Source organism: Eschscholzia californica, unplaced genomic scaffold, assembly GCF_041429995.1.
Source record: "Eschscholzia californica isolate CP2 unplaced genomic scaffold, dmEscCali1.0.p SCAF_4, whole genome shotgun sequence".
NCBI lineage: Eukaryota > Viridiplantae > Streptophyta > Magnoliopsida > Ranunculales > Papaveraceae > Eschscholzia > Eschscholzia californica.
The window spans coordinates 14,659,477-14,770,622 of NW_028238461.1; the positions used below are offsets into that span (position 1 = coordinate 14,659,477).

Sequence of the window (111,146 nt, forward strand, 5' to 3'; positions counted from 1 at the left end):
GGCCTAAAAAGGAATTAGGCAAAGATAGTACAAAAAGGCCAAAAACAGGGTTTTTGGGCCTAGACCGGTTCGGGTACTTCTAGGACTCGGATTGGGCTGAATTTTGGAGGGTTAGTTTCTGATATAATAAAAATTATATCTGCCAATTTTCGTGGTGTTTGGGGACCTCCTCCTTAGGGAATTGAGAAAATACCAATAGTTGTTATTTTCGACTATTTCCCTAAATCTTATTCTAAAGGGTGTTTTAGGAAACCTAAAAGGAGGTGGATTCTTATTAGGGTTCTATATAAACACTCTTAGGGCAGAGAATAAGGTGTGGAATTTCTCTCTAAGCTTTCTTACTCTACCACATCAAGTAGAGAGGAGAAAGTGAGCTAATTCCCATTACTATCAATCTAGTCAAAGAAGAAGGTGTTCTTCTTTTCCAACCACCATTGGTGTGCTAGCTATACAACAAGGTGGGAGATCAAATTGATTGCTCGTGTCCCAAGTAGAGGAGCTACACTTGAAGCTCTTGGTCTTCTTCAATCAATTCAACTAGTTCGAGGGAAAAGCGATTAAGGTAATCTACTATCTCCATTAGATTAATTACTAGTTTTGCATGTGATCCTGGGAATACTAGTGTAGACATTAGATGTCATATTTCCGCTATAAACACTAGTAGAAGGGTGTAAATCCCTACAAACCCATCCGACCTCGACGATCGATCAGAACCAATAGTAGATAGAGCAACAAAAACTGCATCTTTAGTCACTCGCATAATGAGAAGAGCTCCTTTGGTTTCCGTGAGAACTCCACATTAGATATATAATCTAATGCTCCATTATCTTCATCCTCTCAACCAAACAAGTTCCGATAGAAATCCACACACATGGTAGCTATTTCTGCATGATCCTCGGCCACCGAACCATCCTCCTTGGTGAGTCGAGTTATCGCATTCCTTGACCTCTGTTCTTTGATAGAATTGTGAAAATAAGTTGTGTTGATGTCATCGAGAGTAAGTCATTCAACTTTAGCACGTTGTCGAAACATTGTTGTTTCAGCCCAGACAACATTGCTATAGTTTTTTAGTAGCCACTCTATTGTTGTGCAACCAGACCTGCACTGAATGTAAAAAAATTCGGTTAATATTTACCTGGTTCGTCACCCCTCTAAACTGATCTTTCTTCCATTCATTCAACCGAGCTTTCAAGGCTTAGAGCTTTGCCACCATAGGAAACATCGGGTTACCTCGTATTGGCACCTTCCATACATCGGCAACTAGAGCTTTAAACGTGGGATCCTCCATCCAGGCATTAAAGAACCGAAACGAAGTACGCCGGTGTATGTTAGGGACAGAAAGCGGTATAATAATAGGGGAGTGATCTGAATCCCCAGCCGGTGGAAAATCTGCTTTAGCTAGAGGAAAACAGGTTAGCCAACCACTATTAATAAGAGTCTGGTCAATTTTGGAACTGACATTTGCATTTCCCATCTGCCTATTAGACCATGTATAGAAACAACTTGTATACGGGCAATCGAACAATCTCATATTGGTAACAGTCAAACATATCATTTGAACCTTGAGATGGTGAATGGTTACCACCTCTCTTGTCATTGGCCAACATAGTTGTATTAAAGTAACCTAGTACCAGCCACAGAGCCTCAGAATCCGTCATAATAAACTCAAGGTCCCTCCAAAGCTCCCGGCGATGAACAATATTATTACTTTCGTACACCACTGCCATATGAAAACCCGAGCCATCTATAAACCGCACACCACCTGCAATGACTTGCCCTCCAACGTGGGAAACAGTGAAATCAACCCTACTAGGGTCCCACCCAATCCAAATCCGGCTTCCCGAAACAACAACATAGTTATCAATAAAAGTCCAGTTAGAATTAAGACTCCGTTGAGTGCTAGTCTTTTTAATCTCCTGAACATGAGCTTCTAGAAATCCACACAACCCAATTTTGTTCAACGTCACAAAATCCCTCACACTCTTTATACGGAGAGCATCATTTAGACCTCTAACGTTGAAGCATGCGAGATTAATCATTAAACTATTTGGGCATTGTTCTCGGCTTCCTCGGGGGTCTCTCAGTTGCTATCTACTCTCATAATATTCAGGTCTTGGTCTATGTCAAATCAGGTGCATCGAATGGTCTTCTTTCTCATGAAAGTTATGATCCTTTCTCGATGCCTCCCCCTCTAAAGCTTGGGAAGGACTTTCCGAGTCAAGACTGATAAGAACCTTCAAGTTCTTCTCTAGGCCAGCCAAAGATAAACGTAATACTAATATAAAACTTTATTAATAACTTCAATATTCATATCCTAACTACTATGAACTCAACCATATATATAGGCTAGAATTAGACAAATTAGACTCTAACTAGGATTCAATATTTAGAAATATAGAAATATAAAAACTCCTAAATTACTTAGAAACTCTAAAATATAGAAACTCCTAAATTACTTAGAAACTCTAAAATATAGAAACTCCTAATACTAAATAACTATATAATATCTTTTCAAAATATAGAAACTCCTAATTTTAAATATAGAGAATATCTTTCTCTATCATTCCTCCCCCCTTGACAGCATCCTTGTCCTCAAGGATGTTCTCGATCATAGTTAACACTGGGTCTTCCTCATCTTCGACACTTGGTAATTCATCATCAACTGCAGTATTAGGGAGAAGTGCTTTCTTTAACACAGAAACATGAAAGACAGGATGAATTTTAGCTCCTTCTGGCAACTCCAAGCGGTACGCTACTGGACCGATTCTTTCCAATATTTTATATGGACCATAGTACCTTGGAGATAACTTCTGAGACACCCTTCTTACGGTAGAACTTTGTCGATATGGTTGTAATTTTAAATACACGTACTCTCCTATTTGAAATACTGCATCCCTTCGTCCCTTGTCAGCATATTGTTTCATCTTATTCTGAGCAGTATGAAGATGACTTTTGGGGTTGGAAAGAATGTGACCCCTTCGTATAAGCGCTTCATCTAATGTCGCAGTTTGTGCTTCACCCGAAATATATGACTAATACGGGAGGTGATATACCATATACTGCCTCAAAAGGGGTTAGTTTTGTCGATGTATGATACGAAGTATTGTACCAATACTCTGCCCACGGTAGCCATACAGCCCAACTTTTTGGTTTATCTCCTACAAAGCATCGCAAATATGTTTCTAAACAACGATTCACCACCTCCGATTGGCCATCGGTTTGAGGGTGGTATGCTGAACTCATCCTAAGTGTAGTGCCTTGTAAACGAAACAATTCTTGCCACAACTTGCTAGTAAATACTGCATCTCTGTCGGATACTATAGATTGGGGAAAACCATGCAGCTTGACCACTGTTTCTAGAAATTTTTGAGCAACTGTAGCTGCTGTGTATGGGTGTTTTAATGCCATGAAATGGCTGTACTTAGTGAGACAATCTACCACTACCAAAATTACTGATTTCCCTTTTGACTTCGGTAATCCTTCAATGAAATCCATAGATATATCAGTCCATATAGTTGTAGGAATGGGTAAGGGTTGTATAAGACCTGCAGGAGAGAGGGTACTATATTTTGACTACCAGGCTTGTACTGAATTGTATAATCGTAACCCAATAATTTCGCAGTCCATTTTTGTTGCATGGGAGTGGCTGCTTTAGCTTCCAAAAAATGCTTCAAACTTTGTTGATCAACCTTCACTATAAACCTTCTCCCAATGAGGTGAGGTCGCCATTTAGTGATGGCATGAACCATTGCTAATAGTTCCTTCTCATACGTAGATAATCCAAGGTGTCGTGGCCCAATCACCTTACTAGTATATGCTATGGGCCTACCTTCTTGCATCAGAACTGCCCCGATTCCTACTCCACTTGCATCACTTTCAATTATGAACTCCTTACAAAAATTTGGTAGTGCTAATACCGGGGTAGTCGTCATAGCGATTTTCAAGTTGTTGAAGGCTTCAGTTGCTTCCATGGTCCATTTGAAACTATCCTTCCTAAGAAGTTTGGTCAACGGAAAAGCCAATTTACCATAATCAACCACAAATTTTCGATAATAGCCAGTTAAACCTAAAAACCCTCGTAATGCTTTTAATGACTTCGGCAATGGCCAATCTATAATGCTTTGAATCTTGCCCGAATCCACTTCTACACCCTTAGATGTGATGACATGCCCTAAATATTCAACTCTCTCGGTACCAAACGAACATTTACTCAATTTGACCTTGAGTTGGTGTTTTTCTAGTATCTGAAATACTTCTCTAAGGTGTTCAAGGTGTAAATTCCAATCTGAGCTATAAACCAATATATCATCAAAGAAAACCAACACAAATTGACGTAGCTGACTTCTGAAGACATCATTCATGAGATGTTGAAAGGTAGATGGTGCATTGGTCAGCCCGAAAGGCATGACAAGAAACTCATAATGACCATCATGTGTCTGAAAGGCAGTTTTATGTACATCTTCCTGTTGCATCCTGATCTGATGGTACCCGGACCTTAAGTCTAATTTTGAGAAATACAAAGCCCCATGCAATTCATCTAATAGTTCATCTATGACCGGTATAGGAAATTTATCCTTTACCGTAATTTTGTTTAGTGCTCTGTAATCAATGCACATATGCCACGTATCATCTTTTTTCTTTACTAATAATACAGGCGATGAGAAAGGGCTTGTACTCGGGCGATATAACCCAGATTGCAGTAGTTCTTTTACTATTTTCTCAATCTCATTCTTTTGACCAAAAGCATACCTATAAGGTCGAACATTAATAGGTGAACTATTGGGATGTAAAGTAATACGATGATCGTGACTTCTCATGGGTGGCAAACCTGTTGGTGCTGAAAATACCACAGCAAATTGTCTAATCAAGGATTGAATTTCTGTATCTATATTGGAATTAGCTTCATCGTTGTTTTCACCTGAAAATTGACACAGAACTCCCAATGACCCTTGCTTGAGGAGTCGTTGCATAGCATGGCTGCTGGCGATCTTCAGTTTCCTTCCTCTAACACCTTCCAAACTAAATTGTTTACCTTGTATAGTGAATTTCATTGTTAAGTACTTGAAATCCCAAGTTATTGACCCAAGTGTTTGTAGCCAACTTACTCCCAATACCATATCACAACCCCCAAGTTTCAATATATAAAAATTTCCCGTGAAAGCATACTCATTAATCTTATATTCTAGGCTAACACATTGCCCTTCACAAGTAATTCTTGATCCGTCTGCTACCATAACTTCAAAGGAGTTGTCAAGTACAGTTTTAATACCTAGCTTCTTTGGGATGGAAGCGTCAATAAAATTATGTGTACTGCCTGAATCAATTAAAACAATAACTTGAGCCCGTTTAATTTCACCTTGGACCTTCATGGTTTGTGGTGCAGTGGAGCCATCCAATGCATGCATAGAAATCTCCACATGTTCTTCTTCTTGTGTGTATACCTCTTCATCAACTACCTCACTTCCAGTTTTGTTTGCGTTATCATTATCTTCTTCTTTCTCAATGAGGAATAAAGTTTGTGTCTTACATCGATGACCACGATACCACTTCTCATCGCAATTGTAACATAATTGTTGTTTCCTTCTTTCTTCAGCCTCAGCTGATGTGAGTCGGCGAATTACGGGTGCTTCATTATTAATCCTGTTTGGTATTATTGGTGGTCTTGAGTTCAGTGGTTTTGCATTGATAAGGGGGTTTGCTCTTGTAATACTTCTATAGCTTTGGCGTCTCAAAGAGACTTTTTCATCTTGTAATCTAGCTATAGACATTGCCTCATGTAAGTTTAGTGGATTAAAGGATTTAGTTTCCAGTCTAACCTCATCTTTCAATCCACTCATGAAACAACTCATTAAAAAACTATCTGGTAAACCATTAACCATGTTTGAAAGACGCTCAAATTCTTCTTGATATTCAAAGATTGACCCAGTTTGTCGTAATTTTGCTAGCGCATCCCCTGCATCTTCATACGTCGTTCTCCCGAAGCGACCTACAACTGCTTCAACAAAATCTTCCCATGAACGAAAATAATTTCCTCTTTTAGCCCATTGATACCATTGTAATGCTTTTCCATCCAAGTAACTGATTGCAAACTGAATCTTTTGGTCTTGTGCAGTGTCATAGAATTCAAAATACTGTTCAGCTTGAAAAATCCATCCTTCCACATCTGATCCGTTAAACCGTGCAAAATATAACCTTTCACCTTTAAAGCGATCACTTCTTTGAGACACAATCTCTCTATTTTCGACCAATTGACCAATCTTCTCAATCAATAATGATTGATTTACCGTCATCTCAGTCATCTTCTCCGCCAATTCACCTAATTGCTTCTCCATTCTTTCTTTTTTTTCTTTTCGAGTTTGTACCATAAACGAGATTCTCTAACGAAGATAAAAGTAATGCGAAAGCGAATGATAGGAAAACGTTTGCTCTGATACCAATTGATAAGAACCTTCAAGTTCTTCTCTAGGCCAGCCAAAGATAAACGTAATACTAATATAAAACTTTATTAATAACTTCAATATTCATATCCTAACTACTATGAACTCAGCCATATAATATAGGCTAGAATTAGACAAATTAGACTCTAACTAGGATTCAATATTTAGAAATATAGAAACTCCTAAATTACTTAGAAACTCTAAAATATAGAAACTCCTAAATTACTTAGAAACTCTAAAATATAGAAACTCCTAATACTAAATAACTATATAATATCTTGTCAAAATATAGAAACTCCTAATTTTAAATATAGAGAATATCTTTCTCTATCAAAGACCATCTGAATTAGACAAGACTGGGAAAGAATTACCTGAGAGTACACCAGCCGAACCAGGTTGTGCAAGAGAGGTTCTCGCCTTCTTTGCCATCTTTCTTCGTGGTTGGTCTGATTTGTCTGATTGGCTCGTACCAATTGTGAATTGTTTAGGTTTTGCTAGGACTACCGACCACCCCCCGTTTATGTCATTTCCCTCCTCCGAGCGTTGTTGGCTTAAGTCTCGGTTTGTTACAGTTGCAGGACGTTTCCGGCCCCCTCCAGATTGACCACCCCCCGTTTCTGTTGAGTTACTATACCCATGGAGAAATAATGAGAAAAGAAAAGAAGAAACACTTGAGTAACTGTAGATATACTAAGTTTGTGATTGTCTCGACAAGACATTATGCTTTTCTGCAGTTATGGGGCAAACAGGAGTTGTTTATGTATGGTTCTTAAAGTATTTGGGATGTGTGAGCGAAGGAGGATTCCGAGCCAAACAAAATGCATCGGAATTCGATATTCTTCTAATGTATATTTAGAATACCAAGTTAGCTGTGTGTGTGCTCATCTTGTTCATGTGACTTTTACTTTGTAGTTTGGTGGGTTTTCTAAACTCTTTATGATAGTAAACTGTGCTAGGTGAGCCAACAACAAATGATCTGAATGGTCACACAAGACAAATTTTCCATTTATGATAGTAAACTGTGCTTGAAGTTCTTTCACATTTTAGATTTGGAAGGGGTGCGCCTGGCCCGGGCAATAGTGCAACACACAGGCGACGCTTGAGGACCCCAATGGCAAGCCATTGTGATGGGACCTCCCCCAAAGAAAAATTAATTTAATATCGTGTGAACCAATGGTTCACATATCAGATATTAAACTGATAAGAACAGATACTACACTTGATCTTAGCCAAAAGGCCGAGAAAGGTATGCTTTCTCTACTATCTCTTTTGTGTTTTTGTAGTAGTTTTTCACTTCCTCGCTTGCTTAAACCCATCTATGTGGGACTCAATTAATTTCCAACAACGACTTTCATCTAGGGACTATTGTTCTTAAGCTAGAGGATACGGATACACCGCTAAAACTAAACAGAATACATCAATTCAGTTCGCTAGATTCATGAAGAACAACCAGTTCGTTAGATTCATGAAGAACAACCATACAAACAGATCGCAATTGTTGTTAAAACACGAAAGGAAGATGGTGTCGCAATTGTTGTAAGAGCACAAAAAGAAGATATGGAGTTTGTTCCATATGGAATTGTTATCAAAACACAAAAGAAGGGACGTATAAACTTCAAACACACAAACAACATTGAACATAAAATTGGCAGGGGCCGCGCGAACGCGTACCCCCTCTATCACAAATTATGACGTAGACTCCACCACTTGGGTAGATCTTAAGCGAGTGCCCCTCCTAAGTGCAATGGAGGTCACTAACCTAGGCCATGGTCCTTCTTGATCAACCATTGACCCCATCCAGGTAAGTATGTTCTAAAGTTACTCGTTCACCTTGTCTTGTACAACTACTCTAGATAGCTTTTTATTTCACTTCATGGATGTGGGACTATAAAGTTCTGAAAATAGCATAAAGAAACAAATATACATCCCAACGGAAACTAACTCATATGATGAGTATGGCTATGGGAGAGTTTGTTGAGGGACTCTAGGAGGTTAATATTGAAGGAAACTATGAAGATGTGAGGGTCTGGACTGCTGGGGATAAGGGTGACTTCACTTTGGCTGAAACAAAGGTTAAAACACAAGAAAAAGGTTGATGCAATGGGGTTTTATATCTAATGCTGTTTGTGTTCTGTGTGGGGTTGCTGAGGAAGATGAATATCATCTGTTTTTTGAATGTAAGTACTCTACGGGGATTCGGGAGGAGCTTATGAATTTTCCGGCCTTAATCAAGTGCTCCAAATTTCAATGGACCCGAGCAGGAGATGGCATGGTACTCCAGGATGTTTGTAGGTAAAGACAGGTTGGCCATTTTGGGGGAGACTTGTATTCAATGGTTTCTTCTATCATATTTGAGCTGAAAGAAACAAGCGGATTTTCACCAATGCTTTTTATAGCACTTCAGCTGGATTTAGACGTATTCAATGGAGACAGACAGTTGTGGTGAAATTCTGGGAGCTATTAGAGGAAGGGTTGCTCCCATTTCTGTGATACACCATGAACTACAAGGGGTGGAAGCTGGGCTGACTCTAGCTTTGAAGCTTAATAAGCTTTCTATTATAGTGTATACTGACTCCCTAATGGTTTGTGATTTGCTTACTTAACCAAATCCAGTTCCTCCATGGAATTGTGGGTTCCTGTGGAAAAGAATAAAGGAGTGAATTTCACCTTCTTATTCGATTACTTGATTAAGGTAATAGTAATACCTTCTGAAATCGTGTTTTTATTTGTCTGATTCATTCTCTGAAAATCTCGTCTCCATCTTCACGGACTAATTTCTTCGAACCTCCAACTCTCTTATCTCTGTAACTATGTAAGTATCATCTAATCTATTCCATTTAATTTTTTTCTTCCTTTTAATTGTATAATTTTTATTTGTCTGATTCAGTGTTCTTGATTGGTGGAGAGAAAACGAGAAGAGATACCTTGTTCTCTCCACTATTGCACGAGATGTGATTGTTGTTCCTGTGTCGACTGTGGCTTCAGAATCTGCATTTTCTATGGGTAAACGGATTCTTGGGGATTATCGTAGTAATTTGACTCCGGATACGTTAGAACGTTGCATAATTTGTTCAGGATTGGTGGAAGGGCAAGTACACAAATATATTTAACCCCATCGACCCTTTCGATGAGGCTACGTGTGAGGATGATAATGACGATGAGTCTACTCCGGCTGGACAGACTCCAATTCCCCCGTCTGCTCTGCCTCTAGCTCCACCCTCTGTCTGAAAAAAGGTGATGTACTCTGCAAATTATTCTATTTTTTAAGTTTTTGTAACTATTCACTTTAGTACTATGACTACTATCCCATAATCCATGTATCTGTTGACATTGTTGCATACTTTTGCTTTGCTTGTTAAGTCCAATTCTCATGAAATTGTTGTTCGCTATCTTCTTTGTTTTGTGTTTTGCTGTTGGTTTGCTCTTATGATGGCTTGCTTGTCGCAGGTTGCTCCTCCTTGTTGTTGGCTGCTCCTTGTTGTTGCAGTGGATGTGGCAGTGCCGGTGGGTTGTTGGTTGCCTTCCTTCGGGTGTCCCTTCTGTGCCGCGGTGGCTGTTGTTCTTGGTGTTCCATCCGTATATCCATCCTTCAAAGCGAATGAGTATACGAACAATAGAGAAGAGTCCGAGCGATCGAATGACCATGAAAGACGGGAATAAAGCATGAAAGCAACAATCTCAAGAAACTCTATCCCTCGCCCATGGCGCGGTGTTGCTAGCTGCTCCTTGGTTGTTGTTGGCTATTCCTTGTTGCTTCTTTAAGTTTTTTTTTTTTTGTAGATAGTAAGTTATGAACTTTTTGAATATGTTTTTTTCCCCGTGGACGGGAGATCCAATTTCAGTGTTGGATCTTCGTGACTCTATTCTGATGGTTGTGGTAATTGCAGTCTTCCATTTAACAATTGTATAAATAATTAGAGTTGTTTCTTGAAGCCTATGAAGGTCGATTCTTCAATTCGATTGGCAACACAATGGCGAATCAAGATTTCGACTCCAAGTATCGACACAATATCTCTAAGTCTTATCCGAATATCGGCCAAGTGATGATATTTATAATTTTACTTCCTAATTTATATTTTTTATTTTGTTCTTAATTGTATTTATTATGTTACAATTTTTTAGTAAAAGGATTATTTTGGTCTCGTTTTAGGCATTGTACACGGTGCCTGCCCCCACCGTTGTCCGGAGGTCATGGACGAGCTTTTTCTCTACTAAAATTTCATGTAGTCCGACAGTCCAAGCGGTCATTGATGGCATGTGTCCGTTCCACCCGGTCCCGGAGAGTGCTTGTCTACGGACTGCCCGTCCAGTCCGATTCCCACCCCTGGTGTCACTCAAGTCAAATTTGGGATTATGAATTGGAAGGGGTGCGGCTGGCCCGTGCATAGCACTAAGCTGCTCCCTTGTAGGAAAAGTTGCTTTAAGAAAGGATCACCCATTTATCTCAGAGGAGTGACAAGGTTCTCGTCCATTTCAGCTCTCTAGAATTGCTTACTTCCCTTTCAACAAATTCTTCATGGAAATGATTGGTCGTAAACTGTATATTTCCCTAATTATCAACACCAAGAATAAACAATTCATGCATTTCTTTTGTGGTTTTCTCTTAGAAATCCAAAGTACATTGTTTTAATCTCATGAACTCTACTTCTTAGTTATAAATAACCAATAAACTGCAAATTTGAACAAAAAACACACCTTGAAATTGTCTTGTGTTAAAACTTTGAACTATAACCAGGTACCGAGGAAGAAGCAGCAAGGACATATGATATCTTTTTTGGAATTTTTTTTTTTTTTTTTGGAATTAAGGACATATGATATGGCTTCTATTAAATATCGAGGTTTAAAGGCCTTCACAAACTTCGATGCCAGTAACTATTCTGAGCTGGACTCGGTAAGATTGGAGGGACAACCTGAACCTAAAAAGCTAAAGAACAATGCGAAACTTACATCCTCAACAATAATTATCGTCAAGTCAGATCCTTAGTCAGATGTTAGAACTCAGCCAGATACAATGGTTAATAATCAATAACCAGAAGCAAACTTCATGAACCTTGTTGAGTTACTATACCAGATCTTTGGAATGAGAAAAGAAAAGAAGAAACACTCGTGAAACTGTAGATAATTGAGTTCGAGATTGTCTCGACAAGACAGAATGCTTTTCTGCAGTTACGGGGCAAACAGCAGTTGTTTATGTACGGTTCTTAAAGTATTTCTAATGTGAGCGAGCGAAGGAGGATTCCAAGCCAAACAAAATGCATCGACAGAAAGCCTCTACATACCTAGTTCATGTCAGCTGATCTATAAGAAAACAATCAATGGTGAAATATGCTTATCATTGATTTCGATATTCTCCTAATGTTATATTTGGAATACCAAGTTAGCTGTGTGTGCGCTCTCATCTTGTTCATGTGACTTCTTTTACTTTCTATTCAGTGTAGTTCTCATCTTGTTCATGTGACTTCTTTTACTTTCTATTCAGTGTAGTTTGGAGGGTTTTCTGAACTCTTTACGATATTTAACTTTTCTACTTGACAACAAGTGGTCTATTTAAGATCAAGTGCACAAATAATTCCACAGAAGCTGAAACATAGGCTTGAAGTATTTGATAAAGAACAACAATTTGAATTTTAGATTTGGAAGGGGTGCGCCTGGCCCGTGCAGTAGTGCAACACACAGGCGACGCTTGAGGGCCCCAATGGCAAGCCATTGTGATGGGACCTCCCCCAAAGAAAAATTAATTTAATATCGTGTGAACCGATGGTTCACATATCAGATATTAAACTGATAAGAACAGATACTACACTTGATCTTAGCCAAAAGGCCGAGAAAGGTATGCTTTCTACACTATCTCTTTTGTGTTTTTGTAGTAGTTTTTCACTTCCTTGCTTGCTTAAACCCATCTATGTGGGACTATATTTCAACCCGCTCTTTATATTGATTGATTCAATTAATTTCCAAAAAAGACTTTCATCTAGGGACTATTGTTCTTAAGCTAGAGGATACGGATAGACCACTAAAACCAAACAGAATGCATCAATTCAGTTCGCTAGATTCATGAAGAACAACATACAAACAGACTGCAATTTGTTGTGAAAACACGGAATGAAGATTGTTGTTGTAAAAACACAAAAAGAAGATAGGGAGTTTGTTCCATATGGAATTGTTGTCAAAACACAAAAGTAGATAGATTATATGTATAAACTTCAAACACTAGCACAAACATTAAACATAAAATTGGCAGGGGCCGCGCGAACGCGTACCCCCTCTATCACAAATTATGACGTAGACTCCACCACTTGGGTAGATCTTAGGCGAGTGCCCCTCCTAAGTGCAATGGAGGTCACTAACCTAGGCCATGGTCCTTCTTGATCAACCATTGACCCCGTCCAGGTAAGTATGTTTTAAAGTTACTCGTTCACCTCATTTTGTACGACTACTCTATATAGCTTTTTATTTCACTTCATGGATGTGGGACTATCAAGTTTTGAAATGGCACAATAACTTACAATTTCCACTTACTAGAAACTCAAGGCTAGCCCTAGTAGCTTGAAGTGTAGCACCATAACAACCCAGAATAACTAATACATATATGCCCATGACTTCATCTGTTCCATCCCAAATGCAAAAACACATGAGGTTTAGCAAAATCCTTAAGCATACATTCTCATGATTTCAATGCCTGTCGACATCAATCAAAACTATTGTAAAGCTTGCACAATGCATATTTTGATCACAAAAATAAGTAGTTTGTAAGTTACATTGCTGTGTGTTTTTTTTGCAAAAGATGGTTACAGATATACAACTCATTCATGGTGAGTAGTGTCAAGTCTGTCCCCTATGTGAACCAATCATGGTCAATACGAAAGAAACACGAGAAAAAAGTACCTAAAAACCATTGGGATAGTGAAAGAATAAGAGAAATAAAAGTAAACCAAATAACGGATAAATAAACAAATATACTCCCAAATGGCAACTAACTCATACAGAGAGTTTGTTGACGGACTCCAGGAGGTTTATATTGAAGGAAACAACGAAAATGTGAGGGTCAGGACTGCTGGGGATAAGGGTGACTTCGCTTTGGCTGACTTATCAGGCCATTAGAGAAGTTGGTAGCCCTGTTACACTTTGAGCAGGAGGTAGCATGATATTCCAGGAAGTTTGGGAGATTTGTATTCAATGATTTCTTCTATCATATTTGAGTTGAAAGAGACAAGCGGATTTTCACCAATGTTTTTTATAGCACTTCAGCTGGATTTAGATGTATCATTAGAGACAGTTGTGGTGAAGTTCTGGGATCTATTAGAGGAGTGGCTGCTTCCATTTCTGTGATACACCATGAACTACAAGGGGTGGAAGCTGGGCTGACTCACACATCAAATACAATACTACTTCATGAATAACGGTGTCGAAGTCTGTTTCTGCATTCAATCGGCACCGTGGAATACAAACTACTTACTTAACTAGACTTGTTGGAGAAGTGAACCAAAAGAAAGAAAAACACAACAACAATGTAAAAACATAAGAAGGATATAATGTTGGTGAGCACCCTGTGGTAGTGATCCGTACTAAGTTAATATAGTATTGCTACTGTCATACTATGACTTTCTATGTTCGGTGCGAGCATTAAGAAGAAAAACATAACAAGTTTGCCTGCTCATTTAGTTTGAGTGGTCGAAGGGTTCTTCGAGAAATAACCAAGAACATTATTGTTTCCCATGGTTTTAGTGTGACAGTCAGGTACGGATCCAAGGAGGTGCCGTCGCACCCCCTGGATCCTCGCTAAAATTTTTAGTAGTAATCACTACAAAATAGAAGGCTTTTGTTATGGCCCACATTAGTAGCAAAAGAGCTTTAGTTATGACAAATAGCTCTTAACCAATTGTAACGTCACAAATGACTTTTAGCTACAACCTTTGGATTCGGGGGAGTTCGTAAGTGAAAAATAAGCTCTTTACTTGTGGCTTCGGTCATAGCAAAAAGGTCATATCTGTTATTGTATTAGTTAATGATTGTATATGGTTTGTATTTATTATAAGTATACATTGTAATCCCAATCAGTACCCTAGAATTTAGGGTATCTTGAGTTATAACATTCACATGGTATCAAGAGCAATCTTTTAGAAAAAATTTCTTGGTTTCTGTGCCTCTCCATTTCTATTATACCATGGTTGATTCCACTATCCATCGCTCTTCTCCCACCGCTGTCTCTTCTCCTCCTACCCCGACTTCTTCTACTTCTTCTTTTCCTGTTCTATCCAACATTACTAACTTAGTCTCTATCAGACTTGATAACTCAAACTATCTCTTATGGAGGAGCCAACTCCTTCCTATTCTTCACTCTCAAGACTTGTACAAATATGTTAATGGCTCCCACCCTCCTCTTGTTGAGTTTCTTCCATCTTCCTCCGAGGTATCTTTTTACCCACTTCCTAACCATGACTATGTTTATCGGTATCAAATCGACCAAATGCTCCATTCTTGGCTCAATGCCACTCTCACTGAATCAGTTCTTAGCCTCGTTATTGGCCTATCTTCTTCTCGAGTTGTTTGGGAGTTTCTGGAGAAATTTCTCTTCCATTAACTCTGCCAGACTCATGAATTTGAAGTTGCAGCTACAAACGTCTAAAAAGGGTTCTCAAACAATCTCTGAATACCTTCTTGTATTAAGTCTCTTTATGATTCTCTTGCTGCTATTGGACATCCAATAGTTTATTCTGAACTTCTTCTTATTGTTTTATTTGGATTAGACTCTGATTGTGAAAACTTTGTAACTTCCATAACCACTCGATTGATTCCTCCAACCTATTCTAAGCTTCACTCCTCATTACTCACTCATGAATTTCGTCTTGAGCTTCTTCGACCTCAAACCATTCAACCCATTGTTCTTCTTTCTAATCCAACTCCTCAAGCTCGTGCTCCCACATACTCTGGTCAAAGAGGAAACATGGTGCGTCATTACAGAGGAGAAGGTCGTGGGTTTCAAAGAGGTTATACTTCAAACAGAGGAAATTATCAGAAAAATACCTCTTCCTATGTTCTTGGGCCTCATCCTCAACCCCTTATCTGTCAGTACTGTGGAAAATTTGGTCACTCGTCTCGCCAGTGTCTAACACTAGTATTCCCAAATCTCATGCATAAGCTAATAATGTAACTAAGTTAGTTTAGAGATTACCTTAATCGCTAATTTTTTCGAACCTTTCCAATCGCTTAAGAAGACCAAGAGCTCCAATTGTAGCTCCTCTACTTGAGACACCGAGTAATCAACTTGATCTCCCACCGTGTTGTTAGCTAGAACTCCAACGGTGGTTAGACGAAGAACACCTTCTTCTTTAGATTAGATAGATAGTTTGAAACTTTTCTCTCTTTCTCTCTCTACTTGATGTTGTAGAGTTAGAAATCTTCTTGAGAATTTTCCACACCTCAGTCAACTCTAATGAGACATTATATAGAATCCTAAGTTAGAGACAACCCCTAACTAGGTTTCCTTAAAGCCGAAATAAAAGTAGAATAAGGATTTGATCAAAATAGGAGCATGTTTCTATTTTTTTCTTTTCCCTTACTCTGGCGGGCCAGACTAAGCTCTAATAGGGCAGATCACCCCGGCCCCTATAGGGTCGTCGCCCAACATGGCTGGCTCCTATAATGGGTTGTTACTCCTCTTTTAAGCCCCAACCCAAATACCTCTTTATTCGAGCCTTCGTACTATCTTTGCCTTAGTTTCCTTTAGGCCTTTTGGACATATTTATGGGTCTAACCAGTGTTTATATGTCTCAACCCTTTAGTCATATCTTCCGATGAAGTCGACACTCTTTGGTGTAACCTGATGTAGGATCCAGACGAAGTTAGCCGCGAATCGCTTCGTGATTCGGCGATCGTAGTTATTTTCTAGCTAAACATTACGATTCCTAAATCGTCCGGACTCGGTGATCTTCTTCATCAATTGTCCTATCTGACAAATTGCTCGAATTGCATCTTTGATCGAAGGACATCTCTTTTAGGAACTGGTCAAGTAACTCTTGTTGCTGGTAGTGGTAATTATCTCCTTCCATCTTCTCACTTAACACTTAAAATGTTTTATTAGTTCCTGACTTTCAAAAGAATTTAATCCCTTTTCTCTACTCCTTCGAGATTTTAATTGTTTCGTTTTCTTCCATCATCATGGGTTCTTTGTTCAGGAAATTCCCACAGGGAGGAAACTCCTCGTCGGAACGATTGATGAGGATCTCTTCCGCCTTTCAGATTCCAAAACTTCACCTTCAGTCTCTCTCTTTTTGCTTCATCTTTATCATCAACTTCTCAAGCCACATCAGATGTCTGGAATCGACGTTTAGCTCATCCTAGTCTGCAAATTTTAAATTTTGTTATTAGCAACAATGGTTTTAAAATAAAAAGTTTGTAATGTATTTAAGTAAATGTTTAAGTTGCATCTCTGGAAAACATCATCGTCTTCCATTTTCAGTCATTACTCATTCTTCTTCTTCTCCTTATGAATGAATGCAGTCTGATTTGTGGGGTCCATCGCCGGTGGTGTCCTCTTTCGGTCACCGTTATACTTTATTACTCATCGATGACTACACTCGTTTTACCTGGATCTATTTTTTTAAAGCAAAATTAAAGGTTAAAACAAATTTTCAAATCTTCAAAACTTTGGTGGAAAAGCAATTTGGTAAACAAATTAAAACTTTTCAGACCGATGGTGGTGGAGATTATGTCAGTTCTGATCTCTCTGACTTTCTTACTAAAAATGGCATAATACATACTCGTCGATCATGTCCCCATACTCCGCAACAAAACGGAGTGGGCCAACGAAAAATTCGGCATTTAGTAGAAACCGTTGTCTGTCTTCTTCATCGAGCTTATGTTCCTCATCAATTTTGGCCAGATGCTTTTCAGACTGCAATTTAGACCATCAATCGTTTACCCACATTTGTTCTAAATGGATTATCCCCCTCTGAAAAGTTGTCAAGTCGAAAACCTGATTACAATGATTTTCGAACTTTTGGATGTCGATGCTTCCCTTTTCTCACTCCTTACCGAAACTCCAAACTCGATATCAAAACCAAGCATTGCATCTTTCTGGGTTATAGCCCAAACTATAAGGCCGCGGCTTTGGGGAATAAAGAAAATTCTTCGGGGAATAAATTCTCGAGGGAATCAAGATTTTTTTGAAAATTCTCCGGGAATAAATTTTTATGGGGAATACAGAATACATTTTTTTGAAAGTTCTCCTCCATCTCATCTGTTCTCTATGCCACTTCATCTTCTCGACACCTCATCATCTTCTCCGGCGAAAGTCGCCGGCCGGCCAATTTTCCGGCCGGCAACCTTCAAACATCATTTTTTTTTTTTTTTTTAATTTTCTCTCTAATTTTTTTTCTCTCTCTCTCTCTAGAATAGATCTAGAGAGAGAGAAGGTCTGTTTTCAATGGTCTGTTCGTGAACCATCTGAATAAGGAGAGGGGGGTTCACCAAAGAAGAAGCAGGAAAGAAAGTGCACATTAACAATCATCTCCTCTAATTGTTCATTTTGAGATATCATTTGTTCCATTTCTTGTCAACACACTTCAATATACAAAGGGATTTACCATCAACAAGTTTAAAAACTTCAATCAATAAATCGTCAGAGAGTTTCATAATTCCTCCATTTTCATCCCCAGCTTCATCTTTGTGATCTTCTTTTTCTTTCTTCTCTATCTTCAATTTCTTGACATCAGTTGGACCACCAATATCCTCTGCTTCTTCCAGTACTCTATTCATCTTTATTAGAAATAGTCTTATTAGTCCCACCACACAGTAAAAGTCTTCTTCCAAGTCTTTTCTTACAATCAAAATTTGGATTTTTATCTCTCTAAGCTCTCTCTACCTACTGGTGTAGGAAATATGATACTAGTAGTAAAATAGTCTTTGTTTGTAATTTACGATGAGAATTAATTTCATAGGAAATTACGGAGCAGAGCTGCTTCATTGGTTCTTTAAGGAATGAATTTTGACCTGGTAATTTAATGACAGACAGAACCGAGGGATGATATAAAATCTCTCTCTCTCTTCTCGGGCCCTCTCTCTCTCTCTCTTGTCACTTCTCCTCCTCCCCAAAAAAAAAACTGAAAATCTTAAATGAAAAGGAATGTTTGTTGGTTTTACATATTGGAAGGATCCATCAATTATTGTTCGTGAGAACAGACCTTCTCTCTCTAGATCTGTTCTACAGAGAGAGAGAAAAGAAAAAAAAAAAATTTAGAGAGAGAGAGAGAGGAGAGAGAAAATAAAAAAAAATTATATTTGAAGGTTGCCGGCCGGGAAATTGGCCGGCCGGCGACTTTCGCCGGAGAAGATGCTGAGGTGTCGAGAAGATGAAGTGGTAGAGAGAGGTGATGAGATGGAGGAGCCTTTTTTATAGCATCTTCTAAAATTAGAAGCCCCTTAGCAATAAAAAGAAACATAAAAAGTCAATCTTATTTGACTAGTTTTAAGAAAAATCTTTATTCCCCAGAGAATTTTCTTTATTCCCCAAAGCCGAGGCCAACTATAAAGGCTATCTTGATGAAGCCTCCTCGAGATTACACATCTCTCGTCATGTCCTTTTCAATGAATCTCTCTTTCCCTTTGCAAAACATTCTTCCCACCATTAATGAAATTTAAAACCCTAATCTCACTGTGTTATTTCCTCCCTTTGCAAAACATTCTTCCACCATTAATGAAATTTGAAACCCATATCTCACTGTTATTTCCTCGGAATGAACGGTCCCTCGTCTCTTTACAATCCACCTTCTGTCTATCTCTCAGCCTTGTTGTGAAAACACAAAAGGTAATGTGTGGCAAATATTGTGAATTTAATACATGAACGGAAACATTAAACATAAAATTGGCAGGGGCCGCGCAAACGCGTACCCCTCTATCACAAATTATGACGTAGACTCCACCACTTGGGTAGATCTTAGGCGAGTGCCCCTCCTAAGTGCAATGGAGGTCACTAACCTAGGCCATGGTCCTTCTTGATCAACCATTGACCCCGTCCAGGTAAGTATGTTTTAAAGTTACTCGTTCACCTTATCTTGTACTACTACTCTATATAGCTTTTTCTTTCACTTCATGGATGTGGGACTATAAAGTTCTGAAATGGCACAATAACTTAATCTATTTCCACTTATTACAAACTCGAGACTAGCCCGATAACAACCCAGAATAACTATACATATATCCCATGACTTCATCTGTTCCATCCCAAATGCAAAAACACATGAGGTTTAGCAAAATCCTCAAGCATACATTCTCATGATTTCAATGCCTGTCCACATCGAGCACCAGATATGATCTTCTCCAATATCAATCAAAACTATTGTAAAAGCGTGCAAAATGCATATTTTGATCACAAAATTAAGTAGTTTGTAAGTTATATTGTTGTGTGGTGTTTTACAACACCAAGGCAAGATGGTTACAAGTATGAAATTTTGATCATGTTGAATCGTATCAAGTCTATTTCCTATGTGAACCAATATCAAATATTAAACTTGTTCTTAGCCAAAAGGTCGAGAAAGGTATGCTTTTAAACTTCATTTCGGCTCCATTTTATTGTCTCTTTGTTTCGTTTGTCAAAACACCAAATTATATATTTCGATTACTTTTTCTTTTCGAGATTTTTAATGTTGCAGTCTCTTTACTTCACCAGTATCATTGCATTAAGTTTCAGTTGATTTCTCAAAATATCCAATCATTAATTATCATCGTTCCCTAAGAAACGTAATTGGACGTAAATTAGTGGACTGTATTCTGTACTGGTTCCATGCTTGGTTATTTTCCTTAGAAAACAACTAATGCCCATTTTCCAAATACACTTTTTTTTTTTATCGAGCGCATTCACTCATTGATTAACTACTGATTAGAGGTACACCTGGAGAAAACGAAAGAAACATGAGAAACAAGAACCCAAAAATGTGTCCGAATCGAGAACTTATTAGCTGAAATCACAAACAAGAAGACCAATGTATCCACGTCAAAAACTGATGTTTGGCCTATATAGATTTGGGTGGGTGCTCGATGGCCATCAGCCCATGCATTGTCGACGGGGGAAGGCCCAAATGGAAGCCACCGTGGAGCTTCTTCCCCAAGAAAAATGAACACAATAACATGTTCGACGATGACCCGCACATCAAATATTAAACTAATAAATAAGAACAAATACTACACTTGATCTTGTTAGTCTGCCACAATTAAGTTCTTGCAAACCTTTCATTACAAGCATGAACAGATTCAGTAGCTCAATCTCTAGGGGTGGTTTGGTCTCTGCCTTCCGGTTACAATTGACAGAATTCCTCTTTAAGCATATTTTGATCCTCATCACCAAGAACACAATGACAAATCATTCACAAATGGGAAATTTATGCTTTCAAGTGCACACATCATTCCATTGAAGCTGAAACATAAGCTTGAAGTTTTTGAAAGACAACAATTGGTGTTTTAGATTTGGAAGGGATGCGCCTGGCCCGTGCAATAGTGCAACACACAGGCGACGCTTGAGGACCCCAATGGCAAGCCATTGTGATGGGACCTCCCCCAAAGAAAAATTAATTTAATATCGTGTGAACCAATGGTTCACATATCAGATATTAAACTGATAAGAACAGATACTACACTTGATCTTAGCCAAAAGGCCGAGAAAGGTATGCTTCAAAATTTCACTTCTTTTCCATTTTATTTTGGACTCAATGGGTTTTCTTTTTATGCTGTAAAATGTGGGACTAAAAGGCTTTCAATCCCTTTTATTCACTATTACAACAACTACTTCATGAATAATGGCGTGGAAGTCTGTTTCTTCTTCAACCTGAGTATACTCTAATGGGATCAGCAGATACGTTAAATAGTTATACCCCGCTGGATTATGCATTCAATCGGCTCTGTGGAATACAAACTACATAACTAGACTTGTTGGAGAAGTGAAGCAAAAGAAAGAAAAACACAACCACAATGTAAAAAACATAAGAACTATACATTGTTTTTTTTTTGTTGACAAGAACTATATACATTGTTTCTTTTTTGTTGAAAAGAACGATACATTGTTGGTGAGCGCGGAGCACCACGTGGTAGCGATCCATAGTAAGTTAATATAGTATCGCTACTGTCACACTATAACTTTCTATGATCGGTACAAGCATTGAGAAGAAAAACGAAACGAGCTTGGCTGCTCACGTAGGTTGAGTGCTTGGAGGGTTCTTTCGAGAAATAACCAAGAACTTTACCGTTTCCCATGGTTTTAGTGTGAGAGTCAGGGACAGATTCAAGGGGGTGGTCGCACCCCTTAGATCCTCTCTGAAAAAACTACAAAATTGAAGGGTTTTTTGTGTGGCCCATATTTGTAGCAAATAAGCTTTAGCTTTGACAAATGGCAAATGACCAATAACGACGTCGCAAATGAATTTTAGCTACAAATTCTCAGTTATGGGTAGTTCGTAAGTGAAAATTAAGTTCTATAGTTATGGCTTTGGTCGTACCAAAAGGTTATATATTCATGTAATATATACTACACCCATTTCACTAAATTTATCAAAATAACCTTGTTGCATAACTAACTTAGCCGGTTGCAACTGACGGAATTGAAAGAACTTTTTTCAGCTACGAAGTTAGTCAAGACACACTTAAGAAACAAGATGAATGATCAGTGGTTGAACGATACTTTAGTAATCTTTATTAAAAAATAAGTTTTTAGTGAAATTAACAATGAATCGATTTCAAAACATGAACTCTCTTAGAAGTCAATTGTGTTGTAATCCTTGATGTATTAATATAACTAGGTATAACCCTAACCCCTCCATCCATCTCTTACAAAACCAACCAGAAATTCCAATTTCAAAGTTTTTCTCTCTAAGCAAACCGACCTCTAAATCACACACCATATTATATTTCATATAACAGTTACCATGGGCTATATTATACATGAATCCTAATGATCACAACTCATCTATGAAGTAGTAAACCATTCAAGGACAGACAACATAACAAGAAAACCGACCTCTAAATCACAACTCATCCTATTGAGCTGGTTCAGAGCAGGTTGAAGAATGTTATAAAGAACCCAACGAACAACAGAAGCAAGTGTTAGGAAAAAATAACCTGATTGACTTGTTCAGGAATATGGAGATAAACGATGCGAAAGTAAAAGTAGAGACACCAAGATTATTTAACGTGGCAAAAACCCCTCCAAGATAGAAGGTAAAAAAATCACGGGACCTAGTCCTGAAATCTTCCACTATAATTAAATAATGGGTTACACAATTCTTCCCTAAAGCAATAGGGGATTAACCAATTCTTCAAGATGTGTAAAAACACTATTGGATAACAACTCTTCACCGAAACCATGGTGGATAAACTAAACAAAGAAACAATGAAATAGAAATCTCTTACTCCTGAGGATTTGAACAAATCTTAGATTACCAAAGGCTGAAGAAGATAACCACAAACTAAATTGCTTCACAAGATTAATAATCTTATTTTCTTCAAACTAATATTCTACTCTTTCAATCTCTCCTGAAAGAACCACTTCAGAAATCTCTCTTTCTCTGACTTATCTTTGTTCTAAAAGTTGTTGTGAATAATCTCTTCCTTTCCATTTCCTTTTATAATGATAAATAAGGAGGTTTACCAATAGAAATAGGAATTCCTTTTTAAGTTCCAAAAAAAATAGAAGTTTCTATTTTCCCCCCCAAATAAGGAATAGGGGAAATCCTATTTCAATTAGGAGTCCTTTTATTATAAGGAGAGACCTCAACAGCAAGAACAAACAAAAGAAGTGATCCCTTGTTATCAGTAGATGTCGAAGCTTCAGCAATGGAAGCGATTTCGATTGCTGGTGCAGAAGGTGTAGAGAGAAAGTTAGAAGCAACCAACCCACTAATCCCAAGTCCTATAGTAACTCCATTTGAACTCCTCATTCTGTTAAGTTGGTTAAGTGCTAGTTGAAGAATATTGTAAAGAACCCAAAGGGTAGCAGGAATTATGGGTAGTAAAAGTGCAGTTCCACGGCTATCGCCTTCGGCCATCTGAGCTATCTGTTGTGCTACAAAAGTTGCATCACAATTACCCAAGGTGGAAAAGACGGCATGGACAATGGCAGTTTCAGTTAGAGAAGACGATAAGTTTGACATATTGAGACCTTTTGGGAGATTTTGAAGAGAGAAGAGAGAGATGGGCTTTGTAGTTTGCTTTTGAGAGGTTGATTTTGTTTGGTGAGTCGATGTTCAAACATTTTGCATTTAGCATTGCCATTGTTGCAACTGTTGTTGCCATTGTTGCTACTGTTGTTGCCATTTGGTGAGTTGATGCCCTGTGAGATTGGCCTATGTCATGGATCAGGTAATCCGTGACCTAACAGCCACAAACGGACTGTTAATGAAAGAAGAAGATGGAAGAAGCAAATGAAGGTGAACGCCACCCACATTAAAAACCGGTGCTCATAGAGAACTCGGTTCAATGGCCCTTGACACGAGTCAATAAAAGTTCTGGATGCTAACAACCTTTTGCCCCGGTGCCTTTAGAAGCACCCAAGATTAACGACACATACAGTGCAGTGTATTACGTTGCTAACTTTGAACAAAGACTTAACTACATATAATGCATAATATATCTACCTCAGATGTGATGCAATTTTATTTCCAGGATCTGAAACATGCAAACCGTCATATTTGTTCTCAACATCTAATCCTAGCACACTCCTCCTTTGTCCCAAACTCCCAATACATTCGTCTTCACCAACTCGTGGAGCAAATTGAGTGGCTTCGCGTACTTCATCTACGAGTTCGTGAAGCAAGCCCATTCATTTTTGGTTTTATTTTCGGTTGCAAAAGAAAGGGTTAAATTGTACAACGTCAATAAGGAACAAAATAATATAATATCATTTTTTAATAAAAAATAACATAATAATTTGATATTGAAAACCAGACTCAAACTTTGATTTTGACAAAATATATTCCAGTGATGAAGTTGAAACATAATACAAAAATAAAAACACGGTGAATGATAGGGTTATAACGAATAGTAAAATTCATACTGAAACTCACTGATTTTGTGTAAGTAAATGCAATTCATTTTCTTTATTAGCAACCAGACAACAAACTTTGGTATCTAAAAGTCAAATTAACAGACGGAGCCTTTCCAAAAGAACTTTTTAGGGTTATTTTCCGATTGGCCCCCAAAAGTACGACCAGTTTTTCGCATGGTCTCTAAGGTATGAAAAATACCGAGATGGCTCGTTTTGCGTTTTTCTATACATTGACCAAAAAGTTATATTTTAACCTTCCAAGATTGTCATGTTGTCTTTTTCTTCACTTTTAATCTTCGCAATCTTTTTTCCTTCTCTCCTTCTAGGTGAGACCTCCATTAATGGAGATCTTTTAGAAAAAAAATTAAATTCTGAAAATGTGTGTTCTTCTCTTCCTATATGAATTAATTAGAAAAATATTAACAACTAAGAAAAACATTAATCACAGAATCACTATTCATTAATATTTTGCTAAGGGCACGAATTAATTAAATTGGATGAAGCTTTCCCGAAGAATCAATAATTTCATGTAAGCTTAAACGGGTTCAAAATTTGATTAACCAATTGAAAAAGTAGGGGTTTACAAACATGGAATGCCATGAGGAAATGGGATTAGGGATTTCAGTTGGAGAGTTTTTGCCCAAGTTCTTCAGCAAACCATCCTTTCACGGTAATACAAACCCCCAAAACCTACAAAATCTGATTCAAATCCTTGTCTTGTATCTTGGCTTTGGCATTGCCAATAGCATCAGAGGATTGAAATTTCTAAGATTATGGGTTTTCCTGTTAGGGTTTTAACGAAGATCTTCATCTTTGCGGATTAGGGAAGAACCAAAAAACGACAAGAGAAAGATGATCTTCATTCTTCACCCAAAAAAAAATCTTGAAAGGCGTTAAGGGGGCTAGGTCTCTAAGCATAGAAAGAAATAGCAACTTATAAAACTTTTTCCATTTTTAAAAATTCGAAACAGTAATTTGGTAGTAATTCTTCCTTTCATAAAAAAAAAATTGGTCGTAATTCTACCTCTTGGTTACATTTTTTGGAGTAATCTTAAAGAATGCGATCGATTATTTTTTTGTTTGTTTGGAAAGAAGAAAATCATAAAACTATTGCATAAGCATGGAAAGTTACTTTCATCTCAAACTTTTAGATAAAAATTGGAGGGCCAAGATTTATAAGGGTCTCTAAGCAACATACATAATTGAATAAGGATGTTTCTCCCAATCAGTTTTTTTTTTCTTATGTTTTATTATATAGATTAATGAAAATGAGTATTTTATTGATTTCTATTTTTGCAAAAAAAATGGATATGTAATTTATATTAGACTGTTTGTTATCTGAATTGACACTATTTGTGCTCTTTTTTTTTTTTTTTTTTTTGTTTCTTATATTGAGTTTCAATTATAGCAAGAGATGTTGTCATTACAAAGACATTGTTACATCAAAGATGTGATAAATACGAAACCACCGAACTGAAACTTGAAAGAAACATGTGTAAAGGCTAAAAGCTCAAGTGAACTAATAGGCTACGACCCAACTAAACTAATGTCCTAATACTCATCTAGTTACATTGTTTTTACCTTTAATAACCCAAATTCAATAAATCATGGATCTCACTTCTGCTGGGAGTCGAACCCTCCACAGTTTAGGAGTACATGTCTTACTAATTGAGGTAATAGTTGTTGACTAAGGCCAATCTTGATTGACCAAATCTTTTATATGCTGAAGATTTTTCTTTATGCCACACACATTTAAATGGGGCAATTACTCTGGACCAAGGCACAGACCTGCGCGGCCTGTCAGAGGGGAGGGTCGGCCTGGCTCAACCCGTGCATAGATGGTCTGACTATGCACCGGACCCATTCGACACCACTATCCCTATCATTCTAATTCTAGAGCTATCATAAAATTCCACATTCCATACCATCATCAGCCCTAGACCATCCTTGGATGAGTGATTTTGACTTGCACATCCCAAGAAAATACATTGATCTAGATCTTGGGAGTACAGACTTTACAGTTAGTTAGATACGGGATTTTGGCCTGCGCAAATCTCGAGAATACCCGTAACTTTCTCAATATAAACGATCAACCCCCTATAAAAACATCACAAAATATTCACCATTGGATTTCCCCGAGATTCGTGTATATATATCAAGACCGTATTATTTCATTGGCGTTATAAAAACGCATCTCGAGATAAAAAAAAAACTTTCTCGGTTTTCTCTTTCATGAAGATTAGTTTCTTTCTTCAGATCTCATCTTCATTTTTTTTGTCCCTCGGCCTCGAGATGCGGATTTAAGCAAGAACTCTCCTTTCTCTATCTTCTTCATCTAAATCATATTTTCTCTCTCTCTAAACTGCCAATTCTTCTGTTACTGAAACACAGATTCATACAGTTTTCAATTTCTGGTAGGATCTCTCTGCTTCAATTTCTTCAATTTTTTCAGTTTTATTGGTTATTTTTCCGTTAATTATGAGTAATAAATGCTTGATATTATCCTTGTAATTTCGTTTTTTTCTGTTTATATTGCTTCAATTTCATAAGTTTCATTGAACTAGGGCAAGAATTTAATCTGTTTAACGTACCAATTCTTCTAGTAACTTTGTAATTAAACCTAAATTTCTGTTACTTGGTGAATTTTTCGTTTGAATGAGTTAGAAGACTTTAAGCATTTCTAGAGGATTAATGGAATTTGTTGCTGAAATTTGGGTTTGTGATTGAACTTGAAGTATGGATGGGTAGTTTTCCTGACTTCAATCACATGGAAATAATGTTTGTTACTGATAATTTAGTTAAATTCTATTACTTTGATGAATTTGATCCTAATTCGAGCAAGTAAATTATATTAGTAGTCTAAAAGTAATTGAGGTAGAATTGAATGATTACTTTATTCCTAACAGGATTCTTTCGTCTCGTTTGTTTCTGTCGATTCCACACTCGTTTGAGGGCTCAATATAATGGGCACTAACGAAATAACTTCACAGAGTGAGTTATCTCTTACAAACCAAGCTTTTGTAGAGGGAAACTGTCAAAGATTACCTTCGGATAATTCTATTATAGTGCCTCCACCATCAACTGATGTTGTAGTTCCTGCAAGTAGTAGCTCTGGAAACGACCCAGTGAAGAAGGCGCTTTATAAGTTTGGTCAAAGAACTTCAAATTATCGTGGAGTGACTAGGTGAGCTTTTGTTCTTTTACTACATGTAAATGGTTAAAGTTCGAAAGCTAATGTTGAAGTTCATTTTGTAGACATAGATGGACTGGGAAATTTGAAGCACATCTTTGGGATAATACTACCGTCAGTGAAAACCGGAAACGGAAAGGAAAACAAGGTACGTGTCTCCTAAACACTTCATGAGATGTGGGTCTGCTTCTAGATATAAGGCATTATACTAGTTAGGAGGTTTCAGTAAGCCGGTAACCAGATTTAATGGCTGGATAATATTGTTATATGGATGAATGACACTCATCTGAGTTGTGGTGTTAGAAAATTTGGAATACTGCTATATAATGAGAGGGGAAAAGGAATAGGATAAGTTTTAGGGTTACAACAACATGACCCATTCAAGGGGTGATCATCAATCTGATATGGCTCATTAATTGGTGAGACATGTGTTGTCAAGGATGACTACACAACTCAAAGTTTGGTATAACTTATCTTAACAGTGGCTGGGCTTGGGTGTGCTTTGGGACTTTCTCCGTGTATTTTTATGTATGTGTATCTGATGAAAAGTTTACCTTTTTTATGCTGTCTTTTGTTGCAATGGCGGGTTGTGCTATGACTGGCTGGATATGCAAATGCAACCACTCTTTCAGTATATTTAGGTTAGTAATGGTGCAGGAAAACTAGTTTCTTTTCCGATTTATTTTGAATGTGGGTCTAATACTGCTCCGGACAGGTGGATATGAGACTGAAGAGAAAGCAGCGGTGTCATATGATCTTGCAGCTCTGAAATTTTGGGGTACAGGAGCGCATAATAAAATAAACTTCCCCGTAAGGATCTTTTGCCCTCACCAAAGTTTTATGTTTTTTTCTTCTTTTGTACTCGATATATGTTTTATCAAATCATTGTTTATTTTCTTCGAGGAATCCTGTTTCCTAACCAAGTATTGAGGTTACCATTTACCAATGCTATAGTTGAAGGATGAGGGTGGACGACAAGTATTCAATTATACCTTTTGTGTTCCATTAGATATGCACTCAACTTTTCAAGAAGAAACTAATGGTTTTTGCTCAGTAGATAATTGCCACTTCTTTCCCACGCAGAACACCCATGTTTGTTCCTCCATAATCGCCAAAAAGTAAAGAAACCAATAAGTTTAGGGTTTGCTTATTGAATATGTGAATAGTATCTTATTTCAACCTAATATTAGCAAATGAATGGGCACTCAGTAATAATTCCATCTTATTTGCAGATTTCCAAGTATGAAAAAGAAATTGAGGAAATGAAGGACATGTCACGGGAAGAATATGTTAATGCTCTTAGAAGGTAACGATCTTAGCAGGATTATTCCCAATCCCCTAGATATAATCTTTAGCTGATTCTGTGTTTGATTTCGGTTTCTGTTGCAGGAAAAGCATTTGCTTTGCCAGAGGGAATTCAATTTACAGAGGAGTGACAAGGTTCAATCTAATTTCATTGTGTAATGTTAGGCGACTTCCATATTTGTTAGAATTTCCAATGTACTTGGTAGGGTTCGTGTGTAAACCCGTGCTAGTGTTGCGTGTTCTTCCATATTTCAGAGGTTCCTTTGTACTCTAGAGTTGACCAGACCTCTCTAGTTACTAAATATTGCCTCATGGAGACATAAGCCTGTTTTCCAATTTGGTAACATATTTGAAAAAAATATCTGTTTGAAATGGTATACTAACTTAAAGTTGTTTATGCCTTTCAAGACCTAGTTGATTTGATAATGCACAAGTTCTAAATCTTTTTTGTGTAAATGAAACCAGACAACACGAAGGGCGTAGATGGCAAGCTCGAATTGGTAGGGTGGCTGGTGGTAGAGATATATATCTTGGAACATATGGTGAGTGATATTCTTTCAATAAATTTACATATCCAATCTCAAGGAGTATTGTTATGCTGATTTTTTGTTGATTTAATGATTAGATACTGAGGAAGAAGCTGCGGAAGCGTACGATATTGCTGCCGTTAAACTTCGAGGGATGAATGCGATTACTAATTTTCATATTAGTAACTACTATAAAGAAGGTTCAAAGGAATTGGATATTCTTCCCATCTCTACTGAGGAATTGAGGCCCACTGTCACAGTAAGGAGGTTTAAAATGTCAACAACTTGAGAAGAGTGAGAAAAATAAGGTTCAAATTTGAACCATATTTGTATTTTTCTTAGCTTGTATGTGAACAAGAATTATGTTTTGCTAAGCTTGTAAACTATTGTCTATACTCTATATCCTAATCCTCTTTTAGGAACTCATGGATGGCTGATTAGTTTGATTTTATAGTTTAATTGAGTTTCTTAAGGCCATTGATTCTCAATCTTTCCCTCTCTCTCTCTCTCTCTCTCTCTCTCTCTCTCTCTCTCTCTCTCTCTCTCAAGAAGAGTCGATGCGTTGGGGTTGGGGACATTAAAAATAGTTGCGCTGATGAAAACTCTAAGAGGACGCCGTGGAGACGGAAATATCTAAGGGTACTTCGTTTTGAAACTCTCATCTTATTTCTGTTTGGAAACACCCTATGCATCTCTATCTCCATCTTCAGTTCACTACTACCACCACCTCTCCCTTCGAAAACCTTTGGAGGGTTCGCAATAAACCCTAGAGAGAGAGAGAGAGGAGAGACAAAGGTGACCCATGGCCGTAGCCGTTGGCGATGATAGCGAAGAAGATGAACATGAGAGAGAAGCTAAATGGACTAAATAACAAATATATTTTATTTTTTTAAGTCCTTAAAATGACAACTTCTCTTGTGAAAACATGTAGTAATTGGGTAATAGAACCTCTCTGTCTCTCTTTCACTCCCTAATGTTCAAAATTGCTAATTTGACACTTGGGTCAAATTTAAACTCTTGGGCTATTTTTCAGTGGCAAAAACAATTCTCTATATCTTTGGCTGATCATCAAAATGTCATTACTTTACTGAAATCTTGTACTAAAACAACCCAAATTACTCAAATTCATTCTCTTATGATCAAAACTGGAATTGATTTAGTATCTTTTCCTCTAAGCAAGCTTCTTGCAACATCCATACTAGATATTCAATATGCTTCCTCAATCTTCAATCAAATACAAAACCCAAACCTCTTTATGTTTAATACAATGCTTAGAGCTCATTCAATTAGTAAGAATCCATACCAATCTCTAGCTCTTTTCAAAATGATGAGAGCTAATGGGATTATGTTAGACCAATTTTCTTTCATTTGCACACTCAAATCCAGTACTCATTGTTTAGCTATTAGATTTGCCCAATCCATTCATGGAATAATTATACAGTTTGGGTTTGAATTTTTCATCAATGTTAGAAATTCTCTCTTGCATTTTTATTGTTCTTGTAGAAATATTGAATATGCATATAAGTTGTTTGATGAATTTCCTGAAAGAGATATAGTTTCTTGGAACACTATCATGGGTGGTTATCTCCAAACCTCTCAATATACTGCAGTTATGAACTTGTTCAGAAAAATGCATCTAGACGGGCTCGAAGCAAATAGTACCACAGTATTGAGTGTTCTATCGGCTTGTGGGGAATTCGGAAATCTTCTTGCAGGGAAATCACTACATTGTTATTGCTTGAAGAAGGGTTTTTGTGGGGAGCTCAATGTGATCACTGCTGTTATTGATATGTATGCAAGAACAGGAAATATCGGTTATGGACGAAGAATTTTTGATGAAATTAGACATAAAGATGTTGTTTTATGGAATTGTATCATCAATGGGTATGTGAAAAATGACATTTTGGAAGAAGCATTTTTGTTACTTATACAAATGAAACTCGAACACGTAAAACCGAATTCGGCAACACTGGCAGGATTGCTTTCGGCTTGTGCCTCATCCGGGGCTCTAGCAACAGGTGAAGGTATACACAAATACGTCGAAGAGGAAGAGCTTCTTGAGCTAGATGTTGTTCTTGGTACAGCTCTTGTAAATATGTACTCAAAATGTGGGTCAATAAAGAAAGCTCAAAGTGTTTTCGACAAAATGCAGACTAAAGATGTGAAGTCTTGGACAGCTATGATAACAGGGTTTGGTGTTAACGGGCAGGCTGTGAATGCCGTTCGGCTTTTCTACAAAATGCAGGAAGAAGGCGAGACACCCAATGAAGTCACATTTCTAGCAGTGTTAAATGCTTGTAGTCATGGAGGACTAGTAATGGAAGGAAGAAAATGTTTTGAAACAATGGTTCAAGTTTATGGGTTTTCACCTAGTATAGAACATTACGGATGTATGATAGATCTTTTAGGTCGAGCTGGATTACTACAGGAAGCTTACGAACTTATTAAGAGCTTACCCATTGAGACAGATAGTATGGCATGGCGTGAATTACTTGCGGCGTGTAGAGTGTATGGGAATGTTGAATTAGGAGAAATTGCAAAGACAAAATTGGTGGAGTTGAATGATAGGCACCCTTCGGATTCGATTCTTTTATCGAATACTTATGCACTTTCCGGGAGATGGGTTGATATTGCAAGAATGAGGGAGTTAGGGGAAGACAAGATGGGAACAAAAAAGGAAGCTGGATATAGCTCAATTGAGGTAGATAGTTTTTTTGTTGGTTGAAAAAATTGAGGTAGATAGTTAGAAGAGCAAATAAATTTTTTGATTTGTTAGATTTTTTCAAGTTTCAGTAATACAACAAGGCTCTCGGTTGTGTTTACGCTTCTTATTCTTCTGAATCTAACTCGTCCATAATGTAACGCCTTTAAATCTTTTACGAATTATAACAAGCTAAAGTTGCTTGATGCTAGTGTGAGATTTTATCGCAATTTGACATGATCTTAGAATCTAACAAACACAAAACAGTCACATAGCTGTGCATGTGTAGAGAGACCTTGTCACATCGCATTGTTGAGAGTGAAAAAACAAAGACATCATAAAACTTCATAATGTATAAATTTGAATAAAACTGTATGTACATCGTTCTTTTTTTCCTCACTTTGTGGAACATTTGATACTGTGAGGGGCTGAACAAAAAGAACGAATGATGCTCGAGAAAAAAAAGCAAGAATAGGGTTCTAAAAGCTAACAAAATAGTTAAGAATATTACGAACTTGTTAAAGGAAGCAAAATATCCGCACACTGACCATATACTTTTCTTTATAATCATCTTTTTGATGTTCCACTCTCTGATCCACAGATCCTAGTTAGAAAAACCCTGCTGGATGAGCACACAAAAAAATTTACAATTTCCAGGAGGGAAAGGGTATGTATGTCAGTTTGCATCATCGCTACTGTTGTAATCTTTCCCAAGATCTGGTGGTGGTAGAGGTGGTGGTGGTGGAGGAGGTGGTGGCAGGAAAGAAGGATTTACAGATCTCGAAGTATTTTGTATATCATGTCGTTCATGCACCTTCGTTCTGTTCTCTGCCCACCACGCCTCTGCTTGTTTCTCACTGAATCGTCTCCGACTGAAATAATATACAGCAATTTAGATAATACCTCAATAGTTGTTGACAAGAAGGTATTTGCCACAGAAAAGAACAAAGAAAACCATTTAAAACAAAGGAATATAAAACAAATTCGAACCCATGCGACAGGCGAAAACAATTTTAATAATGATCTAGTGTGGTTGCGGAGTATTGAAATTGAATTGGCACCGAGAAAGCCTAAGACTAAGAACTTCATGCTCAAAGTATGTGAAAAGAGATGATGAAAGATGTGAAATGGAGGAATTTTTGTAACTAGAAGTGAAAGAAAACGCATCTTACCTGAAACGTACACGCCTGAGATCTTTGCCACCTCCTGGCAAAGAGAAAAGGGTCAAGTATACGCCTGGTTCATCTTGCACTACCCACTCTGTTGGCTCAATGTGCAGTTTGGGTCCACTTAGGGGTGAAGTTTGCAAGTGCCCATTGGACTTGGATTCCAGAAAGTTGCGGCTGCTCAAACGGTCTTCTGCAGGAACGAGATTCATACTATCCTCAACTCCAGTAGATCCTCGGGAAGCTCTTTCAGCCAAATCCTTTAACTGGCAACACATTGAAAAAATGACAGGTCATAGAAATTTCACTATTAGTCCTCACTTGATACACTATGATTCTTCACAAAATGGAGATATAACTCCATCAGACGCTTCCTGATACGAAAATATTTATGAGAGCATTCAAGATGTCATACAAGTTACAACTTCCCTTTGCAATTTGTTGCGCAAAGATATAATAGAAAATGTTAAAGATGCTATCACGTAGTTGTAAATCTTTGCAAATCTACGAAGTTTCGTCAGCCAAACTTAGACGACATAGCAAGCAGTAACTCAAACAGACAGATCATGCTTATTTACATGATATACGTAAACAACTACAAACAAAACATTAAATATTAACCTGGAAATCTATGAAGAAAAATCGCAATTAATCCCCGACTACTCCTGAGTCCCCATCTTGCCGACTCGACTTCGGACCAAAACCCTAGTCTCATGGAATTCCGAGTAAGTCCCCAACTCAGCCCGATTAGGACCGAGTCAACTAGTCGGGCCAGTTGGGATTATTTAGCTGACCCTTTTTTTTTTCAAATCGGCAAAGCTGGGTTTAGGGTTTGCTCATTCGGCTTCTTCACCCTCCCTCTCCCCTCCAAACATCATTCTAACTAGATTGAAGTAGATTGTGAAGTTCTCTTCCTCTCCAAACAAGATTCCAAGTTTCTCTCTCTATCTTCTCATTTTTTTACTACTCTTTCTCTCTCTAAACCCAGATTTTGCCGATTTTCTCTAAAAACACAAAGATGTTTGTTTTTAGTGTTTTATACTTCATTAATGTTGTAGAACTTGTTAATATTAGATGTGCGCTTCTTAGGGATAAACTTCTAGTGTTTATACTTCAATAAGCCCAAACGGTTATATTTATACCTATATATAATTATATATAAAATAAATTATATATTTATATTCTCCGACTAGTCCCGTGTAAATACGACTAGTAGCGACTACACCTAGCCCGGGCCCGCCAATTAGTCCCCCTTGCCGACTTTTCCATCATAGCTGGAAATTATCATATCACAACTTAAAGGTTAATGGCATAAACTTGGTTTCCACAGTTATAAGTTAATCAGTTTTGAAGACGAGTCGAATTTATTCTTAGACTTTTTTAAAGCATGTCAGTTCGATAAAAGAACGAAACTCACCTGTGTAGTAAGATCTTTAATGACTTCCTTAGCAGCCTTACATTTCGCAGTTTCACTCCCTGCTAGTGCAGTGGCTTCTTTCAGTTGCTTTGAAGTTCTTTTCAACTCAGCTTCCAGAATTTCAGACTTGCGGTTAAGTTCCACTACCTGCGCAAAAATTCCAGGCAAATGTACTCTTCAGTTGCCAAACTTTTTTTTCCTTTAAAAGTAACATGTGAATCGAACAGTTTCATGTTATGCTGACAAGATAATTAGAGAGTTAGAGGCCCAGACAGATGCATGATACTCTTGCCAGTTACTCGTGCACTCGGCTCTTGTCCTCTATTTGGACACTCTTGTTGATTACCAGCATTCACTTCAATCTGTAAATTTGCTCATTTTTTGTGGACTTGCATCCATCTTGTTAGGATCACAAAATATCACTCTAGGTTGTGTCTCGTATATATGTAGCAAGTAATACCAGAAAGCAAACATTGTTACTAAAAAAAGGACATAGTAACTAAGAAAATACTATATATGAGTTGTGTGTCTGTGTGCATGCAGCTTGTATTCCATTAAACACCTTTTCTACTCATTGTGACTGATACCTCGTACAACACCCTTGGATGCTTCTGTGTGTTGTTGTATATAGTATATATATATATATATATATATGTGTGTGTGTGTGTGTGTGTGTGTGTGTGTTTGTGTGTGTGTAATTATATATATATGTAATTATATTTATATATATATGTAATTATATTTATATATATATGTAATTATATATATGGGCACGCGGAAAGAACACCGAACGCTTGGGGCCACTACACAACCTCGTAGGTCCCTCTTATACCACTGTCAACCCCTGACGAACTCATAATTCAGTTATGATAGACAAACGAGAAGGAACGAACCAAAAGGTGATGGTGATACAGGAGAGTACTTGGTCCCCACAAGGGCCTCCGAGAATGCCATGGGGGCACCAAAGCAGCCAAGCACCCCTGTAGGGTAAGGGGGTATCTTATGTAGTGTATGTCATTATGAGTAGTTCCACTTTTATGGCTTAGGATAGATTCTTTATAGTCCTGTTAAGCAAGTTACTATTAACCCCAGTCACTATCCATTATTCAATCAATGAATCTAACTTCCTGTTATTTTTATCTTCTTTATATTATCCCTCTCACGCTTCTTTATCATGCTTTCTACCTTACAATAATTCTTACAAGCACAGTCTTCCACAACGGTAACACTAAGATACTACATTTCGAGTTTGGTTGAGACTGGAGGGAAGCAGTGCTTTTGGTTTGTCTACATGTGTACGGATATTGCTCATACACTGTCTCTAGAAGTTCAGCTTTCCAACTTTCGGAATATCAGACATAAAACTCTCTGATATGAATAAAGTTTCGACGGAAACCAACATAACACTGCGTAAGTTGGATAATCAAGATCAAAGGGAAAAAGTGGCTACGAAATGTAAATACTGAACTTATATTTTGGCAAAACGAATACCTGGGCTCGCAACAAAACGACCTCTTCATTGACATTATTATTGACATACTTTGAATCTCCATTATCTACTTCTGGAGACATACGAACAGTAACAGTTGGCTTTGGTGTCGCAGAACGAGGTGGACTGGTCCTTCTATAGACAGGAGACGAGGCACGAGAAGTCGATTTAGAACCAGGGACAGAAGCAGAAAATACTTTTTTTGAGGACTCAAATAAGGAAGTTGACAGTTTTGTTGAGTAGAAGCTTCCCCATTGAGAATTACCAATCTGAGCATGAGTCAGACGACTGGTGTTCAACTCTGGTCTCTTGTTGCGCTTGGGATATCCAGTTCCAACATTCTTAGATGATTCAACAGAGGAAAGCCTAGAGAGCTGTCCAAGTAATCTAGCATCTACACTCTCTTTTTCTGCCGTATCGCTTGAAACACGATGTGTACTTCCACTTTGATTCTTAGTGAATCTATAAGTCGATCCAGATTCAATAATCTTTTTGAGTTTATTAAAACAATCATCACAAACCCGATAAGGCTTGTTGATATTTGGAGCTAAAGAAGCTTTGAGAGATTTCCTACTGCTGCACAAGTTGCAAAAGACTAGCCCACAGTTATAGCAGTTATGACGTTTTCTTCTAAAGCCAAATGGATTACGACAACCAGAGCATATGGAGTTATCAGTAGTGGACACCCATTTGTGGAGACAGATAGCAGCAGTGAAATTTGAACCACACACGACACTCTTAACCTGTTTATCCTTCAGAGCTTCAACAAGCGTAGGTGCATTTCTATCTTCATTATCTCCATGGCCTAAGCGGCCATTTGCACCTTTTCCCCAAGTGTAGACCTCACTTTTTGACGTCAAAACTGCAACATGGTAAGAACCACATGCTATCTCTTCTACAAATGAATTGCTGATTTTACCCTGAACACAAGTTGGAAGATTTCCATCAGCTTTAGGATTCCCCAACTGGCCATAAGCAGTACTTCCCATCGAATATACTTGCCCAGAGGATGTAAGAGCAATTGTCATGTTACTTCCACAGGCCACACGAGAAAAACTTGCATCAACCAAAGAGGCTACACATGCTGGAACTAGTCTAGTGTCTTTGTCACCATGTCCAAGTCGACCTTTATCTCCGTCACCCCATGTGAAGAGCTTTCCCGATGAGGAACTCCCAGAACTAGAAGACCCAACAGTAACCTCTACAACTGCAGCAGTATGCCAAACACCACAAGCCACCCTTACTGTTCTTAGTCCTCTCAAAGATTCAACTTCCCTAGGCATGCTTGTGCTGTTGCGGTCACCATGACCTAGTGCACCAAAAGTTCCATCCCCAAATGTGAACAATTGGCCTGCTGATGTTACAGCTGCCGTATGCCAAGGACCACAAGAGACTGAGGAAACATGTAACCCTTCAAGTTGACCGCATACTTTTTTAGGGATCCAGTGACTAACTTCAGTCCCATGTCCAAGAAGACCAGTGTTATAAGTACCATTCCCCCATGTGTAAAGATCTCCAGACAATGTAACAGCACAAGTGTGATACTCCCCGCATGCTATTAGCTCAATATTCACGCCATTGAGATTGTCAATGAGCTTCGGATGGGAAACATCAGCTTCTATCCCATGCCCAAGTCTTCCTCCTGACTCCTCACCCCAGCTAAATATTTCACCTTGTTTCGTGACTAACACAGCATGTCTATTTCCACAAGCTAGATTATGGACATCAAGCATCACTGCTGACTCCAACGCCTTAGGAAGAAGTGCATCAATCTTGGCAGGAGCCCCACCTCCAACCCTATGCATACCCCCACCCAGCACTCCATCACCAATTCCTTCTCCCCAAAGGATAACATCGCCTAAAGCATCAAAATCTTCATGACCAGATCCCTGGCTTGACGAGCTTAATGCACTTGATGAACTAACTCGAACAGTATCAGTTGCAGAGCCCCGACCAGTTGAATTATCTGCAGTGGTAGATGAGAATGAACTGAGGGAGTTTGAACCTGACACTGACTGAGTGTAAACCTTGGCGGTTGCAGTATATGACACCACATCAGAGAATGCTTTCCCTAAACCGTTCTGTAAAAGATTATCATAAGTAGGTGGAGTCTGTTTGGTGTCTTCAGAATCCTGCGACAAGACAAAGAAAATGGAAGAAGTTTGTAACTACAAGAGCACCTAATGAAACGATGAATTTAGGTGTACACCATCACACTAAGAAACCTTCTGCAAGAAATCACCACATACAAAGGGTACAACTGACGGGGAGTGCTTTCGAGTATGGGTGCCTGGACTATCTGATGAAGCCCTATCACCTCTTGATTCAGCTCTCAGCTTGCGGTAGGTACCACGTGAAATTAATGCCTTAAGACCAACAAACCATACTTCAGCTTCATCCTTATCCTTGCATATCTGTCAAGGCCAATGTTGAACAACTATGACTATCATAAAGTTTAGGAGTGATGGTATTAAACGTAAGCATACAATAATAATGAATCGTATTAAAACAAGGCCGAAAACAAACTTCATCTCATCATCTGTCTGGGGGATTTCAGTACTGATTACGTTGCCGTAAGGAGCTTTATCTAAAAATGACTAGAGCTCCAATCATAAAAAAACCAGAAGAATGTCTTGTGCGAAGAAAAGAGAGAGAAGCACAAAAAACACTCACCAAATCCAAGGATCTATCGTTGTATAGAAGAGAAAACGACTGGTATTCTTTCTCAGGCCGCGGATACCGCTGAAATATTGCCTAAAGAAAAAAAGCAAGTATGAGACCCTATATCACGCAACTCAGATTGCCAAAAAACATACAAAAAAGTAACCTCTAAAGAACCACACATTGTACATTAGAACTACTTTGCTTGAATATCTGGAAAATAAAGAAGGGAATGATTATGAAATTTACAGTGCGTTGTCCAGGTATGATCTTTGATACATGACTTAGCTTGATGTGTTTCTCCTCCTTTCCAGAGTACCATATCAATATGGATTCATCCTACATAAAAGAAACAAACTAAATAAACAAAAAAATACATAAACAGTTTTTTTTAAGTAAACTAAAGATAAAATGTTGCTAACAGCATGGATAAAATATTTGAGACATGGTAAATAATAGCTAATAACATGTTGAAACTTGAAACTTTATTACTATCACAGAAATATAGAAGACTAACATGCAAGTAGTGATGCAAGGCAACTTACAGCGGCAAGCCTGAACGGGCAAAACTTTGGCTTTCCTCTGCGACCATATTTAAGAAGATAAGCTCCCTTCTTAAGCGCTACAATGGCCTGCATATCCAAATCATCGAAGGAGTACAAATTCAATACAACTAGCAGAAAATTCATAAACAATATCTGTCAATTCCTATAGAAAGCACTTAAAAGTTAAAGATGAGAATATGAATTAAGAGAACAGGTGCGAGTGTCCTAGCCTCTCATTCCTTAGATGTATGCTTGCTTGAGGCCTAATCAATAGTACTAAGCTTTCACACACACAAGGAGAGAAGGAAAAAATGGGCGTCACATCTTGTAAAAGCTCAAATTGGTTAGTTTCACAGAATCCTTTAAACCATAGTTAAATAATACAAATGCTACTATCAACGGGTTTTGGTGGAATTTCAACTCATGGGTTGTACAATTCCATGGAGTTTCGAAATACTTCACATAAATAATATAAATTACTATCAACGGGTTTTGGTGGAATTTCAACTCATGGGTTGTACAATTCCATGGATTTTAAAATACTACACAAAAACCTTTGGTTAAATAATCCAAAATCTATTGTAATGCATCACTGCCACTTATACTCACGTCATCCCATATTAAGCATTCACAAAAATCAGCGCAATGTGCATTACATTTACATACTTAAGAGTGGCTAATTTTGGCTAAAAATTTAAATCTTAAAAGGGCTATTATAACCAAGGAACAAATTATAATCAAAAGTCAATTCATCATCTAAAAATTCAATACAACCACAAGCGATCAATCTAAAACTAGTCATTAAATTTCTGCATCAAAGGGAAAAATATTTAGGACACTAAGTATATACGTCAAAATAAGTTATCATGAGTCCTGATAACCTTTTTACTTTCTGACATCATATCTTCTATGATTCCATCATTTGTCAACATTGTAAATACCCCAAACCCAATCTCATTAACTGCTAAATATTTTCAATAAGAACAAGAAGGAGCTGAAATAAACAACACACATTACCTGATCAACATCCCTTTCACCTGTAATGCCTCTTGGAAGATCCGCCATTCACGACTAAAATCACGAACTGTCCCCGTATTGAATACAGTTCATTTGATGAAAAACATGACAGTATCCAAGTGCACCCCATAAAAAACCTCCTACCCAGCTCTTTGCTAAAACATGGGACTCCAAGTTCTTCATTTAACCCATGACAATATAAAAACCCACAACCAAAACTTTCCAAAAAAAAAACCCTAGTATTGAAAGAAGAACAGTTTGAAATACTCCTCTCAAAAATCTCTTCCTGAAATTCCCATCCCTGATTCAAAACCCATAAATGATCTTAACCTAAAGAATTCTGCAACTATTCCAGACGTACAACTAATAAAATCATGAAGTTTTAAACATTACATTCTAAACTCGAAGTTCTTCAATTCAAGCCAATGAACCCTTAAAGAACCAGTTAAACCCTAGAAAATGTAAAATTAGGGCAATGTCATAGATAATATACCTTCAACTGGAAAACGCATTCAACGATCACCTCAAGTTGGCCATATTCAAAGAAATTTAGGTCGTTTTGCTCCAAACAAAGAGGAGACTCGATCAAAAGTAAAAAAATAAAAGGATTCGAAGTTTTATTTATAAAATCATTCGAAGAATTGAGTAGAGATTGAAGGGAAAGGAAGAGTTCGTGAAGGGAATATAACCATAGACACCTCTCTCTCTCTCTCTCTCCCTTTCTCTCTCTTCTGGTATTCTCCCCCTTTCTTCTTTTAACTGTTTTTTTTCTCTCTCTATAATTTTTCCATTTCTTCCGGTTAATTCCACGTCATCAATTGAAATGAAGTTCTAACTACGCCCCTTTTTATTGTTATAAGCGCCTTATTTGCACAGAAACACTCGTAAATTTTGGCTGTGTAAGGGCGCTTATGGTAGTAATGTAGGGTACCTATAGAACTCCCGAACTGAATCTTGTTTGCCTCAATTAACACCTGAGGAGAGGGAGGGGGGACACCTTGTCTGTGCTTTTTATCAAACAAAATGACAAACATGGGCTCTAATGGTGAAAAATGACAAAAAGTAATCTTTCATTATTCCAAACATTTGATATTTATATTAATATTTGTATAAAGCTTATTATAATATATCTCCTAGTCAATGAGACTAATGATTGATGATGTTATATATTACATCATTCTACTTGTGTAATTCTACTTCATTAAATCAGTCCAATTCACAAATTTCTATGATTTTAAACACATTGTATCAACATTAAAATATTACGATTAGACGAATCAAAATGTTCATTTGCATTTTTAAGTTGTTTAGTTCTTCGCTCGTTGTTTTAATTTCAGAATAACTTGTTGTCTTATCGTTATTTATTAACTCATGAGACAGTGTTTCATTATTCGTTTTAAACGTTCATCTTCTATTTTTGTGTTGATTTGAGCTTTTCTATGATTGAATTGCTGCTCTAGAGTCTCTGCAGAACTGCTTTAGAATTTTTCTTCAGAGAGCCTTTACTTCCTTAGATGATGCCCCCTACTAGCTTCGCGTCATCAGCGAAAAAACCTATGATTCATTGTTCAGACTTACTTCTATAGGGCAGGCCTATATGCATTCCTTGATTCCCCCCCCCCCCCCCCCCCCCCCCCCCCCCGCCCCCCCCCCCCCTTTCCCATTGCTTTGTGAACTTCTATAGGGCAGGCCTATATGCATTCCTTGATCCCCCCCCCCCCCCACCCACCCACCTTTCCCATTGCTTTGTGATTCATCCACCGATCATTATGTATAGGGAGGGCGCTCCTTCGCGACTTTTGAAAGCTTCCCGGTCTCCCATTTACCATTGCTGCAACCCAAGACTTCGAAATACAACCATAAATATTGGAATCACTTAGTTCTCTGAGTAATATAGTGTTCGTATTTATAAATAATTATGTGTTATCAAGATGATTTTAGAATCAAGACAATAATCATGACTTTCATCGATCCCTAAACTACCACGTAGTTGTCTAATATATAACATAGTTGTCTGTAAGAGCGTGACTTTAAGAGCATTTACTATCGTGTAATTGTGATAAAAAAAATGTTTTGAAAAAAGATAGAGATGTATGGCATCACCCGACCTATGAACTCGACATTAATATATAAACATATATTATATTAAGGGCTAAAAATTAAATTAAAAATTGAATTAATGAAGTTTAGTCATTTAAACAAATATATATTTCACATTTGTACTTCACAACTAGTCAAGTACCATTCAATATATCTCATCAAAAAAAAAGTACCATTGAATATATAAATAGTTTTGTTTCAGTTGCTTCAAGTCACATTGGTGCTACTTACTAATTAGAGATCAAACTCTAGTATTTCGAACAAACAATAGTATAAATTAAAATTTATAATATCAGATTGCGTAAATTTTAACTAGTCGTGCATAATACTTAAATACAAATAACCAGAAGTAAACTCCAGTAACGACGAGAATTCATGCCCTTTGCCTCTATAGAATTGTTCATTGTGAATGAACATATGGTCTTTTGACATTTTGTGTATTAAATTAACATAATTAAATAAAATCACCTCCAAATAACAACTAGATAATAATGGAAAAAATGACTTGTTAGTGGGGAGCATGTATTAGTCAAGATTATAAAAATACTAAAAATGGTAGATTTTTACCAACTTAGAAATTGGGATTATTATTTACATAGATGCATACAGTAAGATCTTTTAGGATTTAGGGTTAAGGTAGAAAGAATGATATAAAACAACTAAGGTGATGTTAAAGGCGCACCAGCTCATTGTCGAAAGCCCCCCTTTTGCACATGAGCACTCCACAAAAATTTGCCTGCCGGAGGGCGTTTTGACGAGATACGGAGGGAGCCAAAACAAAATTCCAACAACTAATGGTCTATTTTGATGAAGAAATCTAAGATAGGACTTTGGCATAATATAAGATTTTAATAGGAAAATGAATTTCTTAGTCTGTTGGGAAACTAGAAATCTTAGGAATTCTAAATCCTATGAAATTACTTTTCCTTCTTTTGCATCCGTTATAAATCCGAGTCTACCTCTAAGACTTGGTACAATTCATCAATTATAAGATTCATGAATCCATCATCCAAACAGAGAAAATGATGTTGGGAGATCCTTGCTATTCGCTCACTGCAATTACTACTTCTGTGTTCAAGATAAAGGCTCATATTCCAAAATGATTTTGGTGCAGAAATAAACCGGAAAAGAACATATGAGCTAGGTCATACAATGAAATGAGAATAGCCTGCAATACTAACCATTTCGATGACTTGCATTCCAGTTAATGGTATTGATTGAGGATATCTCTTATTCGAGATTTAAGAAAATGAAGAATTGCAACAAGAACTCTTCTTTTTGTCAGATCGATGGAGCTAATTGATATTAAGGTTGGATAACAGGTCACAACATATGTATATTATGAACATGACAAGAATCTTTCAACACCACAAGACAATAAGAAGTTACATAACCAAGCATTGAACACCAAAAAACAGCAGCACTAGGTAATGTTTCGGCTCACCTCAGGAACTTGCCCAGGAATACATATATATATAGATGAGAAAGGCATGCTAGTATCTATAATCATCACCATCAAAGATCATCGCACTGTTACTCTTCCTGGATTTTGCTTGTTTATCAGCCTGCAAATGAAAAATAGACCACACGTAAATGACAATAAATATGTTTTGTATTCTAACTGTTTGGAAGAGTTGATATTTCTAATGTAAGCTAATCAAATCTGTGAGAATAACCATGAAGATAGTATGTATGCCTCCTAGCCAATTGGAATTTGGTTTTGACTTGGACGCTCACAAACTTTTTACCGGAGTGCCTAGACGTATTGGCCCCAAGGTTGCACATGCTCCACGAATATAGTATGCTAGGGTTTAAAGAACGCCACAGAAAGAAAGTTAGTGTGTTGGTTGATTTTGGGCCTTTCTCACCCTGAAAGCTAGGTCTAGAGGTGAGGCTTTCCCCACACTTATGAACTGGCCACTTTCCCCTCCCACATCCAACTTGGGATTAAAATAGAAGTCTCTGGACCAAGTTAATAATATCTAGAGCCTCTCAACTCATAGTCGATTGGTTTTGAGTTGGACGTCAACATACGTAAGCAATCGACAAAATTTGATAACGTGACAATCATCTTAGGTACTACCTTCTATTTGTCTCTAAAGAGGCAGCTCCTCCGCTTAAGGAGGAATCCTTCTGGCTCGTATATACTCGCAAATAGAATAGATTAGAAAGGCGTGGGTCACTTCAAGTCGAATGAAGTTCTACAACGAGTAGTAAACATATAGATCAATTATAGATCCTAAATCTTGCACCTTAAAAGTCACTTAATGTTGATTCGTAAGGATCAAATACCTATCTACAATTACACACTCCCATTAATGATAAGCAACAAAACATTCAAGAGTAGCCTCAGGTTCAAATAAATGAAAAGGAAAAGAGAAGAACATTCATGGTTAATGGTTAAGGAGCATACCCTGCTAATAAGTTTCTCAAATGCTTCTGTTCCGTTCTCTTCAATGTATCTCTCTGCAGCCGTTAGAATGTCATCTGGCTTGCTAAAGACGTCCTTTATCCCTCGTGGAACATACCAAATATTAACTGTTTGTGGGTTCACAAACATCGGTCTAACAAATCGCTCGTAAACATATGCGGCCCCACTGAAGTACGGCAAGACCAACCAACAAGTCGCGATAAGCTTTACATATGACCAGAAAGGAAGGCTGCCCAAATTCGAAAAATAAAGAGAGATCAATAGCCTTGAATCTGAATCTCACACAGTTAAAAGAAATGGATAGAATGTGGCGGATTTGTTTTCCTTATATCTAATAAAAACTGAATCAAGTAAACAATCTTATACTTCTTTGGACCATTTTTTTCATGTAATGACATTGAGTATGTCGTAAATTACATCAAACGACTTGGATATGTCATAAGCATGGAATATAGTAATACACTCATAACTCCCATGGATACGACATGAAACGTTGATATACTGCCATTAAGGTCATTTTTCTACCTTAAGGGTCATTAATCTACTAGTTGCCTAGTACACAACTACATATATCTTATACTACATGCATCTTATTCAATGCCTATAAAAGACATGGAATAAATCCTCAGGATAAACTACCTTCCACAGGGAACGAACCCACGACCCCAGAGACTGGACATGGAGATGCAAACCACAGGACCAAAAGCTCATTTGCTTCTTTGGACCAATTAATGATGAAAATGAACAGAGATTATATGTGAGAACGGGTTTTCCATACTCTTTTCCAAAGAGAAAGTGGTTTGAAGCGAATCTTCTTGATAAGCTTTTCTTGGATGGCAATAAATGAAGTTCTTGAAACAGAAAATCTAAAAAATGCAAATGGAGAAAGGAATTTTTTTTTTATTTTGGAGTGAGGTAACTCACAGTTCAATGACTTTAGCAAAAGTAAGCTCAAAAAGAGTAATCATGGAGTAAAGAACCCAGTAAGTGAGCCATTGTTGATCATCAAGTCGAGATTTAGTCTCAATTGCCCTAATTGAAGCATACCTGTCAACAACAAAATAAAGCAATATACAACAAATTCCAGTCTTTTCAGACATCAAACACAAGTAATATCAAAATCTAAAACATACCCATTTTAAAAGATCACATTTTGAAAATGGGTTCAAAGAAAAATTGACTGAAAAGCTGAAAATTAGTAGGTAGCTAGAATAATATCTGAGGAGAGAGAGAGAGTGAAAGAGTACTTACAGGGGGTAAGCAAGAGTAACCACAGGCCTAGAAATACACAATCAAATTTCAGAACTGAAGGATCAAGAGAAGGCAATTAAGAGAGATAGAAAGATAAAGAGAGAGAGAGATTGGTTAAATTGAAAGAAAAACATACCCAGCAAGAACATCAAAGTTATAAAGCAACACCTTGAGAAAACTACCAGATCCCATGTAGTAGATTCCTTTTTCTTCTTCTTCTTAGAGTCTAGAGAGAGAGAAGAATCAGATGATGGTTATGAAGATCACCCAGTTTTTAGGTCTGAAAAACAACAAACAAAAGCAGACAACTGTGTTTCTTCTTCTCCCCACTTAAATCGCGGAATAAGCTCTCCTATTCCTTGTCGCAGATCTTAAAGTAACGGCTACCGAGTTACTTGATGTGTGAAGTAGGGGTGGGAATCGGGCGGGCATTGGCGCCCCCGGGTATTCTTCCTCCGGGCTCGGGCAGGTCGGGCAAATCTCTTCAATGGCTAATAAGGTAGCCGGGTAAATCGGACGGGTGGTTATGAGATTCCAGTTGCCCAAAGCCCGACTAACGGAGTCCCCAACGGTTGGAATATGCCCCTCAACCCGGGCTGCCAAATGAGAGTCAGAGAGGATGGAGCCCCACGAGGAGTCCGGCCCCAGGGCTCCAAGATTGGAGCCTCCAAAGGCTGGGCTGGGAATTTGGGAGTCCAACCCATGCACATTGGAGTTGCTCTTACATGCACATTAGTGTGAAACTTTAGTTCAAAGACCCATGAAAAATAACAACACCTCTAAAGTGTGAAGCACCAAAAAAGAATGTGATTATCAAAAATAACAATTCCCTAATGTGGTTTCTGATACCTTACCTACTATTTGATATGATTTTTAGTTCATACATTATTTGATTTTGATTCCTCTAGAAGAAGAGTAACAAACCCACTCTGAAGAAGAAACTTGTTGAGCTAGAAATATAATTCTTTGTGCATTTCAGTGTACCAAGCACAATTTGTAAATTTGTTTTCTCAAAATGGTGCAAAAGAGATTAGTCTCCATTAACAATTTCCTTCCATAAAGATAACATTTGTTTAATTTTAATCACAATATCACATCATCATATTTAATAAAGAAAATGTCATCATCAAGCTTTACCTTTTCTTATTTTCTAAAGTTTCCTTTTCTCAATAAACTTTTCATCAGAAGAAAATGGAGCACCCATTAAAAATGCAAAAAAAAAAGAATACGAAAAGATCCTGGGACTGAACAGTCCAATTTACATCTAATTTCATTTCACAATCTCCATACTTGATTTGAGTTCATCTCTCCTGACTAAGAACTCACCATTAACAACATAAACAATCCTCCCCTTTGGGCTTTCTTCCCTTGTCTCTATAATGTACATATGTTGCTTCTATTGAAAACCCTAACCAAAAGGGGAGGTAACTTCACCAAGTAATAGGAAATTATCACCAATTTTACCGAATCAATGTGAACTAGCTTTTACTCCTAGCTCCTAGCTCGAGGTTTGTGCATCCCTGTTACCGCCGCTGCTGTTTGTTTTCAGATGGCTTGACTCAACTGCTTTTGGGTTCTTGCCGAGAAGTTGGGACGGCCAAGAATCTGATGGAGTTGGATACCGAGGTAGTGGTTTGGTCACGTTTGATGATGTTTTATATGAAGTTTGTGAAGCTTCTGGGTCTGGACATGATCGAACGTCAGGATGAAGAGGGATGACAAGGACAGGACCCATGACGGATGAAGACTGTAATGTGGGTTCGGTCACAGGAAGTGATAAATGATGTCCCTCGGGAAATTGTGGCGGTGAATTGTTGATTTGGAACTGGGTTGGAGCTGAACCAAAACCTGGTTCCACCTGAGTCCTCTCTCCTAGCTGGGTTTGCAGCTTATCGATTTCAGATTCTAGGACAGCATTTTCGTCTTTCAGCTCATTCTTCTCTGCTGTTATCTGTATTTTCGAGCACCCAAACATAATTAGTTCAGCAACAAAAAAGAGTAAATTTTTTGGATCCTCTAACAATGTGGAACATGAAAGAACTCTTAGTGAAGCTCAATCTGTAATAAGTTAAGGATAAAAAAGGAGGCTTAATGGAACTAAGTTATCAAGTGATAATGTTTATGGACTTACATAGTGAGATTCGGATAGAAGAGCCGAGTTTTCTCTTTTGAGAGCTTTAACTTGAGTAAGGAGATCCCTTAAAAATCGAGCAGCTTCATCCAATGTAGATGCCTTTCCACAATTTGGTCTGGTTGTTTCTATAAATAAAACGGAATGGGATGACTGAGGTTTTACAAACTTACCGAACTTCAAGATTACCTCTAGTCTATTAAAGAAACAAAGTCGAAACCTATACAAGGTCAAAGTAAAATGACGAATCCATCCATGATGATTTTGTCGCCTTCTCGGGGACAAATATGTTAGTGGCCAAGGTTCCAAATTTGAGACCGAAAATATCAATAGAACTCGAAACTAAAAGAAAGTAGGAAAGATTACCAAGAGCATTGGCAAGCTCCAAAAAGAGTTCATTCATATGATCGCGTTTCATTTTCTCCCTTTCGGCTTTGTGAATTTTCTTAGGAACTTTCCCACTGTTCCTTTTTTTCGAGCATGACCTGCACGAATCTCAACTTTCAAACCAGAGCTAGCTGATAGAACAACACTAGTGTTTACATATCCAAAATAAGTTCAGGAATCATATAATATATGAATCTCTTTAGGATATAATTCAACTTCCATGGAGCATAATATTAGTATAGCACGACACAAGAGAATTAAATAGAGAGCCGGCATAGAATGATATCTTATATTGTTATGGTATACTTTTCATAATGTATTGGTATGCATGAAGATAGGGTTTCAGAATAATACACAGCGAAGTGGTAAATATTATCTGAGCAAATATTATCTGAACGAGATCGAAAGTAAACGATATACAATACTACAAGATTTCGAGAAAACAAGCAGAAGTTAATCGGACAATTTGGCGAGAGAAACCAAAACCTACCCACTACCAAAATGAGCAAATTAACCACTTAATATAAGCACCTAACAAATCAAACTTGATTAGGAGCTAAATACTTCGATGGATCTTAATCTTTTCTTGGGCATTTTACCGTTCTTCGTCAAATTTCACCTAATTAGTAATACTATGGTGATCAAATTCTCATGTCATTTGTTATAACTTAAAAGAAGATATAAATTTCACTATTATAAGTTGAATTTATTAAGAAAAAACTGACCTACTAACAAATCTCTCCTCCACTATATTGACATTGCTAGCCAAAGATCCAGATATCTCAGAAACCATTCTCAAAATCTTCCACCAGATGCCCACAAGGAAAAGGAATTCTACCCTTTATGTGAAAAACCTAGCAAAACCAATTCATCAAGAAAATAATTTAATCCCCCTAACAAGAAGCTAAAAAAATGTTAGATTTTAGACCAAAATAACAATACAAACTACTAAACAAAACCCTAATTTCCAAACTATAACTAATTTTTTTTTTTACAAAAATATTAGAAATTAGGGCTTTTCAATAGAAGAAATTAGGGCAACAAAATTAGATTGAAATGAATAGAAACACACATACACACCTGATAAGAAGATAGCAGAAATGGGGAATTTTGGTAGATGAATAAGAAGAAGTGAATAAAAAGGTTGATTTTTTTTTTGTCTTGGAGAGGATAGAGGGGAGAGAGAGATTTAGGGGGGGTTAGGTAATTGAATTGCAGAAGATATATGGTAAGAGTCATACCTCCACGAGGTGCGTGTGGTCACCACTCTCCTTTAATATCACAATCTCCACCTGTCCCCCACATTTCTCTCTCTCTTCTTTTTTTATTTTATTTTTTCTTTTCTTTTTTAAGATTTTTTTTTTTTTTTTTTGATGAAAGGCAGAAGCCTAATTTTATTCAAATGAAATATTGGCTAAATCCGTCGCCAATTCACTTACAATGCAAGATGGGATGTCCGAAGACTCCCAACTATGAGTTACATTATTTGAAAACGCAAATTTTGCAAGTAAATGTGCAATAGTGTTTTTGTCCGGCCACAATGCCCGAATTCATTAAAGAAACAAACCATTTTTTTAATGATGATATATTAGGGGAAATGCAATTTTTTTTTTCTAAAAAAAAAAAGTTGTCTTTCTATTAGGGGGGAACTCAGGATGAGCAAAGTTATATACTAAAAAAAAAAACAAATTAAATGCAAATTCTATTATTTGACTAACATTGAATCAGATTATTTGGTTTACACAGTTTCAAAATATTCAAGTCGAAATCAAACCAAATCAATATAATTTGATTTAGTTTACATGAAAAAGAACAGTATATTGCTCCTACTAGTTCAGTCACTTTTGTTCGTCCGTAAATACAGTGCAACGTTACATGATACAACCCAGAGTAACGATAAAAAAGGTTAAGATTTTAATAATGGACAGTCTTTTGTTTTTTTTTTTTTTTGTTAAACTTTAATAATGGACAGTTAGATGATTTTATGGGAAGATCAAAAATTTGAACATATTGTACATTTGTATGGTGACCGCAAGAGTGTGAAGTAAGTGTGTGGAGAGCGTTCCAAACACACGTCGGATGGCAATGTGGTTACTCTGATTGCTACTACAATGGACGTTGTGGTCCCACTTCCATGCGTTTCCATGAGTTTTTGGCCCCCGCTCGTGTTTCAGTTTCAGTTTTGGGGTTATTTCAATTTTAGATACTGAATTTAAAGCAAGTGTACAATAAGTACCATTCTTCTGGAGTCAATAATCTCTTTCTCAACCTTAATAATTTTTTTCCTTTAAAAACCTTAATAAATTTTTTAAGGGCGCGTCATTTTCCCACTTCAAAAAGACTAGGAAAAACTCTTTTGAGAGTAAGAGGGTCATTTTCCCACTTCAAAAAGAATGATGGTGTGCCGCATTAGGACTGAGAAAAAAAAATCCTAAAATTCGAAATCCATTGGAGCCCATAGACACCTCCAATTTGACGGTTGGTCCACGCCAACCGTTCAGATGTCATAAATTAGTCGTGCTCAGGTTTTGTAATGCTACCCTACATCTTGCCTGACCAATGAGACATGCTTATTTTATTTATGCCCATTCGATTATAAATAGGGTACAGAAGTGGTTCTATCTCCATCATAAAGAAAGAGTACAGGTTTAAATGACCTTCATTTTTAATGGTCCAGTTTCTCAAAATTTGATGAAATTCTAGTGGCCTACTGGACCTTGGTATTGCCGTGTTCATGTCGACAGCGTCCCAAGGTGCCCTTATCTTGAGTAACGGGTAGAGCTCTTCTTTTTTATAGTGTAAATCCAAATTCAGACCGCTCTATTCCCAATAAACTTTGAAAGATGTGACAAATTTTGGACCCTAAGATTTTAAAAATAACCTGCCAGAGTCTATCGATAACTCTAATGGACATAAAATTCTCGAGCCGATCGGGCCCGACCCATTGGGGAGTAAGCCTCTAGAGGTGAACGTTAGTATTTTAAAAGTAACAAGTCTGAGTCACCAGACCCGATTATATAGTCATTCAAATGAAATATCCTCAAGAAAAAGAAAACCAAGTTGGAATGATGATAAGAATTTTGATTATAAGGTCATTCAAATGAAGGGTTTTATAAGACAAACACAACCCACACTTACAGAGTTTCAACTGGCACAACTAAATAACGGAATTCTTTTAATAATGAGAAAACCAAGGAATGTTTCTGAAATATCAGTAACAGTGACGAACCAGAAGCTTCGAGAAACACTGAACTTAGAAACTTTATTACAGAACAAGTTACAACTTTGTTTGTTTATACAAGAGCAACTTAGGGTTGCAAACTAAAATACAGAGGGAAATACAGATGGAAATACAAACGACTACAGATAATTATTGTATGTCACATGAGTGCAGAAAAGACTACATAACTTACATATATAGGATGATGATGATGATGATCTTATAGCTTATCAGATGGTCTTCTGATTCCAAATTATAGAACTCTTTTCGATTGTTATGAAATCCAGATTAGAAGCTCATTTGGATGAAGAAATTTCAGTAGAAATTGTCGCACATCTGGTTCATTGTGATATACATACTCGTTTGCTGGAAAAGGAACTCGTAGGTATAGAAGAACTTTTTTTTTCAGCTTCCTCACTTTCGGGTTCTTAGAAAAAAGATCAAGCTTTTGAACACTCAAGGTTGAATTTTCGTGTTTTCATTCTTCCATCCAGTGCAAGGGCCAACATGTCAAATTCCTCTACGTACCAAAGCTCGGAAACTACAGCCTGAAAAGAACACATATGCTCATGGTTTTGAAGAAAAAATATAACATTTACAACACGAATATGAATTATTGACAAAAATCTAATATAATATGGACATTGGTATCAAACATCCCGATACAGGGTCAGCAAGATTCGACAAACATGCTGAGTATAATATCTGACTCGCCAATTTTGTATAAAAAGGAGTATTCATGTTATATATCAAATATTTGATGCTGATAAAAACTTAAAAGGTGCTCTCCATTTATGAAAATAAACTAAGAACATTATAGACTGAACCCAAACAGGAAATCTGTTTGAACTGGAAAAATACCTCAGATCCACGAATTTTGTCATTTAGACGAGCAACCAGCTCATAGAAAAACTGTAGTTGATTGGGCTGATTAAGCAGCTCCTGCAGACAACAAAATGGAGAAGTAATATGCAGAACCCAAAGCTAAGCACAAAAAAATTATACGACAGAAAGTACCATTGGGTAGTAAAAATGATCGAGTGATGACTTAAATTATATCTGAAAATGACGATAATTCAAGAGTTACTGATAGGTCAAAAGTTAGGTTTTCATAAACAACAGGCCTTTTATCACGTCTAAGGGCAACAGCGAAATGCTATGTTCTTACTAAAATTCTATCTTTTTTTGAAACTTACTAAAATTCTATCTGTTTTCCCATAAGCTAAAGAAGTTAATGAACTGCCGTTTCATGTGTGCTAAACCTGGAAGTAGAATGCCAAGAAAACTGTATTTAACCCCAACTATATTAATAGGGTTGAGAAAAATTAAACTAATTTATTTTAAATGTGTGCATGACTGATATTTTATCCAATTAAGTATATGGTGCTTTTCCTCAATGTGAAAAGTCCTCTACTAACTGTTTTTCTCGCCGAAAAGCTACCTTATCAATCCTATTACAATATCGTTGATCTTCCATAGGTTTCCAAATTTTACAAGTAAAAGCTATATGGGCCTGTGGCAGTTAAACCTGTGGAAGAGAGTCTTTACTCTTTTGAATCTAGTAATTTGGCTAGGAATAGATGATACAGATCAACAAAAATTACTAGAAATACATTTCATACCCCTAGCATGATCTCCATACATACAGCTCCGGGAAGCAATTAAAGACGACTGAGCTATAAGAAATTACCTCCGAAGAAATTTTAGGGTGCCCCAGAAGTCTTGCAAATGTAGTATGAAGTATAGCAGAATCATACTACAGAAGTAATCAAAATATTAGAGGAGTACATCGATAAGAAATTTTCCTCAATAGCTATAACAAGTAACTAAACAATCAGCGTGGTTCATGCTCAAATACGTAAAAAGAATTAAAATATACCGACTTGAAAATTTCCAGTCAGTAGCACTGCCTTCTGGAGATCTACTGATATTTGGTAAGTAATTAAGTATCATTCAAGGGAGAGACCAAAGTTTTGTGACTACTTAATACTCACAATCAATCAACCCTTGCACGTTCAACCGGGCCTAGCTTACTAGGCGAGTTGGACCGAAGGTGCCATGACTCGTGATCCTTCCACTGTCAAGAGAGGGAGGTAATCGCTGCTCTGTGAAGCCAGCCTGACGTAGTGTCCTCCTCTCTAAGATTCTTCATGAACCAGACCTTCGTCCGGTTCACAATAATCAACTCCCGACTTGGAACGGGCGAGCCAAATTTGCAGCATCAATCCTACCCAATAAAATTATATGGGAATGTACACTAGATTCACAATTATGATCATCCATTTGGTGCTATTGGTATCAAGGTAAAGGTGAGACCGTAAGAAGTGATAATTATGATAACAAACACTACAAGGGTAGCAATAGAACGAATATGCATTTCATTTTGAAGTTTATACAAGCAACTCTTGCTGGCTTATCCAAGTACTGTAGATACTCAAAACTTGGGATTCTTATTACAAGGATAGACATACAGACTTATGTTTTTACGAGTTGTTCATTGATTAAAAAGTTATGTTCTTACCACTTGTTTTTCAGGTGCACGAGGAAGAGCATTTCTTAGTTTCTCACGAATTGTTACGGGATCTGTCCCAGAGCTCACCTACAATTGAAAAAAAAAGGAGTATGGTCATTAATAACTGGAAATTAACCTGTCTATATTCATTGGAAAAAAACCTTTGGGGGGATTATAATAAGCATGGATTTTATTGGTAGAAGTAAGCTAGAAATATAGATAAAGCAATACATCAAAGGGGTGCAAAGCAATTATTTTCTCCCCTAAGCAACAAAACATGCACATATGACATTCGGATAATTTTGTCAAACACATGCAGTGATTTCAATAGGTATGCTGAACTGAGAGTGTTCAATTTAAATCATATTGTCTCTTGTGAATAATGTAATAGTGGTTAATCCAAAAGTAAAGACTGTACGTAAGAGACATAGCAAAGGACGCCATCAAGCACTGTCACTATCATAGAAGTATGGCAAGCAGAGTTCCTACTATAGATTGTAGAGAACATATCCTATTAAACTACACATATTACAAAGAGACCACATGAGAGGAACAACCAAAAGAGAAGGAACCTAAATAGGAGTTACCTGCCAACAACCCAAAAGCACTCCAGTTGAAGTTAAAACCACTCTATCCAAGACAATGTTCAAGGGGCAGACGTCCTTTACGGCAGTTTTAACTGCATTTGCTTCAGCCTCTATCTAATAGAGCACGATACAGGGTTTAACACAATTAGTAATTTACTAATTGTAACCAAACCAAATAAAGATACATGAAATGGCTAGAAAATGCAACAACCTCATCTTCTGTAGCAGGAACAGCTATTATATGATTTGAGGCATGAAACATGCTGAAGTGATATAAGCTGGAGTTCTGGAACCAGATTGCTGCAAAAGACAAAGGAAGCATGAAATTCAGTGACTATATAGGAATAACATAAATACTCTTGCAAAGGATATTCATTAAAAACTCGAGACCACACTATTCTGTTCTAGCTTTAAATGTACTATGCCATAAAAAATCTCTATTGATATCTTATCTGGGTCTTCTGTTAGGGGTATGCTATAAGCTTAAGAGTACTAGGATGGGTTCTTGCCCATATCCAGAACAAATCTTGAAGATTGAAGAAAAATAATGCCAATTCTAGGTAGGATGACACTGATTAACTAATCCTCTACACAAGATTGGGTTAAACACAGAAGTGAAAACCAGACAATGGTTGGTTCCCTTGAGGAGACCAAAGTGAGAGTTCAAGCAGGTCAAATAAAGTTCAACTCCTAGAGAAGATTAATGTATTCCATGGGAAAAATCTATCACGAATTACTGGACCTCATTCGTGGGGCAAAGTACGAAGGTTTTCCTACTTGTTCAGAGCATGACACCTACTAGAGTGTTGCCTTTGTATTTTACATACAAAAATTTGCTTTGCTCAACGAAAACACAACTTGCAAATTACAACTCTTCGTGTATTAGCTTTTCATTTAGAAACAATAGCTTACCTTTTTCAAAGTAGGGAAGAAAAATGTCCCTTACAGCTTGCCTGCAGCAACCATCACATGACCCAGTCACAAAATGTTTTGGAAGTATACAAAATGAAGGGAGAGAACACGACATATGAACTAGTTAGTATATCAACGATGAAATATCTTTCCGTAGTCTTTATCCGTACACTAAGTTGTTATTATACTATAGAGGGATGTATCTCATACAATTTTGTCTAGACCTAAAAGAAAATTTACTAATGTAATACTAGACAGGTGATCTACATATACTGACTGATACACATTTTAAAACTATGATCTGTTTGCCTCTTTTGATGGAGAAGATTTTTTGACTTAGTTTCGGTTCAAACTTCAGACTACATGGATGTTCATGTAAACATTGAATTCACATAACTATAATATATAAGGGTATATATATGACATTTCATAACATGATAGACTACTTTGCATTAGTCAAAATTTGAGGATATAAGGTATTTACGTTTAGAGATAGAATTTATATAAGGACCCCCCCAGTCATGAGCTCTGGTGGAACACCACTTGAGCGCCTACCCCATATTTCTCAAGAAGCATGGCTCTACTGGTAGAATACGATGCTACGCATAGAAGGAACATCTATTGAGGACGTTAGAGTTCAAATCTAAGTACTGTCATCAATCATATATCATAATGGTCAGTCAATAGCTGATTACATCAGCATAAAAAGGAAGATCGTTAATTCATGAAGTACAAAGTAACATAAATGGACACTTACGAGATAGGTTCCGAGACATTTGGACTCAAATACAGAACATTAGCTCGAACAGGAGGATTTGCAGCCTAAGGACAACAAGAGATTAAATATAGCATTCCAAAATGAAATGTTTTGTTCGTACGCTTCAAAAAGGATAAAGGTTTCATGTTAGTACCTTATGTACAGGAGTGACAATCCCATCCTTCAGAGTAAAAATATCTGAAAGAGACAAGGATTGAGAAGTTTCCCCACCTTGAAGGAACACAGCTCCATTCACTTGCAAATCTTGTTCCATTTTATCATACAATCTTGATCGTCTATCCGAATTCAAAGTTGAAGGAACTGCTAGGAATGAATGATTTGGTTACTGACTTCATATTATAGGTAGCAAACCTTTTGGATAAAAATCCAAAATATTCCAATAATTTCAAATGATGTTTTTACTTAATTCTGATAAAGACAACGATCTTACTTATATAGGTATTTGCAGTGGGGACTCAAATTGAACCAAATCTAACTTTAGTTTTTAAATTTTGAACGTACCATCTAGATCACCCTAATAGACAATCAGCCAAATCTAAAACTCGCCACCCGCTTCTTGAAAATTTATCGACTATGAACCATTCATTCTACCATTGATTGTCAAGGGGGAAATCGTTACAAATTCCGAAATCGGATGAATTTGCAAACAATTGCTTTCCAATTGTTTGCCACATTCTCCTTATAACTTGAAGGTCTTGGGGTTATCATAGACCTTAATGCCGGTTTATCTTGAGCTTACTACAACCTCCTGACGTTTTATCTAATGTTGTCATAACTCATGATTTAATCTTTCAAATAAAAATAAAATTTGACTGATTCTCAGTCAGGAATGCCAACTATTCAATCTAATTATCAATTAAAACTATTCATTTATGAATTACTAGTTAAAATGTCATACTAGTTCAAAAGAAAACCCTAAGCACAGTTATTTCCTGTTCTTAACCGACATAATGTACTCCTACTAACACTTCTAATTTGCATTAATGAAGATCAAAATCAAATCTTCAAAATATATAAAGAAATCGAATAAACAACAATTATCAGGTGAAAGTTGAGAAATTTATACCTGAAGCCATTAATCGATACTTTTGAGAAGAATTTCGAACTGCTAATCGGAATAATAAGAAAAAGAGAATGAAAGAAAGTAACCAAATCAATGACGCAGTACATCCATGATTCCACAAATTTCTAACCCTAGCCATTAAAGAGTATTTAAAACGGAGATTTGGGAGGAGAGGGTATCGGTTAGTGATTTTAGACTTATTTGTGTCCTTGAATGGAATTAGTAAGAAATGAGAATTTGCAAAAGAGGACACTCTCTAATTTCAACAGATTCAAATGCCAGTTGCCTTGAGTAGAATGATATCACAAGTAGGGAATGCCCACTTGTGGGTTGCCTGCCATTTGGGCACAGGCCCAAGCTAAACTAATAAATTGCAGTTTGACTAAACCGTCCGCTGAAAATGACGCGATCAAACTGAAAAATTGTCAACTTCGTTCGATTTGATTCAGTTTGACTCGACTGAAATTGGTTAGTCGGCCCGACTAAGCTCAGTTAACCAAATGAAATAAGCTTGTCAATGGATATCTGAATGTTCGACATCCGATCCGCATCCGAATAAAAAAAAAATCGAAATTTCAGATATCGGATTCGGATATCTGCTTATCTGATATCGGATACGGATACACTAATATTCGATCCGATAAATATCCGTATCCGATAAGTAATATAAAAAAATAATAAAAATTTAAATTTATTCATAATAATATATAAAATGTATGGTTGAAATTTATTATTTAGATCTAATGGTTAAAATTTTAAAGAAAAAATTTATAATCTTGTTAAAATTTCAGATATCGGATATTATCCGGTATCCGTTAATATTATCGGATTCGGATATTGATTTATAATACTAGTCGAATAATTATCGGATATCGGATACGGATATGTCTATATCTGATCCGATAAACTACCGTTTATATGCCTAAAATGAAAACATTAGAGAAAAGAAAATATGAAATTAAGCAAAAAGAACAAAAATTAAAATTTAATGTCAATGTCTGAACTATTATGATTTCGAGTCTCTACTAAAGTCGATTCTTATGTCGTACGAAAAATTATTAACAAATGTTTCTTGTTATTGATTAATCAGTTACAAAGGTTTATACAGAGGAGTTAGGTAAGCAACTAACTCTCTAACAAACTAACCGACTAACAACCACTACCAACCCTCTTCATCAAAAAAAAAAAAAAAAAGCAACCACTACCAACCACTATGGATCATAACCCCATACAACACATTTGTACATCCTTAGCTCTATTACCCCCTTCAAATAGAAGGGATGGGAGAACAAACCTTCAATTTGGATTGCAAAAACGGAAATCTAGGAGCAGGAAGAGCTTTAGTAAGAACGTCAACAGGTTGATTAATGGTTAAAATGTGTTGAAGACGAATCATCTTAAAAGCCAGCAACTCTCGAATAAAATGGAAATCAAGAGATAAATGCTTGATTTTCGAATGGAACACAAGATTGACTGCTAGAGCAATAGCTGAGATATTATCACAGTACAATAATGGTGGAGTAGACAGAGAGTAGTTCAAATCTTGAAGAAGATGACATATCCAAACCACCTCAGCAGCAGATTGAGCCAGAACACGATACTTAGCTTCTGTGGAGGAGCGAGAAACTGTTGGTTGCTTCTCAGCTGACCAACTAACTGGACTGTCATTGAGATAAATGATATAACCACCAACTGAGTGACTATCTAAAGGACTCCCAACCCAATTAGCATCAACATAAGCTGTGATTTCAAGAAGAGAGGATTTTGAATCCTAATACCATGTGAGACATGGCCTTTGAGATATCTGAGAATTCTCTTGGCAACTTCAAAATGCACAGTAGAGGGAGAATACATAAACTGACAAACTTGGCAAACAACAAAGCTAATGTCAGGTCTTGTCCAGGTGAGGTATTTAAGATCACCCACCATGCTTCTATAACAAGTAGGATTAGAAAGAGGAAGGCCATCAGAGGGAAGAAGCCTTGTTTTGGCAACAAGAGGAGTAGCACAAGGCTTTGCTCCAGTCATATTGTTCTTGTGCAAAAGGTCAAAAATATACTTAGATTGAGTAAGTATAATCCCTTGGCTATCTTGATGAGCTTCCAATCCTAGAAAATAACTGAGAGGACCAAGATCCTTCATGGAGAACTTGGTGCCTAAATCAGAGATTTGATGACATAAAGTAGAATTGGATCCTGTAATTAAGATGTCATCAACATAGACCAAAATGTATACCAAAGTAGAACCAAATTTATATGTAAACAAAGAGGAATCAACAATGGACTTCTGAAAACCCAAACCAAGAAGAAAATAACCAATTCTTCATACCAAGTTCTAGGAGCTTGTTTCAAACCATAGAGGGATCTGTGAAGCTGACACACATAATGAGGATGAAGACGGTCTTGAAAACCAGCAGTTTGTGACAAAAACACTGTTTCTTTCAAATTCCCATGAGGAAATGCATTGCTAACGTCTAACCGTCGAATTTCCCAATCATGTTGAACTGCAAGTGATAGGAGAACTTTAATGGTGGTAGGTTTAGCCACAAGACTAAAGGTATCAGTGTAATCAATAGCCTTCTGTTGATTAAAACCTTTGGCAACCAACCTAGCCTTGTACCTTTCAATTGAACCATCTGACTTTTGTTTTATCTTAAAGACCCATTTACATCCTACCAAGTTCTGATTTGGACTAGAAGGAACTAAGGACCAAATCCCAGCCTTTTGAAGAACGCGAAACTCCTCACTCATTGCTTCCCTCCACTAGGGGTCTTTATTAGCTTGGGTAAAACATGTTGGTGTGGATGGAAGAGACTGAGAAAGAAGAATTTGAGAGCTGGGGTGTTTTGTATCAAGAAGCATGGATTTGGGTTTGAAAATTCCAGACTTAGCTCGAGTTTGCATTGAGTGAGTGTTCTGAGGAATGAAATTACTGGACGAAGAAGAGGAAGCAGATGAAGAAGGTTGTGGAGAAGGAACATGAGAATGAGGAAGTGAAAGAAGAGGTGGAGCTGGAGCAATATGAATAATAGGAGCAGGAACAAAGGGAGGAACAGTAGTAGGAATGATAGGAGAAGGGTGTAAAGAAGGAAGAAAAATAGAAGACACAGGTGTGAGTGAAGAAAGAATTGAGTAAGGAAAATGAGATTCATTAAAAACATCATGTCTTGAAATGTAAACACGACCAGTTGACACATCAAGACATTCATAACCCTTGTGATCATGAGAATAACCAATGAAAACACACTCTTTGCTTCTAGGAGCCAACTTGTTAGAGGAATATGGCCTAAGCCATGGAAAACATGAAGAACCAAAAACTTTGAGGAAGTTATAATCAGGAATAGAGTGAAAGAGCTTCTCAAAGGGACTTAGAAAGTTAATTAATCGTGTGTGGGTAGTCTATTGATAAGAAAGTTGGCAGTGAATAGAGCTTCCAACCAAAAGGAATGAGGAAGATGAGATTGCATAAGAAGAGTCCTGCCAATTTCAAGAAGATGCTTATGTTTTGATTTAGCTACTCCATTTTGTTCAGGACTATGAGGACATGACATTTGATGAGAGATACCAGCTAATTGAAGCATTTCTCAAAAAGAAGAATGTAAGAATTCCCCTCCACCATCAGTTCTTAGAACTTTTATTTTAACATCAAGTTGATTCTCAACATTAGAATCCATCAGTACTTTTTTTTTTGTTGAGGAGAATCCATCAATATTAGAAAATTCATCAATGATATTAGCATAATATCGAAATCCACTTACAGAAGAAACAAGACAAGGTCCCGATAAATCCACATGAAGTAATTCTAGGGGTTGAGAAGCATTAGAGAGAGAAACGTGAAAAGAAAGTTTCTTACTACGACCCGATTGGCAATCATTACAGAAAATAGGCTTCATAGAACCATTATTAGGGATAATGACAGATTTCAGCCTTTGAAGAGATTGAAATGAAGCTAATTGAGAGATATCAGGAGTGATATGATGAGATGCACCTGAATCAGCATAACAGAGATTTTGGCCAAAGATATTGGCTGAAGCAAGCATAATAGCAATATTAGATGGTCGAGATTTCCCTTGATAAGAAAAATTGAGTCGATGATAACTCTCCGTGGATGTATGTCCAACTTTGTTACAAATTTGACAGATAGGTCAACTAGAAGGATTATAGGAAGAATTAGAGGAATTTGGATATGGAGATCGAAAGGATTGACCACCTCTTCCATAAGAATTTGAAGATAGCCACCTCTGCCTCTTGAATTCGAAACATTCCTATTGGAATTGTTATATGACTGATTTCGAAAGGAATGTTGAGAGGAATTGCCTTGATATTTAGGTTCGAAGTTAGAATCATTACTTGCCGGAGTTGCTACAAAAGCATTACTGTCTGAAGATGAAATCTTCTTGAGTTTATCATTAATGGTGATCTCCTCACTTAATAGGAGATTATGAAGTTCATCTAACAAATACAGGTGGATTTCGAACTCTAATTGAAGTAGCAAAAGAATCAAATTCAGAAGGTAATCCATCAAGAATACTCACAATTATCTCTTTGGAAGAAGCTGGACTTCCAGCAGTAGCTAGGCTATCACAGATCTTCTTGATCTTAGCAAGGAATTGAGGAATTGAAACATTATCCTTCTTGATATCTCGCAATTGTCTCGCAAGTTGAAGAACATGTGCAGTAGAAGAAGCAACAAATGACTCTTCAAGATTCTCCATCACTCAGCTAAAGAATTTGTAAGAACCACATAAGAAACCACTGAGTCAGAAAGAGTTGAACTAATCCAAATTAGAAGTGTTTGATCTTCATCTATCCATTCAATATACTCTGGATTGATAATATCTCTATCCTGATCAATAAATTTGTAGGACAAGGCCTTGATCCATCAATGAGACCTAAAACTTTATACTTCTTCAAGATTGGTAGGAATAGAGACTTCCAAGCTAGATAATTGTCGGATTGAAGCTTAATTAGAATTGCATTCCCATGGAATTGATCGAAAGAGATGTAATCATATCCATCGTTTTTAGAAGAAAAAGAGAAGAAACAAAGAGAGAGAAAGTTAAAGCTTGAAGATGATGAAGATATGGTGATTTAGAGAGAAAGTTGAAGGTTGAAGACGAGAGGAAGCTTGAGGATCAAGCTCTGATACCATATTAACAAATGATTCTTGTTATTGATTAATCAGTTATAAAGGTTTATATAGAGGAGTTAGGTAAGCAACTAACTCTCCAACAAACGAAAATAACAAACTAACTGACTAACAACCACTATGGGTCATAATCCCATACAACACAAACCTATACAACACATTTGTACATCCTTAGCTCTATTAAAAATCAGTATGTTCGATTCGGCCAAAATCGGTCCAGTCGGGTTGGGCAACTGTTGCTCACCCCTAATCATGAGTATATGTGGCTCCGTCGGATGTACTTATTGAAAAGAATCGGTAATGTATTAAAAAAATAGTTGTTATAACTGTTAAAAAAAACCGATATGTAGCTATCACTTTTTCTCATATTTTACGAGGTTTTCTACGACTATCATCTTCAGTGCTAAACGAATGTTGTTCGTAATTCTAATTAATGGGTCATCACAAAGTTCGATTTCTTTTACTATTTCTTATTGTTACAATTATTCCAAGTACGAGGAAAAGAAGTGCTTTATACGATTGAGGTACCTATAGATCCCATCAACTGGAAAATAGCTTAATTACAGGCAAGTGTGTTGTCAAGGGGTGCTCCTGAATAATGATGGCCCAAATAGGGTTCGGTTTGCCCATTGTGGCCCATATCTTAGGCCATCATAGTTGGGCTTCCATCAAATAATGACCCACATTAGCAAATCTGCATCGTTTCAAATGTGGAGTAGTGGTCTCCTCTCCTCTAAATTTCCTTCTTCCTTCTCTAAAACTTCTAATTTTTCTCCTGCGCATTCTCAAATCATCTCTATCCGTCTCAATTTTATTCAATCACCTTCTAAGTCTCTTGTCGTCTCTCTCAGTAGTCATATCTCTCTAAACTTGAGCATTATTTCCTATTTACAGATTTTAGGAGTAAGACAAGAGTAGGGCAAAACAATCTAGATAGAAAATTTGTTTACCACAAAATATGCAACCCCATAAATTGTTGTAGCAATTTTGACGTGTCGCGAGACACATACTATATCGTAACTAATAACTTTGATCCCTTAGTTGAAATCTTGGTATCATCTCACCCTCCATTCATCATCACTTTACATTGATCTTCTCATCCGCATATCAATTTTGAAAATATTTTGAATTTCGAAACCAAAATAGTAAAAAGATTATGGAGCCATGAAGGAAGTTGATGTAGCTTTATTAATAAAATAAAAAAGGACCCAACCAAATTGACTTCAAAGGTAATGTCCTTCACAAGAAGAGTAGCAAGTATTGTACCAAGGCCATTATGACTTTTATCATAGTACAGACTCTTTGAGTGCACATGATCTCTGATTTCTTGTTGCCTCTTCATGGACCCCATCCCTCTCTAAGATTCCATCTATCACTAGTTACTATTCCGTCCTTTGGAGATATCCTGGGTCTGTCTCCATCTCATCTTGATTTTCCCAAACCTTACATTAATTACCTCACCCCTTCATTTGCCAAACTATTGCTTTTTAGAATGAATAGTTTCACACTCACATAAGTAATGCTCGAGAACAATAAAATTTAAGCTGATTTTGAGCAGAAATACTATGTAGTTCAGTGTGATTCTCGATTTCTGTATGTTTTTCTTATCCCTTAGTATCTTTTTTTTGAATCGTTCAGCGTGCCTCGACCCTTGACCTCTAAAGTGGAAAACTATACCTCTTACCACTCCAATCAAAAATTGTTGGCTATCTTCTGGGATTTTTCTATTCCTATGTGAACAATTCAAAGATTTGTCCAGAATGGAGCGGAGTTATATATCAAACTGAAGAGAAAATAAAATAAAACAAGATAATAAACAAAATATTATAATTAGATGTATCACATAATAATAAACAAATCACTAATATTTTTTAAGTAGATATAATAACAAAACATTAGGCTTGTATAAAAAAACATTAGGCTACTCAATTGAGTACTAGAATGTTGATAAATTTCTCTTGACATGTATCTCTCATCTTAAAGAAAAAAAAAAGAATCACGCATATTTTATAGTAACTCTTTTGCAAAACCATATGGTTCATTAAGTTACGGAAAATTCAATAAAGAAACTGAAAGTGCCGACAATGGGATTCAACCCGTTGCAACCATCTTGGTTGACAAGTACCTTATCAAAGTTGGAAAAGATTAAGGGTTACACAATTTTTTTTTGGAAGTCGACTAAGATCAAGGATTACACAATTAACATACCTAGCCTAACCTCATAAGTCCGTCTCTTGCACAATTCAACATGAACAGAGTAGGCCTTATTTTTTGCATGTCAAATGCAACAAATGAATTTTCCTTTCTTAGCAAATTAATTGGTTAATGTGTGCTCTTTTTCCACAAAAAAAGTGGTAATAGAATTTAATTCTTACAAAGTTGGAACTACAAACAACCACAGTCTAATTTTCCATAATATCCAAGGGTTAAATTGGAGATGATTTATATGATACCACAAAATGGATATCTCTACTCAATATTTAAAAGTTTTATCTACTCCCTTTATCCTTTAAAAGAAAGAGAATCAAGGCTCAAAATGATAATACTTTTATAACACAATTCTAAAATCAAGTTTAAATTTCTTCTAAGAGTGAGAGAGAGAGATGATGAGGAAGGGGTTATATATATGGTGTCTATATCAAAGCAGAAATACTGTACACAGGGAAGATTTTCAGTAAGTTGGTTGGCCACTTGAGAGGATTCTGCACTACAAAGCCTGGCAAACCACATGATATTAAAGGATTGCTAGCCACTATTACTACTACTACCACTGGCACCTCATGAAAAGCATTGGCAAACAAGAAAACTAAGTGCTAGACCTAATTCTTAGGTGATAGTCAGAAATCATCTTATGATCGTTCATCGGAATAAAAGATATGATTTTTTTTTCTTTTGAATACAATATAATGTACATCAGTTTATAGAATTACAACTATATATGACAGAGACATCATTATAGATGTCAGTGTACTGACATCTGTATTATGTGTTAGATTTAATAAATGAAAAACGGTCAGTCAAGAAACATGATTCTAAGTATTTTTTTTTCTTCGATGTTATCCAGTTAGTGAAAGTAACAAAATGCACACTCACATAAAATGTAGATATAACAACGAAAGTGATAGCGCTATCTAGGTGTCCTATACAAGTATTCTAATATTAAACACTAGAAAATATTACTAAAACTAAGTATCCATATCACATAAGTTTTGCACAAATTGAGACAATGAGAGAGAGAGAGAGGAGTAGGAGGTGGTGGGGCTAAGGTCACTCACCACCTGAGAGCAGGATTACCAGTACCTGAAACTGATAAGGTCAGGGGTCCCACCACCTTATTAAATATTACAATTAATAGTTCAACTTCAACCCACACCATTTCTCTTTATTCTGACATTTTATGAATCATAATAATAATAATAGTTTCTAAACTTTGCAGTAAGGTTAGCTAGATGCATGGAGATGAGAGATATGGATTCATGAAGAAAGCTGTTCATATTACATTTTTACTATTTTTAGTTATATATATATATATATATAGAAAGAGAGAGAGAGAGAGAGAGAGAGAGAGAGAGAGTACTAATTGGAAGTTAATTGGTTTTGAGTTTCATTAGAATGTGTTAAGTACCCATTGTTTGTATATGAATATTATGTTATATAGAGTACTTAACAAGTACTAATTGTACCTTGTTAGTGAAACCCAATTATATTTTGTACATGACTTGAGTACTTTACTAACCCTAATTGTGCCTAATTAAGTTAATCATGTTTCACTTATAATCACAAAGAAACATGGACCTAATTAACTTATACTTTAAGGCAATTCAAATCTGTTCAGTAATAATCATGCTTAAACATAAATTCTAAGTATAATAACAGTATAAATCATTTACTAACATGTCATACTTATGTTTATAGTAGGTCTCTCACCAAACCCTAATCACATATATTATATATGTCCCACTGATCACACACCAAAAATTGAATCTAATTAGACCCAAAGAGATGGAAAACTCAACCTGCAAATGTTTTGCAATTACATATAAGTAAAAGTAGAAAAGAACACAAAGAAATTGAAAGGAAATCAAACTAGGGTTTATGAATGGTGACTACTACTTGTGTCTTGATTTTCATTGTTTCCATAAACATGATCACTTGTTTGAGGATGATGATCAGAACCACCACTAGCATGAAGCGGCCTATAGGCGTTTAGTGCTGCGTACATTCCCAAATTCGTATCGGTCGTGCCGATACTCATACCAAATGGTTGGCTAGGTAATAGAGTCAATGGAGTTGGGAAATTCATAAATTGTAATCCAGTAGTAGTATTAGGAGTATTACTAGTCATAGATTGATTATCTCTTTGCATTGTTGTATTAGTACCCCATATTGGGTGATCTTGATGATGACTACCCATTACTTGATTATTAGGGTTTGAAACCATCCAAAAAGTTGCCGGAATTTGACTCGACGATGACGACGTTAAACCGGAACTTGATAAGTAACTTCCCATTATTTGATGTTGTTGAGATGTTGTCATCATCTTTCTCATTCCCTCATCTGTATTTGATGACATTTCTTGGCAAGATTGTTGGTGATCATCCATTTCTTGTTTAGTTTGTAAAATAGGATTATTCATTACCATATGACTGTTTGAATGAAAATTCAATAAATTAGACGACGAACTTTCCGATGAGTATCCTCCTCCTCCACCACCACCACCACCACCACTCCCCGGCCCGAATAAAGCTTGTCGTTGGGATGAAGATTCATCGAAGATATTTCGTTCCCATTCGCTTCGAATTCTTAATTGGGGTGTAACAAAATTTGGAGTACTAAAATATGGGTTTAACCTTAATTGTGATGGGGCAGAAATACTAGAGCCAGAACTACGAAGTGAAATGTTTAAAGAAGTAAAATTAGCAGGAATTGTACCTGTTCCAGTAGCAGCAATAACAGAAGGTTCAGCTTGTTGAAGTAACCATTCAATAGTTTCACCATCAGATTTATGACCTAATTCTTTAGTCAATTGAAAAACCCTAGCAGCACAAGCAGCTGGCATACGAATACGACGACCACGACCGTCTACTTTCGTGTGTCGATCTTTAGTTGAAGTTCTTTTTGGAGCTGGTTTCTTACTTAATGATTGATTATCATCATGGGCTGGTGTTGTTGTTGTTGTAACTTGATGAAGATGATGAGTAGTAGAACTTGTTGATCCAGTTAGGGTTGAACTTGTTTCGGCAGCTACGGAAGGATACCCACCAGATCTATTAGATGAACTATATATCATATGATCATCTTCATTATCTTGATGATCATGATCTTGTTTCTTTTCTAGTAATTGTAATGGAAAATTAGGCCAACGAACATTACTACCATCTCCATCCATTTCTAATCGAAGTTGAACAACACAACAGAGATAGACAGACAGACAGACAAACAAACAGATAGACGGATACTACAGAACCGAGGAGGAGCTAGCCCTAGCTAGGCTAACTGAGCTACTACTATAACTCAAACACCTGAGATTCTTTCTTTAGATAACAGTATGTGACCATTGATTCAATGATCACTTGTGGGTCTCCTTCTTTTTCTCTCTCTCTCTATAGAATTTGGATATAAGAACTCTGGAAGTGGGGGTGATGGTATCTTCTCTAGCCAGCAAATTCTTACACAGATATTGATTGAGAAACTAGCTAGGTTGGGTTTGGTCTATCTAGAGAGAGAAAGAGAGAGAAGGAGAATCTAGAGAGAGAAAGTGAATGGATTGGCATATAAGCTTTAAGCAACAACAGCAATTGAGTAGGAATTATATGGGTGGGCGCTTTAAAAGCAATTTTTCTTACAATTATTTTTTTTTTTTTTTGAAATTTAATTGGAATAATTATGATAAATATTAAGTTTTGGGGTATTTATTTTGTACTGAAAAATAAGTTTTCCTTTTATTGTGGAGTGACAGTCCCTTGGTTCAGTCTCCACGTGCTGTGCTCTTTATCATTCAATCCATAAAGACAGTGATGGCATAAGTGGGACCTACAAAAAAAAAAAAGTCAAGAAAAAAATTGAGCCAGATCAGAATGAAAAAGAAGTAAAAGATAAAACAAGGGTCCCCTTCATTCATTCATACAATCATTGCTTATTCACCTTTCTTATTAACCATGGTTTAGTTAACTCTTCTCTAATACCTTACATTAGTTTAAGTAAATTCACAGTAAGATTTGAATTCTAGTCTTCAAATTGCACATACACAAACTTACATAGACATCCGTAATTTTAAAAATATGTTACGTATTTATTTGTGGTGTCAACAAGTCAGTTCTGATTCAAGTTTTTTCACTGTCTATAACTAATTAAATATTATAGATATGTGTCATGTATTAGGTACTTGTTGGTTCTTTCAACCAAATGTTCTTCTTTGCCTTTCTCTATCTCCTTCTTCTTCCTCCTCATTTATGTCTTCTTCTTCTCTCCCTTCGCTAGAGTGTTTAGAGAGGGAAAGAAGAAGAGAAATGAGGAAAAGGAGAGGGAAAGTACTAAAAAATGAGTTAAATGTCGCCGGTAAAAATATTTCGGTTGGTGACCTTCCGTCGGAGAAGAAAGTTTGAGGTGGATAGAGGGAGAGGTGAGATGGGGTGAAGTGGATGAGAAATAAGGTGATGATGTGGCTTTTATGTTTTAAATTATTTTTGGAAGTAATTCTATTTTGACCCCAAGGCTAGTGTCAGAAAAGATTGAATTTTTTTTATCCCTAAGAGCCCAAAATGAACGGTTAAACACTGCCTCAAAATGGAATTACCCCGAAATCTTTATCTGATGATATAAAATGAAGACTCAAAACTGAACCAAACAATTCTGATGTCAAAATCGATTGAAGGGGAAGATTCAAATTTTGATCTTCCCAATGTGAAGATACATACAGTATATGTGTTGGTTCCAGGGGCTGCTTGGGCCCAAAGCCACTAAAACGAATACGTTGGTCCAAATTTTGTTTCTCAGTTTTAAAATAATATTTATTTATATGACAAGAAACATGATTTAACTTGCAGCTCAGTGGTCAAGTACTGTTAATTTTTTATTTTTATTTTTCTAACATGAGTCATATACGACTCTGTTTTTAACTTTGTTTAGGCCTTCCAAATACTTGGGCCTGCCGCTGATTGGTATGCAATTAAAGTTGATTTTCGTTTAACAAACTACTATATAAAAGATAGTTATGGAAGATAATAGGTCGCCAAAAGAGTTTTTCTTTTCCAATAATACAAAACCACAGTTAGTTAGCCAACATTAGATCAAACTAAATAAGTTTAGGTTTGGGTTGTTTGGGAAGTCAGGATCAACTTTTGTCATGTCTAAATTGTTGGAAATTTTGACCTTGATGGATCGTTTCATTGTCAAATAACATAAGTGACCTCCTCTTGCTTTTCTTGGGAAGATATAAAGGTACATTTTAAGCAAATAAGCATCATACATAAGTTTTTTTTGTCATTGTCTTCCACATAATTTTTTCTAACCATATTTTCTTTATCGCCAAAATCAGCATGGATTACACTGATATGTCCTACAAAATTAACAGGCTTATGGCGCCGCTGGAAAAATGTATTTAATTAAGATATAATTAGCTGCTCAGGTAAATGATAGTCAGGAATAATAATGATTTAATTTTCAAGAATGACATGAAAAAGGTTACTTGACGTAAGCTAAAATGGCAGTCAATTACAACTTTCAATTTTGAGTAATGCTAGAGGAAGGAAGAAAGCCAAGACAGACTTTAAGCAGAAATTTGTATAGTTTGCAATTTAGTGAATCAATCGGAAACTTGAATCAAAACAAGTTGTATGAGATTTCTTCTCAGAATTTACCCGTAGTTTTGCTTGTTCCCTAGCTTTTTTCCTTGACCAATTGTTTCGAGCAATGATAGAAAATGCCTATTCTAGACCTAAATGAAATCAACACTCTATATTTTTAGGTCATTTTTCCTTCTTTTGATGAACTTTCTCACTCTATTAAAGAGGAGTGTGGTTTGAGAAAGAGGGAATACCAAGTATGTAACAAACACTCTCAACAGAAAAAAAAAAAAAAAAAAATAAGTATGTAACAAACAAGAAATGAATTCGCTCGACTACCGGGAGTGATTTCCACTTAGATTTGGATAGGTATATTCTTTTAGCCTTTCCTATCATTTTTGTTTTAAGTGCAATTTTTGCAACAATCTTTTCCTTTACAATTTGTCTTGTGATTGTTAAGTAAATGTTATATTTTTCCTATAAAGAAAACCATAGACTATTAAGACAAATTTTCTTCCATTTATTAGTTTCATCATTAAATTATTATCGGCTATAAAAATAATGATTGTGAATGATCGCACTATAATTTTACAGTTTCTCAAACATCTGTTAGTTTTATTATACAAAGTGCAATATATTAGGTTGGTGTTTTGGGAATTTGTAATGTTTGCTTGGGGCATACAAGTTTTGGTCCATTATATTTGATTCCAATTGACAACTATATTTTGAGTAAGATATCAACAAATTGTACTGTAACTCTTAATCTTTATTTTCAATGTCACTTTCGTTCTGGTCACAATCACTACCACCATTCAGACTCCCTTCGTCGAAAGAACAAGAGAGAGGGAGGGAGGAAAACGATGATGAGAGTGACTGAAAGTGGTGGTCTGTGAAGATAAATATTAAAGAGCAACGCAAATATGTTATTTTGGAGACTTATCAGTAGGTTGGGTCAATTTTGAATATTGACCCAAGTCTTTATTTCACAGTTTTGCCCCCAACTAAAGTTGTACGCCCCAAAGCCCCTCCATCTATTTATGGTTTTATATTTGGAAATAAAACTAAGGACGTGGGTGTGAGAATATATATGTAGTACAATTACAAAAGAAAAGAAAAGGAGCACATGAAAGACATCAATCACATCAGTACAGGCAGACAGCCAAGTAAATACCCTCAATGCAACTTCTTGATAGAAATCAAATTTCCAACTCCAAAATCTCCTACTACATAATCAGTTAGAAGTTGATAATTATGATCAAATCCATTGGAGAAGACAAAGATAGTGATATCCCTAGCTAGTACCCATATTTGTAGAGGCCTAAATTCGTATACTTGTAGAGGCCTAAATTCGTAGAGATTATTTATGTCTGTATCTACATAGATCTTTCTAATTTTTCTCTTTCGAGCGACCTACTGTTAACAATAATAGGTTTTGGTACACATAAAATAAAGTCCAAACATCATACCCTAGTTTCAACAAAAATGAAAAGGGAAAGAAAAACAATGTGGCCTAGTACAACTACCAAATCCATGAGATCAAACAAAAGGGCCCCCTATGTGCCCCCAAGTGTAAATAGTATGACCGCTAACTAGTCATCCGAAGACAATTTTAAAGTCATCGTCAATTTAACATCATACATCTAGTGGCACTCGTGAAGTTGTCGACTCCGTCATAGGAGACTCGCAAGAAGTTTCTTGAAGTGTCATAAATCATAACCTATATATACGATAAGATCATAGAACTAATACATCCATGCAATAACATCCCATTTTAGTAGGGTATCAAATCTAGATCCACACTTAATTAGTCCAATAGTTATACGTATTATACTTGGATCGATTAACAAAACCACAAGTTTCGGTAAATCAACTCAACGTAAAATGAGATGTCTCAGAATAGCCCCACATGAATGGAGAAGTCCTCTCACAAAGTATGAATACATTGACCCCTAAGATCTTATGTACTACTAATCTATTGTACTAAGTTATGATACTTATCTTAATACATGTGAGACTACCTCAGGGAGACAAGGAAAAGGATGAATGGTCCTTTTCAACTTCCCATTGTACAATGTTTGCTTAAGGTGAAACCCAAACTATCTTTTACTATTATTGATGACTAAGATATCCAACTATCCTTCTCCTTTTCACAAACCCCTTTTCCTAAACAAGAAGAAGAAAGTGTGAGAATGTTGGTTGTTGAGTTGCCATATTAACCAATGGCTTTTCGGTGGCCATTGTCAAACACACGCAAACAAGAAAGAGATCGTAATTTTAAATATTTGGACTTCGTTATAACGATCTTGTCAGAGTTCATAAATTAGATGAACTAGGACTGATAAAAAAATAGCTAGACGACCTTCGGTTGGGCTAACCAAGTCAAAAGACTCAAAACCACACCGAACCAAACAGGTGAAAAGTAAATAAAATTCTCTCTTCGTCTTTTAATCATGGGTTGCGTGGCTGATTTTTTTTTTTCAAATTTATCCTTTCCTTTTCAGGTTTTTTTTTAATTCATTATCGAATCTCATTGACCTAACTCGTCCAATAACCATGTTTCGACTCATGTCTCAAGTCAGATTTCAAATCTATGTTTGAAAATGAATAATGGAGACATTTTTTTTTATTCAAACATTGTGTCTTAAGATCATGGCACTTATAATTAAAATACAATTATTAATAGCTAGCTAGGTTTACAAGAAAGAAACAAAAGAAATAAAATAAAATTTTGTTACCCATGAATGAATGATTGGAGCGTCTAACTGCTAGCACAATTATTATTACCTGCATGTATAAAGATTGGAATAGCAATGATCACAATCATCAGATATAACACAGGATGGGTTGGAAATCAAAGATTGTATCAGATGGGCCTCATTATCCTTTTCATTTTTTATTTCTCCCCTTTTAGGTGATGTGTGTTGTTATCATCATACTTAATACTATATAAAATACATATACATATACATATATATATATTTTGAGTTTTTCTTTTCTTTATTCGAAAAGATATTTTGAGTTTTTCTCTTGATAGGTCGATAATAGTCTATAAATTTAACGAGTAATTCATGTTACGAGACATTGACTACATATCTAACAAATAGACATTGTTATTTGGGGATTGAAGATTTGGGGTCTGAAATAGTTAATAAAATCCATAATTGTTCGTGAAGATTTACGATTCTTTATAAAATCAATGTCATATTTAAGAAAAAAAAGATTATTATTCATTTATGTAAGCAAAAAAATAAAATACAACAAAAGCACTTGTTTGTAGTAGACATATTTTAATTCAAATACTACAAAAGCAAATATATACAAAAAAAAAAAAAAGAAAAAAAAAAGAGATTATTTTAAGAGCTCAATAATGTTGATATTGTCACGCTTTTGATATACAAAAATATATTAATTATTAGTCTTTTTCTTTCTTATTGATTTACAGAATTCTTATACTCTGTATACCCTACAACTTTTTAGGAATTAATTTGATGCATTCTCATGTTTATTTTTCTATCTATTAAACATTTGTTTTAATTTAATTTAACATCTATTTTTTTTTTAATGTGGTTGTTGACAAAAGAACTTTTATTTATCAAATAAAGATATGCATGGCTGGAAGTAGCCAATCAGGATGAGAGATTTTAGCCTGTAAATGAATAAGAATTTGGAATCCATTTTAAGTTTTATTTAAATATTTAATTATTATTATTATTATTATTTATTTTGTGAAAATGACTTTCTCATCTTCATTAAGAATACAACTTTATAGGTATGTAACAAGGAATATGTCTACTATATGTCAATTGACATTAATCTATACTCACATTTATGTCTCTTTCATTCAAGAGTAAAGTATCAAAATGAATTATTCTTTCTCTTTTAATGACACTTAAATTACACCTTTCCACCAAGTTGACCAAATAGTGAATTACCAACAGCTTTTCTTCTTCTTCTTCTTTTGTCTTTCATATTTGGTACTTGAATCTTCTTATCTTCACTCATGAATAAACATAAGGTGCACAAACATGAAAGCAGACATACATTGTAGTTGAGTGTTTTCGCCGAGACGATGCCAACTGACAAAATACTGAGCACTAAGAACTTGGTACATGAAATTTTTCGACTCGTCAAAGAACTCAACTTGTTAGAGAGAATTCAACTGAACTCTTTTTTTGTTGTTGAAAGTAGAATTCAATTGAACTCCCTCATTAGTTTTAAATTCCAAATCTAACGAGTAGATCGAATTTCGTTCAGAAAGAAACAATAACATACCTTGAATCATATGAATTAATTGGAGGTTACAACTCAACCATTGACAAAAGTCCAAGTCTTCTTAATTGAAACCCAGACTCAATTAAACAACTCGGGCAATGTTTGGTGCATGGAATATGTGATTATCAGGAAGATGCATGTGTCGTTGTGTACTCTCATAAGTAGAGAATCGTGTAATTGTCGATATTGAAGCCTTTTAGGAGATTCGTAGAGCCTTGCTCAGGAACATTAATATTCTGTACTCGTGGGGTTTAGGCATTGGTGTTGGACAAAATCGATATCTAAGGATTGGATTATTACAAATGATGAATAAAAGTTCCACAGTTATCCATTCTATTTGGATTTTAATAATGAATAAAAAATTAACTCTTGGTTGGAATGGTTATCCAGTTTGTTTCTACTCTTTATGTTTCGAATTCGAGGCAGAGATACTATCTTACATTTCTTAAAAAATTAGTGAAAAACTTACTGCTAGTAGTTATTTGGTTCCCGTTCATCTATGAAACTTGGCTCTCTCAATCACCCAGAAGAAATTATTTTCTTAGGAGGAAAATTAGGGAAATGTTATATACACTTATCGTTTTTACCTGATACACTCACGTTTAAACCTATTTTTACCCAAGCACACTCACTTTTCTTTTGTACATACATGTTGGTTGAATGTCTTGACCAGTTTCAGTTGGTAAAATGAAACAAATTCAATATTCAACTTATCGAAAAGATGAAACCATGAGTAACATAAAGCGCCAGCGCAGTTATACCGACAAATAGCAGAGAGAAACATATGAAGAATTTTGGTAAGTTTCCGTCGGTAAGATGAAATCATTGTTATACTCAAACTATCGGAAAGATAAAATCAATGTGTAGCATAAGATATTGATACAATCCTACCGACAGATAATAGAAAACAACTGCTGATGTCAAAAAATGACCTTCCGTTATATCAGCATGAAAAAGGGAGTTGATGCATGACAACGTCCGTTATGATGGTATATTATGTTATGTGAGGTAAGATTCCTGCGTCTGTTCCTGCTTCAAGCTCTGGCTCTCCGTTCCTTGCTCCTGCTCCTTGCTCCAAGCCCCTGATCTTCGAGCTCCTGATCTCCAAGCTCCTGTTCGCCTGATTCCTGAGGGGGGGAGAAACCTGCAAAGGGTTTGAAAACCGCTCCGATGCTCAAGACAGTTAGGGTGCTCTTTGCAGTAAAAGAATTAAATATTGATTGATCCTTTTGGGGGCGAGTTGTGAGAACTCTAAGTGTTTCTTCTAGGGTTTCTGGGGGTAAAAGACGATGCTCCAGATTGTCTTTTGGAAGATGATGTGGGGGGCCTTTTATAGGCTTACGAGGTGGCGGTCTTTGCCTTTGAGGGAAACTTCCCCTTTGTGTTTATCTCGGATTCGGGATAGATGAAAGTTCCTATGTTCAAGGATCTTCAATTGATATCCTACCGATGTGATAGATCTCCCAGGAGAAGTTTCCTCCTTTAGACGCGTGGAGTCCAAACTTGCTTAAACACTTCAAGATCTGTTAGCCGACTAGGATCTTTAAGGTATTTCGGGTTTAAGTCGGTAGGTTGCTAGTGCGCTTCTGCCTTCCCAGTTTTGGGTGTAAGGCGTCGACCGAACCAATGTGGACCCCCCTCATTCCTTTGGAGACCCCATGGCCGATCTGTTCATGCCGAGGGCGTAACAGGGCTGGTTTCCTCTAGCCGACTGCCGACCTACCAGTTAGGGGAGTGTGTAGCGGATCGTCAAGGGTTCAGCGGTCCTGCTGCCTTAAGCCGGGTTGACCCGTTGGACTTCAGGTCTTAGTCAACGTCTGGACATTTTATGCATCATCAGCAACATTTGAAGAGAATTTTGATAAATTTTCATCGGTAAGATAAAACCGATATGTTCCATTACATATGGGTAACTTTGCGCCGCCCTATAATAAAATTTGATGGACGGGTACCTCTAATTGATTACCTTTATGAAGTTTTTGGCTTTTCAAGAAAAACACCACTTTAACCGAAAGAAAAAGTTACAATAAAGATTCATGAGATGTTTCCATAGTACTTTTTAGTGGGTGATTCTTCGATGTATAATTTTTATTAGGATCAAAATAAGAATGTAAAGTTTATGCCTTTTTTCATGATTTTCACCGTTAAAACACCAATAACAACTTTAATAATTTGAATATGATCTTAGAGGACCAACAACCCTTGGTTGGAGTGGTAAGGGGTTTAGTATTCCACTTTAGAGGTCAAGGGTTCGAGGCTGACAATTAAAAAATATATGATCTTAAAGGAAGATAATTGTTTGATTTCAGGATGTTTCTACAGACGAAAAATTCGAAGTGGTGTGGTCTGAGTGAAGTTAATGGAAGAATTAGTGGAGGTATTTCTAGGTTTTGGGAGTGATGAAAGATTTTAAGTGTTTTTTTAATCATCTTGACCAATATTGGCTTAGTAGTAGGGGTGATTGGGCGATCAACGGTTGGATAATCGACTTTTTCACCCTATCCAGAGGCCGAACCGAAGATTTCGGTTATTAAAAATTTCAATCCGAGCCAAACCGTTCATGGTTTGGTTTAGTTCGGTTGGATAGCCAAACCACCCGTTACATATTACCATGAGTAAAATTTTGAATTTTCAGGCTTATATACCTGCTGCAATCTTGGCATCTTGCTAACGAACCGACCGCTTGCGTCCAATGCAACGCGATCGAATGGATGGTATTCATCCTTCGTGTGCGCTTCATGTATCTTTTAGAAGGGCTCGATAGCGTCCCCTTGGACGACCCTAAATCAACTCACGTCGAGCACAAGGTGGGGTGTCTCAATTCTCTCTAACTAATAACCAATCGCCTCATCTGTTGGGCCGATTTTGGAACAAATCCGAATAATCAAGTTCCCTTCGCGATTTTGAGGTAGATCCAACGCTCCACAAGGTTGAAGACTAAGATTGTCCCTAATGATTGTACCCATTTGTTTCCTATAAATTGAACCCAAAATAACTCTAAATTCCAGTCCATTTCTCCTACAACACCAAGAGTTTTACATTCTTGTGCGTCAAGAATATCAACTCTGAGAAAAATGACAAAAACATTTTAGTGTGTCTAGAATAGCACCTCAGTGGAAATGCCAGTTGGATTCCATTAACTTTCTTCCTCTCTTCTGAGTACGTTAAACTTTCCACGGGTGTTTGGAATATAAGTCTTAATTCGCAAGATGGAATTAAGAGCGTGAAATCAAAGGCATTCTAATATGTCTGAAATACGGAATCAAGAGCACTATAGTATATCTAAAATCTAAAAACAAGAGCTTTCTAGTCCATCTATAATGTAAAAAGAAGAGTATGCAACCGAATCTATAACTTGGAGTCTAGAGCATTCGATTGGCTTATAAAACAAAAGTGAAGTCATGACTTATCAAGAAATCAAGTCAAAAGTGTAGAAGGTCAAGTCAAGGAGTTCATATTGCTTACGTAGGTTCGTCCGCTTTCAGAATCATGAAGTACCGTCACTGATGAAAAATAGTTTAGACTAAAATCTCATACCAATGTTTTCATAATAACAATTAGGTAAGTGGTTGAGGGGGAATTCAAGTGACGTCAATAGATGAATATTTCTCTTTATGAACAAAATCTTTGACCTCGACATACAAATATTATTGCTACAATAATCAAACAAGTCCAAATTTTAAGAAAGAAAAATCATAACGCAAAAGCATTTTTTTTGTAGTATTAGATACAAATTTCGCTATTAATTATTTACAGTTGCGTTAATTTTGATTTTGATAAAACAAAATAATGATTAATTCTTACTTATTCTAGGTAGCTTTTTGTCATCATCTAAGCGAAGATAGTTATAAACTTTCTATTAATTATTTACACTATTATAAATAGTATGTTAACGAGTTGTTCACGAGTAATTTGGAATACACTAAAGAATGATCAAGCTCGACTCGTTTACATAAATGAGCATGATTTTAGACTCGTGTTAAGCCCGTACTCGTTAATCTTCGAATCGAGCAGGAACAATAGTCGAATCAAGGTCGAGCAACTCGTTAAAAGCTCAACTCGAGTACATCCCTGTTTTTGGATTTGCCAAATGCAAGAAAAAAAATGTATAGTTGGCTTATTCATTTGTAATATTTTTCTAACACATTTCTTTCAAAATCTCATATTTTTTGTGCATTATCTAAATCGTTCTCAACACTCTGTAATATTTTGGGTTATTTCTCTAATGACCCCCAACTTTGTGACCAGCTTCCTGCCTGGCCCCATACGTTACAAGAAATACCCATATGACCCCCTAGTCGTTGTTACCGTCAGAAAACTGTGAAATCACACATTTCACTTCCGGAAATGCCCTTCCGTGTTGTCAGGCGTGCCTGACAACCACCCCCCGTCAAATCGATGCATTAAATGCCACGCAGCCTGTCAAATCGAATTAAATACCATACGTCATTCAGATTTCTTTCCCCCATGCCCGCCGTTTCTTGGAAAGACAACGACTCTCCTTCGCCTTCACCTACCCACCCAGATATTTAACTTTCTTCTTCTTCTGGTTCATTCTCTCTCTGACTCTTATCTCTTCTCTCTCTAAAACTCTGCTTCATTCACCATACTTTATTCTTCTTATTCTCATCTGATTTTCCCCAAAATCCTTCCATGGACGACAAATACGAACCCCTTAATCCAATAGAAGATCTGATCGATGTTCAGGTTCACTACGGTGGTTATTTTCCAGATGACAGCGATTGGAACCATATTCACTACACACTGTACTTTGTTGTTCATCGCCACCACCCATGTCTTCTTTTTTTGATCTTCTCATGAACCAGTCTTTAATGGTGATGAAGATGGAGACAGAGAGTTAAGCTTGTTGTTGGGAAAGATGAAATAAATAGAGGAGAGAGATAAGATGAAGAAATAAATAGAGAGAGAGGGATTAAATCTTGTGTTGGAATTGACAAAAAGGTGAATCTAGGCATTTAATGCATCGATTTGACGGGGCGTGGTTGTCAGGCACGCTTGACAACACGGAAGGGCATTTCAGGAAGTGAAATGTGTGATTTCACGGTTTTCTGACGGTAACGGCGACTAGAGGGTCATATGGGTATTTCTTGTAAAGTAAGGGGCCAGGCGGGAAGCTGGTCACAAAGTTGGGGGCCATCAGGGAAATAACCCTAATATTTTTTATCATTAACTTGGGCTGGTTAATATTTTCTGTGCATTTTTATATCCAAGAAGACTAAACCCTTCAATTATAAATGTTTGGATTCGTTAACTTGGGCTCTGTTCAGTCATTCATATGAGAAAACACAAAAACTCTTAAAAATGGTGACAACCTTTGATGTTTATCTTCCAAAATCTCGTCTTTTGCACAACTCTCATCAATTAATAAGAAACCCAAATTCTTCTTTTCTAAGCGGATCCAATTTTGAGTGTTTTTTTCTCAATAATTAAACATTATAAACAAGAGAAGAACTCAGACCAGTTTGATTATTGCTTCAGCTAATAACAATAACAGTACTAGTAATATTAGTAATGGCAGGTTTTATCTGAATTTCACTGGGTTTCCTTTTCCTCAATAGAAGCACAATAAGAACTGAGGTTAGCTACTTTCCCCATTTTCAGATTCTTGTTTTTAAACTTTGGGTTGTTGTAATTTCTTGAAATTTTGTTGAATAATTCACAATAAGAGAAGTTAAGTTTAGGTTGTTTGGTTATGGTTGGTTTTGGTTTTGTTTATTGAACTTGGGTTGTTTAATTTGATAATTTGATAATCAAGAGTTGGACTTTTGTGTGGTGTGACTTAGGTTTATCTATGTAATATCATTTGATGGTTTGATTGGTTTCTGTTCGTTTGCTATTGAAGACATGAGTGGATTTGTGTTGGTAATTTGTCTATTTGAAGATCATTTCTTTATATAGACTCATTTTCCTTTTTTAGGCACTTAGATTAAGAATCTTTATTTAGACTGGTGAAGAGTTGGTGAAAATACTCTAAAGGATGTAAGAAACTAATGAAGATATTAAACACCCTATTTTAGGGTTAGTAGTTTGGAATAGCCCATTGGTACCACAAACTTAACAGGGTATCAGAGTTAGGCCCACACGTGATAGGTTTGAAAATCACACTACTCCACATCACTTGAGAAGAAAAAAAAACGTGTTAGGCTCAAAGAATGCCACACGTGAGGGGGCGTGTCGGAATTGTCTCACATGGGAAAAGGGTGATCTACTAAGAATGTAATGTTCGAGTCCTCTCCCATCATTGCCAATTGCCTTTGAGTTGGATGACCACAAACTTAATAGGTTGATTTTGCTATTCAGATTCTTGGTGGATCTGCTTCTATCTTAAGCTGCTAATAGGATATGGTAATTGAGTCTCCCGCAGAGCTGAGGTACTTGATTAATCGGATCAATACTCACTCGGAGTACTCAAACTAGCTCATCGACACTCCGTAAGGCTCATGTCGACTTGAGAAGGTCGTTTCAAATCTAGGTAACTAAACTCGTGCTATATGTTGGGTTCTTACCCATTTGGTTTTCAGCATTTCAACCCCTAATGTTGATTTCACGATAAATCGAAATTGAGTTACTAAAATTGTGTTCTTTGGGGTTTACTTTTTCAAATTTATAGATGTCTTTGAATTACTAGGAAGAGAAAGACTATTAACATTATCGCAGTCATCGCCAGCGGTACTATAACTTGCTAAGTCACTTTCTAATTATGTCCTCCAAAGGTTGTTAAAGATTGTATATGGCTTTCCGAACAAGAACAAGCTCTGGGATTCAGCAACGTATCTACGAATATCCGATTGACGGTCATCAAGTTAAAGTCTCGAGGCCTGTGGATTCACGCTCCTATTGCTCCAACCAAGGAGTGCATTCAGGTCTTCTATTCTTCTTACATTCTCTTCTTTTCATACACTAAACTTTTAATCATACCAAATCTCGAGTTCTTTATCCTTAAATTTTATCATTAGAAGTCCTTTCGGTCTGTCACCAGCTTGTGAAGGAGCTACGGGCACCCATGGAATTTATTGTGCTAACAACATTTACTTACGAGCACAAAATCTTTGTTGGCCCATTTTCTAGAAAATTCCCTAGAGCTCAAATATGGGTGGCGCCAAGACAATGCAGTCGGCCTCTAAATTTACCGCTTGAGTTTTGTGGGATATGTCGTTCCAAATCTTGATAGATGAAGATTTGTCAACTCCTTGGGGCACTGAGATCGAGCAAGAAGTTCTTAGCTCCCCAGAAGTTGGTAAGCTTAGCAGTTCATTTTGGTCGTAATTTTCAATTATCTTAGTTTATCGATCATATTAATCAATTTCGACATGCCATATTTCAGGAATTGGGCCTTATGTGGAGGTAGCATTTTATCAAAAAAAAAAAGCATTTTATCACAAGCGAACAAGAACTCTACTTGTAACCGATGCTGTAATATTTGTACCTACTCAATCACCAGCATGTATTAGCAAAGAGTCTTTGTTAGCATCTGGAAAGAATGGTTTAGCCGTAAGGATACTTAATAAAGGACCAGATGTTCCTGAAGGACCCGTTGTTTTCTTTGAAGGACCCGTTGTTAACAATATGATGAATCGTCAAAAAGGTTCAATCTTTATATTCCATTGATTTATTTTTTGAAGTTTGTTCAGTTGCTCTGTAACTGGTGCATCTTTAGTTTAGTATCTAAGTGAAGTTTGGTTTTTGAAGCTCACTTTGGTTGAGTAGTAACACGTATGTCTTTCCATCGGAAAGACCAGAATTGGAATCTTACCGTTTCAAAAAAGAAAGAAGACAAGAATCTGAAAGTTTAGATAATGGGGTGCCAGCTATATCTTTTATTGAAGTCTGAATCTAACTGCAACGATATATTATTTGTTACAAGATGGGAGATCGAGAATGGTTCAAGAAATCTCGTTTCTTGGCCCGTCAAATCTCTTGGAGCCCAATGCTAGCTTTGCTCGGATGTCACATAGATTGATAGTCTCACCTATCATTAAGACATTGGTTTTCAGCAAGGTTCCTGAGAAGGTATACACATGTCTTTATATACGATTGATAAATTGCAGGTGAAAGATTAGATTGACAGGATAACAAGAGATTGGGTCTTCAAGAGAATAATTCCTGCACAAGCAGATCAGACTTCTTAGCTGCATTTGCTTTCCTCGATGACCTTTTAGAAGAACGTTATATAACGCACCCTTCTATTTCTCTTCTCTTTACTTTGTAAGTATCTTTTCATACATCGTAGTTATGCTTCTTTCTCCTGTTAAGAATGTCTTTCTTTTCTATTCTTTTTTTTTTTTCGAGAAATTGTAAATCTTGTCTAGTGAAACTTCTATTTTAGAAAGTTTGTTGCAAAAAAATTGTATTTCTGAAATATTTCTATTTTGTTTTGCACCTATTTTCTCTCTATTGGCTATTTACCCCTATTTTCTCTCTGTTTCTATTTTTATAAATAGAAACTTGTAAGTTTCCTATTTGTACTTTGTTTTAAATAAACCCTAACAAATACCTATATATATATATATGTCCAATGCAATTCCACCTTGTCTCATCATCATCATACGTTTAGAGTTCATTAAGGTGTTTTAGAAAGTCAACAAGATCACTCTAATTCTAGTAGTGTTTCCAAATTCCACCTAGTCTCGTATTTGTTGTTTATAACTTCAATTCCAACTTTGACAGAGAGAGAAAAAGTTAAGAAATTTGGAGTTTATTCAAGAAGTTTATTCAAGAAGTTCATCAAGAAGTTTATTCAAGAAGTTCATCAAGAAGTTTATTCAAGAAGTTCATCAAGAAGTTTATTCAAGAAGTTCATCAAGAAGAAGTTCATCAAGAAGTTTATTCAAGAAGTTCATCAAGAAGAAGTTTATTCAAGAAGTTCATCAAGAAGTGCATTAAGAAGAAGTTAAACAAGAAAAGGTCTTCAACATAAATCAATGGCAGAGGGTAATCAAGTAAGTCTAGCAATCGGGTATCGCTTTGATCCTGAAGATGACCAACTTATCAGTTACTATCTGAGGAGTAAAGTGTTAGGAGAAGCACTGGCACCTTTTATTGATCTTCTCATCTTTGAAAAAGATATCTATCTTACCGAACCGTCGAATATATTTGATGATTTAACTCGTCGTGGTTTCCATAACTACAACTACGATAGTAGTCAATATGATACTGACGATGAGAACAGCGGTGAAATCCGATATTTTTTCACTAAGCTTAAGAAGAAGTCGGAGAAGACTGCCAGAGTATCAAGAACCGCTGGGACAGGTACGTGGAAGGGACAAAGTAAAGGCAAGCCGATTCTCGACAGTCAAGGTAGGGAAATTGGAATGAAGAAGACTTTTTCATTTGAGGAGTCGAGTAATAAGTTATCAACAGAGTCTGCATCCAAAAGGAGGAAAACATCGTGTGCGTGGATTATGCAGGAGTATTCCCTGCCCGATACATTCCCCAACAATGATAGATATGTATTGTGTAAAATACGAAAAAAAGTGAAGGAGGGTAGTACGGTAGAAGAATTACCATTAACAACATTGACGAAACTGCCATGGTCGACTTCCTCCAACCCACTATCACAACCATCAACAAATTTAGATGAATCATCATTGTTATCATCTTTCCCAGTGAACATATCATGGGAACTATCAACTGAAAATCAGCCAATTCAAGATAACCAACTCTTAACAGATGCACCAACAGTTCTATTGAAGGATGATCACATGATAAACACAACAAGAGTGCAACCAGAATATGTTGTTGAGCAAGAAGCTGCTGATATTGGAGGTCCGGGGCTTCACTATTCGAACAATGCACCAGCACAACCAAGTGATTATTATTCTTTCGGGGAAGAAACTGCTGAAGTATTTGGAGGTCCGGGGTTTCACTATTCAAACAATGCACCAGCACAACCAAGTGATTATTATTCTTTTGGGGGAGAAACTGCTGAAGTATTTGGAGGTCCGGGGCTTCACTATTCAAACAATGCACTCGCGCAACCAAGTGATTGTTATTCTTTCGGGGGAGAAACTGCTGAAGTATTTGGACGTCCGGAGCTTCACTATTCCAACAATGCACCATCACAACCAAGTGATTGTTATTCTTTCGGGGGAGAAACTGCTGAAGTATTTGGAGGTCCGGGGCTTCACTATTCAAACAATGCACCCGCGCAACCAAGTGATTATTATTCTTTCGGGGGTGAAACTGCTGAAGTATTTGGAGATCCGGGGCTTCACTATTCGAACAATGCACCAGCACAACCAAGTGATTGTTATTCTTTCGGGGGAGAAACTGCCGAAGTATTTGGAGGTCCGGGGTTTCACTATTCAAACAATGCACCCGCGCAACCAAGTGATTATTATTCTTTCGGGGGTGAAACTGCTGAAGTATTTGGAGGTCCGGGGCTTCACTATTCGAACAATGCACCAGCACAACCAAGTGATTGTTATTCTTTCGGGGGAGAAACTGCTGAAGTATTTGGAGGTCCGGGGCTTCACTATTTAAACAATGCACCCGCGCAACCAAGTGATTATTATTCTTTCGGGGGTGAAACTGCTGAAGTGATTGTTATCAACAACCGTATCCAGCACAAGGAATATCTCCTTCCAAATTCATCAACCCCTCTTTGTAAATAAATATACTTATTAGTTTCCTTTATTTGTGATTAGATTTCCTAATTGTTGTTTATTCCATTATGCTAATTTCCTCCTTTGTAAAGCTATAACTACATGAACAATCAATCAATAATTACCTTTGATTCAATTTGTTTGTGCTGGAGTTATTATTATTATTATTTTCACAAGAAATTCTTGAGAAACTGTGGAAATTTGTCAAATGGAAGAACTTATACTTACTGGTTATGGAACAATTACATATCCATGATTGCATGTTTTGACGCTTTGGAATGAAGAATCCATGAAGATGTGATGAATCTTCAAATTTTTTTGGAAAGTAGTAAAATTTCATCCCAATTTGATTAATAGCTACAGATAGAATCCAAGCTCCTTCAGTAATGACCTTAACCATGGTCTCACAAATACCATGACATATTTTCTATGAGAAATTGAGACAATATCTTTGGCTAGGCATGTCTTTCGTCTATCTATCTTTTCTAAATCATCACCAATATGTGAGGCATGCAAAAATTAGGAACAATAATTGTCCCATGAGGGGAATGTTGAGAAATAGTATGTAGTCTCACACGGGAGAAGGGCTATCTACCAACCAAGAAAATAGTGTATAGGTTCTATCCCCTCATAGCCAATTGGTTTTGAGTTGGATGACCACAAACTTAACATGGTATCTGAACTAGGGTCACACGTGGTAGGCTTAAAAGTCACACATGCTCCACGTCACCCAAAGAAAAAACATGTGTTAGGGTAACCAAGTCACACGTGATGGGGCGTGTGAGAATAGTCCCACATGGGAGAAGGGTTATCTGGTAACCAAAAATATAATGTATAGGTTCTCTCCACTTATAGTCAATTGTTTTGAGTTGGATGACCACAAACTTAACATGCATTACTTTGGTGGCAGTCATAGTTCTGCATTTATGTATTGGATCTGCCAAACCATGTTATTGGAGATTGTTTAAGTCCATACATGGACCTTTTAAGTTTGCAAACATTCCCTTCTTCCAAGTTGCACTCATGCCCAAATGTAGACTTCTTCTTTTAGCTCGCCATTTAGGAAAGTGTTCTTCACATCAAACTGGTGAAGTGGACATCCACAATTTGTAGACCACGCTAATAGAACTCTTATATATTCATCGTTGCCACTCAAATCCGATCTCGGAATGAATGAGACAATTATGTTTCAAATTTGAACAAAAAGCTTAGTTAAATGAGGGACTAAATAGACAAGTGTAGCATTTTGTTTGAGGGCCATAAGATAAAGCGCCGACTCTTGCTCACGAACCGATCGCACGCGTCCAATGCAACGTGATCGAGTGGATGGCATTCATCGTGCAGGCGCGCTTCGGGTATGTTTTAGAAGGGCTCAATCGCGTCCCCTCGGATGGCCTTAATGAAGCATATATCTGTTTGGTCTGAAGGAGTGTCCTTGACCAAGGTAACAATGCGATCAATTTATCAGCTAGGATAACGATGAACTCATCCTGAAGATCATCCAGTCCGGTCCAATTAGGGGTCGCAATGCTTTGCTAGAAGCCGCTTACGATCGTCGAATCACTTCGGTGATTCGCGGCTAACATAGACCGGATCCTACAACGGGTTACACATAAGAGTGGTAACTTGATCAAAGAGATTTGACTATACGGGGCTAGGCTAAAGATGGATGGGATCCAACTAGATAGGCCAAAAGGGTTCGAATGGCGATTCGGAACAAGATAGAAAGAACCGGGCTCGAAAGGGGTGCCCGGAGCAAGGCTCATTGGGCCGGCCATGTGATGGCCGACCAGGGTAAGTGGGCCCGCCAAGCCAAGCCCATAATGGGCTGCTTTGGCCGGCCACACCAATGGTTAAATCCCTTAATACCCAAAATACCAAAAGGGGTATTTTGGGTATTATCTTTTCTGTGGCCCGGAAAAATAAAAACCTAATTTGAATATGATTCTAATTAGAGTTTCTCTATTTAAGGGTCTTGTAGAGAACAGAAAAGGTGTGAAATTTTCTTATAGAGAAAATCATCTCTCTCGGACAACTTAGAGAGAGAGAGAAGTTGTAGAGAAAAGGCTCCCATTCTATCAACCTAGTCAAGAAGAAAGGTTCTTCTCAACCTTCCCTTAAGTTCTAACAGACATTAAGGAAGGGATATCAAGTTAACCTACTCGGTGTCTTAAGTAGAGGAGTTACACTTGAAGCTCTGGATCTTCAAACGCGAATTGGAAAGGTTTGAGGGAAAAACGCGATTAAGGTATTTATCCCTCTTCTAGTTCATTGATTAGTTCTTGTTTTATGATCCTGGATATCTAGTGTTAACATATGATGTTTGAGATTCCGCTTAGAACACTAGATTCTAGTCTTAGAGACGTGCAAAACCCAACAGTGACATCAAGAGTCGGTTGCATGAAACTAACTTTGACTAGACGAATTATAACCCAAAAGAAAAGAGCTTCAAGTCTTTCTAGAACACGCTTCTGGCATGATATACTTGAGGTGGTATATGAATATTCTTTATTATCCTCAGACCCAGTTTCGACGTGATACCCATTGCGGCGTATATCTTTGAAGCACAACAGATTCTTCAGGGATCTGGTCGAGTACAAAGCGCCGTCCATAATTAGTTTAGTACCACGAGGCAATATTATAGTAGCTCTTCCGGAGCCTTCTATAAGGCTTGATGAGCCGGCGATAGTAATCGCATTTGCCTCAAATAATTTTAAGGTCGAGAAATATTTTGTATTTCGAAGTATCGAATTTGTGGTGCCTCTGTCTGCTAGACAGGTATTTTCATCACTTTTAGATACGTTTCTTCCGGAATTCATACTTTTCACAAAATTACAGAATATAATATTGATAACTATTGTTAAAGAAAGTAAATAATTTACAATGCCAAAACTAAATAAACAAATAATAGTTAGATAAGTTAACATATTAGTTAATAAAATAAAATACATGATTAGATTGATTAACTCCTTCAGGGAGATAGTGGATCAAGCTCATGAGATTCATCTCTTTAGCTTCAGGCTTCAAAGATGCTTGATATAAATCCAGAAAGTGTTTTGCCGTACAAGAGGTACGGGACAAACAACTAAGCATTCTACAGCTGTGACAAGCTTCTTCCCGAACCTTCAGAGGGTTATTCACCTTATCATTCTTAGGTTCGGTACTACATAATGAGTTTCTCTCTGTTCCCACTTCAGGTGGTAAAGGTCTTGTATGTAATTTATTCCCCATTTATTCGTGTGGGATACATATTGGTGGTTTCTTCTAGAACCACGTTTCCTATTTGTAATTTTCTTTCCTTCTATGACCATTTCACAATATTGCAGGTGCTTCAAGCATAGCTGCAGACCCAGTAGGTCGAGATTCATGGTTGTATAACAACACCAGGTTGTTTTCTTCGTTTAAAACGAGACAACTAAGAAAATGAAAATACTTGAGAAAACGACGCTCTCGATATTGAGTCCGCAGGACTATATCCGAGGCGTGGAAATTGTTTAGTGTTGTCAATCACTTACTCATATGTAACAGTATTCCGAGGCGTGGAAAGTGTTTAGTGTTGTCAATCACTTACTCTTATGTAACAGTATATCCTCTTACACAAATCTAAATCTGTAACAGGAGATTAATATAGGTTAGTTATAAAAAAAACCAAGAATTTAAATGTATACCTTTCACCGGACAAAGTAACGGCTTAATTGTTCGATCTTTGGCGTCGACAAACGAGCAGAGTAACGGCTTAGTTGTTCGACTTGGAAGAACGAAGAAATAACGACTTCTCAGCTGACTAAAGACTCGTGCTGATAAAGTGATATAATGTAACGAACATAGAAGGAGATAAGTTTTAACACTATTATAATTACCTCAAAAAGGTTTCTCTACTAACACTTAAAGATATGTAAATAACTACGTGAAGGGAAAGGGAGAGAGAGGGACACAAAGTAGAAAGTGAAAATTGTAGTAACAACAGATGGGTATGAAGGAGTATATATATAGGGTATGAATGGGAGATGATATGGATGGCCTTAGTCGGTTTACTTCTAAACCAAAACCCCCACATTCCTTTTAACCAAAACCGCGTCTAATCCATAACCCAAAACAGTTACTAACTTCAGCCCAAGCAACAATTTAATTGGACCTTTTATCCCTAGAATCCAATTGGGTGATTTAGGAGGTAAGGTAGAAACCTATAGGCACCTCCAATACTCTGGGCAGCCACAACCTATATAATAGAAATAAATATTAGCGTGAAATATTTACGTTGTACGCCTTAACTGAAATAAGCAAAATAATAATTTGTAGACGAAAGTTAGTGTTATCAACTTCTTTTTTGATATCCTCTCGTTTTGAATTAGTAATATGAAAAAATTATGAAGATATATATATATTTATGTTTTTAAATAGGATGTTTGACTAAAAAGCGCATTAATTAAATTATTAATAAGCCCTAAAAAGCCTTATTTAAGTAGAAAAGTCAAAAAGGTAGGCAACACTAAAATAAGTTACTTTTTTGCTTATTTAAGTAGAAAAGTCAAAAAGTTAGTTTGGTGCGCAAAAATTACCGACTTCATTTAAGTTAAAATTTGACTTTCTTTTGAAGTTAAAATTTTTAGCTTTTGACTTCAAAATAAAGTAACGTTTTTTGGGTATATGGCCCAAAAAACTGACCCTAATAAGAGATTTAGTCCCCTCTAATCCCATAAAGGGTATAAAAACCAAAATAATTTTAGAAATAGATATCTAGTCCTTTTGGTTCAATCTAGAGAGCAAACACAAATCCCTAGAATAAATATACTTTATTAATACCCAGAATAACCTTTCTTAAATATCTAAACAGTTATAAGATCAAAATCAGTTAATATATTTTCCATTTTTATCTCAGTGTTTCTCTCTCCAATCACGTTTTATATTAAGCAATCGTGATCTTATCATAATAAGCAAGTTTTGTAACTGATATCGTATTGTTTATACTCATATTTCTCTCTCTCTCCCTTCATCTGATTCGAACGTAAATCCTCCATTAAAACAGAATCATTTGAGTTGCAGCAATCATAATCACCATTCTTAATCAGGTAAAATATTGATCTGATTATAACTTTCTTTGATTTTGTTTTAGTTTATGAAGATGTTGATTGTCTATCTACATCTTCCATTAAAGCAAAGAAATTGTTAAAACTTCATTAGAGCTAATCAAAATCAATTCCGTAAGTTTTAATCAGGTAAACAATCTTCTATTTAATGTTTCTGTTTCATATGGATATGAAATTAGGATTTTCTTTCTCTCTCTAAGGATCTATTGAATGATAGCTGGTTTGATGAATTAATTCTTCATTACTGAATTTTACAAATCCAGTTTAATACAGAAAGATTCAATCATCTAAAGATATGCAGATTAAGCTTAATGAGATTTGTACTTTTTGTTCAGATCCGGTTTTCAATCCGATTGGATAATTGAATCGTGTTTTTACCGTACGGTTCATCGTAACAGAATTATAAGTACATATAATTTATCATAAAGTATCAGATATTACTGTAAATCATGCAAACATCAGAACTTCAATGATTTTGAGTTTGTAAACACCATTTCATAATTCTCTAACAAATTATATATACTTTATCAGGCTTTTAATGAATGCTATATTATGGCTCATAAATTACCTGTTTGTAATACAACATTACGTATGCTTTAACATAAATCACTGTTCGTTTCTTTAACATAAAACATTCGCAATATTGTTGCACCTCATGATTGCTTTAGAAAAAATTATATATAATTTATTCTAATGTATACTTGATTTATCTTACATCAATATACTTTATGCAAAATTTATTTGTATTTATTATATTTTAACTTGTTATCACAGATGGATTTCCAGGCAAAATCAACAAATCAAATTAAGCAAATCAAATTGAAATCGGAGGGTTGGGATAAGATATTTACAAAAGTAGGACAGCTCTTTCCCGGTGGTGCCAAAGCATTTCGATATGCTCTTAGGCAATATAGTATTAACACAGGACATGATTTCAAATTCTTAAAAAATGATACAAAGCGTGTTACTGCTGTGTGTCCCGTGGAAGATTGCAAATGGAGAGTACATGGATCGGCACCATTAAAATGCAAATCGATGTTCATTTTGAAAGATTTGGAAATGAAACATGATTGTGCTGATTTCATTAAGAAGATCAAAAAACCCAAAATCAACAGTTCTTTTGTTGGTAAACTTATTCTTGATGATGTAACAAGAAGTTCAGATCATTCCACTAAAACTTTGAAGAACGATTTCTTGAAAAACTACGGCGTTCAACTTCCATATTACTACACTTATGAGGGGAAAAGAGTTGCAATGAACGAAACATTTGGCCAGGAAGGAGATTCATATGCAAAACTTAAATGGTATGCTGATGCCTTTTCACGTACAAATCCAAACAGCATAGTCCAATTAGAAATCGACGATGTTAGTCGTCGATTTCAAAGAATTTTTATAGCACCACATGCTTGTATGGCTGGATTCAAATATTGTAGACCTGTTATATACGTTGATGGAACCTTTTGCAAAACTCGTTTTAACGGTTGCATTCTAGCTGCTGTTGCTAAGGATGGAAACAATGGTTAGTTCCTAAACTCACATAAATACAATATATTATGTCTTCAGTTTGTATACTTTCTTATCATTATTCATAATTTTAATATTCCCTTTATAATTTAGCATAAAGTTTATAAACCCATTCTACATTACCTATGCTTTACGTCTAATTTAGACATATATGATTACATTATTGATGATTTATCTAACATAATTCGCAATTCCAGGTCTGTCTCCCTTTGCTTATGCTGTTGTTGACGCCGAGAATGACATTAATTGGGAATGGTTTTTAAGTCATTTACGCAATGCTGTGGATATAGAGAAGACATATACTTTTATTTCAGATCGTCACAACGGTATTATCAACGGTGTTAAGAAAATTTTCCCTACAGCAACCCATTCTTTTTGTGTTTGGCATCTAAGGAACAATCTCAATTTAAGACTCGCTAATGGAGCTCGAAAATCTAAGTTCTTTCAATCTTTGATTTTCAAGGCAGCCAGAGCTATTCCCGAGTCTGAGTATAATAATACTATTAACCAGATGATACAGATGGGTGGTTCCAAAGTTGCTGCATTTTTTCAATCCTTAGACCCTGCATCATGGGCAGATGCATTCTTCCCCGGTCCAAGGTTTGATCAATATAACTATACAAAATACATTGGTGCAAATCACATATGTTTGTTACTACATTTTTCATGATTTAGGATTTTGAAATCATACTATACCGACATTATGTATAATGTCAGATACATCATCGTAATTTGACTAATTGAATTATAATGTAAACACCTTTTATAATTCTTTAGATGATGATATAACTATATTATTTTGTTTTGTTCAAACAGGTACACAACAATAACTTCTCAACTATCGGAGTCCTTTAATAATCAAATCGGATATGCTCGTGTACTCCCAATTACAGCAATGTTGGATGCAATATGTACCCATATAATGAACAAGATGAATGTAGCACGTGAATTGTCAAAGAAGTGGACTACGTTCTTGTGTCCAACCATCACTGATCTTTTGAAATCTAAACATGATAGTGCAGCTACTTGGAATCATGCACAGGCTGCACCACTCATATTTGAGGTTTATTCTGATCCATCACATTGTGTTGATCTTCTAAATCTGACTTGTACATGTAGAAGGTGGCAGGTAGATGGGGTTCCTTGTGAGCACGCCATGTTGTGCATTAAAACTTTGGCTGACGATCAACAAGATTGTTTCTATGATCCTATATGGACAACTGAGTCTTATGTTAAGACTTACCAGGAACATATAATGCCAATCCCAAATTATGATGAGCCTCGTTCATTTGATGAAGAGTCAAAAACACTTCCACCGTTGATTCATCGTAGACCGGGTAGGCCAAGAACAGTACGGATCGAGAGCTCAGGGAACATTCCCAGGAAATTGAGGATATGTGGTAGGTGTAAACAACCTTCCTACCACAATCGCTCCATATGTAGGGTTAATATTTGATTTTATTTCTTCAGTTACAGTATAAACAATGTATCTCCGGTTCTTATTAATGACAAACAAATTGGAAAATTTCATTGTTTATGATAAATGTGTCATTATGTTTCAATATGTTTGCACAATTTACAATAAAGTATACATAATGTAGTAGAAAGTTTTCAGGATTTTACATACATACAACAATTTGTCCCATAAATTATAATAATTTATGGTACATGATGAAATCCTCTGTAGAAATCTTACTGAGTTTGTATCAGTACACTATATAAATTGCTTCATTTGGATTATCACTAACATAAATTATTATAATTTAAACCACAATCCAAACATTTATATAATATAATCATATAGAGAATCTGTCATTAAATTGATTTTCGGTTCAAATACTTCGAGATATTACATTTGACCAATAATTGTAGACCTTCCAAAAAATTAAAAACTAAACTATTATAAATTCTTTCTCCACTGATCTTTCGTTTCATTCAGAAGCTCGTACGTCACTTGCGCCCTCTTTCGTTGTGTTAAATCCGTCCAATCATCGCTAAGAAATTCTTTTTGTACTCCCCATTTGAAATGTTTCATGAACAACAACTACATTTGTAGCATTATAAATGGACCACAATCCGCACTGTACATCATTTTGCAATTATAGTAAATTGCAAACCATGAAATAAGTTACATTTAATCAAGCTGTACAATATTAATATGTAAAATAATATAACAAGGTTTTTACTTACTTCTCTCCTTGTTGATGATCATACGGCGTTTTTAACTCCTTACATTTCTTTTTAAATTCAGGACTAACATATTGTATTTCATGAAGAACATCAAGTATCTCCTGCGCATACTTCTTAGCATTTTCTTCGCAAACTTTACGTAATTTGATGTCGAAGAACAACGAGTTGTAGTGTGTCCAAGTTTGATCATAATAATAAAAAACAAGCAACGTCCAATGGATACCCCTACTTACATCTGTAATCATCGCATGACACATTGGTGCAACTACATACGACAGCAGCCCTCTATCAACCTCATTTAAAATCCGATCTTTGAATAGTGCGTTTATGTTTGCTTTGGTTGCCTTGCATTTTATCATTGTCTGTACAATAACCATTCAAGATTTGCACACCAAGTTTGCATTTTATCATATAAATATTAAATTAAACATTAAACAATATGATATATTTCATGTAAATCTTAAATAATTTACAGTCTATAATCTAAAAGTTATGGTCTGAACATAACTTTACACATAAATCTGCACCAAGATGTTTACTGTTTTAGTGCAGCAGTCATGTTGTTTAGTAAATCATGAATACTTTATCATACATTATGCATGTCATAATATAACCTCACTGACAATTTCATGTAAATTATGTATACTTTATAAATTTATATTCATAACATAATAGAAAGTATCAGAACACTTACCCATAATTCTGCTCCAAGAATGAATACTTGTCCAGCTCCAACCATTACTTCAGTAAATAAATGTTTTCTCCACCAATTTATAATCTGAGCATCTATCTCGCAATTCATCATTAGTAGGTTCAACTGTCTCCCTCTGATCTCACTCATGATTTGATTTGTCCAAACAAGTGTTCTGCATGTCGGATATTGTTAGTCAATATAGAAATATTTCTAAACCTCATAAATATAATATTTCATAAAGCTCACAAAATGTCAGTTACAAACACAATACTAATACTTCAACAACATAACATTGTTCACAAAATATAACATCTTTAATATCTATAAAATCAATTACATGTTTTTTCCTCCTTTGCTAAACTCTTCCAACAACCCCTTTTCATCATCTTTAACTTGTTTCCATACTTTGCTCTTCTTCCAGTTGCAGAGTTTCTCGTCCTCATTTGATGCTGGTTTCTTCCCCTTAGTATCTTCCACAGTTTCGACATTCACGACCTCCTTTTTCGACATAGTAGCATTCTTCTTAGTAACCTTACCTTCCATTAATTTTGGATCTGCCTTTTCAGTATGCTTTCTTGTCCTAGGGGCTTCCTTCACTCTCTTGATAAGAGAATTTTACTTAGGTGTTTTAACAGCATCATCTTGTTTTAATCCTACTCCTTTTGATGCTTTTGACTTTGTCCTTGGCTTCTTTACTGTCTTTGGTGAAGGCTCTACAAAATCATCATCTTCATCTATTTGTACATCTTTTCCTTTGTAAGATTTTGCAAGTTCTGCTATACCAGCAAAGTCATTTGGCTCATTATCATCAATACCCAGGTCAAATGTTGGTGTGCTACTATAAACTCTGTCTTCAACCATTTGATACTTGACTATGGCTGTGCATGGTACATTTTCATTGAAATAAATCATGTAAACAAACCATAATGTCTCATAAAGTACCTATAATTTATGATATAGATAAATAATAGATGTTGTAATTATGCATACTGTAAGTAATGTTATACCATCATTTTTAATAAATTTTAATAGAAAATGACTCACCAAAGTTGTTGCCACCATCATTGTTATTGTCACTCTCCAGTTGCTTATCACCATCATCACCCACATTTTCCTCAACATCTTTATCTTCTTCTTTTTCACTATTTTCATAACCACCTTCCATTCCATCTTCTTGACCTACATCTTTATCTCCAACATTACTTTTAATACCAAAATTCCTTTCATCATTTCCATCATTACCTTGATCTTCACATTCCTCCACATTAACTTTTTCCTTCAACTTAAGTTGTTCCTTCAACTCAGCTATTTCTTTGCTCAACATCTCTATTTCAACATCTTTAGACTTCATTCCGCTCTTTAGAGATTCTATCATCTCTAGCATATCAATTTTCTGATCATAGGTTAATTCAATATCAACCTTTTCAGTAAATTTGAGCAAACCATGCTCTTCTTCATCAACACTAACAATTACCTGCATTTGAACATTAATCATCATCCCAAAATTTCATGGCCAAACTTATTATTGAATGTAAAATATAGAAAATTTATTATAAAGAACATTTATTTCATGATTCAGTCTGAATCAGATAATATTAATTTAACAGTGTTTATCATAAATTATTTATAATTTATGATAAAATAGTGTTATATAAATTATACCTGCTCTTCTTCAAGTCCGGCAATATCGCTCTCCATTCCATTACTAAAAGCATCAACTGACCACCTCAAGAACCTTGGATATTTTGTTGCATTCAAAGGATTCTTAGGATAAAGTGATGTGTGCATGCATATCCAGAACTATAAAACAAAATGTAAAATTTCCAAATCACACAACTATTATAATCATAATTTTATGTAAAGTATATTATCTCTAAATAAAGTCTAACAGAGATCATGTAAAGTATGCATACTTACAGGTAAAAGCAACAGACAACCAGATGCTTTGGTTGGTTCTTCAGCATGTTTGTCAATAGTTTCCATCATGTAAGAGTGTATGGCTCTTGGCCATGACACCCTATTGATAACCCTTCTCGACATTATGTTCTTATAAATGCTTGGCAGAACAGTGAAACCAGCCAAAGTTGCAAACAGGAAATTGGCTGCTAACAACATGATTAAAAGACTTACAAATTCGATTGCTGGTTCATGGTTTCTAATACATCTCTGTAGTGTCATTGCAACATAAGCACTTGAAATCCCCTTGTTTTTGTTACTTGACTTTTTAATTGGTTCCTCAAAATATTTCATTAGAAATGAACACTTGAATGGATCTTGTTCATGAAACTTTGGAAAAGCTTTGTATTCTGCACCCTCCATTGGCATACCAAGCAATAGGGATACATCTTCTGGTTTAAACTCTAACTCAACCCCACCAATAACGAATTTTTTAGTCGATTTTTTGTATCGACATAGAATATCTAGTATTGCACTTATTGGACGAGTGTTATAGTTTTCCCTAAGGATGAATCCCTCTGCCATGGAATCAAAAAGCTTTGAGAAAGGTGTATTGCCAATCTCTTCCTTCATCTCTTCCGTCATGTACTGACGGTGGCTTGTTATCAACTCGATCGGTTTGCTCAAGCTGTATCTGAATGGATTGAAAGTCTTCCCCTCTGGTATTATCTTCTTCTCCCCCACTATGTCAACAGTACGACAATTGTTCTCTTTTTCCTTCCCTTTCTTTGTTGTTGAGCTAGCCCCCACCTGTTACATAAATTTGAACCATTTATATGTAAAAATAACACTCTTTCATGTAAATTATCTATACTTTACCATAAATTAAGAGAATTGATAGAAATTACTAAAACATTCTCATAAATCATACCTCTTTCACAGAAAGTGTCTTGTTTTTCGACTTTTTAACAGGTTCACCTTCTACATTGGCTGAAATTTCTTTGTTTTTTGATTTCTTGGCAGGAACTACTTCTTCCTCTGATGCTTTCCTTTTTAATGGACTTCTTCTTAGTGGTGTAGAATCCTTGGTAGCTTTTAGGTGTCATTTTTGTCTTTGGTGCCATTGAATTCTCCTGCAACTAAAAATTAAAATGTTATCATTCTTCTAGAACCCTAGAAACACTTTTTATAAGAAATTTCATGTAATTTATACATTATAAAATGAAGAATGATAACATCATGAAACCGAACAACTTAAAAATCATATCAGAACCCTTACAAACTCACAAAATCGGCCAAACCACAATACTAACCCTAGCCCAAAAAAAAAAAAGAATCATAAATTTATTGAATGATATCAAAATGATTCTTCATTATCACATAACATTATGGATAATTTATCAAACTGATCCCAAATTTTATGATGTATTACTAAGCTTTAAAACTTCAATAATAAGATTAGAACAGAAAAAACCCTAACAATCGCACCAAAATCTTACCATAACGATGCAACTATCTTCTTTATGATGAAAATATAACATGCAAAATCGGATTTATAAGGGTTTTCACCTGACAGTAACGATGGTTCAAAAAACAAACGACGGAACTAAACGATTAGGGATTTCATCAATACCTTTTCACCTGAACCGGAAATCTCAACCGAAATGTTTAAAGATTAAGAAGGTTGATGAAACAGCAAGTTTTCTGGCTTTCGATGATGGCGATTCAGTGTTTTCTTTAGGGATTTTCACCGTTTCGTTTTAGATAAAAACCCTTTTTTACCTAAAACGTTAAAAGAAGAGAGAGAAAGTTGGGTAGGTATAAATCAAAAGATCCTATTAATAACCCATAAATCACGGATTTTGTCCGTTACAAAATCTTCTCGCGCAGCCAAATTTTACAATTCCGGCTTTATTACTTTAGGGACACAGACGTAAATCTTATATGATTTATAAGGTTTTTTTGTCCAATGTGTAAAAGGACTAAATATCCATGTTTTAAAAAGATTGGACCCTAAACTTTTTTTGATAATTATTTTGGTCTATATCCCCACGGACCCTTTTTTTTTGTCTATCTCCGCTCCACTACCACAACTAAACTTCTACCCTCACCACCACCGCAACAAGCTTTGCACCTCCCCCACCATCCTACCTCAACTACCACCACCACACCTTAACCACCACCTTTGTACCACGACCACTACCATACACCACCACACCTCGACAACAACCACCTCGTAGCTCCACCACCACCATCCTCGTACCTTCACCACCACCACCACCACCACCACCGTACCTTCAACGCCATTGCCACCACCACCATACCTTCACCACCACGGTACCTTCACCATCACCACCACCACCATACCTCCATCATTACCACCTACATATCTTATCTACCACCTTTACTACCATCACCATACCACCACCACCATAACCCTGTCACTATCACTTACATACCTAATCCACCACCACCCTCGTATCCCAACCACCACCGCATTTCCACCATCACCACCACCATACTTCCACCACCACCATCGCCACCATCATACCTCCACCACCGGCGCTGCCACCATCATACCTCTCTACCACCACCACCACTACCACAATCAAACCTCAACCACCACCACACCCCATAACCATACCTTCATGGCACCACCACTACCACCAATATCACCACTACTTCCTATACAAGAGTAATCGTGGAAATCATAAATAAATTCAATTAAAATCAAGTATCTCTATGATAAAGAAAAATAAAATTATCAAAAATAAATTGAGTTACCAAACTAACTTTTTGACTTTTTACTTGTAAGTAACATTTTTGCCAAATATACTTTCGAAACTTTTTTACTTTTTTAAAGCAAAAAAACTTCTACTGCAAGCAAAAGTACTTCTACTTTTGGTTGCCAAACGACACCTTAGTATGTCATTTGAGGTTAACTTAAGTAAGAGAAAAAAAATTGAGGCTCATCGGTTTTGAACTGTGAACTGATGTAGCCACAGCCAATGCATTCTTGGGTTCTACCAACTCAGTTGTGGACAATGTATGACGGTAGAGAGTGTGTCAATGCTTATATCCCTTTCTATTGCGGTGCATTTGTGTTTGTAAAGAGCAGAATGCGAATGTCGAGCAATTCTATATGTGTTGCAATGGGCAAACGACTTACGTATCCACATATTGACAACGAGAGCGATAATCAAAACCTCATCAGACACCACCTCTACAACTCCAGCACGTACATTCAATTGCAATCCGGGAAACATATGGAGAGTATCCTCAATCTCAAGAAAAAGTTTGAAAGCATCATCTTCTCTCACACGGCCGGATAAAACAACAGTTAGGCAGACATCTTGGCTAGGTGGGGCAGGCAAAACCAGTTATTTTAGTTCTCTCAGGTCTCTAATTGTACAAAAAAAAAAAAAAAAAAAAAAAAAAACAACCTTCAATGTTTGGATTCGTTAACTTGGGCTCTGTTCAGTCCTTCATATGAGAAAACACAAAAACTCTTAAAAATGGTAGGAACCTTTGATGTTCATCTTCCAAAATCTAGTCTTTTGCACAACTCTCATCAGTTAATAAGAAACCCAAAAACGGTGCCAATTTGAGTGTTTTTTCTTAACAATTAAACACCATAAACAAGAAAAGAACTCAGACCAGTTTGATTATTGCTTCAGCTAATAACAATAACAGTACTAGTAATATTAGTAATGGCAGGTTTTATCTGAATTTCACTGGGTTTCCGTTTCCTCAATAGAAGCACAATAAGAACTGAGGTTAGCTACTACCCCATTTTCAGATTCTTGTTTTTAAACTTTGGGTTGTTGTAATTTCTTGAAATTTTGTTGAATAATTCACAATAAGAGAAGTTAAGTTTAGGGTTTTCTCTGCTTATTATGGTTGGTTTTGGTTTTGTTTATTGAACTTGGGTAATTAGGTTTGTTTTATTGATCTCCTTTGCTTAGATTTCTATGCTTGTTCACCTTAACCCTAAAGAGAAAAGTTGTTTAATTTGATAATCAAGAGTTGGACTTTTGTGTGCTCTGACTTAGGTTTATCCTCTCTATGTAATATCATTTGATGGTTTGATTGGTTTCTGTTCTTTTGCTATTTAAGACATGAGTGGATTTGTGTTGGTAACTGGTCTATTTGAAGATCATTTCTTTGAGTAATTGTTTAAATGTTGTTAATGAATCTTTATTTAGACTGGTGAAGAGTTGGTGAAAATACTCTAAAGGATGTAAGAAACTAATGAAGATATTAAACACCCTATTTTAGGGTTAGTAGTCTGGAATAGCCCATTGGTACCACAAACTTAACATGGTATCGGAGTTGGGCCCACAGGTGATAGCTTTGAAAATCACACTACTCCACATCACTTGAGAAGAAAAAAAACGTGTTAGGCTCAAAGAATGCCACACTTGAGGGGGCGTGTCGGAATAGTCCCACATGGGAAAAGGGTGATCTACTAAGAATGTAATGTTTGAGTCCTCTCCAATCATTGCCAATTGCCTTTGAGTTGGATGACCACAAATTTAATAGGTTGATTTTGCTATTCAGATTCTTGGTGGATCTGCTTCTATCTTAAGCTGCTAATAGGATATGGTAATTGAGTCTCCCGCAGAGCTGAGGTACTTGATTAATCGGATCAATACTCACTCGGAGTACTCAAACTAGCTCATCGACACTCCGTAAGGCTCATGTCGACTTGAGAAGGTCGTTTAGCAGTTGAACCAAATCTAGGTAACTAAACTCGTGCTATATGTTGGGTTCTTACCCATTTGGTTTTCAGCATTTCAACCCATAATGTTGATTTCACGATAAATCGAAATTGAGTTACTAAAATTGTGTTCTTTGGGGTTTACTTTTTCAAATTTATAGATGTCTTTGAATTACTAGGAAGAGAAAGACTATTAACATTATCGCAGTCATCGACAGCGGTACTGTAACTTGTTAAGTCACTTCCTAATTATGTCCTCCAAAGGTTGTTAAAGATTGTATATGGCTTTCCGAACAAGAACAAGCTCTGGGATTCAGCAGCGTATCTACGAATATCCGAATGACGGTCATCAAGTTAAAGTCTGGAGGCCTGTGGATTCACGCTCCTATTGCTCCAACCAAGGAGTGCATTCAGGTCTTCTATTCTTCTTACATTTTCTTCTTTTCATACACTAAACTTTTAATCATACCAAATCTCGAGTTCTTTATCCTTAAATTTGATCATTAGAAGTCCTTTCGGTCTGTCACCAGCTTGTGAAGGAGCTACGGGCACCCATGGAATATATTGTGCTACCAACATTTACTTACGAGCACAAAATCTTTGTTGGTCCATTTTCTAGAAAATTCCCTAGAGCTCAAATATGGGTGGCACCAAGACAATGGAGTCGGCCTCTAAATTTACCGCTTGAGTTTTTTGGGATATTTCGTTCCAAATCTTGATAGATGAAGATTTGTCAACTCCTTGGGGCACTGAGATCGAGCAAGAAGTTCTTAGCTCCCCAGAAGTTGGTAAGCTTAGCAGTTCATTTTGGTCGTAATTTTCAATTATCTTAGTTTATCGATCATATTAATCAATTTCGACATGCTATATTTCAGGAATTGGGCCTTATGTGGAGGTAGCATTTTATCACAAGCGAACAAGAACTCTACTTGTAACCGATGCTGTAATATTTGTACCTACTCAATAACCAGCATGTATTAGCAAAGAGTCTTTGTTAGCATCTGGAAAGAATGGTTTAGCCGTAACGATACTTAACAAAGGACAAGATGTTCCTGAAGGACCCGTTGTTTTCTTTGAAGGACCCGTTGTTGACAACAAGATGAATCGTCAAAAAGGTTCAATCTTTATATTCCATTGATTTATTTTTTGAAGTTTGTTCGGTTGCTCTGTAACTGGTGCATCTTTAGTTTAGTATCTAAGTGAAGTTTGGTTTTTGAAGCTCACTTTGGTTGAGTAGTAACACGTATGTCTTTCCATCGGAAAGACCAGAGTTGGAATCTTACCGTTTCAAAAAAAAAAGGCAAGAATCTGAAAGTTTAGTTGAAAGAGGATAATGGGGTGCCGGCTATGTCTTTTATTGAAGTCTGAGTCTAACTGCAACGATGTATTATTTGTTACAAGATGGGAGATCGAGAATGGTTCAACAAATCTTGTTTCTTGGCCCGTCAAATCTCTTGGAGCCCAATGCTAGCTTTGCTCGGATGTCACAGAGATTGATAGTCTCACCTATCATTAAGACATTGGTTTTCAGCAAGGTTCCTGAGAAGGTATACACATGTCTTTATATATGATTGATAAATTGCAGGTGAAAGATTAGATTGACAGGATAACAAGAGATTGGGCCTTCAAGAGAATAATTCCTTCACATTTTTCGGCTCCAATAAATGCAAGCAGATCAGACTTCTTAGCTGCATTTGCTTTCCTCGATGACCTTTTAGAAGAACGTTATATAACACACCCTTCTATTTCTCTTTATGAGCAAAGCATCCCCCCAGATGAAAAAAACCGTATCGGGTAGAAAAAGTAACACAACAACTTTGTAAGTATCCTTCCATACATCGTAAGTTGTGCTTCTTTCTCCTGTTAAGAATGTCTTTTTTTTCAAGAAATTGTAAATCTTGTCTAGTGAAACTTCTATTTTAGAAAGTTTGTTGCAAAAAAATTGTATTTCTGAAATATTTCTATTTTGTTTTGCACCTATTTTCTCTCTATTGGCTATTTGCCCCTATTTTCTCTCTGTTTCTATTTTTATAAATAGAAGGTTTCCTATTTGTACTTTGTTTTAAATAAACCCTAACAAATACCTATATATATATATATATATATATGTCCAATGCAATTCCACCTTGTCTCATCATCATCATACGTTTAGAGTTCATTAAGGTGTTTTAGAAAGTCAACAAGATCACTCTAATTCTAGTAGTGTTTCCAAATTCCACCTAGTCTCATATTTGTTGTTTATAACTTCATTCCAACTTTGACAGAGAGAGAAAAAGTTAAGAAATTTGGAGTTTATTCAAGAAGTTTATTCAAGAAGTTCATCAAGAAGTTTATTCAAGAAGTTCATCAAGAAGAAGTTTATTCAAGAAGTTCATCAAGAAGTTTATTCAAGAAGAAGTTCATCAAGAAGTTTATTCAAGAAGTTCATCAAGAAGAAGTTCATCAAGAAGTTTATTCAAGAAGTTCATCAAGAAGTTTATTCAAGAAGTTCATCAAGAAGAAGTTCATCAAGAAGTTTATTCAAGAAGTTCATCAAGAAGTTTATTCAAGAAGTTCATCAAGAGAAGTTCATTCAAGAAGTTCATCAAGAAGTTCATCAAGAAGTGCATTAAGAAGAAGTTAAACAAGAAAAGGTCTTCAACATAAATCAATGGCAGAGGCTAATCAAGTAAGTCTAGCAATCGGGTATCGCTTTGATCCTGAAGATGACCAACTTATCAGTTACTATCTGAGGAGTAAAGTGTTAGGAGAAGCACTGGCACCTTTTATTGATCTTCTCATCTTTGAAAAAGATATCTATCTTACCGAACCGTCGAATATATTTGATGATTTAACTCGTCGTGGTTTCCATAACTACAACTACGATAGTAGTCAATATGATACTGACGATGAGAACAGCGGTGAAATCCGATATTTTTTCACTAAGCTTAAGAAGAAGTCGGAGAAGACTGCCAGAGTATCAAGAACCGCTGGGACAGGTACGTGGAAGGGACAAAGTAAAGGCAAGCCGATTCTCGACAGTCAAGGTAGGGAAATTGGAATGAAGAAGACTTTTTCATTTGAGGAGTCGAGTAATAAGTTATCAACAGAGTCTGCATCCAAAAGGAGGAAAACATCGTGTGCGTGGATTATGCAGGAGTATTCCCTGCCCGATACATTCCCCAACAATGATAGATATGTATTGTGTAAAATACGAAAAAAAGTGAAGGAGGGTAGTACGGTAGAAGAATTACCATTAACAACATTGACGAAACTGCCATGGTCGACTTCCTCCAACCCACTATCACAACTATCAACAAATTTAGATGAATCATCATTGTTATCATCTTTCCCAGTGAACATATCATGGGAACTATCAACTGAAAATCAGCCAATTCAAGATAACCAACTCTTAACAGATGCACCAACAGTTTTATTGAAGGATGATCACATGATAAACACAACAAGAGTGCAACCAGAATATGTTGTTGAGCAAGAAGCTGCTGATATTGGAGGTCCGGGGCTTCACTATTCGAACAATGCACCAGCACAACCAAGTGATTATTATTCTTTCGGGGAAGAAACTGCTGAAGTATTTGGAGGTCCGGGGCTTCACTATTCAAACAATGCACCAGCACAACCAAGTGATTGTTATTCTTTTGGGGGAGAAACTGCTGAAGTATTTGGAGGTCCAGGGCTTCACTATTCAAACAATGCACCCGCGCAACCAAGTGATTGTTATTCTTTCGTGGGAGAAACTGCTGAAGTATTTGGAGGTCCGAGGCTTCACTATTCGAACAATGCACCAGCACAACCAAGTGATTATTATTCTTTCGAGGGAGAAACTGCTGAAGTATTTGGAGGTCCGAAGCTTCACTATTCCAACAATGCACCATCACAACCAAGTGATTATTATTCTTTCGGGGGAGAAACTGCTGAAGTATTTGGAGTTCCGGAGCTTCACTATTCCAACAATGCACCATCACAACCAAGTGAGGATTCTGCTTTACGGATAGAAACTGATGAGATCGTATTTGGAGGTCTGGAGCTTGACAATTCAAACAATGCACCAACACAACCAAGTGATAATTCTGCTTTACGGATAGAAACTGATGAGATCGTATTTGGATGTCCGGAGCTTCACTATTCGAACAATGAACCAGCACAACCAAGTCAGGATTCTGCTTTTTGGAAACAAGTTAATGACATAGTATCTAGAGCTCCGGATATTGACTATTCGAACAATGCACTAGCACAACCAAGTGATTGTTCTGCTTTTCGGAAAGAAACTGATAACATAGTTGTTGGAGGTCCGGAGCTTGACTATTCCAACAATGCACCAGCACAAGCAAGTGATCTTTCTGCTTTTTGGAAAGAAACTCAAGACATAGTATGGTGATGAAATGCCACCATACCCCTTCTGTATGGATGACCAGAAGCCCAGCAGCTGCAGTAATACAGATGAGTCTTTTGGGAAAACTATTGATAATGGCAACAAACATGTAGAAGTACTCCCAAAGAATTAGCTATTGGTACTGATAATGGAATGCCACCATTAATGATGATTGAAGACAAGACTGATCACTACTTGAACAACCATTGGAGCTGCCTCGACGACATCATGGATCACCACAAGCCAGTAGCTGCTGCGGCATCATTAGCTATTGGTACAGAAGTAACATTAATGTAAAAGAGAACTACGTGAAGGCTTGATCCGTTGAATTAGAGGATTAATGTTCTAATTCATTGGTACGTAGGCATCCCCTCGCCCTTTTTGGGGGTTCAGCTTCTTTATTTTTCAATAAATTAAACTTCCTAAAGATTAGATTAGCATTTGCTCTTTCGGTTTTGTTTTTCATCTGTATGTTGATTACTTGCTCTCTTTTCATTTGCATACCTTGAGTTTATCTCAGTAAGAAAGTTTATATCATCATAATATCTTATGTGTCCATTTCATTGAGGTCTTGCAGCAGCAAAATATAATCAAGCCTCAATGGAACTCCTGAGGATCATAGATTCAATCATTAAGGTCTAATATGGAAGAAAACAACTATTTTAGTTAGATAAAATTATAGTTTCTCACAATCACAGAAATCTCTATTATCTAATGGCATGTGATAAAACGTAGGCTAATACATACGTACATCGATAGATTGATAATTCCTTTAAAAATATGATAAAGTCCTATTAAGTAAATTTGGAGCAGCTGCCCGTTCGAGAGATAAAATTATGGGCATCCGCTATGAAGTTGTAACAAGGTATAGCTCATTACAAACATAACATAGTCTGAGAACGTGAACTTAATACTTCGAAAGCTAGTCGCCTCCATCCCTAAATAATTCCAAGTCAAATGCATCAATAGCATTCATATTAAATCCAAACCAATTCTTTTTCGCTACACTAACAGAAAACATAAGTTTAAGAAATTCTTCAGAAACTGAGGAAATTTGTCAAACTTAACAACTTATACTTACTGGTAATGGAACAATTGCATATCCACGAATTAATGCATGTCTAGACGCTTTGGAATAAAGAATCCATGAAGCCCTGATGAAGCTTCAAATTTTTTAGGAAGTAAGTAAAATTTCATGCCTTCATCAAAAAAAAAAAAAAAAAGTAAAATTTCATCCAAATTTGACCCTAGCCGTTAGTCTCCCAAATACCAGACATATTTTTTATGAGAAACTGAAACAAATATCTTTGGCTAGGCATGTCTTTAGTCTATCAATCTTTTCTTAATTACTTCATCAAAAAACAAAAAAAAAAAAATCTTTTCTTAATCATCACCAATATGTGAGGCATGCAAAAATTAGGAACAATAATTGTCCCATGAGGGGAATGTTGAGAAATAGTGTGTAGTCTCACATGGGAGAATTGTCTCACATGTGAGAAGGGTTATCTGGCAATAAAAAATATAATGTATAGGTTCTCTCCATTCATAGTCAATTGGTTTTGAGTTGGATGACCACAAATTTTTTTTTTTTTTGAAAGGATGACCACAAACTTAACATGCATGACTCTGGTGGCAGTCATGGTTTTGCATTTATGTATTGGATCTGCCAAACCATGTCATTGGAGATTGTTTAAGTCCACGCGTGGACTTTTTAAGTTTGCAAACTTTCCCTTCCTCCAAGTTGGACTCATGCCACAATGTAGACTTCTTCTTTTAGCTCGCCATTTAGGAAAGCGTTCCTCACATCAAACTGGTGAAGCTGGCATCCACAATTTGTAGTCAATGATACTAGAACTCTTATATATTCATCGTTGCCACGTCTGCGAAGGTTTCTTGATAGTTAATTCTAAATGTCTGAGTTTATCTCTTGGCTATTAACCTTGCCTTGTATCTCTCAATAGTTTTATCTTCTTTGTGCTTCATTGTGAAAATCCACCTGTAACCAACTTTATTTTTATCTTCCGGTAATTCAACTATCTCCCAAGTGAAGCTCTTCTGCGGTGTTTCCGTCGCCTCAATCATAGCTTCTCTATAATTTGGGTTAGTAAGAGTTGCTGGAACGGGAACCAATTTTAGCTCGGTCTGACTCGTCAAACTAAGAAACAAAGAGTACCATTGCGTTTGTCTATTCAAGCTCTTGAGTTTAGAGCCAAGAACCACTCAAATCTTGCTAACGAACCGATCGCGTGCGTCCAATGCAACGCGATCGAATGGATGGCATTCATTCTTCGAGCGCGCTTCGGGTATGTTTTAGAAGGGTTCGATCGTGCCCCTCGGACAACCCTAAATCAACCCATGTTGAGCACAAAGTGGGATATCTCAATTCTCTCCAACTAAAGGCCAATCGCCTTATCTGTTGGGCCAATCGCCTTATCTGTTGGGCCAATTTCGGAACAAATCCGAATGGTCAAGTTCCCTCCGTGATTTTGAGGTAGATCCAGCGCTCCACATGGTCGCCGACCAAGATGTGTCCCCAACAACCCATGGGATGTGTCTTTAATGATTGTACACATACATTTTCTTTAAATTGAATCCAAAACCACTCTAAATTCCATTCAATTTTTCCTTTGCTTTCAACATTAAGAGTTTTACATTCTTGCTCGTCAAGAATATCAACTCAGAGGAAAATGGCAGGAGCATTTTAGTGTCTAGAATAACACCTCACTGGAAATATCAGAATGATTCCATTAACTTTCTTCCTCTCTTCTGAGTAAGTTAAACTTTCCGCGGGTGTTTGGAATACAAGTCTTAACTCAGAAGATGGAATCAAGAGCATGGAATCAAAGGCAATCTAGTATGTCTATAATAAGAGATCAAGAGCATTCCAGTATATCTAAAATCTAGAGTCAAGAGCTTTCTAGTCCATGTAGAATTTAAAATGAAGAGTATTCAACCTAATCTAGAACTTGGAGTCTAGAGCATCCGATTGGCCTAAAAACAAAACCAAGTCATGACTTACGAAGAAATCAAGTCAAGAGTCTAGAAGGTCAAGTCAAGGAGTTAGGCTTCCGGCTAGGTTCGAGCTACATTATGAATGCAAATGATCCTAAATTTCATCATGTGTCACGAAATAGGCAATTAGTCTTGATTCGGCAAAAAATATGTGATTGCTAAGAAAATCGACCATAACTAACGAGAGGTCCAAACCTGATTTTTTTCTGAAGAAAATACCCTCTGCTTGTGAAATCCCTCGAATCTTGTAAATTTCTATAATGCAGTACGATTCTTTTTAATGTATTATGAACGACTTTATTTCAGACCTTTTTTCTTATGTATACAATGTAAAATTTTCAATTTTTTGTTCTAATTGGCTGTAGAGAGGATCTTTTGTTCATTTATGGGTGTTGCAAAGATTTTCAGCCCACAGCCTACAAATTTAAACTTCATTTATTTTGTTAAAATGACTTTTTTATTGTATATATTGGTAGATTTTTAAAGTAATTAACGAAATAAATAGTTAACAATTTAATTGTTTTTAACAAAAAAAATCCAAAGAAAAAATTACTTATTTTTGCAAGTAGAGTTTATAATTTTCGTATTTGGATTAAGGTTCTAAACATCAAATATTAACTCTCAAGTATTATTAGTCAATTACTCTTTCGAAAAATAAAAGTGATACCCCGAACGGGTATTTATATATGACTTTGCAGAAAGAACCTAAAATTTTAAATACGTAAGATATGATATTTCCTTAAAAGAGAATACCCTCTTTACTATCCTTATACACGAAATAATCTTTACCTATTTCGGCGATCCCATCTTGATAAGTGGCGCTTTATGGTTGAGTTTCTTTCTCTCTTTGATATGAAGGCTCGTAAAAAAAAAAAAATCAATAAACTATAATTGGAAAGTCTCAAAGTCTGAGAGATTATATCTGGGTCGTTGAATAGCCTTTTAATTTGATTTGACCGTTGATATGCCCAAATTAATAAAGGATTCTAGTGTAAATGATGGAGGGATTTTAGACAATATCTTTTGTTTGTCCTAGTCAACTTTTTCCCTTCTGTTTTATTTGTTCTAGTCAACTTTTTCCCTTCTGTTTTATTATATATAATCTTATTTTTTATATTACTACATTCTCCATGTTCCTCTTGTACTCATTTGAATCCAGTACTAGATTTGTTTTCTTACAAAAAAAAAATGAAAAAAATGGTAGTTTGGTGAAGTAATATTACTTTGATTTCGAAATAACAAAAATTTTAGGAAAAACAAGACCATTTGGATGGAAATATTTGATTTCCTCCCTAATTATTTTTCTCTAATGTTCTTCTTCCTTATCACCTCCCTCCCACGTATCACCACTATGGTTGGAAACCGATGGCCATCACCACCACTTCTAATTCTCTTTCTTACTCTTTCTCCTTTTATAGGCTCTCACTCCTGGTCTATCCCACTTTGTCGGATTCCGACTAGTTGTGGTTGTGGCAGTTCAGGTTAGTGGTGGAGGAATGAGAAGACGAAGAAGAATTTTTTTTGGGCGCGTCTAAAGGCGCCTCCCAAAAGTACTGTAGGCGCCTCCTAAAGAAGTTTGACTGTGATCAACTCCCGACATCTTTAGGCGCCTCCCTTCGGACTGAATAGTCCGAGGCCCAAAACATTGCTTCGGACTGGGCCAGTCCCGAAGTGGGTCGGACTGAACAGTTCGAATGGGCTCGGACTAGACCAGTCCGAAATCTTGCTTTACGTTTCGGACTGAGAAGTCCGAACCCTCCCAGAAAAGAAAATAAAGACTTTTTTTTTTTAGAGATGAACATTAGATAGGAGGCTGTTTTATTTGATTGAATCTGGATTGATTCCTAAGGTTTTTTATTGTATTGAATCTAGGTTGTTGTAGGAATCGTGAAGATGGTTTTGTGAATGTAAAAAATAAAGAGTGCCATGAAATTCTTGGAGAAAAAAATCATTTGAGATGGGAAATA

The 111,146-nt window shown here is 36.4% G+C and overlaps 10 protein-coding genes, 6 non-coding genes and 3 pseudogenes across 46 annotated transcripts; 6 read left to right on the plus strand and 13 right to left on the minus strand.

Moving 5' to 3' along the window:
* Positions 1–7,490: 7,490 nt before the first annotated feature.
* LOC147543020 (U2 spliceosomal RNA) lies at positions 7,491–7,687 on the minus strand. Its single transcript, XR_015224476.1, has one exon. It is a non-coding gene; the product is annotated as a U2 spliceosomal RNA (small nuclear RNA).
* Positions 7,688–8,086: 399 nt separating this feature from the next.
* LOC147543021 (U1 spliceosomal RNA) lies at positions 8,087–8,246 on the minus strand. Its single transcript, XR_015224438.1, has one exon. It is a non-coding gene; the product is annotated as a U1 spliceosomal RNA (small nuclear RNA).
* A 3,828-nt stretch (positions 8,247–12,074) lies between these two features.
* On the minus strand, positions 12,075–12,271 carry LOC147543022 (U2 spliceosomal RNA). Its single transcript, XR_015224473.1, has one exon. It is a non-coding gene; the product is annotated as a U2 spliceosomal RNA (small nuclear RNA).
* A 404-nt stretch (positions 12,272–12,675) lies between these two features.
* On the minus strand, positions 12,676–12,835 carry LOC147543023 (U1 spliceosomal RNA). The gene has a single exon (XR_015224411.1). It is a non-coding gene; the product is annotated as a U1 spliceosomal RNA (small nuclear RNA).
* A 6,468-nt stretch (positions 12,836–19,303) lies between these two features.
* On the minus strand, positions 19,304–19,462 carry LOC147543024 (U1 spliceosomal RNA). The gene has a single exon (XR_015224416.1). It is a non-coding gene; the product is annotated as a U1 spliceosomal RNA (small nuclear RNA).
* A 1,439-nt stretch (positions 19,463–20,901) lies between these two features.
* On the minus strand, positions 20,902–21,098 carry LOC147543025 (U2 spliceosomal RNA). The gene has a single exon (XR_015224474.1). It is a non-coding gene; the product is annotated as a U2 spliceosomal RNA (small nuclear RNA).
* A 1,291-nt stretch (positions 21,099–22,389) lies between these two features.
* LOC147543026 (photosystem II reaction center proteins PsbY, chloroplastic-like) lies at positions 22,390–23,714 on the minus strand (annotated as a pseudogene).
* A 2,960-nt stretch (positions 23,715–26,674) lies between these two features.
* On the plus strand, positions 26,675–29,964 carry LOC147543027 (AP2-like ethylene-responsive transcription factor BBM). 2 transcript variants are annotated; one of them, XM_086637027.1, is made up of 9 exons: positions 26,676–26,879; positions 27,372–27,649; positions 27,721–27,803; positions 28,288–28,296; positions 28,371–28,465; positions 28,888–28,961; positions 29,045–29,095; positions 29,426–29,502; positions 29,586–29,964. In XM_086637027.1, exons 2-9 carry the CDS (start codon positions 27,429–27,431, stop codon positions 29,774–29,776), a joined length of 801 nt encoding a protein of 266 aa, XP_086493153.1. In that variant the 5' UTR covers positions 26,676–26,879; positions 27,372–27,428; the 3' UTR covers positions 29,777–29,964. The 2 variants fall into 2 exon arrangements, with proteins under 2 accessions (XP_086493154.1, XP_086493153.1); XM_086637028.1 differs by lacking the exon at positions 28,288–28,296 and having other exon boundaries at positions 26,675–26,879.
* A 432-nt stretch (positions 29,965–30,396) lies between these two features.
* LOC147543028 (Pentatricopeptide repeat (PPR) superfamily protein) lies at positions 30,397–32,400 on the plus strand. The gene is made up of 2 exons (XM_086636489.1): positions 30,397–32,188; positions 32,223–32,400. Exons 1-2 carry the CDS (start codon positions 30,461–30,463, stop codon positions 32,232–32,234), a joined length of 1,740 nt encoding a protein of 579 aa, XP_086492615.1. The 5' UTR covers positions 30,397–30,460; the 3' UTR covers positions 32,235–32,400.
* A 123-nt stretch (positions 32,401–32,523) lies between these two features.
* On the minus strand, positions 32,524–41,517 carry LOC147543029 (PH, RCC1 and FYVE domains-containing protein 1-like). 3 transcript variants are annotated; one of them, XM_086636486.1, is made up of 10 exons: positions 40,977–41,517; positions 40,484–40,784; positions 39,467–39,553; positions 39,171–39,260; positions 38,934–39,014; positions 38,510–38,674; positions 36,263–38,392; positions 34,772–34,918; positions 33,361–33,620; positions 32,524–33,060 (listed from the first exon to the last, which is right to left on the minus strand). In XM_086636486.1, exons 2-10 carry the CDS (start codon positions 40,529–40,531, stop codon positions 32,865–32,867), a joined length of 3,204 nt encoding a protein of 1,067 aa, XP_086492612.1. In that variant the 5' UTR covers positions 40,532–40,784; positions 40,977–41,517; the 3' UTR covers positions 32,524–32,864. The 3 variants fall into 3 exon arrangements, with proteins under 3 accessions (XP_086492612.1, XP_086492613.1, XP_086492614.1); XM_086636487.1 differs by having other exon boundaries at positions 40,484–40,638; positions 40,977–41,272; XM_086636488.1 differs by having other exon boundaries at positions 40,484–40,660; positions 40,977–41,260.
* Positions 41,518–43,858: 2,341 nt separating this feature from the next.
* HVA22A (HVA22 homolog A) lies at positions 43,859–46,732 on the minus strand. Its single transcript, XM_086636946.1, has 5 exons — positions 46,402–46,732; positions 46,266–46,292; positions 45,939–46,061; positions 44,997–45,243; positions 43,859–44,148 (listed from the first exon to the last, which is right to left on the minus strand). The coding sequence occupies exons 1-5, from the start codon at positions 46,455–46,457 to the stop codon at positions 44,077–44,079; spliced, it is 525 nt and encodes a 174-aa protein (XP_086493072.1). The 5' UTR covers positions 46,458–46,732; the 3' UTR covers positions 43,859–44,076.
* Positions 46,733–47,333: 601 nt separating this feature from the next.
* PYE (basic helix-loop-helix (bHLH) DNA-binding superfamily protein) lies at positions 47,334–50,097 on the minus strand. 2 transcript variants are annotated; one of them, XM_086637730.1, is made up of 5 exons: positions 50,025–50,097; positions 49,509–49,637; positions 48,763–48,881; positions 48,397–48,524; positions 47,334–48,216 (listed from the first exon to the last, which is right to left on the minus strand). In XM_086637730.1, exons 2-5 carry the CDS (start codon positions 49,574–49,576, stop codon positions 47,764–47,766), a joined length of 768 nt encoding a protein of 255 aa, XP_086493856.1. In that variant the 5' UTR covers positions 49,577–49,637; positions 50,025–50,097; the 3' UTR covers positions 47,334–47,763. The 2 variants fall into 2 exon arrangements, with proteins under 2 accessions (XP_086493856.1, XP_086493855.1); XM_086637729.1 differs by having other exon boundaries at positions 49,864–50,087.
* Positions 50,098–52,019: 1,922 nt separating this feature from the next.
* On the minus strand, positions 52,020–58,187 carry LOC147543032 (uncharacterized). Its single transcript, XM_086636027.1, has 10 exons — positions 57,859–58,187; positions 56,926–57,092; positions 56,772–56,836; positions 56,015–56,055; positions 55,314–55,402; positions 55,103–55,216; positions 54,525–54,602; positions 53,694–53,759; positions 52,865–52,945; positions 52,020–52,551 (listed from the first exon to the last, which is right to left on the minus strand). Exons 1-10 carry the CDS (start codon positions 57,992–57,994, stop codon positions 52,444–52,446), a joined length of 945 nt encoding a protein of 314 aa, XP_086492153.1. The 5' UTR covers positions 57,995–58,187; the 3' UTR covers positions 52,020–52,443.
* On the minus strand, positions 54,030–54,246 carry LOC147543033 (signal recognition particle RNA; annotated as a pseudogene).
* An 8,701-nt stretch (positions 58,188–66,888) lies between the features above and the next one.
* Positions 66,889–68,799, minus strand: LOC147543034 (uncharacterized). The gene has a single exon (XM_086636029.1). It carries the CDS (start codon positions 68,390–68,392, stop codon positions 67,097–67,099), a length of 1,296 nt encoding a protein of 431 aa, XP_086492155.1. The 5' UTR covers positions 68,393–68,799; the 3' UTR covers positions 66,889–67,096.
* Positions 68,800–74,439: 5,640 nt separating this feature from the next.
* LOC147543035 (uncharacterized) lies at positions 74,440–85,820 on the plus strand. The gene is made up of 2 exons (XM_086634633.1): positions 74,440–74,467; positions 84,030–85,820. The coding sequence occupies exons 1-2, from the start codon at positions 74,440–74,442 to the stop codon at positions 85,691–85,693; spliced, it is 1,692 nt and encodes a 563-aa protein (XP_086490759.1). The 3' UTR covers positions 85,694–85,820.
* LOC147543036 (uncharacterized) lies at positions 80,355–85,820 on the plus strand (annotated as a pseudogene). The gene is made up of 6 exons (XR_015223391.1): positions 80,355–80,657; positions 81,794–81,943; positions 82,060–82,317; positions 82,405–82,665; positions 82,945–83,285; positions 83,686–85,820. The product of XR_015223391.1 is annotated as an uncharacterized LOC147543036 (transcript).
* Positions 85,821–92,025: 6,205 nt separating this feature from the next.
* Positions 92,026–93,444, plus strand: LOC147543037 (uncharacterized). Its single transcript, XM_086635365.1, has 4 exons — positions 92,026–92,290; positions 92,493–92,895; positions 93,112–93,358; positions 93,415–93,444. The coding sequence occupies exons 1-4, from the start codon at positions 92,026–92,028 to the stop codon at positions 93,442–93,444; spliced, it is 945 nt and encodes a 314-aa protein (XP_086491491.1).
* Positions 93,445–100,608: 7,164 nt separating this feature from the next.
* Positions 100,609–106,594, plus strand: LOC147543038 (uncharacterized). 26 transcript variants are annotated; one of them, XM_086634643.1, is made up of 7 exons: positions 100,643–100,851; positions 101,636–101,818; positions 102,060–102,209; positions 102,326–102,583; positions 102,671–103,614; positions 104,060–104,204; positions 104,256–106,594. In XM_086634643.1, the coding sequence occupies exon 7, from the start codon at positions 104,446–104,448 to the stop codon at positions 106,171–106,173; it is 1,728 nt and encodes a 575-aa protein (XP_086490769.1). In that variant the 5' UTR covers positions 100,643–100,851; positions 101,636–101,818; positions 102,060–102,209; positions 102,326–102,583; positions 102,671–103,614; positions 104,060–104,204; positions 104,256–104,445; the 3' UTR covers positions 106,174–106,594. The 26 variants fall into 26 exon arrangements, with proteins under 26 accessions (XP_086490761.1, XP_086490771.1, XP_086490777.1 ...); XM_086634653.1 differs by lacking the exon at positions 101,636–101,818 and having other exon boundaries at positions 102,671–102,910; positions 103,015–103,614; XM_086634652.1 differs by having other exon boundaries at positions 100,675–100,851; positions 102,671–102,910; positions 103,015–103,614; positions 104,060–106,594.
* The last annotated feature ends 4,552 nt before the right edge of the window (positions 106,595–111,146 follow it).

What these genes read in the sequence shown, in the direction of transcription:
- LOC147543027 (XM_086637027.1), top strand. Translation starts at nt 27,429, where the DNA reads ATGGGCACTAACGAAATAACTTCACAGAGTGAGTTATCTCTTACAAAC. An exon ending in TATGTTAATGCTCTTAGAAG is followed by an intron (nt 28,962 to 29,044) that starts GTAACGATCTTA and finishes TTTCTGTTGCAG; the next exon opens with GAAAAGCATTTGCTTTGCCA. An exon ending in ATTTACAGAGGAGTGACAAG is followed by an intron (nt 29,096 to 29,425) that starts GTTCAATCTAAT and finishes AAATGAAACCAG; the next exon opens with ACAACACGAAGGGCGTAGAT.
- LOC147543028 (XM_086636489.1), top strand. Translation starts at nt 30,461, where the DNA reads ATGTTCAAAATTGCTAATTTGACACTTGGGTCAAATTTAAACTCTTGG.
- LOC147543029 (XM_086636486.1), bottom strand. Translation starts at nt 40,531, where the DNA reads ATGGCGGATCTTCCAAGAGGCATTACAGGTGAAAGGGATGTTGATCAG. An exon ending in GCCCGTTCAGGCTTGCCGCT is followed by an intron (nt 39,261 to 39,466) that starts GTAAGTTGCCTT and finishes TCTTTTATGTAG; the next exon opens with GATGAATCCATATTGATATG. An exon ending in TTAAAGATCTTACTACACAG is followed by an intron (nt 33,621 to 34,771) that starts GTGAGTTTCGTT and finishes ATGTGTTGCCAG; the next exon opens with TTAAAGGATTTGGCTGAAAG.
- HVA22A (XM_086636946.1), bottom strand. Translation starts at nt 46,457, where the DNA reads ATGGGATCTGGTAGTTTTCTCAAGGTGTTGCTTTATAACTTTGATGTT. An exon ending in AACTTTGATGTTCTTGCTGG is followed by an intron (nt 46,293 to 46,401) that starts GTATGTTTTTCT and finishes GTGTATTTCTAG; the next exon opens with GCCTGTGGTTACTCTTGCTT. An exon ending in GTTACTCTTGCTTACCCCCT is followed by an intron (nt 46,062 to 46,265) that starts GTAAGTACTCTT and finishes TGTTGTTGACAG; the next exon opens with GTATGCTTCAATTAGGGCAA.
- PYE (XM_086637730.1), bottom strand. Translation starts at nt 49,576, where the DNA reads ATGGTTTCTGAGATATCTGGATCTTTGGCTAGCAATGTCAATATAGTG. An exon ending in GGAGCTTGCCAATGCTCTTG is followed by an intron (nt 48,525 to 48,762) that starts GTAATCTTTCCT and finishes TTTTATTTATAG; the next exon opens with AAACAACCAGACCAAATTGT. An exon ending in TTCTATCCGAATCTCACTAT is followed by an intron (nt 48,217 to 48,396) that starts GTAAGTCCATAA and finishes TCGAAAATACAG; the next exon opens with ATAACAGCAGAGAAGAATGA.
- LOC147543032 (XM_086636027.1), bottom strand. Translation starts at nt 57,994, where the DNA reads ATGGCTAGGGTTAGAAATTTGTGGAATCATGGATGTACTGCGTCATTG. An exon ending in GTATCGATTAATGGCTTCAG is followed by an intron (nt 57,093 to 57,858) that starts GTATAAATTTCT and finishes CATTCCTAGCAG; the next exon opens with TTCCTTCAACTTTGAATTCG. An exon ending in TTCCTGCTACAGAAGATGAG is followed by an intron (nt 55,217 to 55,313) that starts GTTGTTGCATTT and finishes GTGCTCTATTAG; the next exon opens with ATAGAGGCTGAAGCAAATGC.
- LOC147543034 (XM_086636029.1), bottom strand. Translation starts at nt 68,392, where the DNA reads ATGGATGGAGATGGTAGTAATGTTCGTTGGCCTAATTTTCCATTACAA.
- LOC147543035 (XM_086634633.1), top strand. Translation starts at nt 74,440, where the DNA reads ATGAATAAGAATTTGGAATCCATTTTAA. An exon ending in GAATTTGGAATCCATTTTAA is followed by an intron (nt 74,468 to 84,029) that starts GTTTTATTTAAA and finishes AAGTAAGTCTAG; the next exon opens with CAATCGGGTATCGCTTTGAT.
- LOC147543037 (XM_086635365.1), top strand. Translation starts at nt 92,026, where the DNA reads ATGAACGAAACATTTGGCCAGGAAGGAGATTCATATGCAAAACTTAAA. An exon ending in TGCTAAGGATGGAAACAATG is followed by an intron (nt 92,291 to 92,492) that starts GTTAGTTCCTAA and finishes TCGCAATTCCAG; the next exon opens with GTCTGTCTCCCTTTGCTTAT. An exon ending in GCATTCTTCCCCGGTCCAAG is followed by an intron (nt 92,896 to 93,111) that starts GTTTGATCAATA and finishes TTGTTCAAACAG; the next exon opens with GTACACAACAATAACTTCTC.
- LOC147543038 (XM_086634635.1), top strand. Translation starts at nt 104,446, where the DNA reads ATGGCAGAGGCTAATCAAGTAAGTCTAGCAATCGGGTATCGCTTTGAT.